Raw genomic sequence first — 121,896 nt, 5'->3', positions numbered from 1 at the left:
CATCCAACCATCCAACACATTCATGTTATCATCAAATACAGTCAACTATCATCATGAGTGAGGAAAAGATGAGATTATCTTAATACTGACATCAGTTGAATCAGTTATGGAAGTTAAGAGCGATTCTTAGCAAAGTGTCCATGTATTAAAGTTTGCTTTAATCCAATACATAAGAATGCTGTTTTGAAGTAAACCGGAGGAATTTCTTACTTCATACCTTTAAATATTGACTTCTTTATATTTTCTTTTCACTTTTAAACTTTGCCTCTCCTTAAAAAAATAATTAAAATTAAAAAAAAAAAAAAAAAACCCATACCTCAGTTTCTTCCCAACCCTCAGTTTCTTTCCCATTAATATTTTAAGTTTTAAAGCAGGGCACATCTCTGTTCGCGATTACTCCTAGTGGCACTTCCGGGTTCGGCCAGCGCCTAGCCGGAGGGCGCTCGAGAGCCCGGCACCGCTCGCCGCGCGGCCGGAAGTGAAGGAGCCGGAGAACGCAGTAGTTAGCAGCGATGGTGCTGCAGCGCTTGCTGCCCTGGAGTACCTGCCGGACGATCTTCGGGTCTGCGGAGGCTGCGCTCTGGGGTGAGCTCAGTGGTCCCCGGGAAAAGGAAGGACGCCTAACCGCGGGCCCCTGGGAAAGGATAGCGTTCGTGACAGTGTTTGCTTCTTTAAGGCTTCCAGTTCAAAGTCAGACCCAGTACACTTGGCCCCTGGGAATGTAACACCCACTTACAGCCCTTGTTCCTTCAGATTCCGGGCTACCGGGGCCTGGGATTGCTCTCGGCAGACGCAGAGAGAGGGGTAAACATGACTTCAGGGGGCTCTCGTGTGAACAGTTAGAAAGGTATGGTGCTTGACTGAGCAATGAAGGTCAATTCGCGACTCAGGGAAATGAGCCGAGTGGGCAATTCCTGCCCGGGAGAGTCGCAATAAGAAGCCCAGTCTTGCGAGTTTTGCTTGTGACCCACTAGAGAGCAGCACTCACGGGTTGATGAAACCTAGTTATTATTAGCACGTTCGGCCTGTAATAGTAACACAACTGGCCAAACAGAAGCCAGAGAAGCGAAAGTGGTTAGTGCAGGAGGTGGTCTAGAACTCAGAGCAGACCTCCTGTCCCTTCTCTCTTGCTTAACATGCTGCCTCTCCTTTAGCAACAACTTTTGTGGATAAAGATACAGGGGCTCCAGCGTAACACTTCCCCGCCCGTTATTCCCTTCTAACTCTTGGTACAGCCTATGTAGTTGAAAATGTGTCGTCCATACAAATTATGTTATTTGGTTTTACCTTTAGTCCACAATCATTTACGGAGCTCCTAATCTGACAGACATCCTGCTGGGATACAGTTTACTTCACCAGTTGGGGGTGAAAGTGAAAGTCGCTCAGCCCTGTCTGACTCTTCGTGACCCCATAGGTCCATGGAATTCTCCAGGCCAGAATACTGGAGTAGGTAGCCTTTCCCTTCTCCAGGGGATCTTCCCAACGCAGGGATTGAACCTAGGTCTCTGGCATTGCAGGAAAATTGTTTACCGTTTGAGCCACCAGGGAAGCCCATTTGGGGGTAAGACAGACACAAATAAACCATCACCATACACAACCCAGTCGAGTGAGACTGCATTGGAAAGGATGGAGTTGGAGGTGTTAGAGAAAAGATGCCTGTTTCATTAAAAAAAAAAAATACTTGTAATACATGATTATATTCATTAAGCATTAAAGCAAAAATTATATTAAAACAAACAATAAAGCACACCCCTTTGAATACTCTCCCCAGATATGAGTATACATAAATAAATGTATGGGCTTCCCAGGTGGCTCAGCAGTAAAAAATCTGCCTGCCAAGCAAGAGATGAGGGTTAAATCCCTGGGTCTGGAAGATCCCCCAGAGTAGGAAATGTTAATTTGGGTATTCTTGCCTGGGAAATCCCATGGACAGAGGAGCCTGGTGGGCTATAGTCAGTGGGGTCACAAGAGTCAGACATGACTTAGCATCTAAATAACAAACAAATTTATGTGTGTGTGCGCACTCAGTTACGCCCAACTTTTCTTGACACCATGGACTGTAACTCACTAGGCTTCTCTGTCCATGGAATTTTCTACACAAGAATACTGGAGTAGGTGGCCATTTCCTTCTCCAGGGATCTTCCAAACCCAGGGATCATGTGTCTCTTCCATGTCCTGCATTGGCAGGCAGGTTCTTTACCAGCTGAGCCACTGGGGAATATTTAATATATAATGTGATCTTCTGTGCTTACTTTTCTGTAATTTTTTTTCTCACTTAGGTATTCAGAAGCTTAGGTATTCATGGCAGTACATAAAACTCTCTTAACCACTGCATATGTCCCATAACTATGAATTACCATAAAACTAGTCCCTTATTGATGGATATTTTAGTTTCCAATTTCTTTGCTATTATTAAAAGTTCTTCAATAATTATCATTGTACATGCTTGTGTATATGTACACCCTTCTTTGTGTATAAGTATTTTCCAGGAATAGATACCTAGAAGTGGAAGTGTTTGATCAAAGGGGAAGTGATAAGTGACATTTAACATGATTATAAAGGAGGCTTGAAGAGTGCCAGGTAGATGAGAGAGAAAGGTTCTCTTCAGAAGGAACAATGTGCATAAATCATGAAGGAAAGGTGAAAAGAGATTATTGTGTACCGTATAGATTATTTAAACCTCACAGCAACTCTAAGTTAAGTAATATTATTTGATTTTACTCTCCCAGAGAGTTTAAGTAATCTGCCTAGGGTCACAGAGCTAAGTGGGCAGGCCAGGATTTGAACCTAGATTTATCTGACTCTAAAACCCCTGTTCTTTCCACTATAAAAATGAGACTTTACATAAGAAGTCAAGTCAAAAGATTGACATGGTGAGCTGACTTGAACAATGGGGAAAACTCCTTTGACTTACTCTTTCCAGATACTAATAGCAGTATCATTTTGAAGATAGCTAATTTATTTTATTCTTTCCAGGTTTGAAGTCAATAAAAAGAAGCTGCCACAATTTTTGTACCGCTATTTGTCAAGATGTCACTTATATGGAACTGAAAAACCTCCTGAAGTCCAAAAAAATTATGTTAATTGATGTTAGAGAGCCATGGGAAATTCATGAGTATGGAAAAATCCCTGGGTCCATCAATATACCATGTAAGTGATGTGTTTTAACCTGATTTGTTAGGAAAACATATATCCAGTAATTGACTGTATCTAAAATTTAATTGAAATTCTTAACATTTTCTTACAGTGGATGATGTAGGTGAAGCTCTACAGATGAACCCAAAAGACTTCAAAGAGAAGTACAAGGAAGTAAAGCCATCCAAATCTGACAATCTAGTGTTTTCTTGTTTAGCTGGAGTGAGAAGCAAGAAGGCTGTGGTCACAGCAATATCTCTGGGCTTTAACAGGTAAGTAGCTTAAGGATAAAAATGGGTTTAGGATATGTATTGCAGTGTTTTGTAGGTATATTTTTATTGGTCTACTGAAGAATTTCATACTTACTATATTAATGGAAGGATAAGTGCAGATTCTTACAGACTGACTGTACTTTTCATTCTACGGTCCTTTAAATATGCTTCAAGTGTAAATATTATGATGAAAAGTCATTGCACTGCTAAATCTCTAAAGTCATCTTATCTTGAAAGTTCCTCTGAACCTTGTGCTGTAAGGCAGAAAAAATGGTTACAGCACTAATTATTTGATGTATGTTTTTAGTGCTCAACACTATGCTGGAGGATGGAAGGAATGGGCAACCTATGAACTTTCAGAGAAGAAACAAGGTAATTGAATTTTGGAATACAAGCTGACCGTTTCCTTGTGTAAATGCAGCCCAGAATAGTGGAATAAGCAAAAGAATAAAAATGTAGCCCTGGAACTACTGGTTAATGGGAAAGTGATTTTGTATTAGTCAATTATTTTTTGTTGAATCTTTTTCTCACCTATAAATTGGAAATATCACATCCCCCAGCCTACTTCCAAAGGCTAATGAGGATTAAGGTAATATATGTGACTCACCATGGAAACATAAAGGTTTCTAAAATAAAGGGATTCTAAAAATTAATTTTTAAATATTTTAGTACTGTTCAATAGTATATTCCAAAAGACCTGGTTACTTGTTATTACTTAACCATAATGTGTGACCAGGTGTTCAGCATAGCTTCTATACTCTTCCTCAAAGAGGCTATGAGCTAGACCAGTAGATCACCCAACAGACTTAACCTTAAAATACCAAGAATCTGGGATGCAGAAAAGTAGGTGAAGTACGAACAATGAAAATATATTAACAATATGCAAAGACTTATGCCACTGTGACCAACATGGTAGTGATACAATTTGTAATTTAAAAAAGTAATATGATCTATAGGGATAGTAACAGTGGTTGCCTCTGTTGAGGATAAGAGATTAACTAGAAAAACGAGGAAGATTTCTGGGGTGATGGAAGAGCTCTATATCTTGATTGAGGTGTTGGTACACAGGTATAATCATTTACCAAAACTCACTGAAGTGAACATTTTAAAATTATACACTGTCCATAATTATATCTCAATTAAAAATAATGAAAATATTATTAGACGTTTAAATACAAATGATTCCCACTAGCATGAGTACATTGCTTTAGAATGTTAAGTCCTGTACTTGTTCATATACTGGTGAGTGGTAAAACAAATTTGTGCTCTCTTCTGTCTCTTCAGACCCATCTATTTTTAGTCTCATTTATATAGTCACTCAGAACATGTAAGGCCTGGCAAGTAAACTTTAAGGACCTGGTTTTTGTCCTAAATGATTTATTAAGCTATTGGAGAATCTGGGGTAGAGATGTGATGTTATCACCTTGAACTTCTATTTCTGACATATCAGTCTAGATTCTAGCAGAGCAGACTCCCTACAAGAACTAGAAAAGATGGAAAATACAGGCAATACACACACACACACAGATACACTTTTCAGTGTTGGCTCATCCTCCTCAGCTTTCCTTCTCCCCAGATCGTGACTCTTCAAATCCTTGCTGCCTTTAAGCGAATTATATTTATATAAACAAATATTACTAGGGCATGTGTATTAAGAAACTGAGGAATTAAGAGCCACAAAGTTCACACAGAAGAAAAGCTATAGAGAGTGAACTGCCATTGAAATACTGGACCCAGCAAGAAATAGGTAAATACACCAGGCTTCTAGTTAAAACCCCTACTTCCAGAAGGCAAAACATAGTCAAATAGAAAGGAAATACTACAGAACACAAAATTATCTGTGTATACTTAATATATACTGAATATAAGTTTAACAACAATTATGCAATTAACTTGGGAGGATGATGGGAGTAAAAGTCCCAGGGTAGAATGAGTGTGGGGGCAGGGTGATGGTGGGGTGGATGGGAGTTGGAATGGAGAATAGGAGGTATGTGAGAAAGTAAAATCTTCATCTTCAATAGTAGGAAGTTGTGATGATATTTACAACTGAAAAAAATTAAAAGAAACTGGAGGGTAAGCAGAGGAGGCAGTAAAGTGTTTAAGAGCCTGGGCCTTGGAGTCCACTGCCCAGATTTTAATAAAAATCTAATCCAAGCTTGCCAGGAGAAATATCAATAACTTCAGATATGCAGATGATACCACCCTTCTGGCAGAAAGCAAAGAACTAAAGAGCCTCTTGATGAAAGTGAAAGAGGAGAATGAACAAGTTGGCTTAAAACTCAACATTCAGAAAACTAAGATCCTGGCATCCGGTCCCATTACTTCATGACAAATAGATGGGAAAACAGTAAAAACAGTGACACACTTTTATTTTTTTGGGCTCCAAAATCACTGCAGATGGTGACTGCAGCCATGAAATTAAAAGATGCTTGCTCCTTGGAAGAAAAGTTATGACCAACCTAGACAGCATATTAATAAGCAGAGACATTACTTTTACAACAAAGGTCCGTCTAGTCAGAGCTATGGTTTTTACAGTAGTCATGTATGGATGTGAGAGTTGTACCATAAAGAAAGCTGAGCACCGAAGAATTGATGCTTTTGAACTGTGGTGTTGGAGAAGACTCTTGAGAGTCCCTTGGACTGCAAGGAGATCCAACCAGTCCATCCTAAAGGAGATCAGTCCTGGATATTCATTGGCAGGACTGATTCTGAAGCTGAAACTCCAGTACTTTGGCCCCCTGATGCGAAGAGCTGACTCAGTGGAAAAGACCCTGATGCTGGGAAAGATTGAAGGAGAGAGAAGGGTCGACAGAGGATGAGATGGCTGGATGGCATCACCAACTCAATGGACACGAGTTTGAGTAAACTCCGGAAGTGGCAGTGAACAGGGAGGCCTGGCGTGCTGCAGTCCATGGGGTCGCAGAGTTGGACACGGCTGAGCAACTGAACTGAACTAAACTAAATCCAAGCTCTTGACTTGTGATTGGGTAAGTTACTTAACTTTCTGTCCCTAAGGACAAGAACATCTCTGAAATGACTGCCTGAGAATTAAATGACTTCATAAGGTAGAGAGCTTAGAATATACTCGTTACATAATAAGTGCGTGCTCAATAAATGTGATAAGCATGTTACTTGAAAACATGGAAGTAACACAACAGCAAAGAAATGACTAAAAGTTGCTCTGAGAGCAGGAATAAAAAGCAGAGAAAATGGAACTGGATCTGACATTTTCCTTGTCTTATAGCAACACTGTCCAAAAGAATTATGATGCAAGCCATTACGTGATTTTTAATTTGCTTACATTTAAAAAGGTAAAAGAGGTGAAATTAATTTTAGTAATTTTTATTTACTCCTAGGTATCTAAAAAATCATTTAAAACATATAATCATTATAAACAAATTTGATATCTTACATTCTTTTGTACCAAGTATTAAAATTCAACATATATAGCACATTTCAATTCAGACTAGCCACATTTTGAGTGTTCAGTAGCCACACGAGGCTAGCAGCTGTCTTACTAAATAATGCAGCCTATGGTAGTATTTAATTTTTTAAAAACAATACACATCCTCAATGGCTGCTAAATAAAGGAAGAGACAACCAGCCATTATATGCCTCCTGAGGGAAAATATCGATACTTTATACAGTAGTCTATAAAAGAAAAAGAAAAATTGAGCCTGAACCTGATCAATCTTTTGCATTCCATTACCAATATATAGAAATTCAGAGAAAAGAACATATTAAGGAGCATCTCAAAGATACAATCAGCAAAGTACATATGGTGGGAAATTCTTAGTGAACAAGCAAACCAAAATGGGGAACTTCTGAAATGAAATAAAGGGGGAATCCAAGAATTTTAAAAGATTTATCAATGAATTACACATGTGGTCTATATTTAGATCCTAAGTAGAATTATTTAATAATTTTTATGATATTGAAATAACTAAAAATATAAACACTAGACATTTATTACAAAACTATTTTGACAAATTCTTTTCTAGGTATTTTACTCTTAGGATTACATACTAAGATAATTATGGACAAAATATCTTGGATTTGCTTCAAAATAATATGCATACTGGAGGAAGTGGTGGGAGTTTAAAATGAAACTGGCCATGAGTTGACAGGTATTAAGGAGGCTCATTATAACATTTTATCTACTCTTGTATGTTTTTTACGTTTTCTACTTAACAGGTTGAAAATAAAAGTACCAGGCATATATATTTTCAAAATAAAAAATTTTTAGAAATATAGGTAGGCTTAAAAAAAAAATTAGGGCTAAGTCAATGACTGTGATATATATAATCATTCTGCCCTTCCAACCCAAGCCCAATCTTAATTCCTTCAGACCTGAGGAGAGCTTTTTTTTCTTATTTCATAATCCTAGGAGACCAATGTTTGTCAATGGTACTGACTTCATAATCTCTTTCCAGCTTATGTGATACTCTCCACAAGGAAGCAGAACTCTAAAAGTCTGTTTATAAACCATATGAAATTACTACTTGATAAACTATAGAAGGCTTTAATACTTATCCAAAGGAAGAAAGACTCCAAAAACAACAGAAAGAAGATTCAAAAAAGATAAATTCAAGACACTAGTCAATATAGCTGGAGAATGTATTTTTATTCTTGTAGTTTTATACTAGGAAGTCAACATTTAATAATCCATTATTCACAATTGAATTATAAAAATTTTTAATCCTTAAATTGTACATCAATATCCTATGACTCCAAATTTTATCACTCTCCTTCAAGTCTGAAGAAAACGATCATGTAATTTAGTAACTTCTACAGACAGCAAAGTCCCACTGACATAACATTTAGTCTGAAGTCCCACACTCAGATAAGAATTAAGAACAGCCAGTATCTAACTGGCCTGAAACCTGACTGTGTTCCTGGCTCAGGATTCCTGTAGTAAATCTGTAAGTCCACACTAAGACACAAAAATAAACCAGGGTGTGTACGTCATATAAAAACTTCACAGTAAAAATAACAAAAATGTTAACAAATTTCAACCATATTACAGTTCCCATCCAATTAGCATTCAAAATGCCTGATTAACTGAATTAAATGCAATTTTTAAAAATGTTTGCCCAGCATTTCAAAATGGTTATGGAGTATAACTTTTAATATGTCAAAGTATGCTGTACATATTGCACTTTTCTGCTAGGCTGGGCTAGTATCCTCCATGGCAAGATACCAAAGCTACTGAATAAAATATACTTTAAAATCATAGGTAATTGATTCATTTCCCTGAAATCATCATCATCATCATCACCAAAACCTTCCAGGATTTTGTAAGATTTGACTCCTTAAATACAATTTTAAAGTTTAACTTAAGGAGAAAAAAAAAGACCCCCATATATTTTGACTTATTTCCTTTTTTGGTCATTCAGTGACCAAAGAGAATTTTAAACAAATTATGTTTCATGTTTTCTGGCTTAATAAAAAGCTAAAATTTCTATTATCCAAATTAAGAAAAATTTTACTAATCAGAAGCTATTTTCAAAAGTCTCTGTATGTCTGTCTGTAGGTCCTCTTAGAACCTTTCCAAACTTTCATAAACAATAGATTTTAAACAATTATGTATTAGAATCAAATTAGGTAAGGAAAACATTTTGCAAAAATAAAATCACTTCCCAATATGCTTGACAGAAACAAGCTATTCATTTTCATTTGTGTTCCATTGAAGACATTACTGAAATCTGTCCAATGGTTTATTTCCAACTGGTCCACTATGAAATTCTTCGGAATGTTTTAAGATTGGCTGTAGCTAGAGTTCTGACTTCCATTTGGACCCTGCTCTCCTTCACTGTTCAAGTGGGGAAGAAAGAGATTTTACACCAATTAAAAGACTCATTTTCAACACCCTAGTAAGCCTACTAATTTTTAAGGTTATTCGTTGCTATAGCTCTATAAAACAAAGACATTAACAATCGTAAGATACAGATGTGGAAAAATTAAAGTCCAGAAGACTACATTTGGTTTTATGTTTTTATTCTTATGTAACTTGGTGCCCTCACACATATAGCAAGCATTCTGGAAGTTAGTGTCCATATACACTCAAAAATTTCAATTAGGGTATTTTGTTGTCATTACAGGTATCACTCAACATAGAGATTGTTCTAGGCAAATTTCCTATTATACATGGAAAATCTTATTCCTACTAATAATGAAAATCAAGAAGTGTTCTTCCAAAAAATTATTGTCCAAAGGCATAATTAATCCATATGTGAATACAGCAAACCTTTAAAAATCAGAAATATGGTAATTTCCTGGAAAGCACTGAATATTTAAACACTGAAACTGAAAATACCAGTAACTGTGGCAATAGGATAATTGCCTTATCTTGTCCATCAGCATCTTGCAGCTTCAGGCCCTGCAACTAGTGAAGAATCACTCAGGGAATTTCTGCAAAAAATGCATCCAAAGGTAGCTGTTTGAATGAATGCTTTAAACAGCTCCTTGTAAAAGTATTAATTTTTCCTAATGGTAACCTTAACATACCAGATCTACAAATCAGTCTTAATGCTATATAACTTATTTATTTTTCTTGATAAATGATTAAGATGGGTAGTTTCCCTTCTGACCTTTTTCCCCTAAATGAAATGATCTGATGTACATTGACAGCTGAGAACCACTGATCTTAAATGAATAGATCCCGTTAAAAAACAATAAAACACTTAACCCCACCACAACAAAAAAACCCTTTTAGCACAAGTAACTCATACTTAGCAAAATTATGTCATTATGTGCAATGGATCTGAGTCATTTGAAAGTCAAAATTATTTACAGTATCAGATCAATCATCTAAGTTTTTGAAAAATGATACCGAACTTTATCAACAGGGTAACAGCTAGTACTGGGGAAAAAAAGATGGCACAGAGTGAAACTGACATGGAACTACTACAAAATTCTTTATCCCTGAATTTTAGATGGACTTGCCTATCCCTGTTCTGTTTAAACTTATGTACAGTATATAGCCATATGTTGAGGGATACCTGTAATAGACCTGCCATTATATCAGGAGAAGTTACTTAACATGATCAGATTAATGTAGTTTTTAAAATGAGACGTCTTTAAAATATTAAGTCACAAAAAAACATGTATCATGAAGTTTTAGAAGACATTTTATAAAAACAAAATAGCATAATCTATTAAAAATATGATAATGCCTATGAAATATATAATTAAATAAAATCAATAATTAAAGTCTACAAAGTACCTGTTTGGAGGAGGTTTTGGTTTCGGCATCTTACTAAGAATAGTTGCCATTTCTTTTCTCTCATCAAAATTTTTCCACTGCTCATACAATTTTAAAATAACCCTGATTATTTCCAAAATCTAGAAGAAAATATTTGAAAAGTTCTCAGAGGCAATATCAAGCACCATATGTTATATAAAGAACACACATCACATCCTAGACATCATTTAGGAAACAGTGAAAAGATAGTCTCTATCCTTCAGATTAGGTTAGTCAATCCCGGTAAATGTGAAAGTACATGTATGCTAGTCTTATCCTTATCCACCTCTGCAGTTGGTTTCCTTCTATCTATTGATATCTTAAACCAAAACAAAACAGTGAGGTACTAGGAACAAAAGTCTAAATCATGAAAGAGAATAACACTATAGAGCGTGTGTATTCCCAGTCATATCCAACTCTTTGCCACCCAATGGACTGTAACCTGCCAGGCTCCTCTGTCCATGGGATTCTCCAGGCAAGAATACTGGAGTGGGTTGCCATTTCCTCCTCCAGGGGATCTCCCTGACCCAGGGATCCTGCATTGGCAGGCAGATTCCTTACCACTGAGCCACCTGGGAAGCCCTACCACTACAGAGTACACTCCTCTAAAACCATTGTTTCAAACAATTTAATGAGAGGTAGTGCACAAAAGACTGTTTTGATTTTCTACTAACTACTCTACACATAAGTTAAGGTGCTCAAAAACCAGCAGCTACAAATCTATCAAGTCCAGTTTCCAAATTAGATCTTTCTTTTTCCTCTGAGTAAATCTATCCTTGGACTGATTCTAGAACATTTCAGGGAAAAAAGGTAGAAAAAAGGGCAACAATCCATTGTTAGGAGATAGGTTGTGTTAATGGAGTTCACAGTAGTATTACAGTAGTCACTAGGTAGCTTTTAAAATAATTTTGGCAATTAGAGACTGCTTTGCAACCAGTCAAACTCTTTAAGTTTACCATTCTATGTAATCCTAAACTGAAGAGAAATATAACCTAAATGGTCAAAACTAATTCTTCTTGCCAACATATTTCTTAATATTTTTTTTAAACCAAAAAGTACTCATAGCCTGGCTGACATTATGAAATTTTAGGCACATGGTAAATACATATGACATTAACTTCAAAATGTTGAAGTTTATATTCAGCTAAGGGAATTCTAAAGATTACCTTCTCCATATCCACAGAAAGCTCAGCAAACCACTGTCTGGCATCTTTCTGCTGTACAACACAGGCCACATGCAGGCAAGCTGGAGAGAAAACGAGACACAAACTCCGTGTTTAACTGCACATGGACAGTACGGAGTCAGAAAGATGCATTCACTTACGTGCATTTTATTATATTCTTTTTTAAAGATTATACAGATTCGTATAATTTATGGATTATATGACCATCCCATCGATTTAATCTTACAGGGAGGAAAAATTACTGGGTGATATATATATATAATTTTTTTTTTTTTTTTAAGGTTTTTGACATCTGCTCCTCATGGTGAGTATGAGGTGAGCTAGTAGTCATGGTGCAGTTGCCTTGCGAGTTAGGGCATGTCAGAGAGGACAAAGTCCACTGAGAAAATTAGCACAGGGGAAGAATCCCTGAACAGTAGTACAAAGTAGTGGTCAAAATGCACCCAAAAGTCAGAGTGACAAAAAAACAAACCAGAAAAACCAGCCAATCTATGCAATGATAAATTTCAACACTACTCTGTTTTGGTATTTCAATTAAAAGCAGTGTTGCTTCTACTTTTTCAAGTCATTAGCATATGATCAAGTTAGGTGAAAACTGGGCACCCTATACAGAATTCAGTGTTGTAATCCAGCAGAGCTGAGGGAATAAAAAATCTAATGAACTATATACAATGCATTTATATACATTACTTACAATACAAACTAACAAAGATAATGAAAGAGCCCAAAGATGACAATCTACATCATAACTTTGCCTACTGTAATTTTTCCCAAGTAGCCTGCCTACCCTCATCCCACACAGGCTTATTAAATATTATATTCCCTGGTCAGGTTAACCATATGACTTTGTTAAGAGTGACATTCTAGGCAAACAGCAACTCAAATGTGAAACAACATACTGGTTGCCCCAAGTTAAAGTTATAAAGTAGGGCTTTGTCCAAGATGAACTGAAAGGCCAAAGGTCAGAATTATAAAAACAGGTAATAAAAATACAGTGGAAAATGCCATTTCAGGGCACACAGAGAGTAAACTAGGGACAGAGACATCCTAAACAGACTCAGGTGATGCAGGGAGTACGAAGTTGGGGAGCATGTCACTAAAGAGATGATATCTAAACTGATTTTTTACAAAAGGTGGGAATGGAACAGAGAATGACAGGCATATAAATGGTAAAGCAAAGCTATGGATTTTATCCAGAAGTTGGGATCAAACTGCCAACATCCACTGGAGTCATCAAAAAAGCAAGAGAGTTCCAGAAAAACATCTATTTCTGCTTTATTGACTATGCCAAAACCTTTGACTGTGTGGATCACAACAAACTGTGGAAAATTCTTCAAGAAATGGGAATACCAGCCCACCTGACCTGCCTCTTGAGAAACCTATATGCAGGTCAGGAAGCAACAGTTAGAACTGAACATGGAACAACAGACTGGTTCCAAATAGGAAAAGGAGTACATCAAAGCTGTGTATTGTCACCCTGCTTATTGAACTTATATGCAGAATACATCATGAGAAACACTGGGCTGGAGGAAGCACAAGCTGGAATCAAGATTGTCAGGAGAAATATCAATAACCTCAGATATGCAGATGATACCACCCTTAGAGCAGAAAGCAAAGAAGAACTAAAGAGCCTCTTGATGAAAGTGAAAGAGGAGAGTGAAAAAGTTGGCTTAAAGCTCAATATTCAGAAAACCAAGATCATGGCATCCGGTCCCATTACTTCATGAGAAATAGATGGGAAAACAGTAGAAACAGTGACACACTTTTATTTTTTTGGGCTCCAAAATCACTGCAGATGGTGACTGCAGCCATGAAATTAAAAGATGCTTGCTCCTTGGAAGAAAAGTTATGACCAACCTAGACAGCATATTAATAAGCAGAGACATTACTTTTACAACAAAGGTCCGTCTAGTCAAAGCTATGGTTTTTACAGTAGTCATGTATGGATGTGAGTTGGACTATAAAGAAAGCTGAGCACCGAAGAATTGATGCTTTTGAACTGTGGTGTTGGAGAAGACTCTTGAATGTCCCTTGGACTGCAAGGAGATCCAACCAGTCCATCCTAAAGGAGATCAGTCCTGAATATTCACTGGAAGGACTGATGCTGAAGCTGAAACTCCAATACTTTGGCCACATGATTCGAAGAGCTGACTCATTGGAAAAGATCCTAATGCTGGGAAAGATTGAAGGTAGGAGGAGAAGGGGACGACAGAGGATGAGATGGTTGGATGGTATTACCGACTCAATGGACATGAGTTTGAGTAAACTCTGGGAGTTGGCGATGGACAGGGAGGCCTGGCGTGCTATAGTCCATGGAGTCACAAAGAGTCAGACACAACTGAGCAACTGAACTGAACTGGGAGGAGCACTCAAAGATTTAATTGGGGCACAAATTCTGTATTTTGAAAAGTTCTTTCCCACTTAGATTCTAAATCTCAGCACTACTGACTTTATAAACTGGACAATTCTTTAAGACTGCCCTATGCAGTGCAGGATGCTTAGCAGTATCCCTGGCTTCTACTCACTAGAAGCCAGGAGCATCTCACCCCAGCTGTCATGACCAAAACCATCTCCAGACACTGCCACACATCCTGTGGGAAGCAACATTAGCCCTGGTTGAGAACCTCTAACCCTGCTCAAGTGTGGAGGACAGACTGGCTCTCTGAGAACAGGATGCTGGAGGGCCAATTAGCCAGGAAGGAGACTGCTGTAATAATATGGATAAAAATGAGAAGAGAGCTATGAGATTGCTAAAGAGAGACACAACAGGTGTTGGTTGCCAGCTAGAAGTAGGTATCGAGGGAGATAAAAGAGCCTAACTACTGGGTTTCCAACTAACTAGTCCTATTCATGAACATAACAAAGACATTTAAAAGTATATTTTGGAGCAAACTGTTGAGTTCAGTCCTAATCAAGAGTCCGAGGGAACCACAGTCCAAAAGCCTTAGTTTTCTGGCACTTAGCCTTCTGTACACTTCCCACATGGCTCAGTGGTAAAGAATCCGCCTGCCAATACAGGAACCTCAGGTTTGATCCCTGGATTTCGAAGATCCCCTGAAGGAGGAAATGGCAACCCACTCCAGGATTCTTGCCTGGAAAATTCCATGGACAGAGGAGCCTGGTGGGCTACGGTCCGTGGGGTCACAGAGTCAGACACGACTGAGCACAGCACACACAGCCTTCCTTATGGTTCAATTCTTACATCCATATGTGACTACTGGAAAACCTACAGCTTTGACTATATGAACCTTTGTCAGCAAAGTGATGCCCCTGTTTTTTAATATGATGTCTAGGTTTGTCATGGCTTTCCTTCCAAGGAGCAAGCATCTTTTTATGACTACAATCACCTTCTACAGTGATTTTGGAGCCCCTCCCCCCCCAAACCTGCTACTGCTTCCACTTTTTCCCCTTCTACTTGCCATGAAGTGATGGGACTAGATGCCATGATCTTTGCTTTTTGAATGCTGAGTTTAAAAACAAAAAAGGGTCTGAGGGCCAGTGAGATGCCAAAGGAAGCTATCCAAAAGGCACAGATTGATATAAAGACCAGTTCAGGAGCAAATCTTGGTTGAATAAAGAAATTTAAATGTTTCAACACATAAGAGTCAGCAAAATCGATGAGCCTGCCTGGGTAAGAACAAAAACAGCATGGATCACAGAGATGTGGCACACAGCCTTCCTACCCATGCAGATCTCAGCATTCCTCCCCACTGAACCCAGAGGCCACTTTAGAATCCTTCCAAACACAGGACTTCCAGCAAGCCTCCAGTCCTATAAAAGTATAACCTATTTGCCATCCCTCATGTAAGAAGGCTGAGAAACATAAACATTAAAGGAGTAACTGAATATAGAGAAACCAATGAAAATAAGTCTGAACTGGTAAAGAATAAGGAGGAAATCAAGAAGACAAGAGTTATGGAAATGAAGACAGAAAGGAAACAGAAACTAACAAGTGCCTAACATATGGCAGGCATTATTTAAGAGAAAGCTTGTTTAATTCTTGTAACAAATTTATACAGAGTTTTTAGTACCGCCCATGTTTTATAATTAAGGAAACAAACTCAGAAAGGGTTAGGTAATTTTCCCACAAATGTAAATTAAAGGAAGTTTAAACCTAAGACCGTGTGTTCTATTAGTAATTCATGACAGTACTGCCGTTCACAGATAAAACTGACAGAATGGTGGCTAACTTTCCCTCCAGCAAGGCACTAAGAACCACAAAAGCTCCTTTACTTGACCTCTGAGGACTTCACTGGGCTCAGGAAATGAAAGACTTAATTTTATATAAATATCAACTAATGTTAGATGCCTTGATTCCAAACTTCTCCCCCGAAAAACTCAGATACTGGTTAAAATTATTTTAAGCGATTAAAAAAAAAAAAAACTTACCAAAAAAGGGGGGTGGGGGGAAATAATCCTGATTTGTGACAGTTGCAGTTCATATTATTGAAAGTTCACATGCAAGGAATAGTCTATTACTTCAAGGAACATAAAAACATAAAGCACAATAGGGTGAAATTTCTTTTAGGATGACCTAAATAGGTTTATAATAATTTAGCTAATAAAGGTACACCACGTTTACATACCTAAAGCTATCATGAAAGGAGGATACAGTAGGCAAAGATCCGTTCTGTAGGTATCATTCACTATCCTCCTATAGAAATGTAAATCATAATATTACTGAAAGCAGAACTACTTCATATGATTGTACATTTCCCTCCAGAGAGGGCCAGATTATCCCTATCTGTATATATTTATATCTCTTTTATATTTTTTAAACAGACATAAAGGTGAAAACATCAAAGGAAAAAGATGGATACATGAATGTGACAATAAGCCGATTTATTGAATAAAATTACAGCTAAATATATTTAAAATTTTAAAACTTCACAATAAATTTTAATATAAGATAGAAGTTTTTTCTAAAATTAGAAAATCAGTTAGGAAACTAGAAATTATACAAAATATTAATATGTATGTTGAATACCACCCAAAATATTCTGACTAAAGATAACATTTTAAAATTTATTTTACTGAAGTATAGTTGAAATCAGTGTTCATTTCTGCTGTTCAGCACAGTGATTCAGTTATACATTCCATTACTGTTTAAAGATAAAATCTTAATTTTCATGTAAACAGTCTGTTTTTCTTAAGAATCAAATTTTAATGGAAATATCCATCAAATAAATAAAGATCTTTATCATTTTAGCATTTATTTCAATAGTTATTAAAATTCAATAAGCAGATATTTCACTCAACATAACATATCTTGGGGCACTGTTTACTTACTTTAAAAATGCTAAACTTCATATTTAATTGTCAACCTTCCTAGCTATTAACATGTTACACTATGAATAACTTCTGTTCTAATTACCATGCAAGGGGAAGCAACATGTCTTCTTGGCCCATGTCCTGCACATACTGGAGCAAAGGTCTATAAGGATGATACACTATCAAGCAACAATCCTAGAAACAGTTCGAAAAATGTGTATGTATAAAAACAGATTTATTATAGCACAAAAACCTTATCATTACCCAACTGATTTTTAATTGTGTATTTCAAAATGCATTTTTTCCTAACTCATGCTTGCTTCCCTCTTACTCTCTTAAGCAAGCAGCATGGCAGCCCTGAACTCTACTGTTTAACAGTGAAGGCAGTGCTCTCTCTGGAATATACCTTGGTAAATCGGTTGGCAGTCAGTCAGCATCCATTCCCTTAGAGACTCAAAGTGTCACATCTGCAACACACTGAAACCTCTTATTAGCCTATAAATCCGTAATTCCCAACTGGTGGAGCAGAATTCTGCCAAAAACATAATCTATCTTTAAATAATCCCACACATATACACAAACTGTGCAAATAATTTACAGTGGTTTACTGTCCTGACTGGTTTGATTGTAATCCTATTATAGTTACTATAGAACAGAAAACACTTCCCATCTTAAGTAAGATATGCAATTTTACAGGCTTCCAAGAGCATACAGGTAATGATGCCTCTAGGACCTATGGTTTACCATCACATATTACTTGGATGGTTTTAAAATGCACCTCCCTACAATTATTTCTTTAAATTTATGACTTCACTAAATTTGAAAGTAAGTTTTACTCTCTTAATCATAAGGAAGAAATATACTTACCATTAATTCTAAAAGATAGAATTCACATTCTAATACCTGTTTTAAAAAGAAGATTATAAATGTCAACATGAAAGCAAATTAAATTGAGTCTACTTAGTCTAACATAAGAATGTATAGCCATTTATCAAAAGTTTTTACTAAAATGTTTTTAAATCAAGAAAACAATAGCTTATGTCAGAATGAACATATGCTATAAAAAATTACTTTTTACACAATGCATGCAACTGTGATTATGAGACATTTTAATTCTTGTAAGGAAAAGTCAGTCTTATATAAGCATTCTTATTACTTGTTTTTATTTAAAATATCCTGTATAAACTTCAGATTTTACAATACACTTTCCACTCAACAAATGCAAAAACGCAATTATCTCCATTTAAACATCATTCTTGTTACAAATCAATAAGAAGAGAGTACTAAAAATGAAACAAAAATACAATTTAAAGAGAGAAAAAAAAAAAACCCTTGCAAGGTGGAAAAAGAATATGTCTATTAAAACAGCAAGAGAAATTCATCTTTTCCAGAGAGCCCCTGACGTCAGTATTATTAAAAAAGCTCTCAATGTGATTTAATGGGCACCCAGGGTTAATAACCACAGCTATAAATTATTTTATGGTAGAAGCTGGTTAGCTTTAATTCAGAAATAAAGTACATATTCTCATACAATGTTAAATTGCCATTTCTAGGAGACTATTTATTTTAATATAAAATGGAGGTGTAGTTTATATACACAGCTTTAAGAAAGTTTTATTTTATACAATATACTTACATGGTTCATCTTATAAGGAAATTCCTTTGGAAAGGCATATGAAAATCTAGTTTTCACTGAAAAAACAAACAAATTTAACCTGAGAAAATGGGTTCATTAACACAAAACTTTAATACAGTGTAAAATATTGGTGGTAGAGCTAAATCATTTTTAGTAAGAACTCTTAAGGATGCTTAGAGATGCAGATTTTTCTTCCTTTCTCAGGCAATGGGAAAGACTGAGTGGCAAAAGCTCTAGGACCCCATCCGAATTAGAATCAGAGAGTTTCAATGATATATTTAATATATTAAGGCAGGATTCTGCTGCTTAAAAAATAAAGGAAATGGAAAGAAATCAATGGCTTTTATCATTTCCAAAATCTTTTCAGCTCCAGAATAGTATTGCTCTGTTCTTTAGTAATTTAGCTTAAAAGGAACACGGGTTGTATATGTGTTCACCAGTATCTATATATTTGTAAATATATACAGTTGACCCTGGGCTTCCCTGGTGGTTCAGATGGTAAAGAATCTGCCTGCAATGTGGGAGAAGTGGGTTTAATCCCTGGGTTGGGAAGATCCTCTGGAGGAGGGCCCTGGAGAATCCCCATGGACAGAGGAGCCTGGTGGGCTACAGTCCATGGGGTCACAAAGAGTCGGACACAACTGAGCGACTAAGCACAGCATAGCCGATCCTTGAACAACACAGATGTGAACTGCGTCTACACACCCATGGGTTTTCCCAGTAAGTAAGTACTGTATGAGCCAAGGTGCTATATGCAGATTTCTCAACTTCGCAGAGTTGGTGTCCCCATCCCGTGTTATTCAAGGTCAATGGTAAATACAAATATTAGAAGGGTAATACAGCCAAAAAATGTTAACAGTGGTTATCTCTGAGATTCAAGGATTTTTACTGACCTGAACATTCTAAACATTTTATAATGTGTACTTTTTTAATCAAATGATACATTTTAATAAAATCATAAATATACACGCAAAAGTCTCTAGGACTTTCTTCAAAACTACACACACACACACACACACAGTTACTACTTAGTCACCAAAAAAGTACAAATGAAAAAAAAAAAGTACAAATGAAAACACTGTTAATCAATCCTCTATCTCCTCAAAAATGGTAGGAATTGAGTATTCTAACAGCTAATTTAGATAGGTAACATCTGTCAAGATTTGAAATCTTAAGCCATTTAAACTTGACATTAGGAATTATCTACCTAACCTTCCCTTTCCTCTCCTTTTAGTTATTAATAATTTAAAAATTATCACCTATTAAAGTTTCTAAGATTTTTAAATCCCTCTCTGCTTCTTTTGTTTTTAAATAAATTTTTTGGCCAGGCTGCATGCCATGTGGAATCTTACTTCCCTGACCAGGGATTGAACCTGGGCCCCAGCAGTGAAAGCTCCGAGTCCTAACCACTGATCCTCCAGGAAACTCCTGGTGGCTTTTGAATTGTGATAAAATATACATTACATATAATTTACCATCTTTAACTCTTTTTTTAAGTATACAGTTCAGTAGTATTAATTACATTAGCAATGTTGTATGGGCTTCCCCAGTGGCGCTAGTGGTAAAGAACCTGCCTCCCAGGACCAGAGACATAAGAGACAAGGGTTCAATCCCTGGGATGGGAAGATCCCCTGGAGAAGGACATGGCAACCCACTCCAGTATTCTTGCCTAGAGAATCCCATGGACAGAGAAGCCTGGCGGGCTACGGTCTACAGAGTCACAAAGAGTTGGACATGACTGAGTGTACGCACGCACGTACACTTCATCTCCAAAACTCTTTCTCCTGCAAAACTGAAACCCCGTATTCATTAGACAACAATGCCCCCCTTTTCTCCCTCCCTCCAGTCCCTGGCAGCCACTATTCTACTTTCCATCTCTATTAATTTGATTACTATAATTACCTCATGTAAGTGGAATCACACAGATTTACCTTTTCGTGACTGGCTTATTTCACCTATCATAGTATCCTCAAGGTTCATCCATGCCGTATCACATGAAAAACTTCAAAATTTGTCCATCGACTTACACTCAAGCTCTCCTCCAATTCATCTTACATAATTCTGCCAGAATCACTTCCCAACACACAATTCGGGAATCACCCTCATGTTGAAAAAACAGCTATGAGAGGTACCATCACTGACAACAGAACAAGCTACAGATTCCTTAACGAAGGCCATCTATTATCTGGCCTTAGTCAGGTAGCGCTATTTTCCCACTATTTCTTTACTCACTATCTGCCGAATGTAACTCATTAGCTTTTTCATGTATTTATTAACTGAGCTGTTCAATGTTCCTAGATTGTCTTTCCCCTGCATTTCTTTGGGTACAAATTCTTTATCAAATTCTACTTAAGCCTTTTTGGATTAATCTAACAAATCATCTTTCCCCATGTAAAACATTCACTGCACCCTCTGTTACTCTTTTATGCCACTTATTTTTTTCTGTATTAGTATTTCTATATTGACGTCTTATTTTCTTGTCCTTAAATTCTTCTATCTACCACTGCATCCGGGTATGGTGCTTTCCAGTGGTAACTGATGCTGCTGTTGATGACAGCATAACATGGTGACAGTCACAAGTTTACTATTATGGGGTGAATAATGTCCCTCCCCCCAAATTTACATTTTGAAGCCCTAACCCTCAATCTGACTATATTCTGAGACAGGGCATTTAAAGAGGCAATTAAGGTTAAATGATCATAAGCATAGGGCCTTAATTCTGTAGGAGCGGTATCCTTACAAAGGAAGAAACACTAGGGATGCACACACAGAGAAAGGGGCATGTGAGGACACTGCAATAACGTAGGCATCTGCTAGCCAGGAACAGGCCTCAACAGAAACTGACTTGTTGACACCCTAATCTTGGATTGCCAGCTTCCAAAATCCTGAGAAAATAAATTTTCTTTCCATGTAGGCGCTGGCATTTTGTTATGGCTACCCTGGCAAACTACCCTAGCACATGCAGCAAAGCATGGTTCTAAGAGATTTACTGATGTTCACTTATTTGATCCTCTCGACAACCCTATGACATAGATGTTGTTAATATACTCATATAACAGAGAGGTTATATTTTGCTTAATTTGCATGTCAAAAGCACTGAAGCTGAAATCTGAAACCTAAGCTGTCTGGGCCACATAATACACTGTAAAATTTATGACATAAATAAAATAGCACAAGTGCCCCCATTCATTGGTAAAACACTCTTATGAGTATGCTTTTAAGCCTTTGCAAGACAAATTAAAACAACAACCTTGGACATAGGTATTTTACATTTTTTAAAATATACACCTTCTAAAAAATCTGGATAACAGAGACTAAAGTAAGAAGAAAATAAGGCACCTATAATCTACTCAGAGATAAGCACTGCTAATATTCTGGTAGATTTCCTTGCAGTCATTTTTCAATTTTTTAATAATACTGATTTTCCAGATGACAATTTAATACTTCATCAATGGGATACATTTGGTATATTAAGTTCTGTGGCAACACTGATTATTACTCTTCTATCCTCAAAATAAGACATGACATGAAAAAGATTCAATTATATTAATACATTCTTTTCAGAAAGGGGAATAACCCCAAAATATGAAACCTTGGCTCAGAAACTTAAAACATCTTCTGCCTCTTCTGTGTAAGGTCACAGGAGGAAAAATAAAAAATTAATTATCTTTTGTCAGGAGATATCTTTTGGCTTAACCTAGGGAGATGGAGCACAAGATAATATTGTTATTACCTTGTGTACAATGCTTTACAGTGTTGTTTCCTTTAATTCCATCACTCACAGGTAGATAAACCCCATCTTTTTAGATAAAAAACCAAGTCCAAAAGGTAGAGCAACTTGCTCAAGGGTACATAGCTGCTGCTTAGACCCAAACTGGTGCTTAGAATCAGCTCTAGGACTAAGGAGTCAGTGTATTTTCCTGCACCATATTTTTCCATATGGAGGAAAAACACATAATCTCCACCAAAGACATAATTACAATTGCTAAAGAAATAAGTTTATTTCACCCACAAGAGTAACACAATAGCTAGTCATTATGGAGCAATAAAGTATAATAAAATTGAAAAATAAAAATTTTCTTTACCATAATTACAAAATTAAGAGCCACAGAACTGATGTTTTTACATCAATAGTAACTATCCATTTTTAGTATTCAAAGTAATAACCTCACCTCAAGAGATTTAACAGACCCAACTAATCTCTCATAGCTCTCATAAACTGCAAAACATCTATGTCCTATGGAGCCTTCTTCAGAATTACAATTTTAAAGCAGGATTTAATTTTTGCACTTACATACAGAAGTAGCAGCAGCAATCAATCTTGTATTTGAGACTACTCCAAATTCCTAGACAAAAGTAAATGAGACTAAATAAGTACATAGTAACCCAATGAACCTAAGTATATCTGAAGTCTATTAAAACACAGTATTTCCTATGTTTCTCCGATGTTTGCAAAGGAATGATGTACTTAAATATCTAAATTTATGACCTTTCCTTAAAATTACCTTAAACACAAATGCTTAAATAATTTTATAATTTATTATTATTGGAAGGTACCCAAGTAGATAGCTTGGTTGGTAAATCACCTGCCTGCAATGCAGGAGACCCGGGTTCGATTCCTGGGTCGGGAAGATCCCCTAGAGAAGGAAATGGCAACCCACTCCAGTATTCTTGCCTGGAGAATCCCACGGACAGAGGAGCCTGACAGGCTACAGTCCACAGGATCTCAAGAGGCAGACACGACTTAGCAACTAAACCACCACCACCACCAAAGTAGAAACCAAGCCCTAAAGTGATAGTGCCAGATTTCTGTACTCAAATTCATTTCCATGGTATGGCGTTAAGACTTTGGACATCAGTTCCTATTTCTTCTTTGAACTTAATATGCCACTGCTATAGAAATAACTAAAATTTATGAGGTGATCTACCTTACGTAGTCTTAATTAATTTGTAGCTAACCTTATAAAGTTAAAAGCTTGTTTTCTTTTTTTTTTCCTGGCTGCACCATACAGCCTGCGGGATCTTAGTTCCCTGACCAGGGATCCAACCCAAGCCCTTGGCAGTGACAGTACGGAGTCCAAACCACTGGACCACCAGGGATTTCCCCAAAGCTTCATTTTAAAACTGAAAAATCAAGAATTGGTTCCTTAGTCAAAAAAAGAAACTACTAGAGCCTGTCCAAAAACCTTCAACCTATATCTTTATCTAATAGTGTGTTTGAACCCATGTATGCCTGTAGTATATATTTCATATAAACCTCAAGCCATAATAAATGAAACTGAAATTTAAAAGGCTGAGACATTTTCTTAAATGACATTTCAATATAGTTCTCACACAACTGGACAAAACACAGAAAGATTTGGTCAAAGTTAAAAGATTTTTTTGAAATGCTATAACCAAATATGAAAGAATACATCATCTTCCAGGATAATTCTACCCAAAATTCTTCAAGCAAAAACTTTCACTTAGTAAATTATAAGAGTTCTATTCAGTAAATCATGTAACAAAAGATATCTAACAAAAAAGACAAATTAAAACTCTAAGTTAATCTACAAGAAGTTTATAAAGATTTTTGTCTTGGTCTCCCATACTGGTTGCCCTTCAGATACATACAATTATATGGTAATATTTGGAAAAGCCACCCCATAACACAGGCCTTTTATAAACACCTTCTTTTCCATTAAAGAACTTAAAAAGAGAGTTGGTTCTACCTCCTTAAATTACCACTTACAATTAAATTCCATTCAGTATTCAGAAATACAATTACTATTCTAAATACAGCATCTAAAAACAGAAACATAATATAAAAGATTCATATTACTAAAGATTACAATGGATTATTATAAAGACCAGTTAATTATATCTGCTTTATTATCTGGATTTTAGCTGAGCTCTCTCAAAAATACTGTAAAGGTTAAGTAAGGTGAACAGAGATTTGGTCTTAGCTGACAGTTTCCATCTCTCTTTTTCCCTCACCCAAACCATTCTTCGTTAGAAAGCATATAACAGCTATAACCACCCCAATGCCTGCTTTCCCACTTGCTTTCCCTACAGCCCACTAGGCAGCCAATCAGGAGGCAAGAGGGGAAGACAGCAGAACACAGGAAGCATATAGAGGAAAAGGAAGAACATGCTCAGGTTATAGTAGACAAGCTGTAGAATTTATGGAATACTCCTTAGTGCCAAACAATAAATGTCAGAGGCAGAAGATATTTCTTTGATCCTATACAAATTTCAATATTTTATATAAATCACCATGTTATTATTTTTACACAGGTAATGTGAAAACTGGGACGGATTAAGCAATATACATTGACTGTACTTTGATGAAGAACAGGAAAGTATTTCATACCTCTACTTTGGATGCCAAAAACACACATGTAGGAGCCATTAATACAGGATCTATACTTTTCAGAGAATACCTAAAATATGATTAAATGAAGTTAAAGATCATTCATATAGAAAAAATATACGAAAACATTTCATATAGAAAATATTTATATGGGAAAAAAAGAACAACTCTGGCAAACACATGATTCACTTATATAAAGTCATCAACATTAGATAAGGGTTTAAAATACACATAAAAATATTTCCAAAATAACACATCCCTACCTTGCATAGAATCTCTTGAAATAGACCGTAGCAGTGGCAATAACTTGTTGTCTTAATTTAAGATGTTCACCTAGTGCTTGGATAACTAAAAGAGAATAAAGTTAAATGTATTTCTGATATAATTAACATTTAACAATAATTTCTATGTGGTTAAATGATGACTATATTGATTTTAACAAAGAGAAAAACCTATACATGCTATACAGTTCTACTTGGATCACAGTGATCTAGTACTAGGGCTGCAAATTTGTTTAAAAATATATAGCTACACATAAACAATAACAAAAAAACAGAAATTGTCTCACAGTAAAAACTATTCTTGAATCAAGGAGATTGAATGAATATTTCCTTTCTACCTGCTAAGTGTTTTCAATGTTTTTCATATTATTAGACACCTATCAGCATTATAACTACTTAATAAAGTTTATAAAAAACCCAGAATGAATCCTCAAAACAACAGAGAGGTAGTTTTGCAATAAGAGTGGACAGAGCGTAATAAAGATTCTGTAACAAAGCTATCATGTGGCAGAACAAGGATCTTCTAACTCTAAATCCTAAAGCAAACTTGTAAAATAGGAATGACCAATACAGGATGCCAATCCAAATAATCATTTATCCTCAAAGTACTTTGCTTTAGCTATCTTAAATTAAGTTTAATGATACATTAGAAAAGCTTTGGGAAATTAATATTTTTGGACTGTCTTGAGTGTCTCTGACATGTAAGAGTCACAAAAGACTTTAACTCACTTTTAAAATGATATACAAATTATAAAAAAGAACATACATGCAAATAAAAATGTAAAATAGGGACTAAAACAGTACATCACAAATTACTACAGAAAAACATTTAAGTCGGAGGTAACCAACTGCACCATTTCAACCAATTAAAAGAAAAGTTTACCATTTGTAAAAAATATCTGTAATTTCCAATACTCTTCTTCTGAGAGAAACTTTAAATCCTTTTGGCGTTCCTTCAACAGATCTTGTTTATCCAAAATCCATTGTAAACTGAAAAAGGCAAAGATTCAGACATTCCATAGAAAATTCACTAACAAAGTTATATAAAATATTCTAAGATTGAACAGGCTGCTAATATTGTGAGAAGTACAGAATACAAGTAATCTTTAAAAACAATATTTTTCACATTTCTTGGAACATTGACACTAAGAATGATCTCACTAATAAATGTAAATATGCCCTAAAAAAAATCTGCTCTTTTATCCCTTCCTTCTCAGTCTATTGATCTGTCTCTCCCCACCCCTACCTCATCACCATTCTGGTGCGTTTCATTGATTCTAAGACTGAGATCAAGATGCATCTTCAGTGGTGCCGAGCATTTTTAATAGGCACTAATATTTACACTTTTAGTGACAAATAAAGAAATTATTTGATACCAATTGATGGTGCCTAAGATTTGAAGTATATCTTTTCTCAGTTGTTCATGAGTAACTAGAGTATCCTACTTCACAAATTCATGTTAAAAGCTGCTTCAGAATTTATTTTACCAATAGTCTCCTCCTCCTGCCTACTCTATTTTTAAATAGACAGGTAATTGTCATGATCCCACAAAATACTCTACAACATGCTTTTGTCACTCAGTATGTCTTGAAAGTTTTATGTCAGTGAATTTGTCATTTAGCATCCCTTTAAACTGCTGCATGTCATTATGATGGATCATTGTTTAGTTAATCCTTATTGCTAGGCATATGTTATTTTTTTTTTACTGTTACAAGTAATGCTTTAATGAACATCTGTAATTCACCCTTGTATATTTGATTAATATATGGAATAATTTCTTAAAAGTAGAACTAATGGGTCTGCTGGTAATTTTGATATGCATTGTCAGCTTGCCTCCCACAGCAGTTTCCATTCACAGGAGTGACATGAATGTGTTGTAACATACTTGACCCAACAGGTTACTAACTATCTTTTAAATAATTTACAATTTTAAGGCAAGTTAGCATTTCACTATTTTATTTAAATTTACTTCTAAGGTAAAACACTCTTCCATGCCTTTATTGATCTAATAAAGTTCTTTGCACACTGTAATTCTAACATGACCATTTTTCTAATAGGATGGTCATCTTTTTTATGATTCAGATAGTCTTATGATCTAAAATTTATATATTATGGATTAAAAAATCATTTCTTTGTCAAATATGCTCTAGACATTCCCCAAGTTTAGCATGATTTCTCAATATTTAATGATTTATGATACAGAAATCTGAATCATATATTTATTCAAATTTATTTACATTTAACTTTGATTTTATGTTTGTCACACATGGGAAGGCCTTCCCTGACACAAAATGACTTATAAAAAAATTTCCAGTTCAGTTCAGTCACTCAGTCGTGTCCGATTATTTGCGACCCCATGAACTGCAGAACGCCAGGCCTCCCTGTCCATCACTAACTCCCAGAGTTTACCCAAACTCATGTTCATTGAGTCGGTGACGCCATCTAACCATCTCATCCTCTGTCGTCCCCTTCTCCTCCCGCCCTCAATCTTTCCCAGGATCAGGGTCTTTTCAAATGAGTCAGCTCTTTGCATCAGGTGGCCAAAGTATTGGAGTTTCAACTTCAACATTATTTCCACGTATTTTCTAATACCCCTAAGGCTTTTTTCTTTCAGTTTTTGTGATCCATCTGGAAACTGATACAGGGTATATAATAAAGTAAGGATCCAGCTAAATGTTTTGTTAAATGGTTATGCAAATGTCATCAGAATTTCACGGTGTGTAATTCTATCATTATACTTGGATCTTCTTTATAATTTCTTATTTTTAATTTGTTTTTCTTGTTCTTACGCCATGCTATTTTAAAATATATTGTGCTTAGTCATTCAGTCATTTCTGACTCTTTGCAATCCATGTACTTTAGCCTGCTAGGCTCCTCTGTCCATGGGATTTTTCAGGCGAGAATACTGGAGTGGGATGCCATTTCTTCCTCCAGAGGATCTTCCCAACACAGGGACTGAACCGACATCTTCTGTCTCCTGCATTGCTGGTGGATTCTCTACCCTCTGAGTCACAGGGAAAGTCATGTTATTTTAAACCATATATACTCAGTTGCTCAGTCATGTCTGACTCTTTGCAACCCCATGGACTGTGTAGCCCACCAGGCTCCTCTGTCCATCGGGCTCTCCAGGCAAGAATACTGGAGTGGGTTATCAGTCCCTTCTCCAAATTTAAAACATACAAAATCAAGTAATAAAAATCTGGTATGGAAAAAACCTCTTGCTACTATTCTTTAGAAGATTTCTGGCAGTTTTATTATAATTATATATTATTCTAAAACACAAACTTTAGAATAATTTTATCACGTTCCCCAAAAAGGAAATTCACACAAAATTTTGTTTGGGATTGCATTATATTTAAAAGTCAATTAGGGAGAAATTATACCTTTACAATGCTAGCATTCAACTTCATTTATTAAAATCTTTATGTTCTCCACAGAATATAAACATTTTCCTTCTATAGGTCTTAAACATTTAAACTTATTCTTGAGTATTTTATATTTTGTTACACTGTAAATTTTTTTTTCCCATCAACATTAAAAGAACGTTTTCAATTTTTAAATTTTCTAACTGGTCATTTTATCAAACCTTTATTATTTCTAATAATGCTTCAATTAATTGAATTTTCTGGTTAATTTTATCTCCTTGTATTTATAATTTTGTCATGTTTGATTATCCTACTAATTGGGCTTCCCCAGTGGCTCAGGGGTAAAGAATCCACCCGCAATGCAGAACACACAGGAGACCCGGGTTCCATCCCTGAGTGGGGGAAGATCCCCTGGAGAAGGGCATGGCAACCCAGTCCAGTATTCTTGCAGAATGAATGAATTGTCCATGGATAGTCCCATGGACAGAGGAACTTGGCAGGCATCAGTCCACGGGGTCACAAAGAGACATGACTGAAGACAAGCACGAGCATCCTACTAATTAAATTAATAGTAGCGTATTCAGGACAACCTTACAGAGGCATCCTAATTTTCCTAATGTCTCACCATTAAATATCCCCCAATGTTTCACCATTAATGCTCTGATACGTATTCATGACGTAACCATCCTATTTCTGTTTTAGTAAGAGCTTTAGTCAAGAATGAACATTGGAAAAAAAAAAAGAATGAATTTTATCAGGTGTCTTTTGAATGCCTTCACTGTTTACGAACAGATTTCCAAAATTGACTAATTTCTACAATAAAATCAGTGTCATTTTTTATACTTTTAATGTAATGTGGGACTCTGATAGTAATTTATATTTACATCAATATTCGAAAATGACCATTGTTAGTGCTACATTTGCTAGATTTTTATCTGTTACCATGGCCTCAAGAGAACTGGAAAACTTTTCATGTGAATTGGAACAACTTTAATGGCAGATCCTCTTGAAAGTGGGTAAAAATTAACCTATGAAATAATGTGGGCCTGGAGCAATTTTTAAAGAAGTAGCTCTCTGATAACTTTGTTTTGACTTTAAAATTTACTTTGAAAATGGAGATAACCCAAAGGTACATCTGTGATTACTTACTTTCTCATTCCTAATTGCATATTTCTGTATCACCAACTGGATGGACATGAGCTTGAGCAAGCTCCAGGAGTTGGTGAGGAACAGGGAACCCTAGCTGTGCTCCAGTCCACGGGGTCACAAAGAGTCGGACACGACTGAGCCACTGAACTCATCGTTCCTTTCCCCCAATATTCAGTAGCACAGTTTAGTCTACTGTTTTGGTTTTCCCTTCCAAGAGGCAGCTCTTATAATTTGACTATTTTTTCCTTTTCAATATCAGTGTTACCTTTATTATGCCTGTTTTTCTTAGGTTTATTTCACTGTTTCCTTTTTAATATTCCAAAGTAAAATATATAATTTTTATTCTTTGTCAGTTATTCAAGATGTTAACTTTCTTATAATTTGGCTTTGGCCACATCCCATAGACATGAATATATATTAATCTCATTATACTATTTCCTAGATAATATGTAACTGTATTTTAAATTTCCTCTTTGATATAGTAAAGTATCCAGAGTTGGTTTTGTAGTTTTATTTTTTGTTACCTGTTCATTATTTCAGTCAACAAGCAAATGTCTAGTGTCCTTCTAGTTTTACTGTACCGTGGTCAAAGAATGTATTGTGTTCTACTTAACTTCCTGAAAAATACTACAGAGTGTCTCTGTTTCAAAACCATCAATTCTTCTCCACAGTCATTTCAAATATTTAAAAAGATAAATTCCACAAACAACTCTTTTAAAGTTTTTCTTCACAGCATGCAGAATGGAAGACAAACCAGTTAACACCACATATTCTCAAATTTAAAATTACATGATTGTAAGAGTCACCATTATTTCCTATGTTACTGAGGGAAAAAAAAAAAACCTGCCATGCTGATAGCAGCAATGTCATCCATTTTTTAACTGCTGATAGCAGCAGTTAATATTAAAGGGCAATTTAAAGCCATGAAAAATCACATCAATCTTCCTCTTTCACTAAAATCACCTAAAACAATGGCTTTCGTAATCTTTTTGTTTTTCCTGAATTGACTGTCTTGTTCATATTTGTTACCTTTTGCAGATCAGGAACTCCATGATTCCCAAAGGATCTGAGTAAGACAAAGTGGCCCCTTCCTCCAGGACTATTGGAATAGGGAGGCAAGGATAGTTTTCAAAACAGCACATTTAACATTATAATTTTATATTTGAAAAGTGAAAAAATAATTGATTTTATAAAATAGATCCTGGCCTCCTTTTAATAAGCCAACAGTAAATGAAAGCATAATGAGAAGACTTATCAAAGGGTCGAACTTCTTTTTTTTTTAAGTTGAAAAAGGGCTGTAACTTCTGATAATCAACAGCTGGCTATCTGTCAATTCTTTCAGCTTCTTTCAAAGTTTACCAGAATACTATTTCTTCACTACCGAAATTTTCCATATTTTAATTTTGCCCAAGCAAATATTTCAGTCAGTGAACACAGTGCAAATTAAATATGATCGGAAGTAAAGCTTCTACAGCCTTTCATCTCCACAGAACCACTTATAGCCAGAAAACCTGCTTTTCTAAAAATAGGTTTTAAAGCCCATTGTTTCTTTTTTCTAGTGCAAACGGCTAAAATACCAATTGAATAATATAGGAATCCATCCTCACACTCAAAATTTAGTTACTTATGCTCTCTTTGCATGAAAAATTATTTACACTAAGATACCATGGGGTTCTGTTCGTCTTTCAACTATACACTGTACAGCCTACCCAGAGTTCAATTAGTCCCATCACTATCTACCTATCTGCTTACACAAATGTATTTAGGGAGAAATGTTTTCAGTATTACCCTAGTTCTTCCACGGTAAAGAGGTCAACAAAAACTTATTCATGAAAACACGTTAAAGATCTTGGTAAAGTCTCTAGAAAATACACTTTTAAAACAAAGCATGTAACACAGACTAACAAAATGGACAAATGTTGAGAGCCCTTGACCTCTACCTTACAAACATAAAAACCATATAGGCTTAGAGACAGTGGCAGAATGCGGTTCATGAGCAGAAACAAGCCCGACTCGCTCCTTTCCTTGGAGTAATATTAATCCACTCAACACACAAGAAGAATGGCAAAAGACTACTGTTGCCAACCTACTTTACAAATATCAGGCGAGCGCGAATCACAACCTGAGCAGCCAGCCTCACAGTTTGGAACTGTGTCACATTTCCCATACCTGTGCCCATCCCAGATCCCAACCCTCGCCAGCCCCGCCTCTCCCCTGCCCCCAACCTCGGCCTAGCTAAACCAAGAATCAGAAGCTAAAACTCTCGAACCTTCCTTCTCCGGAGATTCAATCCCTCTTATCCACACCCGCCAAGAAATTTTATACCCCTCCGAAACCCGGCCAACGGGACGCGGTGAGGGGAGTCGCCGAAGAAAAAGCACATCCCGCCTCCGGCCGCCGCCGCCTCCCGGGAGCCTCCGCGGCGCTCGGGACAGGGGCCGGGATCCAGGCCAAAAGGAGTCGCAGGCCCCGTACACCCAGCACCTCCAAGAGCCAGGCCCGGAGAAAACGGAAGATCACTTACTAGTGGGAGCTCTGCCAAAAGTTCCCTGCCATGGAACACAGCTTGCCCTGATAAAAAAGCACCAGCCGGCGGAACAGCCCGCGGAGCGACCATAGACCCAACCCTCCCGGTCACCGCGCTCCTTGATCTGATGGGCTCAGCTCCGCTCCGCGGCGGCGACGGTGAGAGGAAGAAGATAGCACCCTATTCTCCTTGACGCCGGCCGGCAACACTCTGCTGTATAAACCAGTTCCTACGGATAAAAGTTCCGGCCCGCCCCGCGGTAGCGGAGGAAGGAGGCGGGGAGGAGATACCCCTTGCGCACACTGAGAAAGGAGACGGGAACTGATTCTCACGAAATCTCGCGGCAGTTGGGAGAGTCTCGCGAGAGTTTTTCGTCATTTCCGGCCTAGAGCCCGCGCGGCTCGGGTGTCTGTGGTCCCTCTAATTCAAGGAGAAGGGATGGCGTGGGGAAGTAGTCCCTTGTTCTGGTAACGGATCCAGCCGCAATGTCCGAGACCTGGGTTCGATCCCTGTGTTTGGAAGATCCCCTGGAGAAGGGAAAGGCTACCCACTCCAGTATTCTGTCCTGGAGAATTCTATCTACTGTATAGTCCGTGGGATCGCAAAGAATCGGACACGACTGAGCGACTTTCACACTTTCACTTGGCCTCAAAAACCTACCAAGCCAAATACGTTCTTAATGGAGTTCTTTTGGAATGAAGTGACTGCAAAACAATGCAAAAAGAGACAACGACAAATTACTAGAGGCTAGGAGATTCAGGTCCCTTCCTTCTGTGAACTTGTAGGCAGTTTACCAGAATGCCACATAGAAATACTTCCTGTGTGCAACCTGGTTTCTGCCTCCTACCCAGAACTCCAGCATCTAAATGTCCACCGTCTCTCAGTTTTTCAGTGGCCGTGCAAGTCAGGGGCATACAGCTTAGGCTTCATTAGTTTAAAGGTAAATCATCTTTGAGGGACCCCATAAATGTAGGTTGAATTGAATTGGCTTGAACCAAAAGCTAGTTTAGAGTATCTCTGGTGGAATGCAGCAATTTACAAAAGCTGTTAAAATATCTAAATACCTCAGCTTATCTGGAGGCAGAAGGTGATGAGCCATGTAAGTTTGCTGGGTTGTTTCTTTCCTCCTCTAGTGCTTAAAAAGAAACTTCCTTTATAAGTTTAGGAATATTCTTTCTCAGTCCTTACTACACATATAATTTGAACTCACTGAAATTAAATCAGTCTAAAGATCACCCAGAGCCAGACATCCTGGAATGTGAAGTCAAGTGGGCCTTAGAAAGCATCACTACAAACAAAGCTAGCGGAGGTGATGGAATTCCAGTTAAGCTATTTCAAATCCTGAAAGATGATGCTGTGAAAGTGCTGCACTCAATGTGCCAGCAAGTTTGGAAAACTCAGCAGTGGCCACAGGACTGGAAAAGGTCAGTTTTCATTCCAATCCCAAAGAAAGGCAATGTCAAAGAATGCTCAAACTACTGCACAATTGCACTCATCTCACACGCTAGGAAAGTAATGCTCAAAATTCTCCAAGCCATGCTTTAGCAATACGTGAACTGTAAACTTTCAGATGTTCAAGCTGGTTTTAGAAAAGGCAGAGGAATCAGAGATCAAATTGCCAACATCTGCTGGATCATCAAAAAAGCAAGAGAGTTCCAGAAAAACATCTATTTCTGCTTTATTGACTATGCCAAAGCCTCTGACTGTGTAGATCACAATAAACTGTGGAAAATTCTGGAAGAGATGGGAATACCAGACCACCTTACCTGCCTCTTGAGAAACCTGTATGCAGGTCAGGAAGCAACAGTGAGAACTGGACATGGAACAACAGACTGGTTCCAAATAGGAAAAGGAGTATGTCAAGACTGTATATTGTCACCCTGCTTATTGAACTTCTATGCAGAGTACATCATGAGAAACGCTGGGCTGGAAGAAGCACAAGCTGGAATCAACATTGCCAGGAGAAATATCAATAACCTCAGATATGCAGATGACACCACCCTTATGGCAGAAAGTGAAGAAGAACTAAAGAGCCTCTTGATGAAAGTGAAAGAGGAGAGTGAAAAAGTTGGCTTAAAGTTCAACATTCAGAAAACTAAGATCATGGCATCTGGTCCCATCACTTCATGGGAAGTAGATGGGGAAATAGTGTCAGACTTTATTTTTGGGGGCTCCAAAATCACTGCAGATGGTGATTGCAGCCATGAAATTAAAAGACACTTGCTCCTTGGAAGGAAAGTTATGACCAACCTAGATAGCATATTAAAAGGCAGAGGCATTAGTTTGCCAACAAAGGTCCATCTGGTCAAGGCTATGGTTTTTTCAGTGGTCATGTATGGATGTGAGAGTTGGACTATAAAGAAAGGCCCCCTTAAGGCAGTAGATTTCCACATGTATGTCTGTGTATACTTACTCTTTTCTTGGGTTACTGCAGTAGCTCACTAATCTGACTGCTGCCCCTTCTCGCCTCGTTAAATGTGATCTGATCCTGTAAAGTGCTAGTCTCCTTCTTTTTCCGAAACTCGCCTTCTCTAACTCCCTTACCCTACACCCAGGACCAAGAAACGGAACATTCCCAAGAAGATCCTCCAGAACAAAAAAATGTATAAATAGTAAACATCCTAAGCCTAGCCAGCATGAACCGACTACAGAAGCCTGTCTGAATTGTGAGTTTAACTAAAAGTTTACACCAAGTTACTGTTTTATTTTGCTTAACAAAGAAGGTATTTAAGGAAGGGAAATTTGTGAAATATATAAATGGAGGTCAGAAAGATCAAATTTGGCAAGGTGTGTGTTTGAGCATACTATTGCTGCTATAACAAGTGACGTAAACTTGGTGATGTGAAACAGCACACATTTATTATTTTACAGTTCCGGTGGTCAGAAGTCCTAAATTTATGGGTCTCTCTGGGGCTAAAGTCACAGAGTCACCAGGACTGTGTTCATACCTAAAAGCTCTAGAGAATTTTTTCTTGTCTTTTCCAACTTCTAGAGGTTGCCTACATCCCTTGGCTCACAGCCCCCTTTCATTTTCAAAGCCAGCAGTGGCCAGCTGACTCACATAGCATCACTGTGACAGTGACTCTTCTGCCTCCCTTTTCGGCATTTAAAATACTCTGTGGTTACTATGTTGGGTGCACCTGAATAAGCTGGATTCTTTATTTTAAATTAAACCGATTAGCAACCTCAACTCCATCTTCAGACTTAATTTTCTTTTGTCCTGTAACTAAAGATTTGATCGCTGGCCCACCCACTCACCTCCGATTGTGTGCCTGGTTCATAACAGGAGGTTGGGGACCCTGGACCTAACCTATTCACAGCTGTTTGAGAATTAGGATGTGGACATCTTTGGATGGTGTGCGCTATTCTAACTTCTGTAATGCCTTCCAATTATTCAATGGCTCTGGCTCACAGAGTTAAGTATCTAGGCTCTTCAACAGGTATGGTCTTGGAATGGAAGTGATGCCTCAGAGTGATATAGCTTAATAGCCCTGGCTCCTACTGATTTTTAACTGTGTACTTACTAAGTAATCTTCCAGTAATAATTTGGCTTTTCACATGGATTTGCGCTGCTCTGAGTAGTATTTTGTCAATTCGGCAATTATCATTATCCTCATAGATTAACAAATTTATACTGGCTTTTTAACATATGAATTTCTGTGTGTTTAAAAAAAAAAAAAAAGAATTTCTGTGTGTTTGATTAATGTGTGTCCACACCTAAGAGATGGTCTAGACTTGGTAGACTGGCAGCTCAGGTTTCTGAATCTGTGAAAATAAAAGCCAGATTGTAAGACTCTGAAGAAATCCATCTGTCTCAGTAATCTTCCCAAATGATTGAAATCTGACTTTAATATACTTTTCAAACTCATACTGAGAATGGATCTCACAGTCTGGCTGTGGACTGAAAGGCTCTCCTAATTGCTCCCATCACATCCTGTACTCCTGGAACACTGGCTAATTTCCTTCAATGAATGAATCTTTTCATTCATTCTTTTTTCAAGTTTGTGTGTTTTAATTAGACTCTTGATTGCTAATGTTCCTTTCAGAAATGTACAGTTCACTATATAAAGAAACATGAATTGACAATAGAACTGTAACTAGAAAACTATGCAAGATTGAGGCATACTTTTTTAAATTATCTTTTTGAGCTAGGTTTCATTTTAGACTTGCTTAAAGAGTTGAAATACAGATGATTTACAATGTTATGTTAATTGCTGTGCAGCAGAGTGATTTAGTTATACATACATTCTTTTTTTAAAAAATACTTTTCCATTATGGCTCATTATAGGATATTGAATATATTTCCCTCTGCTATACAGTAGGGCCATGTTGTTTATCCATTCTATATGTAACAGCTTACATCTGCTAACCCCAACCTCCCACTACATCCTCCTCCCCAGCTCCATCCGCCTTGGCAACAAGTCTGTCTCTATGTCTGTTAATCTGTTTCTGTTTCATAGATAGGTACATTTGTGTTATATTTTAGATTCCACACATAAATGATATCATACGTTATTTGTCTTTCTCTGACTTACTTCACTTAACATGATAATCTCTAGTTGCAACCATGTTGCTGCAGATGTTTTATTCTTTTTATGGCTGAGCAGTATTCCATTGTAAATATGGGTCACATCTTCTTTATCTGTTCATCTGTTGATGAACATTTAGGTTGCTTCCACGTCTTGGCTATTGTGAATAGTGCTGCTATGAACATAGGAGTGCCTGTATCTTTTTGAATTATAATTTTGCCTGGATATATGCCAAGGAGTGGGATCACTGGGTCATATGGTCATTCTATTTTTAGTTTTCTGAGTAACCTCTATACTGCTTTCCATCGTGGCTTCACCAACTTACATTCCCACCATGTAGGAGGGTTCCCTTTCCACCCTCTCCAGCATATTTTATTTGTAGACATTTTAGTAATGGTCATTCTGACTGGTGTGAGGTGGTACTTCATTGTAGTTTTGATTTGCTTTTCTCTAATAATTAGCAAACTTGAGCATCTTTTCATGGAGGCATACTTCTTTCTGTGTGTTTTCTTGTTTCCAGCTAGCCTGTTGTAGTTCCCCCCATTCTATGTCTACTTCATAGTCTCTGCTCACTGTAACTAATTTTTGTGCTCTTCAGCTTTTCTTTACATTGTGAACTTTGAACTTCGCTTCCACTCTATTTCATTTACCATTTCTATTCTAGTTAATTCATATAGATAGAGGTCACACACACAAAATATTTTTCAGGAATTCCACACTATACAGCTAGGGTCAGTCCTGATTAGAATTACCATGACTGGCTAAGAGGATGATCCTTAACCTTGACTGTTTTAGAATTTACTTATGGTGGGGATGGGGTTCGGGTGGGTTCTTAAAACATTGTATTTCTCAAACTTTACTTCCAGGCCAAAATCTTCTGTAGAACTAATGTACATATACATAATGTTATATGACTGTGTATGTATTTAAGTTTGAACAAGGAAAAACTGTCGAAGAATATGCACACAAAGTTATAATGGGATTAGTGAGATAGAACAAGGCCACTGCTAAGATATGGGTTCTTGGGCAAAACTTTTTGTGGGCTCTCTTTCTGTATTAACATTCTGACTGAAAAATGTACTCCAGTGGAGACTGTAAAGTTAAAAACAAAAAGAACTGTAGAAACATTGTACTCTAGTTTATACATTGGTTTTCATAAGAATATAGGCTAACAGTTCTGAATATGCTTTGCATGTATGCTGAGGTTGAACAAATAAGTAAATGGACAGTAGCTAATGGGAGCCAGATTTCTTACTATCAGATAAAGAAGTTACAGATAATCAATGGAGAAAGGATAGACTGAACTCTATGGTAATGAATTAGAGTTAGAAATCAGACAATTAACTCTGTTTAGCTCATTATATACACAAACAGACATAAAATAATCATAGATATGTTTGTACACAGGGATTCGTATACATATATATATATATATATATATATATATATATATATATATATATATATTTCCTAGTTCTACCTGCTGAGAGACGCTAGGAGCAGTGACACCCCAATTGCAGGCAGCACACTCACACACACCAGATCTTGGCTTCCAAATACTATTTTCCAATAAGAGGAACCCAGGATCCCTGGAGAAATAGCCAATTCTAAGGTTGGGCAGGGGAAATGCAAGATGATCCTAATTCATACTACCAGTAAGGAAGGAAGTGAGCAAAAACGAGAAAGAAGGAAGGAAATGTATCAAAAGGACACAAGAGTCAACTTGAAAAAGACCCCAGTAACAAAGTGAAGTAAGCCAGAAAGATAAAGACCATTACAGTATACTAACGCATATATATGGAATTTAGAAAGATGGTAACGATAACCTTATATGCAAAACAGAAAAAGAGACACATGTACAGAACAGACTTTTGGACTCTGTGGGAGAAGGTGAGGGTGGGATGTTTCGAGAGAACAGCATCGAAACATGTATATTATCTATGGTGAAACAGATCACCAGCCCAGGTTGGATGCATGAGACAAGTGCTCGGGCCTGGTGCACTGGGAAGACCCAGAGGGATTGGGTAGAGAGGGAGGTGGGAGGGGGGATCGGGACAGGGAATACATGTAAATCCATGGCTGATTCATGTCAATGTATGAGAAAAACCACCACAATATTGTAAAGTAATTAGCCTCCAACTAATAAAAATAAATGAAAAAAAAGAAAAAGACCCCAGTAGCCTAAGGTGGAAAGGCTTGAGCAATAGCAACAACAAAACAGTGTACTATTATAGCCCAAAGAATAAAATAAATATACCTGAATCCATATTGATACAAATATATGTTTGAATAAATAAATGGGTAAAAAGAGATAAATCCTCCTTACTGAAGAATTCCAAACAATACATGCACATACTTCCCGCTATTCGTAAGATGGAACTTTTGGGGTGATTTTGACTTCCATGGAATATTTGGCAATATCTGCAGACGTTTTTGCTTGTCACAACTATGAGGTGGGTGCTAAGGGCATCTATTAGGTAGAGGCCAGGGATGTTGTTAAATATCCTGCAATGTTGTATGTGCAACAACACTGAATTATCCATCCCAAAGTGCCAATAGTGCCAAGTCTGAGAAACTGCTGTGATATATGTGGTGAGACAGGTGTGTTATGATTATGAGGACAAGGCAGTCAGGCTGAGAGTGAGAAAAGTAAAAGACAGGGGAAAAAACTGGTTCATTATGGAATTAACCCACCCTCAAAAAACCCTCCAGACTTCCTATTTATGTGGAAATAATGTCCCTTTATTGTTTAAACAACTTTCAGTTGCCATTTCTAATACCCACAGACAAGATCATCCTAACTGACAAGAAGAGAGAAGGATTAGGACAAAATATGGTAAACGCATTCTGTAAGCACAGGGTGTCCCAGGGCGAGAGGGAATGGCCAATCTGGTACTGACTCTCTGAAGTGTTGTTTACTCTGGGAGGCTCTCCAAAATAAGTTCTGTTGTTGAAATTCTCAGCTAGACACTTCCATCACATTAAACCACACCGATTGTATTTGTTCTTTTCAGAAAATTGAATAAAAACTATTTGTGAGTTGAAATCAGGAAGCATAAATTATACTTTTTATATTCTTTGAGGAAACACCCTCAAAACTTTTCAAAGACTTTAAAATGCTGAGAAGGGGGGAAATAGCATGATCTCTTTAAATTTGTAACCTAGAAAAATGGTTGGAACTGAACTTTGTTGTTATTCAGTCGCTAAGTCATGTCTGACTTTTTGCGACCTCATGGATCCCCTGGAGAAGAGAATAGCTATGCACTCCAGTATTCTTGTCTGGAGAATGCCATGGACAAAGGAGCCTGGTGGGCTACAGTCCATGGGGTCGCAAAAAGTCAGACACAACTGAGTGACCCACACACACATATATATACATGTGTTGTTGTTTTTCAGTAGAAATTAACACAATATTGTAAAATACTTGAATTTGGTGAGTTCGTACTCTGATGCTATCTCTCATTACACATTGTACATTTAATAATGATTAGAAACATTTTTAATATGAGCGGTCTTCTAAATGCACGTTTTTGAATACAGAAATCCTTATTTAGTGCTCACTTTGGCAGCACATATACTATAATTCTAATGATACAGAGATTAGCATGGCCCCTGTGCAAGGATAACATGAAAATTTGTGAAGTATTCACATTAAAAAAAAAAATCCCATTCAACTGCTGGGTAATCAATTCTTGATCTTCTATCTTGTGAAATCAAATTCAGCTACCTGAAACTATAGTTAATAATAATTGCATGTATATATTTTACCTAATCTTGTTAACATGTCTATTAAGTGGTATTATTAGGCTCTTTTTATGGGTAAGCAAATAGGCTGAAAAGTTAAACAACCAGCTCAGGTCTACAAATGTAGTATGGTGGAGCCAGAATATAACAGTCTGCGTGTCTGGAGTGGATATGACTTCTGTATTATATCAATAGTGCCAAGAAGGGACAAACCAAGTACTTGTCAACACTGAACATATTTCAGTTCAGTTGAGTCTCTCAGTCATGTCCGACTCTTTGCGACCCCATGAATCGCAGCACGCCAGGCCTCCCTGTCCATCCCCAACTCCCGGAGTTTCCTCAAACTCATGTCCATTCAGTCGGTGATGCCATCCAGCCATCTCATCCTCTGTCATCCCCTTCTCCTCCTGCCCCCAATCCCTCCCAGCATCAGGGTCTTTTCCAGTGAGTCAACTCTTCGCATGAAGTGACCAAAGTTTTGGAGTTTCAGCTTCAGCATCAGTCCTTCCAATGAACACCCAGGACTTAATCTCCTTCAGGATGGACTGGTTGGATCTCCTTGCAGAGGACCAGCAAATATCACACTCCCACAGGCCCTCACACAGTACTGAACACTTTACTAATGATTCCTCAATAAATACTTATGATTAATTTTTTAAATGTCCTTGTTGAAACAGAACTATACTATTCATGAATAATGGGCAGAGCACTGAACAGAGCAATAGACCCAGATGCTAACAAGGGCTCTTCTTTTAACTAACTATGTGGCCTTGGACAAATTACTTGTCTGAGGCTCAGCTTTAAAGTCAGAATAATGGTTCCTGGTGGTCAGTTGTCACGGTTGGTGAGCAGTAGCTGAGCCAAGATGATATGGGATCTTCTGTCTCTCCATCAGATTACTAAGAGGACCATAAGTACTGCTTTACACAGGCAGTTTGAAAATAAGTTTCCAGTAAAACAAAAGCTGTTTCAGGAGGATGATGGAATTCCAGTGCATCTGAAGGGTAGGATAGCTGATGCCCTCCTGTATAGAGCCACCGTGATTCTTACAGTTGGTGGGACAGCATATGCCATATATCAGCTGGCTGTGGCTTCATTTCCCAATAAGCAGGATTGACTTCAGTTATCTTCCCAGCAATCAGTTGGTTCAATTCCATTCAGCTCTCTGTGGACCAGTAAATCTGATACACAACTGAGTTCTTTGGGGATCAGTATTTATTGACTTGTACTAACTGCCATCAATAAAGCAGTCTTTACCATGAACAAAACCCAGTGAGTAAAGTCAGAATAACAATACTGGCTGGGCCTGCTTTCCAATGTTGGACAACATATGGAGGTGATCTTTGGAAAACATGATTTGTTGAACAAATGAAAGGCTTTACAGTCTCAAATTCTAAGCTCAAGGAAGTCCATTTAACCTCTGCTATACTGACTGACTTGATTATGGTGTAATCCTAGCTCAACAGCCCACTATAAGTCTGGCTAATAACTTCATCCTTTCATTGGATTCTACTTCTCTGAACCTATTTTTTGGCATTTATCATTTGATTCCATCTCTCCTTCACCCAAACCAATCAGTTTCCAAAGTAATTTTCTGGCACCAAAGAGAAGAAATTATGCTGCCCAGATCACAGGGGCAAACTGTTCAAAAGACCACTGGAAACTTCTGCCCCTTCTTCTTACCCCAGTTGCATTAATCATATTTAAAATTTTTCTGTATGACATTCTGACATCTTAAATAATCTTTGTGGCTGGGGAGAGACTGCTCCATCAGGTCTAGCTAATTCTTAGGGAGTGCAAAGGATCCAACAAGATGCATGCCCTTGATATGTAAACTAATGAATCCAGAGCCATCATACCTTTGCTATCTGGCCCATATTCCTCTGCCTTAATCACCACAGGGTTAGGTACCAGGCAATAGGGACCACCCCATCATAGGGACAGAATAAAGGGACAAAGTACAGCAATTCAATAAGTAATCCCACTAGGGAAACATAAGTAAAGAAAAAAGTATGAGGATGGGACTTCCCTGGTGGTCCAGTGGCTAAGAGTCTGAACTCCCAAAGCCGAGAGCCTAGGTTTGATCCCTGTTCAGGGAAGTAGATCTTACATGCCATCACTAAGAGTTTGCATGCTGCAACTAGCTGCAACTGAAGATCTACAATATGTGCTGCAACTGAAGATCTATAATATGTGCTACAACTGAAGATCTATAATATGTGCTTCAACTGAAGATGTATAATATGTGCTGGAACTAAGACCCAGCACAGCCAAATAGGTAAATAAGTAAATATTATTTTTAAAAAAGAAAAAATGTATGATAGACCCCTGTAAGTTAAGGATCACTCAAGAAAGCACGTTTGCTTAACAAAACCATGCCAGGGAACCATAAGTCATGGCCCAAAGCAATAACACGATGGTGGAATGAGACCCATATCCTGCCCAGCAAGGGCAGTAAGTTAATGATTCCTGGGACATGCTCCTCTGCATAAACTAAAAACAAAAATATAAGGAAAGGTGACATTATATTGAAACCTGAGATGATTTACCATATTTTAGTATATGTCACCACTTTTTTGCTCATTTTCATTGTGCCATGACAATCCCATTTTGACCATGTAGGGACAAGAAAACTTCCCTGCCTGATATGGAGGGGGAACTGACGATGGAGCTTGACGTCTACTTAAGAATGAGCAAGCTGGTCTTCTCCACCTCCTCACTTTTCCTTTGACTATAAAACTGTAGCCCACTCAGCTCTTGGGCAGCACTCCCTCGCCTGCCTGCTTGTAAATCTCACATGCTTCCCTACACTACTAAACTTTTTCCTTCCCTGTCACTGCCTCTTGCTGAATTCTTTCTGCACCAACACAGATAAGCCTGTGTTCAGCTGCATTCTGAAATGCTTTCTGCCATTTCAACTATAGCCTAAAACTCAAGGACACTCTTCAAACTAGCCATTCCTAAATTGTTCACCCTGCCCGGCCTTACCTTTCCCACAGGAACCCTAGTAAAAAGTCTGGCCTAAACATATTGCACACTCCTGCCTTTGCTTCATGATCAAAATCTGGTGTCTGTTCTGTGGCTGTGTGGTGAGCTGTCCCTCTTGTTTCTAGGGGAATTGGGAATAACATTAAACTTGTCTTTAGGTGGCATTGACCTCTCTGTTGTCACTCAGTCCCCTTTATAAATAAGACTTAGACACAGGACACAGGCCAGCAGGTCTTTTCAAAGCTAAAGTAGCTTAAGAGGGAGAAGAGTCCTGAGTGTTATCAAATAATGACTTGCCCTTCGGGGCAAGGTTATCAGGATGTATTTATTTTACGATTCTAATTCCTTTACTTGGCAGATCTTGATCTATGTTTAAAAAAAAAACACAGTGGATAGTTCACATGTGTGTGTTAGTTGCTCAGTCGTGTCCAATTCTTAGTGACTCCATGGACTGTAGCCCACCATGCTCCTCTGTCCATGGAATTCTCCAGGCAAAAATACTGGAGTGGGTAGCCATTCCCTTCTCCAGGGGATCTTCCAGACCCAGGGACTGAACCCTGGTTTCCTGCATTGCAGGCAGATTTTTTACTGTCTCAGCCACCAGGGAAGCCCCTAGTTCACGTGACCTAAATTCAAAATATTTCTTTGTGAGAAAGGAAAATGAGACTTGGTGTAAATTAACCCCCACCATTCTTTTTGTTTGTTTCTAATCATTGGACTCCTTGAATACTCATCTCCCCTTTTATTCACCTTATTTGTTCTTTGTCTTCTTTGAGTTTTCTTCCTTGAGACTAAAATGATAGATTTTGTTTAAAATTTAAAGACAGAGTTCTGTTTTCAGTATGGAAAATATACTGAACATCTTAGTCCATTTGGGCTGCTGTAACAAAATACCATAAACTGGGTGGCCTAAAAACAGCAACATTTATTTCTTGCAGTTCTAGAATCTGAGAAGTCCAAGATCAAGACTACAGACAGAACTATGTCTGTTGAGAATCCTTTTCTTGGGTCATAGGCAGTTTTTCTCTGTGTCTTCACATGGCAGAAGGGGACGGTGGTCTCTGTAGTCTCCGTTATAAGAGCACCAATCCCATTCATAGGAGAAGGCAATGGCAACCCACTCCATTACTCCTGCCTGGAGAATCCCAGGGACAGAGGAGCCTGGTGCGCTGCCGTCTAAGGGTCGCACAGAGTCGGACACGATTGAAGAGATTTAGCAGCAGCCCCAGCAATCCCATTCAGGGGAGCTCCACCCTCATGACCTACCACTTTCTTAAGGCCCCACCCATCACACTGGACACTAGGTTTCAATATACAAGTTCTGGAGGAGGCAAAGATACAGACCTTAGCAATAAATACAAGAAAGTAGGTTAATTTGCCCACAGAATACATTTAAAAATATCTCTTCAATCATCCCTAAGAGGGAGGGGATGGTTCTAGTTTTATCTCCGTTGTCCTGTTTTCCTTTCCTGTCCTTTTTGAGTTGATCAATGGAAAGGTTGTCCAGAGGCAGAATCTTTACTGCGGCTGCTCTTGATACTTGATCCTTTTTTCATTAATTCAACCAACTGGAAATAAGCTTGCTGAGGCCAGGTGCCTTGTCGGTGTTGTTCACTTCTGTATCCTTACTTGGCACAATGACACATAGCTGGCGCTCAACAAATACTTGTTAAATGAATGAACCATTATTTTACTGAACTTCTGTGCGTCGGGTACCGCTCCAGGAGCTGAGAAAAGGGAGGTAAGGACCGCATTGCGGTTCCCGCGGAGGCCAACACTAGAGAACAACAACAGACGCCCTCAGTGTTCTGCCTAATAGAGGGAAGGAACTCCGGGCTGAGAGCTGCGCCAGCCGGCGCTGGGTGGCGTGCGCGTCTGCCGGGTCTGGCCTGGCTCTCCTCTGGCTCCCGCGGCGCGGACCGATCTGCAGCAACAGACCTCGGAGCTGTTTGAATGCCAGATGATTCCTCCCGACGGACTAGCCCCCGGGCGTTCCTATCTCGTTCCCAGACGCGTCCCGGTGCTCCGGGGTTGGGCAGCACACACCTGTCTTCCCAGCGTCTGCCCAGCTGCGGCTCAGGCCTGCGGAACTCCAGGGAGCGATACGCCCCCATCCGCCGGCTGCGGGCCAGAAGAGCAGCGGGGCCGCAACAATCTCCAAATTCTTCAGAGACTTCACCTGCTCCAGCTTGGGGAATTGCGTGGGGCGCAGCCTATAGGACAGCTCCTGCGCTGTTTGGGCTCCTGCATCTTCCCCCAACCGGAACCGGGTGTGTGTGTGGCTGGGGCGGTGGTTGCAAGAGGTGCTTTCACTTCGGTTCGGGCAGGGTCAAATTGCGGCAGGGTTGTTTCGTCTCCCAGGTTTAGCTGGAGCCAGAGAAACTCTCAGTGCTCAGGGACTTGAAATTCCTCCTGTATCTTAAACCCTGAAACAACTGCAAGAGCTCTGGAGATGGGAGCGCGGCTGCCGCGTTGGAGCTGGCGGGGCGACAGTAACGACAGGAGCAGCAGCGGAAAGCCGGGCAGTGTGCGAGTCTCCCTCTCCTCCCAGCTTTTTGCCAACGTGCGCATCCTCGGACACCCGGGAATCTACTGATCAACTTTTATTTAAGCAAAGAGCTCTGAAGTTCGATTACCTCTGCCTGACATCCCCAAACGCTGTCAGCTGCCACTGTAGTGTAGTGAATTTGGGGCTGGGGGTGGGAGGCAGGATTACTAGAGGAAGAGTTAAACTTATACGGGAAATATTATTGCATCTGTATCCTCCTGCCCCATGTCTTCCTTGAGGATAATGCTAGACTTCATCTGACAATTTCAACATTTTCACCTACAAACATTTCCAAAAGTAAAGTCTTCCTTCTTGTTAAGCATGCTTTCTTGTGTTTTCCAATACACAGACCGATGCTGGCTACCCACTACGGGGGCAGGAAACCACTCACTACCTTTCATAATCACTGTTTCACCGATTTTGTGTATTTTTCCTTAGGATACGAATACATATATTGACTACGGGTTTATTCAGCTGTAGTTGTAATTCTTTGACTAAATGGAAATAATTTTACACATTCAAACTTTTTTTTTAAAGTGAACAATATCATGATAGAAATGGCCTTTGGAGTCTTCCTGGTCTTTCCACAGAAGCACCAAGCCTTTGACTTTGGTCCATTTCCCCCCCAAGTATCAAAACCTAGACCTGACTCCAGACAGGAATTGTACAACCTTTTTCTGTGCGAGATCGTGCCTTTGTAAGGGTCACGAAGCTCTCCAGACATTTTGAAAACCATCTATGTGACAGTGGAACCTTGCAATATTCCTGAAAACGTGGGGAAAGATCACATTTGAAGGGCCTGGGTGGGCTTAGCATGATGCGTGTCAAGCATCAGTAGAGCTGCCGCACGGTAAGTGCGCATTACCTGTCATGGACAGTAATGCAAGATTTAACCTAGGATGCTCAGGCCAAAAGGCTGCTTACTCTAACTTTGGCTGACAAATGTGAGCTCCTCCTTCTCTTTTATTATCATTTATGTCTTTGTCAGTAAAAAGCATTTAAAGGAATTATTATAAAAGGCTTCCTGCCTTGGGAGTCCCACGACAGCCCAGTATAGTCATGGCTGCACCGACATCGCTCGGATTTTGGTACCCACGTACTCTCCCTCGCCCCAGCCCCCAACCTTCTTCAGCTTTCCTTGAGCTGCACCGCCGTGGGGCCCCAAGGCCCGGCTTGCCTTGCCCTGCATTCTGCAGGTTAGCGGCGCTGGAGGCCGGGGAGAAGGTGGGGCCCGGGCGCGGAGGAGGATGCGGGTCGCGAGCATCTGGTGAAGTTCATGCAGGGAGCGGACGGGGCCAGCAAGACCAGCCGCCCTGCTCCGCCCGCCCTCTGCCCGCAGCTCCAGGAATCCGCCACTTTGTGGTCACGCGCCTTGCTTTCCAGGAGCGCGTAGTTCCCGGGCCACCGCGACGCAAGCCCATCACTAACAAGGTGTGAGGGTGGCATGAGACATCCGCGGGAGGAGAGAGGCATAGGTCCCACGAGGTCTAGGGGGAGCTGCTTCTCTCCGCCTGCACAGGAAAACAGGACCGCCCGTGGGTCCAATCCCAGGAGAAGAGCCAAAGGAATCCAGCTCCCCGACGTTTCCAAGCCCCAAGGCCGGCTGTTCCGTGGAGCTCTTCGGGTCACCAGCGCTGGGGACGTCCTTCCTCGGCGGCAGGGGGCAGGCCTCGGCCGAACCCTCAAAGATCCCCATCGTTGCTCTCTCTGCCTGGGCTTCCTTCCTCGGTTTTCCGCGACGCCGGAGGTCAGTTTTTCCAGGGGGCTGAAGTACCACATGGGGAAATCGATGGTGTCTCACATTTCATTCCTTTCTCACTTCTGTGTTTATCACATGTGTGGAGCTTTCTGCACCTGAACGTCACTTTGATGGAATAAAGTAAAATCTCATGCCCCGAGCAATCAATCATTTCTTGTTGGAGATGACCCATTTAGTCACCGGAAATCCGGCTAAATGCATTGCTCCAGAAAGAAAAATCTTTTTAAGATTCCAGCATTCACTGCAACGTTTGTTATCGCCAGAATGTAGAACTGACTGTTTTTTTTTTTTTTTTATTGTTAGTTGGAGGCTAATTACTTCACAACATTTCAGTGGGTTTTGTCATACATTGATATGAATCAGCCATAGAGTTACACGCATTCCCCATCCCGATCCCCCCTCCCACCTCCCTCTCCCTCTCCACCCAATTCCTCTGGGTCTTCCCAGTGCACCAGGCCTGAGCACTTGTCTCATGCATCCCACCTGGGCTGGTGATAGAACTGACTGTTTGAATGTATTAATATTTTCTAAGAGTTACAATTTTGTCACAAGTTTGTAACCAGTTTTTAAAAGACCAACCAATGCTTAAAGGTAAATTAGTTGCAAGCACAGGAGGGGAAATATTAGTTAGAAAAATTAGTTAAAAGAGCGGATGAAAATTGGTCCCCCTTTATAAATCTTCTCCCAGTAATTTTCTTTCTTCTATTTCAAATTTCTTGCCCAAATTGCAAGAAGCAGCAGCAAAGCAAAATACCCACATCTCACATTTAGATTACAGATATTGTCAACTTATTCAAACACCCCACATTTCTTTATCCTTTGATATGGAGTCTAACTGCCTATGTTTTAAAAGCTGGGCAGAAACTTTCCTTAGGGTGGGACTTTTCAATAGTTGAAACATGGGTTCTTTAAAATTTATGTATTTAAGATAAACCTTCCTTGATCTTCTCACATGGAACAATTCTACTAAGCAAAACAGAAAGTACTGCCTAATTCAAAATGTGTTTTGAAAGAATTTTACCATGCTGAGAATAAAAGGTCTTTCCTCTTCTAAGTAACACCATGTTCTGCAAATACCCTCTTTTAAAATGAATATTTCAGTTAGACAGATCCAAATATCTTTAGTCTTAAGTTTATTTGGTAATAAACTTATTAATAAATTGATAATATTCTTAGTTCTCATTTTCTCCCATGTTGATTGTCTTGGGTGCTGAGAATAAGTTAGTGCTTTGAATAAATCACAATCATCCTTAGTTCACAGATTTTTTTTCAGCTTGGAAGAGGCTGTAAGTTTCTTCCTGAGATCAAACAATATTTACTCTTCTTTTTCATATGTTATCTCCTTGGCCTTCTATTCTAATAACAAGAAGCCTTGAAAATTCATTCTCCATTATACAGACAGTATGAAAGAGGTAAGAATGGTTTCAGAGGCATACTGAATTTACTTTCTCTGTAAATATTATGTGGAGTTTAGTAAATTCTCCATTCTTATCATCTTCATTATGTAAAATATTCAGAATTAGAATTTTGAGGGTAATACTATCCAGCCATTAAACAACAACAATTATTCAAAAAACAATTTTGGATATCTGGGTAATTTAGTATTGACTGAGTAGCTATGGTTCCTTAAAATGGAATACAATTCAAGAAAATGTAGCGTGTATCTTCAGTATTCTTATTACTAAATAAACATTTGATCACTTTTTATAACTCTTTAGATATTTCAGTTGTTTTCAAGTTAAGCCTTTCTTTTTTTTTTTTTTTTCTCTTAAACATACCAAGATCTTGGGGTGTTTCTACAGAGGAATATTATTGGATATAATAGCCTTCCCTGAATTTATGCCTGCTCTTTCGTGACTTTAAAGTGACTTTACATGGGGTTCCCCCATTTTGGGTATAATTTATACATTATAATGAGAAAGGAAGTATCTCTTTTGTTGGACCATAAAATATTGAGACCAAAGAAGATTAGGTGTACCTAGAGTAGAGGAACATCATGAGACACACTGGGCTTGAAGAAGCACAAGCTGGAATCAAGATTGCCAGGAGAAATATCAATAACCTCAGATATGCAGATGACACCACCCTTACTGCAGAAAGTGAAGAAGAACTAAAGAGCCTCTTGATGAAAGTGAAAGAGGAGAGTGAAAAAGTTGGCTTAAAGCTCAACATTCAGAAAACTAAGATCATGGCATCTGATTCCATCACTTCATGGCAAATAAATGGGGAAACATTGGAAACAGTGGCTGACTATTTTGGGGGGCTCCAAAATCACTACAGATGGTGATTGCAGCCATGACATTAAAAGACGCTTGCTCCTTGGAAGGAAAGTTATGACCAACATAAAAAGCAGAGATATTACTTTGTCAACAAAGGTCCATCTAGTCAAGGCTATGGTTTTTCTAGTAGTCATGTATGGATGTGAGAGTTGGACTATAAAGAAAGCTGAGCACCAAAGAATTGATGCTTTTGAACTGTGGTGCTGGAGAAAACTCTTGAGAGTCCCCTGGACTGCAAGGAGATCCAAACAGTCCATCCTAAAGGAGATCAGTCCTGGGTGTTCATTGGAAGGACTGATGCTGAAGCTGAAACTCCAGTACTTTGGCCACCTGATGGGAAGAGCTGACTCATTTGAAAAGACCCTGATGCTGGGAAAGATTGAGGGCAGGAGGAAAAGGGGATGACAGAGGATGAGATAGTTGGATGGTATCACCGACTCAGTGGACATGGGTTTGGGTGGATTCCGGGAGTTGGTGATGGACAGGGAGGCCTGGCCCGCCACAGTTCATGGGGTCGCAAAGAGTCAGACAGGACTAAGCAACTGAACTGAACTGAGAGCAGAGGAATGAAGAAGGAAACAAAAGTAAGAACCTGTATCTCTCAGATGGCCACCTGTTCCAGTAAGTATAAATTCAAGATATCTTGTGGGATTGTATTTAATTCAGTAACTTAGAACCTAGAAGAGACCTATTTGTTTCATTATACACACACACACACACACGTACAGATTTTACTTTATAAAGCGATATGAAGGTTGGGACCTGGAACCTCTAGATGTCCCTTTGGTTCTGAGATCCTCGGCTTCATGAACCACAATACAAATGGTTTTTAGGAGTTGCCTAGTAACTAAGTTATGGCAGTGTTTTCATAAAGCTGTGTTAAAGGTTGGGAGCTCAGCAAAATTTGGTAGAAAAATTAATGATTACTCAGAGGAAATGATGAATTCAAACTAGACCATAAACTATCTTGGTTTCAGACCCAGAATCAAAACTCTTTATACTGGGACTTCTCTGGTGGTCCATTGGCTAAGATTCTGAGCTCCCCGGGCAGGGCCTGAGTTTGCTCCCTGGTTAGGAAACTAGATCCCACATGCCACAGCTAAGAGCTATCAAACCACAATGAAGATTGAAGATCCCGAGTGCCCCAACTATGACCCAGTGAGGCCAAATAAATAAATATTTTAAAAAACTCTCTTTATGTAAATGCATCTAAAACCTTATTTAGATCCTGGTTACCCAAATTGTCTGGGCTTCCAAGGCTACTTGCAGAGAGCTGATGGGCCAAGCAGGTCAGCCTCCCTGCCTGCAGCAGAGGGACTACAGGGGATAGGGTCAACCTCTCTGACTTCCAAGAAGAGGCCTGAGAGGACCAAGATGAAAGGGGGACATTGCTTCTGTCACCTTCTCCCTTTTAACTTACACTAGAAATGGCAACCCACTTCAGTGTTCTTGCCTGGAAAATTCCATGGATAGTGGAGCCTGATGAGCTATAGTCCACAGGGTCACAAAGAATAGGACAAAACTGAGCAACTGAGCATAAGCGTAAAAAGAAGCCTGGTGAGGGGGAATAGCATTAGGGATTGAATTGTTGAGCCTGTCTCCCAATATGCTACAAGTTTTCAGGGATATATTATCAATCATCCTGATTTAACTCAGTTAACTCAGCAGTTGTCCCCTCCTTTTTCCTGCACCATTAATATTTCCTCATTTGGGAATTATTAGCATCACTGTACAAACCTACGCTAGTATCTACCAACCATTAAAAGTCTTTGATCCCATATTCCCTTCCAGTTACTACCATATTTCTCTGATCCCCTTTATAGCAAGAATCATTCTAAAAGTAGCTTATAGTTGCTGTCCCTACTTTCTCTTCTCCCATCCTTTTCTGAACCACACCCCATCAGACTTTCACCCTCATTAGTCCAATGAAAAGTTTTTCTGCCAAAGTCAGAACTGATCACCATGTTGCAACATCTAGTGGTCAACTTCTAAATCCTTAGCTTACCTGATCTCTCAGCAGCATTTGACAGAGATCATAATTCTATTTTCTAGAAACTTCACTTGACTTCCGGGACACTCCTCTTTTAGTTCTCCTATTTCATGGGTTGCTCCTTCAGTCTTCTCTGCTGTTTCCTCCTCACCTTTTTGACTTCTGAAGTTGAAGGCCCCCATTGCTCAGTCTTTGGATTTTCATCTCTGTATATACTCATTCCTTAAACAAGCTCATCCATTAGCATGACTATATATGTAGTCATGACAGAGTATACATACATGTATACATACATATACTGATGACTTCCCAATTTACATCTCCAGCTTGACTGTGTCTCTAAATTGTAAATTTATATATTTCAACTTTCTTCTGAACTTCTCCATTTGGATGCTAATAGACATCTCAAATTTAATACAAACGTGTGTTCCCCTAGTTGCTGCTTCTTCAGTCTTTTTCATCTTAGTAAATAACAAATCCATCCTAACCATTTGCTTATGCCCCAAACCTAGGAGATACCCTTGATTTCTTTTTCTTTCACATCCCAATCCAATCTTGGTGGCTCTGCCTTGGAAACATCTCCCAAAGTTTGCCTTTTCTTATCACCACTACCATCCTGGTCCAAACCACCATCATCTCTCCCTGGATATTGTTAGTCTCATAAATGGTCTCTACTTTATCTTTTCCCCTTTACTTTGTTGTCCATATTGCAGCCAGTGTGATTCTTCTAAAGTTAAATTCCAATTGTGTCACACCCCTGTTCAGAATTCTATAATGATTACCCTTATCGTCAGAGAAAAAAAAAAAAACACACAGTCCTTAACATGATTCAAAAGGCCCTTGATGAATAGTCCCCATTATTTTCTCTCTAATCTCATCTTATACCACTTTTCTCCTCACAGACTGTGTTCCAGTCACACTGCCCTCCTCAGTGTACCTGCAGGTTACTAGGCACACCTCTACCTCAGGGCCTTTGCACATCCCCCAGATATCTTACATGGCCTTCACTCTCACTTCCTTTGAGTCTCAAAAATCACCTTATCCGTGCTCGCTTTGGCAGCACATATACTAAAATTGGAATGATACAGAGAAGATTAGCATGGCCCCTGCGCAAGGATGACACGCAAATTTGTGAAGCGTTCCATATTTTTGCCCATTATACAGAGTGAAGTAAGCCAGAAAGATAAAGACCAATACAGTATACTAATGCATATATATGGAATTTAGAAAGATGGTAATGATAACCTTATATGCAAAACAGAAAAAGAGACACAGATGTACAGAACAGACTTTTGGACTCTGTGGGAGAAGGCGAGGGTGGGATGTTTTAGAGAGAACAGCATCGAAACACATATATTATCAAGGGTGAAACAGATCACCAGCCCAGGTTAGGTGCATGAGACAAGTGCTTGGGGCTGGTGCACTGGGAAGACCCAGAGGGATGGGGTGGGGAGGGAGGTGGGAGGGGGGATCGGGATGGGGAATACATGTAAATCCATGGCTGATTCATGTCAATGTATGGCAAAAATCACTACAATATTGTAAAGTAATTGGCCTCCAACTAATAAAAATAAATGGAAAAAAAATCACTTTATCCGACAGACCTTCCCTAGCCATTTCATATAAACTAGCATTTTCCTCCATCAATCTTTTTATTTTTTTTTCCTCCATCAATCTTTTTACCATTTGCTTTGCTTTATTTTCTTTCATAGCACTTATCATTTCAGATATAATTTATTTATCTAAAAACAGAACTGCTGTGAAAGTGGAAGTGTTAGTCGTTCAGTTGTGTCCAACTCTTTGTGACACCATAGATGGTAGCCTGCCAGGCTCTTCTGTCCATGACATTCTCCAGGCAAGAACACTGGAGTGGGTTACCATTCCCTTTTGCATGGAGTCTTCTTGACCCAGGGATTGAACCTGGGTCTTATGCACTGCTGGCAGATTTTTTACCATCTGAGCCACTGTAAGATTGGTTAATTCAATGTCTCAGAATGGCTCAATGACAAGTGTCCAGTCTCATTAGCATGTTGCTTTCTGTCCTCTGATTTTTTTCTCATGATTGATTATTACTATTCTAGGCACCTTATCCTCACATATTCAAAGACAGAATTAATGGGGTGTTTCCCTGGTGGCTCAGATGGTGAAGAGTCTGCCTGCAGTGCAGACCTGGGTTCAGTCCCTGGGTCAGGAAGATCCCCTGGAGAAGGGAATGGCAACCCACTCCAATATTCTTGCCTGGGAAATCCCATGGACAGAGGAGCCTGGTGGGCTACAGTCCATGGGGTAACAAAAGTCAGACACGACTGAGCGATTAACATTCTCACTCTTCCTTTCCTTTTGTACACTCTTTCCAAGATCAATATGAACCTTTCCTGTACATCTCTAGAAAACTTACCCTCATGTCATTTTGGCCAGAATTATTTCACATGCACATTTCTAAACCAATCCCAAGCAAAAGAAAACAAACTGTCATATTTGTTGTAAGCTAATCTTGATTCACATAAAGATTTGATATAAACAAATTCCAGTTCCTGGGATTTGGACGGATTAGCATTCTCCAAATAACTTGACCACCCGGTCTCACAAGGCAATAGAAATAAAAGCAAAAAGAAACAAACTGGGCCTAATCAAACTGACAAGTGTTTGCATATAAAGGAAACTGTAAACAAAAAGAAAGGACAACATAGGGACTGGGAGAAGATATTTGCAAACAATGCAACTGACAAGGGCTTAATCTCCAAAATCTTCAAACAGCTTGTACAACTCAATAAACAAAAAACAAACAACCCAATGAAAAAAAGGTCAAAAGACCTAAATAGATATTTCTCCAGAGAAGACAGACAGATGGTCAATAGGCACATGAAAAGATGCTAAGCATCACTAATTATTAGAGAAATGCAGTTCAAAACTACAATGAGGTACCATCTCACACCAGTCAGAGTGGCCAGCATTAAAAAGTCTACAAACAATAAATGCTGGAGAGGGTGCAGATAAAAGGGAACCCTCCTCCACTGTTGGTGGGAATGAACATTGGTGCAGCCACTATGGAAAACAGTGCGGAGGTTTCTTAAACTAAAAGTTGCCATTGTTGTCCAGTTGCTAAGTTGTGTCTGACTCTTTGCATCCCCATGAACTTCAGCACACCAGGCTTCCCTGTCCTTCCTTATCTCCCAGAGTTTGCTCAAATTTATGTCCAGTGATGCTTTTTAACCATCTCATCCTCTGCCGCCCCCTTCTCCTCTTGCCTTCAGTCTTTCCCAGCATCAGGGTCTTTTCCAACGAGGCAGCTCTTGACTGGTGGAGGTGGCCGAAGTATTGGAGCCTCAACTTCAGCATCAGTCCTTCCAATTTATATTCAGGGTTGATTTCCTTTAGGATTGACTGGTTTGATCTTCTTGCTGTCCAAGAGATTCTCAAATGTCTTCTCCAGCACCACAATTGGAAAGCATGAATTCTTTGGCCATCAGCTTTCTTATGGTCTAACTCTCACATCCCTACATGACTACTGGAAAAACCATAGCTTTGATTAAGTGAACTGTTGTCAGCAAAGTGATGTCTTTGCTTTTTAATATGGCTTCCATACCCAGGGTCACTTCATAGACCAAAAGGCCTGTTGTAGTGCCAGCCATTGTGTCTGCACTCAGGAATGAAGAAAGGCAAAGGAAACTGAGTTGTTTTCTTAGTCTCAGACAGCACTCTACTTATATCACATTAACCAGATCTAGCTACGAAAAAGCTGGGACACACAGCCTTGCTGCCACAGCAATGTAACCAACTGAAATGTGATGTAATTAGAGTTTTGTTAGAAGACGGAGAAAATTGATACTTGGGAGGCAAATAGGAAACTTTACTACAATGAATAAGGTAATGTAGTGAAATTGCATATTATTATAACAATTTTTTTTGCTACCAGAATCTATTAAGAGCTTTATAACTATGATGGGAATATCCTACATTGTGGCTCCATTTTTTTCAGGTCTTAACTCTTTGGCTTGTGTTAATAGATGGTTGTCTTTATGTTCATATGATGTTTTCCCTATATTCCTGTCTGTGACCAAATTTCATTGTCTTATAAAGACACTAGTCATATTGGGTTAGAGTCCACCCTAATGGCCTCATTTTAACTTGATTATTTCTGTGAATTCCCTATCTCCAGATAAGGAACTAGGGGTTAGAACTTCAATGTATGAAATTTGAGGGGCACAATTCAACACATAACAATACCTAAGAACCCTCCCTGATGAAGGTATGCCTTAAGTCAGGGGCATCAAGTCAGGGGCACAGTACCCCAAACTCAGTAGTAATACGAAGACTCTGCTCCTCCCTGCTGCCTCCTCTTCTATTGGTCTCCAAAACAGACCTGCAGGACTTGAAATGTCAAGGACTTACTGATTTCTTTTAAAGGAAGGTATTTGTACAAATGCAATAAATGTAGGCCATTTATAACTGACTTAAGTGCAGAGCACGTTTGGTGGTTTCTATTTACAACTGAGAAAAGGAAAACAAGTTTTATATAATGCCACAGGATTAGCATTTCTGATTGTGAGAGCTTTGGACACTGTGCCCGTGGGCTCCTTAGGCCTGGTGGGGTACCACTGTAGCTGTGAAGATTCCAGATGGCCATTCAGATCACAGACTCTGTAACAACACATTCCCTCTGACTTCTCCCCTGTGCTGTGCTGTGCTTAGTCGCTCAGTCATGTCTGACTCTTTGTGACCCCATGGGCTGTAGCCCGCCAGGCTCCTCTGTCCATGGAGATTCTCCAGGCAAGAATACTGGAGTGGGTTGTCATGCCTCTCTCCATGGGATCTGGCCAACCTAGGGACTGAACCCAGGTATCCCAGATTGCAAGTGGATTCTTTACTGTCTGAGCCGCCAGGGAAGCCCTATCCCTTGTTATATCCCACTGAAATCCATGAAAAAAAAAAATAGTTCTTTTTTCTGTGACCTTTTAAGAAGAAGCATCCCTCGTATAGCTTCTTGAAAGATCACAGAACAAAGAACCTATTTTTTTTTCACGCATTTCAGTGGGATATAAGCAACATATACATACCTATTGCTTGCTTCAGATCTCTTCTGCCCTACTATTTTTAAAAAGTTAAATCTTATTTTGTTACTCATGTATTTGCTTATTTTTCGGCTGAGCCGGGCGACATGTGGGATCTTAGTTCTCTGACCAGGGATCAAACCTGCAGTGGAAGTGCAGAGTCTTAACCACTGGACCACCAGGGAAGTCTTAAGTCTTACTTTAAAATAACATTTTATTTTGGTAAATTTCCAGCATATAGAAAAGTAGAGAGAATAGTGTAATCAGCTCCACGTTTCTATCACTCAAATCCAACAATTATCAATTTATGGCCAATTTTGTTTCACCATACTCAGTGGTTCTACACTGAAGGTAATTTTTACCCTTAGCTATTGTCAAACATTTTGGCAATGTCTGGTGTCATAATTAGGGGAGGGCTTCTATTGGGCATCTAGTGGGTAGAGATCAGGGATGATGCTAAATGTCCTACAATGCACAGGACGGTTCCCATGGCAAAGAATTATCATGTAGAAGGTCAGTAGCTCTGAGGTTGAAAAACCCTGATCTATACCTATACCCGCTGCCCCCCACCTTAGAATTACTTGAAGCAAACCCTAGACATCATATGTAATCTTTAAATATTTCAGTGTGTATTTCTGAAAAATAAGGATTAAAATTATACTTCAATTACAATTATACTATTAGTAATTACAATTATTCCACTTGTAGTTAACATTATTTAATGATGCTTTTGAACTGTGCTGTTGGAGAAGACTCTTGAGAGTCCCTTGGACTGCAAAGAGATCCAACCAGTCCATCCTAAAGGAGATCAGTCCTGGGTGTTCATTGGAAGGACTGATGTTGAAGCTGAAACTCCAATACTTTGGCCACCTCATTCGAAGAGTTGACTCATTGGAAAAGACCCTGATGCTGGGAAGGATTGAGGGCAGGAGGAGAAGGGGACGAAAGAGGATGAGATGGCTGGATGGCATCACCGACTCGATGGACATATGTTTGAGTAAACTCCAGGAGCTTGTGATGGACAGGGAGGCCTGGCATGCTGTGATTCATGGGGTTGCAAAGAGTAGGACATGACTGAGTGACTGAACTGAACTGAACTGAATTATCATTAAATATCTAAGCAGTTCTAGAATTATCAGGGTGCACTCTTCAATGCCTTTTATGGCCTAGTCTCAAAAATCACACATTTACAACTTCGTGACAAGCCAATCACTGTTTGCCTCACACTCAAGGGTCCACCTTTAGAGGGGAGGATTGTCAAAGAATCTGTGGACATATTTTAAAACCATGACATCCTTTAAGCCTCTTTAAGTCTTTTGCTTCCCCCTCTCTTTCCTACTCCCCTCTGCAACCTACTTGTGACACAGGTCGTTTGTCCAGTAGAGGGTTCCACAGTCCGTTTGTTTCTCTGACTGTATCCTCATGGGTTTGTTTATCAAGTTCATCTGTCCTCTCTATTTCCTATTATCAGAGGAATCAGATTCAGGTTTAATTTTGCTTGCTTGCTTGTTTTGACAAGTCTATTTCATAGGCAGTGTTATGTACTTCCATTCAGAGGCTTGTTTTTTGTGATGCTAGCCATCACTGAAGATCATTGACAATCTATGATTCTATGAAGGGTTGCCATATATTTGAATTCTTGAACTCTTCCTTCATGTGTTAGCTAGAATGTGTCTATAAAATGAGGCTTCTCCTCATGAATTATTTGCTGCCCCGAGATACACATGACTATGTCTTACGTGACCGCCTTAGCAAGTGGTCCTTGGTGTCAGAAATCCTGCTCCATTTAATTTATCATGTACAATTTCCAGCCTAGCAGTACAATACCTTATCATAGGACTCAGTGAATGGTAAGCATAGGTATCATAAAAATATTAATAACTCACATTCTTGAGTATATCCTCTCTCCTGAGTTCTAATGCTAAGCACTTTTCATCAACATCTCATAGTCCTCTCAACAATCCTATGAAGAAGGTCTGCTTATTATGCATATTTTACAGATGGAGAAACTGAAGAATGGAAAGGTTACCTTTGCTAAAGGTCACATGGGTAGTAATTATCAGAGGTAGGATTTGAATCCAGGCTGTCTGCCTCTAGAGCCCACTCTCTCAAACACTATGACATCCCATGATAACTTAATGATCCTCACAGAAAGGAACATGTAAAGATATATGGAGTCAGTTAAAAGTTCTGAATATAATGTGGCCAGGTGAAAATAGCCTGGGCTTGGCACTCAGAAGGTGTGAGAGGAATTCTATTATTTGCTGGGTGACTCTAAGCAAGCTTATTAACCCCTCTGAACTTTTCTCATTGGTAAAAGATAAATAATAAAAATCTATGTCATAATGGTGTTATGATGGTTTAGCCTGTTTTTTTTTTTTTGGTTGAGTATTTAAAAAGTTATAAAAATGTATCTGTCCTCAATAATAAAAAGATGAGACAGTTAACAATGTTGAAAATATTTGAATAAACATTTCTCCAAAGAAGATAAACAAACTGCAAGAAGGGCATGAAAGGATGCTTGGGCATTAGCCATTTAGTCATTAGAGAAATGCAGATAAGACTACAATGAGATTTTACTTCACCCCTGCTAAGATGGGTATAGTAAAAAAACAAAAAAAAAAGGCAGATAATAAGAAATGTTAGAGGATATGAAGAAACTTGAACCCTCGTGAATCACTGGTAGAATGTAAAATGGTGCAGCACTTTGGAAAGCAGTTTGACTATTGTTCAAACAGTTTAATATAGACCCAGCAATTTCATTCGTGGGTATGCACCCAAAACAAGTGAAAACATATATGCACACAGAAAGTTGTGTGCAAGTGTTCACAGTGACATTACACATAATAGCAAGGTAGAAACAAACTAAAGATCTATTAGCTGATAATGGATAAACAAAATATGATATATCTATGCAATAAAATATTATCCATCCACGATAATGAATGAGATGCTGACATATGCTACAGCATGGATGAACCTTGATAAATTATGCTAAGTGAAAGAATTCAGTTGCAAAAGACCATGTATTGTACGGTTCAATCTATATAAAATGTGCAGGGTAAGGAAACCTTTAGAGACAGAAAATGCACTGATGCTTGCCTATAACTTGGGAGTTTGGGAACATATGGGGAGTGATAGCAAATGGGTATAGGCTTTCTTTTGGGGAAAGGAGATAAAAATGTTCTAAAATCAGACTGTTGGTGATGGCTGCAAAATCCTGTGAATATACTAAAAATAAGTAAATAAATAAAACCCATCAACATTGAACTGTACAGTTTAAATGAGTGAATTGTACAGTGAGTAAACTATACCTCAATAAAACTGTTTAACAAAGAAAATGTTTTTGTATATATGTGTAAAAACATACTTTTGCAACCGCACCTAATTTTTTATGTTGTGATCATAAAATCTATTTGAAAGCTTTTCTGAATGTGAAATCCCTACTATAAAATTCAAACATGCTTTCAGGAAGCTAAAACATATCATCATTTGGTCATGGACATAATAGCACAAGCATGAATAACGTGAGTGATGACATTGACTTTTCAGCTGGACAAACACATACCAAGTGGTGAATTAGGAGAATACACAGGATGCTACTCTTACTAGTGAATCTACCAATTGTTATTCAGAGATGCTGGTTATGAACCTGAACTTGATTCTTAGTTGTGACATTCAGCTGGGTGGTTTTTTTTTTTAATTGTTCTATTCCTATTGCTATCATAATAACCATTTAATGAACTTCCATCGCTCACAGGTTGTCCTAGGAATTACACAGGTGCCTGCTAGGCAGCTTCCCCCCCGCTTCGCCCCCCATTATGCACCACTGGATCATGGGTTAAAGGAAAATTCTGTGCTTCCTGAATCTAGATTTACCTGTTTTTTTTCTTCAGGAGGTGGGCTTGATTGGGGAGAAAGGAAGGCTTTAGGCCTGTGGAGGAACTGAAGAGAGAAAAAAATGTTTGACTCATGGCTCACCAAGGGGATTGTCCATCTGCCACATGGTCATCTTCTCTGACCTGAAATCCTCCTTGTAATTGGAGAACTCACCTTCCCATCAGGCAAGGAGGGGGCAATGTCTGTAGAGATACTGAGTCTGGGAACCTAATTTTGAGTAGAAATTTACTACAAAAACCATTGGTTATATTATTCCTTCTCCAGATGCACACATCAACTGCCTTTTCTCTTCCTCTTTTTTTTCTCTTGCCTCATGCAGATTTTTAAAAAGAATTAAATCTCAAAATAACTTTAATTGGAAATACATCCCAATTAAAGGGAGGAGGAAATACATTCTTATGGCACCAAAATGACACCAAAAGTGAGACCTCTCCATCTGGCTCCAAGCTTAGAAACAAACAAGGAAATCCAGATAATCTGTGTGCCCCTTACTATTCTTTAGGTTTCACATGTCATTTCTGGCTTCCCTGCTCCTCAGGGGCTAAAAGAGGCTGTCACTGCTCTTTGCTTAGACAACTGTCCCAGCCTCAAAGCAGGCTGATTTCCAGCTTTTTAAAAGGCCTTGTCTCCTTCTGCTCAGAAACCCAGCGGCCTCTTTGGAGATTTACAAGAGAACATACATTTGACTGTATGTTCATACACATATGACTGTATACAGACACATCGTTATGCTTGTGACTTAACTATTGTGTGTGTGTATTTTACACACACACACACACAAACATCAGGAAATACTTTTATTGACTTGTTTGGGTGTGAAGTTCTCTTTCACATACACAAGAAGATACTTTTGTTTCTTTTGACTTTCCCCCCCCAATTCAAATACCAAATTGTTCTTATTATTGCCCCAAGAGAGGGTATGTTCTTTGGCGGTGGCGATGGGAGGCAGAGATAAAGAGAAAGAAAGCCGAGCTCTTCAAGGGGAGGGGCGGGGGGAGCGGGAGAAAAACCGTCTGGGAATCTCAAGAACATCTTTATTTCGCCTTTTAACTCTCCGCCTTTCTGATTAAAGAGTTCAGACCCGCTCCCCCGCCCGCGTTCAATTATCCGCAGCATCTTTTCTCAGAAGCTGTCAGCTCCGCTTGCTGAGCCACAGCCCCATCCTGAGCCATTAGCCCGTCTCTTTTCCGTTTCGCTTTTCTTTCCTCAGTTTCTCTCTGCAAGCTTTATAAATCTCCCTTGGAGGAGGAGTGTCCAAGCGGGTGGAAGTCTGAACACAATGCAACCTGAGAATTTCTGTCACTCCCTGCATATGCTCCTAAGTGCTTTAATCCCAATTAGGGGCGGCTGACACACGGTCCTATTCATTCCCATCAGCTCTTGAATACATTTGCCTAGAAATGAACTTCACAAATAGAGGCGCTCCTAAATGTGCCCAACAGCAAGGAAAATCGAATTGAGTGCGGGCTCATTCGGCTGCGGCCAGCAGAGGAGCGTTGAATGTGGAGGTGCCCCGAGACATTGCAATTCAGCAAAGCGCTCGCTGACTTTTCTTTGCACCATGTCAACCGAAAGAACCAAGAAATAAGTTGGGGGAACTCCGGTTAAAAGGCAACTTGAGAGGGACTCTGAATACTTTTGTTGAGCCGCTTCCAATAAAGGACTTAAAACACAACAAAAAAAAAAGGCCCCACAAAACCCACCAGCGGCGCCCGGGCTGCATCCTGGGCGCGCGTTTGGAGCCTCCCGGCCGCTGCGCACCCACCGGCCTCGCAATTAGGGGGAAATGGCCCCGTCGCCGGCGTGTCATCTGGTGGCGTTCCCAGAGCCCGTCTCCGCCGCCCTATTCAGACCCGGCCTTAATGTCCCACCCGCGCCTCGGGGGCAGCGCAGCTGGTCCGCACTGACCCGCCCGCCCGGCCGGCGCGGACACCCTCGGGGGGCGCGCCCCCGGTCACCTCTGGCCCCAGCTCGGCAGAGTCCCCAGGCCTCTGCCTCCCCCGCGGTCTCGCCAGCGGTCCTGGACCCCGCGCCCCTCCCTCCATCCCGGGGTTTCGGGACTCTGCGCGCCGGCTGGGGAGGGCGGTGGGGTTGGTGACTCCCCAACACCTGGGGCCTAGAGGCCAAGGGCCGCGGGGGAGCGGGGAGCAGCCAACTGGGACCCCTGGGATCTGAGGCACCAGGGCTTGGGGCCGGGGAGACCCCAGCTCAGCGCGAAGTCTTGCTGGGGCTCTATCCCTCCAGGCGGAGCGCAGCCGGGTTACACGTGCGCGGCGCGGACAGCGTATCCAGCCCGGCGCTCCGACGCCACCAGGCGCGGGCGGGGCCGCGCCCTAGCGCTGCCCGGCTGAGCACCGCGGGGCGGTGGGGCTCGGCTCGGGGCGGGCCGGTCCCGTGGCGGGAGGGCCGCCGCTCTCCCGCGCCCACGCCTGATTGGGGGCAACCTGTTACCGGGACGGCGGTGTTGGCCGCGCAGTTCCGCGGTGGGCAGCGAGCGGGGCCGCCCAAAAACCCGCCTGGTCCCGCACCTCGGCGTAGAAGGGATTTCGCTTTAACGGGGCCTCTGGACGCCCATTTTCAGTCCATAAAAAAGCCGAGTGGAATGTTTTGATTGAGTCTCAACATTGTCTTTGAATAAGGCTGAGACCATGTAATTAATGTGTCTTTTTAATAAGGGACAATACGGCCGTTCAAGCTATTTAATTTCATTTAATTTTCCATCCCATTTGCTGCACAGCCCGCTTTTACTTTTAACATCCAGCCTTTCACGGCCCATCTTGCTCCACTGGGCACATTAGATTGGTTTCACCCTTGCTTTTTAGGGGAGGAAAAATAAAAGAAAATGTGTTCCTTTCCTCCTTTGTGGACAATTTATTTCACTTGGGGAACTTCAACTCTGAGCCACAGGACAGAATAAAACTGGGCGAGCTGGTGTGAATGCCTCTGGCGCAGTCCCTTTCTTCTCGCGGGGCTGGGAACCAGCCACAATTGGCTATATTAATAAATAACTTTCCTCACAGTCGGCCTTTACATGGTTCTATTGATAAAATTGTTCGCGTGTCGTTCACGCTTTTTCACTCATTAAGGAGGGCCGGGGAGGAGCCCCGAACCCAGGCCCCGCGCTCGCCCCTTCCCGCTCACAGTGCTGGTAATTTAAACCGGGTGTCATCCCGGAGTCGCCAGGCCAGAGGTTAGAGGGACATGTTCATGGCTTAAATTTATTGCCCTCCACTCTTCGGAGCGGCTTCCTCTCCTCCTCCCCTCCCCTGACTTTTGCCATTCATGGGCCGCTGGATCAAAGGCTCCCTCCTCTCTGTCGCGGCCAGCCTTCGCGGCCCGAAGAGGGGGCAATTGGAGGGTTAAGAATAAAAAATCAGCGGCAGCTCCCTCGGAAAGGAGCCCTGGGTGCCGTGTGGATGCAGGGATAGAGGAACCTCAGCGTATGGTCGGTCGGATCGGCCAACTGGCTCTTTTCCGTCCCAGCTGCCGCGTCTACACTGGCCTTGGGGTTGCCACCTAGCGGCCATCCGCGTGTCACCACCTCTCCCGACTTGTGATGCCCTTAAGACCCTTGACTTGGCTTGGATTCCCCTGTTAGGCAAGCCGCGAATTTTGGAACGCCCTAAATTCATTCACTCTACAGATCACTGCTGTTGACCCTCACATAAACCCTAGTGAACTGCAGAATGGAAACCAAGAGTCTGCATCATTATTCCCATTTTACGGATTACGAGACTGAGGCTCTGAAGCAACTTCCCGGTTTCCTCGAACCGTGAGTGACGGAGCACAAACTGCATGAGCCCGACCTTGTCTTGACCTTGTCCAGTACTGCGAACGCGTGTCTCCATCGAAGGGTCCCGCAGGGAGGGCCTGGTGGGACGAAGTTACAGGTGTCGCCACCTTGCGTCCTGCCGCTGCTGTTAATCAGAATCATCCCCGCCAGTGGCCTAAAAAACACACGATCGGCGGGCAGAGCCGGGTGGGGATTTCGGCGCGGCGGCATCAGGGAGTCCTCCTGCATCTGCGCAGTGGTTGGGGCTCCAACGGCGGCCGGAGCACAGTCACTCAGGTTTCTCCCTGAATACCGACTCCTGGGCATTGCGTTTGGGGAGCAGGGCTCAGGATGATTAGCACCCCGCAGGTGCCGGCAGAACTGTCACAAATACCTAATGAGCTCGATCACTCGGCTATCATTCGACAATAATACAGTAATTGTCTCCACACAAATCGGAGGCGTCTCTAAAAGAAAAGGAGGAGCATTCTGGTTGAACTGCTAAGTAATGCAGGAGAGGAGGGTTCGATCCCTGGGTGAGGAAGATCCCCTGGAGAAGTGAATGGCTATCCACTCCAGTATTCTTGCCTGGAGAATTCCATAGACAGAGGATCCTGGGTTGGGGGTAGGGGGGGCAATGGTCCATGGAGTTGCAAAGAGTCAGATACGACTGAGCCCGCTTGCACTGTTATCAACGCGCACCTCGCGCCTCTTTCCTGTGACCTTTGCTAGAATGCTTTTAAAAGAAACGTCTGGCTTGTTGGTTCTGGGGAAATTAGCCCCAAGAAATTCGTCCTCTTTTTAAACTTAAAAGCGTTCAGGGGTTGAGTCTTCTGTTGGCCTGCAGGGGAGAAATGATTAAAAACCCAGCCAGCAGAAAACCTCTTCAATCCTCGAGTGTAGTCAGGGCACGCGATCCCCACGTCTAGTCCCACGGCCTCTTCCCATTCTCCAGAGAAAGTGCAAGCCTGGGGGGGCACCGGGGAGCAAAGGTGTAACTGACCTCGTTTCCCAAAACTAGTTCGGACTCTTCAAACTGGACAGATGGAACGATAAAGTGGTTCTAAATAGACGACTGGCCTGAACCCAATCCCCTGAAATGGTAATATGGCCGTTATTTAAAAAGTGTAGGTATTTTCTGGTGTTTTCCCATCAAGTACCTGCCTAATTTCTGTATGGCACACGCCAGAAATCAATAGAAGTTAACAAGTCCTCCAAACAGTCCCCATCTCTTTGTTTAATCTCCTTTACAATAAAGCCAAAGGGGAGAGAATTAAAAATCTTTGAAGTAGACCAAGGCTCAAAGGAATCAGCCAAGTAGACTTAAAGTAGTCACTTATTTCCCAAAACTGGTTTGTCGGCGAACAATAAAAGGAAGTAAAATTTATGGAGAAATTATACAGTGGATTTGTCACTTAAAATATCGTAACTGTCTCGAGGACAATACCCCATGCTGAGGATTAATGGTCCCGCCGGACCTTTGATTCACCAGCGCCTTTTCTTCGCCCTTGACAAATTGGATTTTTAGGAATGGGAAGGTCGCCTGGACCATTGTGCGCCAGCCATTCAGAGGCCTCGATTATGCAGGGGGCTGAGGGAACCACTCCATGTGACCCTCTCGGGTGGGACTCTGCAGCTGCTCCGCAGCGCAACTCTCTCACCAAACTCCGCGCCCTTCCGCTCGCGGTGCCAAAAGGCGCCCGCCCAGATTGAAAAGGCGCAGTGCATGCCCGGCCGCGTCACTCTGCGGGAGCAGGACGCACCGTCGGGGCGCGGCTCGCCGGCTCGCGCGCGGCTCCGGCTCTGTCACTCGCGCCCTGCCGAGGACCCGCGCACCCCAGCGCCTGCCTGGCGGCGGCGGCAGCAATGCACGGAGCCGCCCGCTCTCCGGCCACCAGCGTGAGTGCCGACTGCTGCATCCCAGCCGGCTTGCGCCTCGGGCCGGTGCCCGGGACCTTCAAGCTGGGGAAGTACCTGTCAGACCGCAGGGAACCTGGGCCCAAGAAAAAGGTATTAGCCAGTTCGACCTCCGCTCTCCGCCGCTCGTTCGACTCCCCTTCTTCCCCGCCTAGGAAAGGGGTGGATAGGGCTAGGGGAGCAAAGGGGTGACTGAGCCGTTACCTGCCCATTCTGCCAGGTGGAAGGGGACTCCGATCATTTCCCACAAGCCGTGTTAACCGAGAGCTGGACGTGGGCCAGGCTAGGGGAGAAGATATGGCTGAGAGGGGACAGCCCCTGGGTGGGGTGCACTAGGCTCTTTACGTGCTGGGACCACTAGGAACCTCCGACTTCCCCGGAGCGCTGGGGTCTCTATCGCAGAGGCGCACCCCCCACCCCGCCCTATCCAGACTCTCTTGGCAAACGTGCCTTTTCTCTTTTATACAACACACAGGCGTTGCGGACTTTTTCTTTTTTTAATCTTCTGCCCTTCAATAAGCTAATTTGAGGCTTAAATTTACCTTCAGATAATTTAATCTCATCGTCTCCGAAAAATTTATCCTTGGAGACCGTTAGTTCCTAAAACCTCCCCAGGTGTTTCCTTCTGCGGATGTCTGCTTGTGGATGTGGGGTGAGTGGAGAGAGGATGCGCCAGGCAGTGGCTCTGACGCGGGTTCCGAGGACCAGGAACATCCACCCGCCTGGGTCACCTGGGCCCGGCGATTGTAGCGGGCTCGGAGGGGCTAGGATCGCAGATGGGAGGCTTCAGGGTCAACCTGCCAGCTCCGACTTCCCAAACAGCGTCGCGACCCCTGACCTGAGAGGTTCTAACAGGCTCCCGCCCGCCCTGAGGCGTCCCAGCGGGTGAAGGTCGGCCAACTGCGACCGGTAATGAAGGCAGGAGTCCGGTGACTTGGGGAGGGGGAACTGGGAAGAGGACCCTGGACTACATTTCTTGTAAGGCGCTGCTCGTGGGCTCGCCGGCCGGACCAGCACCTGGCTCTTCTCGAAATCATCCTCTTCCCGGCGGAGTAAAGCCTAGCTCGTTGCGAACCACGCCTTCTGCTTTAAACGCGCTTTAATTGCTTTTAAATGACCAGTCAGCCCGCGGCCGCTTTGTTCAGACACTTTAGCCGCGGGGCTTGCAGGCATCTCCGCACTTGGGTGCGGGGCCACGGGAATGAGGAGGCTCGAGAGGAGCCCCGGGATGCCCTGTGTCCCGGGATGGATTGTGAAACCTCTCTTGCCTGGCATCAGGACTGCTCTCAGCACCGCGAGAAGCAGAGCTAGGGTCGGGGTGAGAAACGTCTGGGTACGAGGGGCGCCCAGGGTATCTGTGACTCGTTCGGGCGGGATGCTTTCACTCGCGCTGTCAAGGTGGAACAAGATGGGGAACTGTTCTACTAGCCAGCCTCCCCTCTTCCTCCCTCCCCCAAGCAAGGGTCCTAAGGACTTACCTTCCTCCCAGCGGCGCGCAGCGGTCTGGCCAAAGCGAAAGCAACCATTCCTAAGTCGGGTCGGGGGCGGGGGATACCCTTTCCCTCCAGTTGCGGGTCCGGTCGTGGCACCCGGGAGAACGACCACTGCTTGTGTTGCAGGTGCGCATGGTGAGAGGGGAGCTGGTGGACGAGTCGGGGGGCTCCCCCCTGGAATGGATAGGGTTAATCCGGGCAGCCAGGAACCCCCAGGAACAGACTCTGGAAGCTATTGCAGACTTACCCGGAGGACAGGTACTGTGGGCTTCCCCCCACCGCCGCCAATTCTACCAAACTGTCACTGATGTTAGGAGCAAAGCACTTTAGCTAGAGGTCTCATTTAAACATCCCCACAACCCTATAAGGTAGATACTATTATTTCCCCCCTTTGAAGAATGAGTGACGTGAGGTTCAGAGGGGTCTAATAGCTTTTCCAGCGTCACACAGCGCCAGGGCTGGGGATCGAATCTTTCCTCTCAGTTGTTTTTTGACCAGTTACCCAGGAAATGACGGCAAGCTGTCCTGTTCCTTGCGTCCCAGATCTTCTATCGAGCCCTTCGAGACGTCCAGCCAGGAGAGGAGCTGACCGTGTGGTATTCCAACTCCTTGGCGCAGTGGTTCGACATCCCCATCATTGCAACGCCAACGCACGACGAGAAAGGTACCGCAGCTAAGAGAGCCTCCAGGGCCAGCGCGGGTGGGCGGGAGTCCAGTCCTCCTCCTCTGGTCTTTGGGGGGCATCCCTAGACCTGAAAGGCCTTTTTCTTGCTCTGTGTAAAACTGAATTCATACTCCCAGTCGGAGTGGGCAAAGGCGACGTCACCACTACTGCCTTTAAATCAACACTAAACGCTAACAGACCATAGAAATCTCGCTCTTGATGTCAGGGAAAAAATACTCCTCATGAATTTCATGCGGGTCGTCCTTTCCGATAGCATACCCAAAGAGACAATTATTTACTTACTTAAGAATCCATAAAGATGCCTTAACATATTATTAGGATAACTACATCATGAGCTCCAAAAAGTGTAACTCAAACCTGGAATGCTTTTAGAAGGTGAGCGGGATCTCTTCATCGGTTTGGAGGAGAGTAATGTATTTCTACAGCGTTTTAGAAGCATTACGGTACTTACAGCTGGTCAGTTGGCAGGTACTGAGGCCTTTCCCTTTAAATGGTATTTATTCATTTCCCTCTGCCTACTTAAATCGAAACTGGGATGTATCCCAGTTTCTTCTCAGATTTATTTGATCCCTTCCAAAGCCCAGAGCAGATTCATGCAAATTAAGGTGCAGCAAGTAACTAAAGAAGGAAACATTTTCAAACCTCCTCTAGGACACTGAGAAACACTTCCTGTGGAAAAAAGCTGGAAGGTGCTAAAATAGTTAAGATCTTGAGACTCCCTTTTATTGTGCAATGCTTCTATGACTTTCTTTTTTCTTTACCACATGTTTTAGTTTGTAATTTCTCCTAAACACATAGTTATATTTAAAGTCAACATCACAGATGCTGTGAAATATTTTGACACATTCTCCTGAATCGCCTGTTTAATCTCATTTCTTTAGAAATAGAGTTAAAGAACTTAATACAACTGTGAGATTTAAGAAACACTTCATGAATAAGACAGAATGAAATTAACTCAAAATGATGAATCACTTCACTTCAGAGTGTCCTTGTCCTCTGTAAATTAATTCTATTGATTGTGTGGGTAGACCTGTATGTACAGTATTCATAAAAGTTTTCCTAGATTTTTCCTTCTATCACATTACATTACATTCTCTTGTCAACTTCTTCCAGTAAAAGAGAAACATAACTAAAGCCCCATAGTGGAGAACTCTCAACTCTGTCACTACAGAACAATTCCAAGGACTACTGGCCTTTGGGGGCCAGGAATTTTTGCAAAGAACACCCTTTCTTAGACACTCTCAAATAGTACAAAAGCAATTTGTTTGAGTGGTGGCCCTCATGTTTTCATTTCAGTCAATAGAGCCTATAAACATCATATGGTCACAGATGTCAGGACAGACACCATTTCCCTTTTGGGGAATGTGTAGGTTATTTTGAACCCTGATTTCTCCAGCTTTCAGATGCTTGAAATCGTGATAACCTTGGAGATGCATCTGAGACAGGAGGCAAAATCACTTACAAGGTGTGTTTGATACGTTTGGCACAGGTTGGATTTCAGAATCAAGAGAACACGTCAACTCATTAGGACATACTAAGAAAACATAATGAAACAGAAAACATACATTGGCTTAAACCTGGAAAAGAGAAAGAAATAAGTAGAGATGGCTGCAATTCTTCCAATATTGGCTAACCCTAGTGGGTTTCAATTCCATAGTAAGATTAAGGAAAATACTGGCTCTTTGTTTTACGAACAAAGCTGAGTCACTTCGGAGTAGCCTCGGAAAATGCCCTCTTTAAAAAGGGGTTCTGAGAGGGAGGTTCTGAACTTAGCAGAAAGGAGGTTGGTTACTTAAGATATTAAATCAACACACCCACCAAGAGAACTCAGAAAGTCTTCCCTCTCTATGAAGATTTATTTTACATGGTTGTTCAGTACAACAGACATGATTTTTATCATTGAAATCATTGGAATGAGTTTTATCTGTCTTCCACAAACAATGAAGATAGGTCACGTAGGCAAATCGTCTTCCTTTCTGCATTTTCCTTCTGCTCTACGTTAACTTCAGTTAGATACCTGCTCCTTACTTGAACTTCCACCTTAGTTATCTTGGAAGAAGGATGACTTGCTTTATCCAGATTCAGGAATAAAATACATGAAGACAGGAATATCTGAAAATTTCTCCCATTGTTGTTTCTGTAGTAAAGTTCCAAAAGTTTAAGCTGCTTGTGTGCAAGGAGGAAAAATTTAACTTTTCCATTACATTTAATGAAACTGATGTTTACTTTGTATATTTTCTTGTGGCTCAACTAAGTTCTTTCTTATGGGCATGCTTCCCTTCAACCAATTATTATCAATAATAATTGATTAATAAGCCAATAATCAATAAACCAAGTATTATCAATCAACCACAACATTTAAAAAGAAACCCAACTGCAAGCTTGCTTTCTCTGAAGCGATATAACATGACCTTTTAAAGTGAAAATTAACTTCTACCATGTGATCAAAATCTGTTTCATACACATGTCTTTTGACTGTGTTCACAGACCCTAGCAAAATTAAACAACTAATGTTAGTAATATTAAACACACAAGGTTTGATGCCAGAAGCATGTGTGTAGTCCCTGATAGAGAACTGTACACTTATGGAAAGCTGAGTATCTATATTATTCTCTCTGTCTCTCTCTCTCTCTCACACACACACACACACACACACACACATTGATATTTTCCAAGAACTTTACTAAGCTTGGATTTGTGCAGCTATCTAGGAGTTAATTAATAACCAGGTGGAACAACTGACAAGACAATGCATATAATCCTTCTGTTTTTAGTATATGAGGACCTAAGACTTTTTCTTTTCTCCCGTCAAATTAAATGGGGTTAAAGAGGAAATAAAGATGCAAATAATTTTGAAGAATAGCAAATCATAGTCCCGATGTGGTCCTTCAGTTGGTCACGCTCCAGGAAAATCTCAGGCAAAGTGTTTAAGACTGGGAGGGGTTGGGGAGGGTGGGTAGTGGACATAAAAGACATTGTTCTGTGAAAAGGAATGATTACATATGGCCCATACATACAGGATATTGTCTCGCCTGGTAATGAGGCGCTCACGACCAATAGATTGGCCTTTGTTCAGTTTATCCAAACTCCTTGACATACGCCACCTATTCTGCAAACGCCAACAGATGGGCCCAGGCACAGCACAGCCCCGACACTTGATTTAAAGCAACAGCTGCTCTCGGCTCTTCCCTGGCTCTTTCAAGCCAGCTTCCCTGAGCACTGCCCTTCCAATGAAGATATGCTCGGATGGCCCGGAGAAAGTCTTCGTTGGAAAGGCCCAGGTCACACCTCTCGGTCTCTGAGTAGTCCCAGAGAATGGAGATGGTGACAAAGTTGGCCACTTGGGGCTTCTCGGAGTCCTTGCTACAATGGGGCTACCGAACTCACTTATTCGCCGGTGCCCAAGAATACTTATGCTTCAGCCCATACCGCTGTTCAAAACCGGGGCTCTGCCTTGGGCGCGCTGGCGCTTTCTTTCTCTCGCTTGTTTGTTTCTTACCGGGTCTCCTTTTCACTGTTTATCGCCCAGGGGAGGAGCGCTACATTTGCTGGTACTGCTGGAGGACGTTTAGATATCCCAACAGCCTTAAAGCACATCTACGTTTCCACTGCGTGCTCAGCAGCGGCGGGGGCCGCGCCTACCTGCACCACGAGCACACGGCTCGCCAAGGCGCTGCCCCGGCCGCGGATGGCCTTCGCCTTTCCCCGAAACCCCCGGCGTCAGATTTCGCTGCGGCCGCCCCGGCGAGCACTCTTCGACCGCACCCGCAGGTCCCACCGGCCCCTCAGGCTTGCGGAGCGCGGGAGAGCATCAAGCGCGAGGCCTCCTCTGCGCCCTCCGCCACGTCGCCGACCTTGGCCAAGTGGGGGCCTTCCAAGAAGGGAAAGGAGCAGCCGGACCGCGCTCTGGACATGAGTGGTGCAGCCCGAGGACACAGCCACTTCCTGGGCATCGTGGGCGGTTCCCCAGCGGGGGGCGGCGGCCTCGCTTTCTACCCGGGCGTGCGCTCGGCTTTCAAGCCCGCTGGCTCGGCCAGGGCAGCCGCCGCCGCGCACGGCGACCCCTACCGGGACGAGGGCGGCGGCAAACCCGGGGCCGGCCTGGCTTTAAGCAGGCTGCTGGGCGGGGGACGGGCGGGCGGACACCCGAGAAGCGGGGAGAACCCAGCGGCTGGCGGCGCTGGCCACCACCATCACCACCATGCGCACCACCATCACCATCCCAAGTGCCTACTCGCGGGGGACCCGCCGCCGCCTCCTGGCCTGCCCTGCTCCGGGGCGCTGCGCGGCTTCCCTCTGCTCCCCGGGCCCCCGGAAGAGGCGTCTGCCTTCAAGCACGTGGAGCGCGCCCCGCCCGCCGCCGCCGCCGCCGAGCTGCCAGGAGCGCGTTACGCGCAGCTGCCCCCGGCGGCCGGGCTGCCCCTCGAACGCTGCGCGCTGCCACCCCTCGACGCCGGCGGCCTCAAAGGCTACCCGGGTGGCGAGTGTAGCCACCTGCCGGCCGTCATGCCGGCCTTTACCGTCTACAACGGGGAGCTCCTGTACGGCTCACCAGCCGCCGCCGCTTATTACCCGCTCAAACTGCACTTCGGCGGGCTGCTCAAGTATCCGGAGTCCATCTCGTACTTTAGTGGGCCCGCGGCGGCGGCCGCTCTGAGCCCGGCGGAGCTGGGCTCCCTGGCTAGCATCGACCGAGAAATCGCCATGCACACGCAGCAGTTGTCGGAGATGGCGGCCGGGAAAGGCCGCGGCCGCCTGGACGCGGGGACGCTGCCCCCGGCCGTCGTGGCGGCGGGCGGCGCCGGGGGCGGCGGCGGCGCGGGCAAGCCCAAGACGGGCCACTTGTGCCTCTACTGCGGCAAGCTGTACTCGCGCAAGTACGGGCTCAAGATCCACATGCGGACGCACACGGGCTACAAGCCGCTCAAGTGCAAGGTGTGCCTGCGGCCCTTCGGCGACCCCAGCAACCTCAACAAGCACATCCGGCTGCACGCCGAGGGCAACACGCCCTACCGCTGCGAGTTCTGCGGCAAGGTGCTGGTGCGCCGCCGGGACCTGGAGCGCCACGTCAAGTCTCGCCACCCCGGCCAGAACCTGCTCCCCAAGGCGGCCGACGGCCCGGGCGGCGAGCCTCACTACCCCCCGGAGCCGGGAGAGCCCAAGAGCGACAACGACAGCGACGTGGACGTCTGCTTCACCGACGACCAGAGCGACCCCGAGGCCGGGGGCGGTGGCGAGCGCGACTCGTAACGAGTCTTCCAGGGAAGGCGGGGAGTGTGGGGGCGTGGACAGAGAGAAGAGGGGGTTCTGCTCTGGGTGAAGAGGAGCTGCCGGCGGTGAGAAAGACCCGGCGGACAAAACCGGTTTGGTTTTGGTCGCGCGCCAGATTTGGAACAGTGAGCGGTCCCAGGTCAGATGCTGAAACTCTGAGCAAAGGTTTAGAGGCGTCTTTAGATTTCTTTAGAAATCTTGCCTTCCGAGCATCCCCAGGACGACGGGTCCCAGCGCACTCCCCGCCCCTGAGCGCCGCGAATAGGCTTCCCATTCACCAACCCAGGCGGTTGACTCTCCAGGTTTCAGATCACGAATGGGAAGCCACAGCGCCCTCGAGGGCGTCGATTTTAACTGCCGCGTATTTTTAAAATGTTCTTTTTTTTGTGAAGAAAATTGTGCCTTTTGAAACGACGTTTTGTGTGTGTATTTTACATTAGCATTTCACTGCATAGGCAAAATAGTAGCCCCGATTCTGTAGATGTGACATCCATACACTTGTTTCCATTTCATCTGTTTTCGTGTCAAAGACTACTCCTTGACGCAATGAATATATAGTGGTAGCAGGTGTACAAATTGGTCAAGTTGCAATTATTTATAAGAGAATGATGACAAATGTAAAATATCTAAAGCATGAGTCTTAAGAGCACGCAATATATAATTTTAAAGAAAATGCCCTATTTGGTAGAGTACAAATGTGATGTATGTTGTTTTATAATGAATGACGTAAAGTGGATTCAGTATTTTGGTCTTGGTTCCAGTTTGTGCAATCTTTAATAAAAATAAAAATTAAAAACAAGAGTTTGTTCACTTGGCAGGTTCAGCAGATCTTTTAACGAAATAATTTAGTTTGAAAGTGGTTTTTGAGGAGACTCCATGATACAATAAATCAGGGGACATGAATACTTTGATTATTCATGAAATAAATTTTAAGGACTATTATAATAGGGAAACATCATTTTCAATGCGTGCATTTCACAGGCTCCCAGATAGCAGGCAAAACAATTGTTTGCTGAAACCATTGTTAATCATGCTGTGTTTTCATCTTTATGGAAAGAAGCTAATGACCTTCAAGAAAAAACACACCCACACACAATATTCCTCATCAAAAAGAACTGTGAAACCCTAGAATCACTATTTTTTGTTATGTACCATTTTGACAGAACCTCCCTTGGAAAGCAAAAAAAGGAAACTTGAATAGCGCTTTTATGATTCATACATTTTAATGTTCATTCAACAAATATTAAAGAAGGATCTATTTTATTGGAAGTGCTGATCTGTTTTATGTAGGTTCCCAGGTTCCCCCTACCCCAAATACATCTTTCAACAATCTCCTGCTGTCTGAACGGTCCGATTTTACAGAAGAGGAAATAATGCTCTTCAAGGTCACTACTGGGAGGCCCATAATAGGCAAACTTAGGAGCAGTGACTTTATTTATGGGTATACAAAATTAATGCTAACTAGTGGAAGGATATCATAAAGAATATAATTTTATGGGCTAAAACTGGAAAGCACCTTCTCCCCTACCTCCCATTCCTTTCTCCACATGCTCTCTGGGGTTTTACTGCAGTTATGTAGGAAGAGGAGGATTAGTCACACCCCTTGGCTAAGGGCAGGTACCCTAAGAGCCCCCAGTCTGCAGCCCTCTTCCCTGAGATTGGCAGGAAAGTTCTAGTGGGTCACCAAAGGGTCTTGGATATAACCTTGATGATTTAACTCAGATAAAATTTATTTTCTGCATCCTAGTACTTTGGCAGTCTTCAACCTGCAGTCTTCCATTTGGGAGCACAGCCTCAATCACTGGGTGGCTGGCAGGGACTTTTTCTAACCCATCACAGCAGGAAGCATGGCTGGGAGATGAAGGGCATCTAAGTTTTGTGGGTTGTGATCAGCAAAAATATCTTATTCTATGGGAAAATTTATGCTTGGAATTATAGGCTTTTTTTTTTTTTTTTTTTTTTTAAAGTGTCAGCTGGGCTTCTCTGATAGCTCAGTTGGTTAAGAATCTGTCTGCAATGCAGGAGACCCCAGTTCAATTCCTTGGTCAAAAAGACCCACTGGAGAAGGGATAGGCTACCCACTCCAATATTCTTGGGCTTCCCTTATGTCTCAGATGGTATAGAATCTGCCACGATGTGGGAGACCTGGGTTCAGTCCCTGGGTTGGGAAGATCCCCTGGAGAAGGGAAAGGCTACCCACTCGAGTATTCTGGCCTAGAGAATGCCATGGTCTGTATAGTCCATGGGGTCACAAAGAGTCAGACACACTGAAGACTTTCACTTCAGTGTCAGCTGACCTGAAAATGTTTTGCTTTGTAAAAGGAAGCCCAAAGAGGAACAAAAAAAATACGAGTGGATTAACATTTACATATGGCGGCAATGATACTACCATCTATTGAGGATTCTTATGCTATTTGCAAATTCTTTCTTCTCCGCAGAGCTACCAGGTTTAGTGATGGCCCTGCCATACAGAACTGGAAGTGAACCCAAGCATCTGCTATTTCATCTGCTTATCACCGCCTACTTAGTGGTCCTGCCCTTTGCGGCAAACCTTAAAACTAAATCCACACTTATAGAGAAATACTGGAAAAATTTTCTGAAATCAGATTGTGTAAGTCCTCAAGGAAACTGAGAAAGGTTGCCTAGATTTGAGACATAGGAAGTTTTATCTGCTATAAAAGCCATGTTTCCTTCACCAATTACCTAGCTCATTACTAAGTTCTACAACTTGTTCTGTGTGAAATAGCCTTTAAAAAATATAGTTTGGAAAGGCAACACATTTTAGAATTGATAAATATTTAATAAAACAATTTCCAGACTTCCACTTTCCTCTTATTAATTGATATGTTATTAAAATACATTTCAATATAAAAATGAAAACTGAACATAGATTTTAAAAACTCTTAATCACAGATCATTTGTAATTCTCCATAGGTTACCTCAGATAACCTGTGTATCTGTCCATATGTGTGCACACTATCATACATAATTAATGCAATTATTTATTTTAATGATGAAATCAAATTGGTGATATTCAATCAGTAAAGACACTACTTATTTTAAGTGGCTTAGTTGTCTTAGTATTTCTCAGGTTACTTCTTTCAGTCTTGTATCTCTTTCTCTCCACTTTCACCATCCCAACCCTCAATCCTTATCCTGATGACCGCAGCTAACTGTGAAAATTACACTAAAAGCACTGGAAGTTTCTGAGATTTTAACTGAATATTTTGTAACAAAAGATTTTTTAAAGTAGGAGAATTCATACCTCTTAGAAGTGAAAGACTCTGGATTGTTTAAGCCTAGTTAATTTGGATATTAAAATGTGTTGCTAACTGAATAAATCATCCATACACAGGTTGTAGGCTTGCTGCCGCATCTCACTTGCTTGACATCTTGGGCCAATCTTTCTCAATTTCCTCATCTATAAAACAGATTGAAATAAGCAATAAGGTCGTTGTGAAGACTGAATGAGAGTTAATTCAGGTAGACTCCTTTTAGAATTAAGCCTGACACACAGTGAGCTCTCAAACAGTATTTACAAACCTCTAGCAACTCTGTGGTTTCATTTCGAAGACATCAACGAATGAGATAAGGGGATAAGCCCTTTCATCAGCCTTTTTCTGCAGGGCACTCGCTCTCTTGGGTTCACTTCTAACCCCAAACTCTTGCCAACTTCAGTAAATAAAGGCCTTTCACACTTTTGCTGAAGAGAAATTTCTTCAAACTTCTTAGTAATTCATCTTTCTATTTTGAATTCAGACACCGGTTTAAATGGTTCATAGCGGTTACATGAACGGGAAGAAGAATGCTCGTCAGTTTTCACTGATTTTTGGAAAGCTTGGCTGTGCTTGAGGTGAGCCATGAATTTTAGCAGAAGAATGCACAAGAGATGAGGTCCTGCCTATACGGAGCATACAGGAAGAGGTGCCACTTCCTAAAGCTCTACTCTAGGAAAAGTTTATTTACTGACTAGACTCTGATGGAAGAAGGTGGGCAGCGGGGGACTTCCAGTTTAGAACGGCAGTTCCGGGGAGCTGGAGGAACAGCAGTAGAACTGGCTGTGGGGTTCCAGAGCCGAGAGGGCGGTGATTGGCTACTCCCGTTGAGTTCGAGCGCTCCCATTGGCTCATCCCTTGGAGCCGGGGTCGCTATTGGTGGCGGGCTGGTCGCGCACGAGGCTCGGGGTAGGGGCCGCCTCGCGAGAACCCCAGGCCCAGTGCCCGTATCTCTTAGGTGAGTGTCGCGGCGTCACTCTGCGTGTGTGTTGCTTGCACCTTCGTTTTCCCTGGAAACGAGGGTTTCCGGGGCTGGGTTCCGGGCAGAAGTGTGGGAGTCTCGCCACGTTTAGGTGTACGTTCCGAGAGCCCGGAAGCCAGAGAGGTGCGGGAAAACCGCCGCGGCATCCAACAGGCGACCGAGGGAGTCCCGGGCGCCGGACTAGTCCTTGTTTCGGTGGTCCTGGCCCGCCGTGACTGAGAGCTGCGGCACCAGCGCTGCGCGCCCTTGCCATCTGCTGCTTCCCCAAAGGGAAGAGTGCAGAGGCGTTGGCGCCATTGGGAGGTCAGACGTGACCCTTGGCCACCCAGGTGTGGGTTGTGAAGGGAGGACTCAACAGACGGCGGGGCCAACGTGTTTAGTTCCAGAAGGAGCGTGGCGCTCCTTCTGGGCTGGGTGACCTTCCTACAAAAGATGAAAGGAGCGCTTCTGTCATCTGCGACTGTAGTTTAATTCAAATTAGGTGTAACCGTGGTACGACAGACAACTTGTCAATGCCTTTGACCTGCAAGCGATACGAGGGCCCTTCAAAAAGGGATCAAGAGGGTGTGGACTCAGTGTATATGGGTAAACCTTTTAAAAATACCGATTTTATTTTAATATGTTTTAATGATTTCCTTTTTAAGCGTTTCATATAAATAAAAATTAAAGCACAAATTGGTTAAAGAATATGTGATAGCATAAAAGAGGTGTTTTTTTTTTTTTTTTGGTTATTCGAATCAAATTGAAAGGAACATTTTCACATAGAGGAAACTTTATTAAAAATAAAATATAGTCAATATCTAAATATCATGAACATTCTCTCTCTCTTTTTGGTATCCACATACACTTTTGCATAATTCAGTATTGTAGGAGATGGTTTCCTATACATATTTCCTATTTTTGATGTTGGCAGCACAGTAATGTTCCTGGAGGTTAGTTTAAGGAGAGAATGATATAAGATCCAATGTTCCATGGCAAGTTGTATTTGAATGGGAGACACTCAATTCCAGTGATTTGAGTAGAAAGCCTTAGGTGGAAATGTCTTATGTGACAGGAAATACAGTGAAGAGAGATGCAATAGCAGATGGCTTTACATAAAAACATGGTGAAAGTCAAAGATAGTTTTTAATCTTTTTAAAAAAAATATCCCTGACAACAGGCAGAAAGATAAGATTCTGTACTTGACACTGAGCAGTTGATTCCTGAATTATCACCTTAAGGTAAAATGAGACATGACCAGGTCAGGTTTAAGCTTACTTGAGTGCATTGAACCATAGCAGAACACATCTGTGAGCAACAAAATGCTTTCAGGTAGGCTAAAAGTCAGTCCAATGAGAAATGAGTCAATACAGGATGTCGTATTTTATATGTTTATTTGTGATTTTCAGAAAGCTGGAGAAAGAAAGGCCTTAGCAAGCGAGAAGACACAGAGAAAGAAAATCCATGAGGGTATTTATAGGGTAAGCTTTCTCAATTATTTAAAGCTAACATGCTGAAATGTGAATTCAGCATGAATTCAGGGTACTAACTTTGCATCTATAGGTGCTTGTATATATATTGCATCTTAGGTTTGTTTCCAAAATCAATGTGTATATTACTCATGTTGATGTAACTTAATCGTTTGGAACGTCCTATTACACACACTGGCCAATGTTCTTATGAAGTGAGAAAAAAATTAGCTTTGCCTTGAGTGTATTTTTGGGCCATAACTCAGTTTATTAAATCTTCACTATCTCATCTAATCTTTGTAACAACCTACTTTACAGATAAGGGAAATGAAGTTTATGTTGCTCAGCCAGCTAGCCAGCTAGAAATAGTTCCAGAATTCATTCCTAGGTTTGTCAAATCCAAGCCTGACTCTTAACACACTATATGTCCTCTTTAAAACACTGTCATCTGACATAGGACGTATCCAGAAATTCAGTCTGAAAACTTAATAACTGGATCAAGTGAATGTTTTACAGGACAATGATGAGGTGGCCTGAAAGAACAATGGTTCCTAGGCTTTTTCAGCTGGAACCAGAGTTAAGTTAGTGACCATCTTTGCCTCATTATATACTTGAAATTATTTGATTTTTGGTAAATGTAAGTCTGGGCTCAGTTTAGTTTAGCCTAGCTTTGTCTTATTAAACACAAAGATGTGTGTATAGGGATGAGTGTAGAGTGGACCGCCCGTTTTCCTGAGTACCCTAAAAAGGAAGATGTGATAGTTTTATTCTGTTGAGTATTTCAGGACAAACTGTGTACTGCCAGAGAAGCACTCAATTCCTGAGTCAGTACCTAAAAATTTTCCCCAGTGTCCTAGCATCCCTTGGGACTGATCACCTGTTGTGTAGTTCAGTCAATTTTCTAACTTTTCATGAGTAGCAGGCTGGATTCCTGGGAGTCTGGGCTATGCAGGGTGCAGGGGTGGAACTGGGCTGCCTCGAAGCTGCTCTGCTGATGGTAGAACCAAGGGTGATCAGAAGGAGAAACACAAGGGCACAATCAAACTAGAATGCCAGGAATGTTACCATCTGGAAAGGGCCAGGCTGAGGCAGAATCTCAGTAGATGCAAGGCAGCACAGTGAAACCAAACTAGAACAAGACTGGGATATAATGAAGGAGGTGAAGAAGGAGTGAGACCTTGAATGACTGAAGCCTGGATATAGGTATTTTTTAAAATGTTAATTTTGCTTTTTAAATGGATATTATGTTCACATGTTCAAAGATAAATAGGCATAAATAGGTTTATATTTAGACCCCTTAGTCCTCCCTCATTTCTGTACACTCCAGTTTTAGAAGTCATTTCAGGGGTAGATTTATTATGAAGCTCCCTGGAGCAAGCTTGTTCTAAGACTTGTATCTAATTTTGTCTTTTCTTAAAGTGGTCCCCCGACCAAAAAAAGCCTGTGAATTTCAGAAGGTACAAAATCTGGATCTTTACTACATAAACATTTATTTTAGTTTCTTGTATACTTCCAGTGTTTATTTTATGAGTATAAACACCCAAAAATGGATATATTTTTATTTTCCTCCCTTTCTTGAGCTGGAGTGTTTTCCCCTGTACCTTTTGGATTTTTTTCCCTCTAAGAATATACTCTGGATGTAGTTCCATAACAGTCCAAAGAGAGCTTCCTCATTCTTTTTCCTTATTTACTGTATAGTATTCTAGGGTGTAAACATACATAGATTATTTAACCATTGTTCTGTTGATGGACAAGTGGATGGTTTTCTATAAAGAATGCTTCAATGAATAACTTGTGCTAAGTGATTCTGTAGGTGGGACCAGATGATTTTTCAGAAGGTGTCACTACTCTAAATATAGTGGGGAGGCCGTCAGTGAAGACTGAGCTGGCCAGGATAGTATCTGAACCAGACCAGCCACTAGGATATGGGTGACTGGCCGACTGCTCAGCTTGTTCCCTTTCTCTGTGGTTAGAAGACTCAGAGCACTTTTACCTCTTGACCATATTGTGCAAAGGGAGATAACAATGGGGCCTCCATCACATTCTTGTGTTCTCTTGGGAACTTGGCAAAGAATCCTTAGGGAGACTCAGCTATAGGACTGTACTTTAGGCCAGGCAACAGGGAAATCCTAACGCTAGTCTAACATGGAAGTGTATGTTTGTGGGCGCATGTACTTGAATCTTTAAAATTCTTTTCTATCTACACTACATCAAGTTTTGATTTCCCTATGATATGTATTACTTAAAAATACCTTATGCAGAACCAGCTTTGGGATTATGACTCAGATCCATAACTGGGTGATTGGAGTGTGGGCCTATGGTAAGTAGCAGGTACAGAGTGCAACCCACACCAGCTGTGGAACAGTGGCAGGCACTCCAGTAAGGAAGCAAACGAATGCAAATGAGATGCACTTGGCCATGGAACAAAGATAAAAATGACATTCACTTGTAAATGAGTTTTCAGTGTTTGATGTAAACAGAATGACATGTATTTTGTAGGAAGACCTCTATGACCTTAGGATAGTCATTGAATTCATTACCTGGGGTTGCACATGTTTCTGACATTTTATCATTATTGTGCATCTCATGATCTAACAGTCTCTCGGTTTTTAATTTATTTAGAAACATTTCCATGATTTTTCTGTCCTAGGATATAATCCGAGAGTTCTGAGATGCTCATCATTGGAAGGCTAAGTGCTTGGGAATAAAATTTAAATCTGGCATCTTGCACTTAGATAAGGGAATGGCTGAACTTACAAAGGTGAATTTACAAGATCAAGAGGAAGAAGAACATCTTCTCAGCTTTGACTCTCATCGCTTGCCATGGTCCTCAGCCTAGACATTTCCTGAAACATTAGACTTAGATGATTGCTCTGTGGCTTTGCTTTCTGAGCCTCATTCATCTTTCAGCCCTCGTTTAAAACCTCTGCTGTTCTCTGTAGTTTTCTCTGACTGTCCCAGCCCAAGGTGGTCTTTTCCTCCTTGAATTTCCACAGCAGATAGTCTGTGGGACATTTTGGTCACTTAGTTATTTTGTCAACTGCACATATTGCACATGAAATATGTTATTTGCTTTTTGTAATATCCCTGGTACAATACTTAGATATCAGCAAGAATTCAAGAACTAATTGATTAAATGCTCTTTGAATTTCTCAGTCTTCTGGGCACTGTGTTGAAGCACTGAGGGCCTGCTACATGCCAGGCATTGTACTGGCTGGGGTCACAGGATGGTTCAGATGGTCTCCAGCTGCTTGTGGTCTAGTGGAGGAAGCATACACAGGAACAGATATTGACAACACAATGTGCTGGGTATAATGATGGAGATAAGTGCAGAAGAAGGATACCTCCTTGGTCAGATAAAGAAGAGGGGAAGGGCGGGGAAGGAGTTAAAATAGGGAAAGGCTTCTCAGAGGAGGTGACACCTGAACTGAGTCTTAAAAGATGGGTAGGAGTCATAGAGGGCAAGTGTCAAGAGAGATGGAAGGACATTTCCAACAGACAGAATAGCTTGAGGGAAGAGACTGAGTGGAGAAGCAGCACAGATGTATGAGAGAAATTCGAGGCGGTTCTGTGCCGCTGGTTGGCAGAGTGGCAAGCAGACAGTCTGCTGAAAGGTGAGGATCCATCTCTGAGGAAGTGTGGTACAGTGGTTAAGATGATATTTCTGGGCTTTGGAGTTAGGCAGAGCTGTGTTTATAATCCTGGCTCTACATCTTCCCAGTTCTGCAAACTTGGTCAAATGATGTAACTTCTATATGCCTCAGCATATGTGTCAGCAAAGAGCCGACTCTTTAGAAAAGACCCTGATGATGGGAAAGATTGAAGGCAAGAGGAGAAGGGGACGACAGAGGGCAAGATAGTTGGATGGCATCACCGACTCAATGAACATGAGTTTGAGTAAACTCCGGGAGTTGGTGAAGGACAGGGAAACTTGATGTGCTGCTGTCCATGGGGTTGCAAAGAGTCGGACACAGCTGAGCGACTGACCACCACCACCAACAATGTTTACAATACTGGCTCCGCATCTTCCCAGTTGTGGGAACTTGGTCAAATGATGTTACTTCTATATGCCTCGGCATACTCATCTATAAAATGGGAACAACGGTATTGTATTTAAGGCATTCTTGTGAATGTTAAAGTAATGTTTGCAAAGTGCTTAGCACAGGTAAATATTCGAAGAATGTTGGCTAATTGTTTTTGAGAGATGCAACAGTTGTGCAAGGGCCATAAAGGGAGGGTCTCTGGAAGATGTAAGCCATATGGACAGACAGTTTGCATTGCAAGACATTTGTGTGGGAGGCAGGGAGACCAGTTAGGAGGCAGTTGTATTCACCATTTCAGGTGACATATGATGTGATACTTTGGTAATAGGGGTGGAGAGGAGAGGATCGAGTTGAATAGCGAGGAGGTACCATTGGGAGGATTGTGTGAGCAAGAGTGAGTCAAGTGTACTCCTGGTAGGTCAGTTACAGAGTGTTCAGTAGTATCACACTTTCAGTGGGCTTTTGGAAGATGCAGTTTAGGTCAAGATGATCTTAGAGATACTCTGTTTTGTTGCAAAATAAAGCCTGATCCATTTGAATATCAAAATTAAATAAAGAACACAGCTGTCGTCCAAGGAAGATATTAGTTTTCCCAATAACAAAAGGTAATAGCAATATATAAATAGCTCATTGAAATTTATGAGAAAGCTTCATGGTTCCAATAACTAAATGGCAAATATTAACCAAGTTTCTGGTAAACAGAGATGTACAAACATATTCTTTTTCATAGAAATCAAAGACATGCACATGAAAAGATTCTTAAATTTAAGAAAACAATAGTAATCTTCTGAAATTGATGCAAATACATTTTGCCAATGTCACTAAAGTCATCTGTCCAGCAACATGGATAATTTGCCAGGGCTATATATATGGGCTCAGAACTCACATTTCTGAGGATTTATTCTAGAGAAACATTTTAACAAAAGCATAAAGCTATATGCACATGGTTTTTCACTGCAGCAATAAATCCTATAGAAAAAAGCAATGAAGTGTTCAAAATTAAGATATGGTTGTTTAGATGAGACCTGGCAGGTTCAGGGTGATATGGCCGTAAACAAGCTATAGTTTTATTTAGGGGAATATCAGTGTTATGGCACGTTATGAAGTAATGTTAAAATAATTATGAAGATAACACAGTGGAAAACTCTCTATGAAAATATTAACTGGAAAAAGCTGAATACAATTATGATTGCAATTATTCCAGAATATACATTTTTTTACTTTAAAGCCTGGAAGTAATATGTAAAATGTGAAAGTAGTTGTGCTAGGCTTACGCATATTCTCACTTGCACCATGCTGCCTTTCCTAATTGAACTTTAAGTCTAGTTCTATGATGTTATTAATATTTAGTAATTGTTAACATGTTGGTATTTTTCATTGCTGAAGTATTTTAAAGTCCATTAGAGTTGTAATGACATATTACCCCTTCATAGTTTAGTGGGCACCAAGAATATTTTCCTCCACAGTTGTACTATCATATCAAGCAAAGTTAACTATATCTAGTACTTAGACTCATTCATTTTCCCAATTTACATTTTCTTTTTTAGAAATAAATAACTTGATCATTCTGCTCCATCCCGTAGAATTGTTCACTGTGGGCGGAGAGTGGCTGGGTCCCAGGCCCCTGGTACCATGGCAGTGAGTGTCTGCAGGCTGGCGGGCTCGGGGCGAGGAGTGTCAGCCCCCGGGGCCTCCCTGTGTGGAGCTCTAGGAGGAGGAGGCCAGCTGGCTCAGAGATGGTCGACTCCATCTGCAAGTAGAGCCGCCTCTTTTTTCCCTGCCCTCTGCTCCTGGGAGCCGGGGGCGCAGGCTCTGAGACCCTTGCAGCCAGCTGGCAATGAGGAGTGGGAAACCAGCCAGCAGGTCTGTGCTCAGGGTGGGGAACTTCGGAACGTTGTCTTTGTCAAGGCAGTTGTGGAAGATCCCAAAGTTTCACACAACCCTCCGTATTGTGCTTGCTGCTGCCGGCTTCTAAACACCTGACTGAGCTGCCGATTTACCTTCTTTATGGTTTGTACAAAGAACTGTCTCTTCCTTTGATTATCTGGATCTTCTGAATTAAATCAGGCCTTAAAAAAATGAGGAGGTGGCATATGACTACCTATTATGACTACTGTACATGAATGTGCATTAACTTAAAAAACACCAAACAACCAAAAAACTTTTTACTGTGGAAGTTTTCTAAATATTCCCAAAGTTGAGAGAATAGTAAATTGAGCACCTCCCACCAATGTTTTACCAGCCTTGTTTCAACTGCTTTTGCTTTTAATATTTTAAATTCCAAGCATTGTATCCGTTCACCTGTTAATACTCTGTCATTGTTGTTTAGTCGCTCAGTCATGTCCGACACTTTTTTGACCTCATGGACTATAGCTCGCTAAACTCCTCTCTCTGTGGGATTTTCCAGGCAAGAATACTGGAGTGGGTTGCCATTTCCTTCTCCAGGGGATCTTCCCACCCCAGGAATTGAACGCGTGTCTCCTGGGTCTCCTGCATTGGCAGGTGGATTCTTTACCACTAGCGCCACCTAGAAAGCGCATTAATACTCAGCACCCACCAGAACCGACCGTTTTCCCATAATATCATCTAATACCCAGTCCATGTTCAAATTTATCAGGTGTTCTGAAAGATGTCTTTTTAAGGTTGAATATATTTGAGTATGTTTGAATTGGGCTTCCCAGTGGTAAAGAGGAGAAAGCAATGGCACCCCACTCCAGTACTCTTGCCTGGAGAATCCCATGGATGGAGGAGCCTGGTAGGCTACAGTCCATGGGGTGGCTAAGAGTCGGACATGACTGAGCGACTTCACTTTCACTTTTCACTTTCATGCATTGGAGAAGGAAATGGCAACCCACTCCAGTATTCTTGCCTGGAGAATCCCAGGGACAGGGGAGCCTGGTGGGCTGCCGTCTATGGGATCGCACAGAGTCGGACACGACTGACGTGACTTAGCAGCAGCAGTGGTAAAGAATCCATCTGCCAATGCAGAAGATGTGGGTTTGATTCCTGGGTCAGGAGTATCCCCTAGTCCATGGGTCACAAGAGTCGGACACTACTTAGTGACTGAACAATCAACAAGGAAAACTAATATTTGAACTGGGATCTGAACAGGTCTACTCATTGCACTGATGTATGTTTTTAAAGTCCTATTACATTTATAACAGCTCCCCACCCCGCCCCTCTCTCATCCCCACCCTATCACTTTCATTTGTTGAAGAAATCAAATCATTTGTCCTTTGCCCACATTCTCAGTTTGCCTTCTTCAGATTGTCTCCCCATGATGTTATTTAACACATTCCATTACCCTTCATATTTTCTGGAGGTTACAGCTAGAGGGATGATTAGATTCGGGTTCAGGGTTTTTATTTGGGGGAGGGAGAAAGAATAATTCATAGGTGATGCTATATCTTATTTTGTTAAGGAAATGTGGAGCATGTGTGTCCCATTTCTAGTGATGTGAAAATTGATGATTGGATTTAGGTGTGGTCATCTCAACTAATGGTTTTAGCAGCCATTGATGAAACTTGTTCAGATATTGGGGGTGCAGAATTGGGGGTGCAGATTTGTGGTTTTCTAGTTCTACCATTCGGAGAAGGCAATGGTAACCCACTCCAGTACTCTTGCCTGGGAGATCCCATGGATGGAGGAACCTGATAGGCTGCAGTCCACGGGGTCACTTAGAGTCAGACACAACTGAGCGACTTCACTTCCACTTTTCACTTTCATGCATTGGAGAAGGAAATGGTAACCCACTCCAGTGTTCTTGCCTGGAGAATCCCAGGGACGGGGGAGCCTGGTGGGCTGCTGTCTATGGGGTCGCACAGAGTTGGACACAACTGAAGTGACTTAGCAGCAGCAGCAGTTCCACCATTACTTCTGCATTTGGTATTTCTTCTGGTCTCTGCAGCATTAGCCAATTCACTCACACTTCCCCTAGGAGCTATGGCTAAATTCTTCGCACAGCTGTAATATGGCTGTTGTTCTAATCCTGATGCTGCTTTGAGAAATAGCCTGGACCCAGAGGGAGATTTCCTTCCTTCTTCCTTTCTCCCAGAAAGCTGTAAACTTTTGAGGTAATGACAGTTATATACAGTGTCAGCTTTATGCCTTGGCATAGTTTTTATGTTTGTGTGGTATAATTTGAGAAGAGCTGAAAGGTCGACTCAATGAAAATAGTCTCCCCTTCTCTGGCCTTAGTGTCTGATACCTCCAACAAGGGTATTCTCGGATAAGGTTAAGGTATGGTGGTATCTGAGAGCAAGGATGGGACCAGCATGGGATGAACCTATTAGCAGGAATGTGTTTATCTTTTTGTTAGTTGCGTACTACCTGTTGTCTCTGTAGTTGGGTCCGGAACTGGGAGTTCTTAACTTGGATGAGGGAAGGAGGTTTCCATTGGCACAGATCCTGTGCATACCTGGGACTTGATTCAGGTTTTTCTATGGAGGTCTCCAAGAATGAAGACTATTGAGAGGGTAGAAGGCAGGGGAGGAAAAATGTCGAAAGACATGAGAAAACAGGACACTGCTTTGTACTTCTGTTGAGGATGAGTCTGCTTAAGCCCTCAGAATAGCCTAGAAAAATAAAAGCAAGAAGCTGTCTCCTATTTTCTTTTTAAAATTCTATTTATTTTTTGACTCTGCTGGATCTTTGTTGCTGTACAGGCTTTTCTTTCGTTGCAGCAAGTAGGGGCTGTTCTCTAGTTGTGGTGCTCGGGCTTCTCATTTCTGTGGCTTTTCTTGTTGTGGAGCACAGGCTCTAGGGTGCGGGGGTTTCAGTAGCTGTGGCACGTGCAGTCAATTGCCGTGGTTGCTGGGCTCTAGAGCGCAGACTTGGTAGTTGTGGCACATGGGCTTACTTGATCTGTGGTTTGTGGCATCTTCCTGGACCAGGGATCAAACCCATGTCTGCCACATTGATAGACAGGTTCTTTACCACTGAGCCACCGGGGAAGCCCTGTTTCCTATTTTCTTGACTACCATGTAGTCCAGAAAGCGTGAAACAGAGGGATGCTAAGGCCTAGGGACATTTTTCTAACAGATCAGCAGTAAAAGAGAATAGGAAGTTTGTGGGTGGAATTAGGCAAGATGGAGGGCTTGAGGGAATATGTGAGAAATAGGAGGAACTGCTTTTTTAAAGGTGAAAAATGGCAGATTGATCCCTTTTGCCATAGAAGAAAGTTCAGTTTTCTGTTTTAGAGAAATGGACCATTTTCCCCTTTCCACCTACTCAACAACCAGTTCTCACAAGGAAGTTTCAGTATTTTTATCTTTATGATAATTTCAGAAACAGTAGCCCATTTATTCCTAATAATGTTACTGAAAAATACCAGTAATTATATAATGACTGCAGAAATCACATTTTTAAGTAAATGAAGAGGGAAATGATTTTTTCTTGTTATATGTCCCCCATTTATATGTAATTACCAGTGATAAAAGAACCTTCCTGGTATGCCTAATAACCACCTTTTGTCCTTGCATGAAGAGTCGAGGTGTTTTATTCCTGGATTTGTTCTGCTCAGCTTACTCCTGGCTGGTTGGGGAGCCTCGAGGCAGCTGTTTTGTGACGTCGTCACCCAGGCCTTCCTCGCACGGGAGCACAGTGCTCTGGAAGCCCGCTGCCTGTGTTCTCTGCCCTTCAGACCTAGAGCAGGCAAACAGAATTTGGGCAAGCCAGTGGACATCTGTACATGGGGAAGTGGCTCTTGATCAAAAAACATGGTGTCTTTATACAAATAAAAACTGGAAAAAAAAACCAACCTGTGCAAAAACAAACCAAACCAACAAACAAAAAATAAAACAAGTGGTATCTTTAAGCCAACAACTAATTACCTGCAACTCCTCTGACTGGCAGGTAATAATACATCCTGTATGAACATGTACCTTTTTCCCCTATTAACTGTGGCTTTGTCCTATGAAAGCAAGGTAGAAGACATAAAATAAAGCAGTTGTTTTTTCTGTTTAGTGATGGGATCAGGTGGTTTTATGTCTGCTGTCTATACATTGCAAGGGCAATAATAGAATAATCCTTTTCCTTCTAATTAAAAGTAAACTTACAACTTTTTCTCCTTTCATAGATTTATTATCTATAGTTAGATAGCTAACATAATTTATTTTTTATTGAGTATGTTCAGATATCATATAATATCTATTAAAAATGCTTTTTAGTATTTTCTAACTTTTCATGTGAAATAATATTGATATGTGAGGTATTATATAGATTAAAATATCTTTGCATATATATTATTTATAAAAACAAAAACATTGTACCTGTGTTATAAAGTCCAGCATTCATTCATTTGTGGATTCTTTTGTTCACTCTTTGATTCACTTGTTCCTGAAATATTTACTGAATGCCTGGTTAATGCCAGATGCTATGCAGTCGCAAAGGCTACAAACACATGGATGGTCAAAAGACCACTTTGGCTGATAAGTAGAGAAAAATTTGTGGAGTGAGGCAAGAGTGGAATCAGATAGGCTATGTGGGAGGCTGTTAAGGGGTACACAGTTTGGGAAAGGATTCAGGCAGGTAAACAAGGATTTCAGAAATACTAAGTCCCATGGGAATCCAAGAGACGGCGTGATTAACCAGTTTTAAACTCAGTGTCGATGATGATTTACTTTCAGAATGAGATGAGGGAAGCTTTCACTTGTTCCACGTGTATCAGATGGCAGGATGGATCCCAGAGGTCCAGCAGGCTTGTGGAGACAGTGCTTGGGGGTTAGAGCAGCACATACTTACCAGCTTCAGAAACTAGCGCAACACTGTAAAGCAACTACACCTTAATGATTTTTTTTAAACAGTATGAAATGGTAGAGAAAATGAAGAGATATTAGGGAGTCCAAGGTGGTTTCAAATGTCTGGATTGTTGTTGTTAGTTACTAAGTTGTGTCCAACTCTTTTGTGACCAAGTGGACTGCAGCCCTCCAGGCTCCTCTGTCCATGGGATTTCTCAGGGAAGAATACTGCAGTGGGTTGCCATTTTCTTCTTCAGGGGATCTTCCCAACCCAGGGATCGAACCCGGGGTCTTCTGCATTGGCAGGTGGATTCTTTTGTTGTTGTAAATTAATTTATTTTAATTGGAGGCTAATTCCTTTACAATATTGTAGTGGTTTTTGCCATACATTCCCATGAATCAGCCATGGGTGTACATGTGACCCCATCCTGAACACCCCTCCCACCTCCCTCCCCATCCCATCCCTCTGGGTCATCCCAGTGCACTGGCCCTGAGCACCCTGCCTCATGCATTGAACCTGGACTGGCCATCTATTTCACATATGGTAATATATATGTTTCAATGCTGTTCTCTCAAATCATCCCACCCTCGCCTTCTCCCACAGAGTCCAAAAGTCTGTTTGTTACATCTGTGTCTCTTTTGCTGTCTTGCATATAGGGTTATCATTGCCATCTTTCTAAATTCCATATATGTGTGTTTATATACTGTATTGGTGTTTTTCTTTCTGACTTGCTTCACTCTGTATAATAGGCTCCAGTTTCATCTACCTCATTAGAACTGATTCAAATGCATTCTTTCTAATAGCTGAGTAATATTCCATGGTGTATATGTACCACAGCTTTCTTATCCATTCATCTGGTGATGGACATCTAGGGTGCTTCCGTGTTCTAGCTATTGTAAACAGTGCCACGATGAACATTGGGGTACATGTGTCTCTTTCAGATCTGGTTTCCTTGGTGTGTATGCCCAGCAGTGGGATTGCTGGGTCGTATGGCAGTTCAATTTCCAGTTTTTTAAGGAATCTCCACACTGTTCTCCATAGTGGCTATATTAGTTTGCATTCCCACCAACAGTGTAAAAGGGTCCCCTTTCCTCCACACCCTCTCCAGCATTTATTGTTTGTAAACTTTTTGATAGCAGCCATTCTGACTGGCGTGAGATGGTATCTCGTTGTGGTTTTGATTTGCGTTTCTCTGATAATGAGTGATGTTGAGCATCTTTTCATGTGTTTGTTAGCCATCTGTCTGTCTTCATTGGAGAACTGTCTGTTTAGTTCTTTGGCCCATTTTTTGATTGGGTCATTTGTTTTTCTGGAATTGAGCTGCCGGAGCTGCTTGTATATTTTTGAGATTAATTCTTTGTCAGTTGCTTCATTTGCTATTATTTTCTCCCATTCTGTAGGCTGTCTTTTCACCTTGTTTATAGTTTCCTTCATTGTGAAAAGCTTTTAAGTTTAATTATGTCCTATTTGTTTATTTTTGCTTTTATTTCCAATATTCTGGGAGGTGGGTCATAGAGGATCCTGCTGTGATTTATGTCAGAGAGTGTTTTGCCTATGTTTTCCTCTAGGAGTTTTATAGTTTCTGGTCTTTCATTTAGATCTTTAATACATTTTGAGTTTATTTTTGTGTATGGTGTTAGAAAGTGTTCAAGTTTCATTCTTTTACAGGTGGTTGACCAGTTTTCTCAGCACCACTTGTTAAAGAGATTGTCTTTTCTCCATTGTATATTCTTGCCTCCTTTGTCAAAGATAAGGTGTCCATAGGTGCATGGATTTATCCTCTGGGCTTTCTATTTTGTTCCATTGATCTATATTTCTGTCTTTGTGCCAGTACCATACTGTCTTGATGACTGTAGCTTTGTAATATAGTCTGAAGTCAGGCAGGTTGATTCCTCCAGTTCCATTCTTCTTTCTCAAGATTGCTTTAGCTATTTGAGGTTTTTATTTTTTTTTTGTATTTCCATACAAATTGTGAAATTATTTGTTCTAGTTCTCTGAAAAAGAGGCAGGTGGATTCTTTACCACTGAGCCACCAAGGAAGCCCTCAAATGTCTGGATTAGCAAGTTATATATAAAAAAAATTAGTTATAAAGCAATGTCAGTTGCTTATGACATCAGAAAAAAGGAAAATACATGAGATATGGGTATTTTCATATCCTTAAAAACTTTATAATACAGTTTCTTATGATTATCAAATATTTTTAAAGCTATTTATTAAATACTATGCATAGCTTCTAAAATATTCCTTGATTTATTTTACTGATTCAGTTAATGATGTAGAAAACTTTTTTCCTACTATTTACTGCTTGTATTCCATATAAAACAATCTAAAACATCTTGAAAAATATTTTTGAAAAATTCATTCTTTCAAGTCAGAAATGAAGTACATATTCATTGCAGAAAAACCAGAAAGTTCAAACAAGCGAAAAGAAAAAATTTAAAAATGCCCATAGTGTCACTTTACCTGGTGAAAAACAATGTTAATGCTTTGGTCTATTACTTTCGTGACTCTTCTCTGTTCATGTATATGGACAAATGTGGTTTTTTACATAAAAATAGACATTATGTAACTTTATAATCTACTTTGTAAGAACTTGACAATAGAGTTGAACCCTCTGTTTCTGAGGGTTTCACATCAGTGGATTTAAACAACCTAAGATAAAAAGTATTTGAAAAAAAATTCTAGAAAGTTTCAAAAAGCAAAACCTGAGTTTTCTGCACATGGTCAGTTATTTACATTGTATTAGGTATTATAAGTAATCTAGAGGTTAAAGTATATGGGGGGAATGTTCATAATTTATATACAAATATTTTATCATTTTCTATAAGGGATTTGGAACCAATCCCTCATAGACACCAAGGGACAATTGTATATTGCTGATATTTTTGAGTCCTGGCAGTTCTTTTAGCAGAAGCTATGAACTTTGTTTGCTAAGTAAAGGTAGATGGGTATTGGAATTGTGGTACTCAGGCATCTTAGATTGACCTGTGACCAAAATCCATTCCCTGAGCACTTGTCTTTAGTGGTGTTTAATCTTACCAATTTCAAGTGCTTCTGGCAAGAATGAATAAGGTCTCAGCAGTCCTATAGGATTCTCTGTGTTTCATTTCTTTTCTCTCTCCTTTTATTAAAGTCCTGATTCCCCCCCCCCCACCCCCCAAAGGTGTTCCTCCTCTTGGTTTTTCCTTAGTAAATGAGGTTTCTTTCAGTTACTCAAGTCTATATTTGGGGGTCATCCTTAACGCCTTTCTTTCTCTCAAGCCCCAGGTCCAATCTGTAAACAAATTATGCCAGCTTTCTCACTACTTTGCTATGCTATTAAAAGTAGTTTACTAATTTGGGCTTCGCTGTGAAAATTTCTGGGAAGTCCTAGCAATTTTACTGCTCTACACAATGGAGCCGTAGATCTGCTTCACCATATATCTCATCTCATCAGATCACACTGCACAGTTTTGTTGGGAAGAGGATGATGGGAAAGACCAAAAGGGGCAGACTGAAAGGTAAAACCACCAAATAGCTTTACAGAGATGTCAGTTCAGCGCACATATAGGAGCATCAGGCAATGGAAGTGACATTCCAAATAACATGTCTTTTCCCCCCTCTATACACTGAAAATGCTTGTATTAATTGACAACAGATAAAAGGTGAAAGAATACAATTCATAGTAACTCATGTTAAAGCTTACAGGTAAAAGACTGAATTCTTGTGTGAAATAAATGGCTTCCCACTTAATAAACTGGAGTTGTTCCAAGGACGTCTTTTCATTTATGGAGCAGGTGCAGATGAAGTTTTGAGAAACTTGCACAGTTTTTTTAAATAAAACATTTAATTAACAAGCTTGAAAACAGTGGAGCACTTGAAGTGGGAATAAAACAATTGTCGTATATCAAACACTGCAAATCCAATTTGTGAATACAACTGTGTTGAAAAGCTTTAAAATATTAATAAAATGATGTAGGCTTTAAAAATGAAGTTTTAATTTTCTTTCAAGGTTTTCCCTTGAGGCAAGTTCTAAACCAGAAAAGATGTTCAAATGAATGCAAAAAAAGTATATTCTCTTTGAAGGTCCAAAAGCTAATTTGAAGGAAACGAGATGAAAAGGAGTTAGAATATAATCAAATGCAAACATATCTCTAAATGTGGATTTATTTTGTTAAGGTTGTTTGGAATTACATTTGCTGTCATGAGTCTTTAATAACTTGTTCTTTGAGTTTAAACCCAACAGATTTGAAAAAATAATACAATATTAAAGATACATGTTATTTCCCAGGGAACTAAACCATAAGGAGACCTGTGACAGTTATGTAATAAAAAGAACCTTCAGAAATATACCATTTTGAGATAAGAAAATTTCAGGTAAAGGTTTAAAAGGTTTAAAAGTAAATTTCCTATAAAGTAATTATTTCTGATTCCTGCCTTTTATGCCAAGAGCATGCGTTGTTCATACTAGATTTTGCTCTGGGTCGTGGTGCTTGCTGGACTCTCAGGTATGTCTTTTTCGTGACTTGTTAGGTTTCCGCCCCTGCAGAGCAAGCCAGATACACTCCCATGATGAACTCACGGCAGGATAAACTCCCGCCAGGCCCTGTGGTGGAGTGTCCGGAATGGATAGGCTACCAGTGCCTCTTTCCTTTAAAGTGTCTCCTGTTGGAAAAACAGCATGTAAAAATCACTAAACAGCTTCTGGAAAAGTCTGCCTGCACCCTGGGGACCTAATGAGATTAAAGGGAAATTTGATTCCTTTCTCCCTTCTGACAAAGGCTCATTCCCCAGAAGTGATCCTGAATTTATCAGAAGAAAATTAAAGATACGTAGTATAATGTTTCCCAAGGCACTCAATAGAAAAAGGCAGAATCCTGGTTATTCAGTAGTCCACAAACATTTTGAATAACTCTTCCCACTCTTCACGTTACCAGATAGGTTAAAAATAGTCATTGAATAAAAGATGATGCTCTGATGTGCCTTTTATGAAAACTGAGGATCTTGATTCCAAATGCTTAATTTTCCATGTTATGAAATTATATTATTGAACTCTGAATATATTGATTTGTTTTTGTTTAGAAAAAGAAGGGCTTTCCTGGTGGCTCAAATGGTAAAGAATCTGCCTGCAGTGCAGGAGATCTGGGTTCGATCTCTGGTTTGGGAAGATCCCCTGAAGTAGGAAATGACAACCTATTCCAGTATTCCAGCCTAGAGAATTCCATGGACAGAGGGTAATCCCCTGGACAGAGGAACCTGGCGGGTTACAGTCCATAGGGTCACAGAGGGTTGTATATGACTGAAGCAACTTGGCATACACGCAACACGTCTTAATTCCTCTCACTAACCTTTTATTGAGTGGAACCTTTGGCTCTGTGAGCTGAAGCCACAGAGATTAAGGATAGTTTCTACTTAACTGAAAAAAAAAAAAAAGGAATATCATCACCAGGTAATGCAATATGAATACTATCACGTTCACAAGTTTCATGGGTCATTGTTAAGTCTTTGCTAGGATGTTTTTCTCAGTGTGGAAGAAGCACAGAGAATTTTAGAAATTTTGCAACTCTTAGCCAGAAATTAATAGAGAGGCTTTATAAGGCAGTCTCTTTATGGACCCTTCATCAATAGGATTTAATTTACTAATGTTTAAGGATGTGATGAAGGTCTACATGGGACATCTGGCAGAAATTTCACCCCCGGGGTTGATTTGGCTAAACCTCCCCAGGCCATAAAGGATGACAGTAGTCGAAGATAGAGGGGAACAGCACTTTTGTCAACCAAATATATATGTAAATACTGGAAAATAATTTTAATAGAGATAATAGAATATTGTAGTAAACATATATAACCATGACAAGTGACTTCACCTAAGTCCCAGTTTTGTTACCCACAAAATAAGAAAGTTGATAATAATACCTATCTCATAAGGTTTTTGTGGGGAATAAAATGAGTTGTTAAATATTTGTGATGAAATAGGTAAATAAAGCTTATCGTTAAATATTAAAATATTTACAAGATTAATCATCATGTCTTCTTGAACACAGTAGACAGAAAGAGTCCCCTCCACCTTTTGTGGTTGAGTTAAAATAAATAACTGGGATACCCTTAGGAGCCTCTGAAATAGGTTGAAACATGTACTCAGCTTTAAATGGCTCCAGGTAACTGCTTTGTTGATTTTTTGGTCTCCCTCTGGTTGTAGATGTCATTTTGGCTGCTGCCAGTACTCTCTTACTGCTTCCGCTGTGCTGCTGTATGTCGTATATCATTCATTCACTCTATAGACTAGTCCTATCCAGTAGCCAAATATGTAATTAAAAATTTTCTAATAGTCATGTTAAAGAAAGTAAAAAGAAACAGGTGAAAGTATCTCTAGTGATTTATTTAACCCAATATAAAAAATATGATCATTTCAACCTGTAATCAATATGCAAATATTATGATTTTTTTATATTAGTTTTTTTATACCAGATCTTTGAAATCTGGTGTATCTTTTACCCTTATCAGTTCAGTTCAGTCGCTCAGTCATGTCCGACTCTTTGTGACCCCATGGACTGCAGGACGCCAGGCTTCCCTGTCCATCACCGACTCCTGGAGCTTGCTCAAACTCATGTGCATCGAGTTGGGGATGCCATCCAACCATCATAACGCATCTCAATTCCAATGCTAAATTTTAATTATATACTTGTTCTTTACTTAGATTTCATAAAATTGATAGTAATTCAAACAGACACATTTAAAAGTTTCTCATTGGGCAAATTAATTATCAGTTTTTAAATCAAAATTAATTTTAAAAAGTGAAAATTCAGTTCTTCAGTCTCAGCCACATTTCAGGGACTCAGTAACCATATGTGGTTGTACTGTGAGATTGGTCAACATGGCTTAAGATGCTTACGGAGCCCTTATGGCATTTAAAAAGCTAGAGACAGGCCATACGACATGGTGCGCTTGCCTGCCTCAAGAGTGGGGGAGCTGAGAGGAGTACAAATTACAGTAATGGTCTGAGAGTACTTTTTTTGTCTCTCCCTATACAGTAGTGTGACTTTATGGCTGGAAGTACTTTTGGATTCTTTTTGACTTACTTAGTATCCATGACCAAGATGACTGTGGTTCCTGACAGTCTGACTTCTTAATAGTGAGGTATTATTTTATATTTGTACACGTCACATATACAGGGCTGTGCATGATTGTTATAATTAATACTTTTCATGTTCAAATAAAGCACTATTTAAACTGTGGATTTAAACTAATAGTCCAATATTTCATAATGTGCAATCAGATTTTCTAATGTCAAAATGTATACATTTGTCCATTATTCAAGCTCCCTATCCATATTGTTGTTAACTTCAGATTTCTATGTCATTTCATCCCTTCAAATAACTAGCTTTTTCTTGTTATTTTCTGCTATTGAACCCACTGTTGCACAGAAAAGTTGATTTGTTAATTAGTTTAATCGCCTCTTCTCATAATGGCAGGGTAAGATTGGCGGAGGAAGCTTGTTATCAGTCCATGCTACTGGTAAGCAGTAATTATAGATAATGATGCTTTTGTCTTGTTTAATTCTGAAGCTTGTCTTGGACTCCTCCTCACTGAATTAGCAAATGGACTGTCATGTTGAATTCTCCTCAGGTTTCTTCCTCTAACTCATCCCCAGCTCTCCCCTCAATGAAATAAAATTGCAGCTTGTTAGGTGGAAGCTCATTTGAAGTCTCAATTTTCTTGAGTATTTAGCTCTCACAGGGAAGTGCCAGGTGCTCACTCGTGGCCATCGCACTTGCCTTTGGCTCAAGGTTCTGACTCAACTGGCATTCTACAAGTCTTTGATTTCGCTTTTGCTTGAAGAGGCGGCGGTTGTCTTGACAGCAGAGCTGAAGCTCTGTCCTTGTACTTTGATGCACATTGTGGCACAATCTAATAATCAAAGTCATTTGTCAAGAAACGGAGTGTTCACACTCTTCTATGAAGGGGTTGTAATAAACAGCAGATTTTATGTGGATGGTGGATGTGAGCCAGAAATGGCAGCCACCATCACTTTTCGAAATGTGTCTGGAATGTGGAGCCCAGAATAGGTTTTAACCAAGACTGTATCTTTGTTTTAGTGCTTCTCAACCAGGGACAGCTTTGACTCCTAGAGGATATTTGGCAAAGCTTGGTGATACCCGTGATTTTCATGACTGGAGAGGAAAGGTGCTACAGCATTTAGCAGGCAGAGGTAAGGGGTGTTGCTAAACATCCTGCAATGTGTGGGGCAGTCCTTCACAACGAAGAATTATCTGGCCCCAAATGTCGATAGTGCCATAGCTGAGAAACCGTACTCCATATGATTATGAAGGGACTACAGTGGCATATTTAATCCTCTCCTTCCTTAGCAGTCAATTATGCATGTTGTTTGGAAAATAGTTGATTCAGTGGGAAAATTGGAATTGCAAAGAGAATGGATTTTTTCCTGCCCTGCTATGGGAACTTTTCATAGATAAGAAATAAGGAATAAAAAAGAAAAAAAAAAAAAACGTCTTCTGTAGACTAGGAACTCGTTTATTTGTCTAGCGTTGTAAAAGTGTAATGGAAGCAACATGCTAACCTCTGACATACTTCAGAATCACCAAAAAATTCTTTAATAGATCTACATTCTTCCATCAGCAGGGAGAAATCACATGGTCCACAAGTGTTGTAACTAAATATATTTTGACTAAAGACTGCTTGCATCTTTTACTTATTGAGATTAGAGTCTATTTGGGGAAAATGCTAATATTTTGTGTGATTCCAAACTCACTCTAATTCTGAGCAACTTGGAGAGGTTCAGATATGAATTTATTTCATGATAATAATGATGACTTTGTCTGAATAGACCCAATTTCTAGAGGTCTTTTGAATGGAGGGGGAGCTGGAGGTTAGTGCTAGGATCTCTTTGGAACTGACAATCCCTATCCAATATATTCTGCTGACCAATGCCATAAGCATCAACTAATTCTTGGCACTTCCAGGCATGATAAAATGGATGACATATTTAAATATATTTATATATCTTCGTAGATCAACTTAAGAGAACAATGGTAACTCCATAAAGAAGACATTTCTAACAGTTTGAACTCTCTCTTTGTTAATTGGAGGATAATTGCTTTACAAGCTCTTTCTCTTCAGAGATGGAGAATTTGGTTTCTCTCACTGGAAATTTCTTGGCAGTGGCTATATGATCACATATGAATTTTATTATTGCACTGAGTTGAAAATTGTGTTAAGTGGGGGAAGGAGAGTGTGGGATGAATTGAGAGAGTAGCACTGAAACATATACATTACCATACGTAAAGTAGACAGCTAGCGGGAAATGGCTGTGTAGCACAGGGTGCTCAATCTGGTGCTCTGTGTAGGGGGTGGGAGTGAGGTTCAGGAGGGAAGGGACGTATGTATACTTGTCGTTAATTCACATTCTTGTATGGCAGAAGTCAGCACAACATTGTAAAGCAATGATCCTCCAATTAAAATTTAAAAAATTTAAAAAAAGCACAAAAAAGAAAATTGTGTTAGATGATTTTTGAAGTCCTTTATAACCCTGAGGTTCCCTGATTCAATGGTTCTGTGAGTTTATCCTTAAGAACTTATAATTGTGCTGCCTCTTACTTCCCAGTGTTTCTCACAATGTAGTCTGCATGAGAAACGCTGGGCTGGAGGAAGCACAAGCTGGAATCAAGATTGTTGGGAGAAATATCAATAACCTTAGATTTGCAGATGATACCAGCCTTATTGCAGAAAGTGAAGAACTAAAGAGCCTCTTGATGAAAGTGAAACAGGAGAGTGAAAAAGTTGGCTTAAAGCTCAACATTGAGAAAACTAAGATCATGGCATCCAGTCCCACCACTTCATGGCAAATAGATAAGGAAACAGTGGAAACAGTGATTGACTTAATATTTCTGCAGATGGTGACTGCAGCCATGAAATTAAAAGATGCTTACTCCTTGGAAGGAAGGTTATGACCAACCTGGACAGCATATTAAAAAGCAGAGACATTACTTTGCCAACAAAGGTCTGTCTAGTCAAGGCTATGGTTTTTCCAGTGGTCATGTATGGATGTGAGAGTTGGACTATAAAGAAAGCTGAGCACTGAAGAATTGATGCTTTCAAACTGTGGTGTTGGAGAAGACTCTTGAGAATCCCTTGGACTGCAAGGAGATCCAAGCAGTCCATCCTAAAGGAGATCAGGCCTGGGTGTTCATTGGAAAAACTGATGTTGAAGCTGAAACTCCGATACTTTGGCCACCTGATGTGGAGAGCTGACTCATTTGAAAAGATCCTGATGCTGGGAAAGTTTGAGAGCAGGAGGAGAAGGGGATGACAGAGGATGAGATGGTTGGATGGCATTGCTGACACAATGGACATGGGTTTGAGTGGACTCCGGGAGTTGGTGATGGACAGGGAGGCCTGGTGTGCTGCAGTTCATGGGGTCTCTTTAGCAAGTGGTGTGGGGAAAGTTGAACAGCCACATGTAAATCAATGAAGTTAGAACACATGCTCATACCAGACACATAAATAAATGGCTTAAAGACTTAAACATAAGATATGATACCATAAAACTCCTAGAAGAGAACTCCTAGAAGACAAAACATTCTTGGATGTAAAGTGTACCAATGTTTTCTTAGGTCAGTCTCCCAAGGTAGAAGGAATAAAAGCAAAAATAAACAAATGGGACCTAGTCAGACTTACAAGCTTTTGCACTGCAAAGGAAACCATAAACAGAACAAAAAGACAATCTGGAATGAGAGAAAATATTTGCAAATAATGTAACAGACAAGGGCTTAATCTCTAAAATACGCACATAGCTCATACAACTCAACAACAGCAACAAAAACCAAACATCCCAATGAAAAAGTGGGCAGAAGAATAGACATTTCTCCAAAGAAGATATGCAGATATCTGGTCAACAGGCAGGCACATGAAAAGATGCTCAACTTCACTAATAGAGAAATGCAAACCAAAACTACAATGAGGTACCACCTCACACTGGTCAGAATGGCCATCTTTAAAAAGTCTACAAATAACGAATGATGGAGAGGGTGCAGAGAAAAGGGAACAGTTCTGCACTGTTGGTGGAAATGTAAGTTGGTGCATCCATTATGAAAAACAGTATGGAAGTCCCTCAAAAAGCTAAAAAACAGAATTGCCATATGATCCAACAATTCCAGTCTTGGGCACGTATCCAGATTAAACTATAATTAAAAAAGATATATGCACCCCTATCTTCATAGCAGCATTATTCACAGTAGCCAGGACATGGAAGCACCCTAAATGTCCATTGATAGATGAATGGATAAAGAAGATATGGTACATATATACAATGGAATACTACTTAGTCATGAAAAAGAATGAAATAATGCCATTTGCAGCAATATGGATAGAACTGGAGATTATCATTCCAATTGAAGTAAGTCAGACAAAGACAAATACCATATATTATCACTTATATGTGGAATCTAAAATATGTCTTAAATAAACATATCTATCAAACAAAAACAGACTCATGGATATAAAGAACAGATTTGTGGTTGCCAAGGGTGAGAGGGAGTGGAAAGGGAAGGATTGGGGGTTTGGGATTAGCAGAAGTAAACTATTATACAAGGTCCCACTGTATAGCACAGGGAACTAAATGCGATATCCTATGATAAACCATAATGGAAAAGAAAATAAAAAATAATGTTTATATTTGTATAACTGAATCACTTTATTGTATAGCAGATTTAACACAACATGGTACATCAGTTGTACTTCAATAATAATTAATTAGAAAAGAAGAAATCAAATTAAGCTTCATCTATGAAAATAATCTCTGAGTTAAACAATATACACATTTGTACTTTAATAATCTATACTTAAGCTGGGTATCAGTTTGGGCTTCCCAGGTGGTGCTAGTGGTAAAGAATCCGTGAATCTGCCTGCCAGTGCAGGAGCTGCAGGAGACTTGGGTTCAATCCCTGGGTCAGGAAGATCCCCTGAAGAAGGAAATGGCCCTCCATTCTAATATATAATTGCCTGGAAAATTCCATGGGCAGTGGAACCTGGCAGGCTACAGTCCATGGCGTCACAAAGAGTCAGACATGGCTGGGCACACACACAAGTTTAGTATAAGAATTGATTTCATAGCAGAAATGAAGAAGAAAAAATCTGAGTCAGCTTAATATCTTAAAAATATTAAGACCAGAAACTCTTTCTGGTTTTGATCCCTTTGTTCCTCTGACATACACATGAAGCCACAAATACTATTTCTTTCTTAAAAGGGCCTAAAACTAATCACTGGTGCTTCCCGATGGAAATGATTTTAATAATTTTTTTTTTTTTTTTGACTGTGCCACATGGCATAGATCCCAGACCAGACCAAGTATCCAGCCTGTGCCCCCTGCAGCAGAAGTGCAGAAACCTAACCACTGGACAACTCAGGAATTCCCATATATCTTTAATCTTTTAATTTAACATTCATTTAGCACTGTTTTATATTTCTTTTTGGAGTTGTTTGCTCTATACTAGCCTCTCTTGCTTCTGTTAGAGCTCTGATAAGTTTGCTATAAACCTAGATTTTTTTTTTTGTCTCTTTCCACTTGAGAAAGGGACCATATATATATTCTTTTCTCTTATGAATCTTTAGTATATAGGTGAAAATTATAAAATATAACTAATATTTGCTGATAGTTCAGGACAGTGGTTTTCTGTGGATAATGATTATCATAGAAAAGCATATGTCAGAAAAGAATGTTAGGAGAATTACATTTAGCTAAGGGAAGTATTTATCATCTGTTTCTTTCAAAAGCTATGCTTGCTGGGTGGGGCACAGAGATGGACAGAAACAAGAAGTAATTCCTTCTCATCTATTGAAGAAATCTGTAGCCAAGTGGAAAAACCCCTTTTCAGAATTAAAAGGGGGGGGGGGAGATTTCAATCACAAAGGCTGAAAAACAATACAAATTACATCAATTGGTTGTAATTTAAGAATTGTCTTTTGTATCTTTATGTGACCCCTATGGCAAAAACAATGCACATAGGAAGAGGAGATTGATGACAATCTGAGTACATTAAGGGTTATATTTCAAAGGTGGAAATGCATCCCTATGTATAATATATTCTGTATGTTTATCTGAGGGCACACTTATTCACAAATGTGCAAAGGAGTGTGCCTCAGTAAGGTGAATAAAATTAAAAAGATGATAGTGCATTAAACTCTTCACATTTGTGGTCAAGTTAGAGGTCTGAGGAAATTATCAGCACAAGAGAGCCCAGCATTAAGCTTTCCAAATCATGTGTCTCCCACCTCCAGCAGGGTGTGAGATCATGAAGAGCTGGCACCACACTTCTGCAGAAGCTTCCCAAAGCCCAGGAAGGGGCTTGGACTCCACCTCTCAGGACCAGCATTTCAGCAAACTATTTACATTCTACTCTGTGAGAGAAGACATGCTTTCTCCTTGTTTTCACACAATGGTTTGACACAGGTTTTTTTTTTTTTGATGAACAATTCTAATGTCATGCAATTTCCCCCCTTTTCTGCAGAGCCCTTCTCATTAAGTTTGTGAGTTTTCTGTATGAAGGGGCTTTGGAAGCGGAGGACATGCATTCCATTCCCAGCTTCTCTGCTCTCTGGCCATGGGACTTTGGGCAAACTGCTTAACTTCTTTGAGCTTTAGTTTTCTCATCTGTAGAATTGAAATAACAATACTTTTCTTTCTTGGACTTTCCCTGGTGGTCTGGTGGCTAAGACTCTGCACTTCCAATGCAAGGGGCCCTGGGGTCAATCCCTGGTCAGGGAACTAGATCCCACATGTCGCAACTAAGACATGGAGCAGCCAAATGAAGGAAAAGACTCCAATATTATTTTTCCTTCTATTTCATAGAATTGTTTTAAGGATTGGTGATACAGCATGCAAAAAAAGTGCTTTGTGAAGACATCTGAATTACAATTATGACATTGGAACTGGAGAAATTATATAGAATTTCTCCATCATATGTTTCCTAAAGATCTCTTTTCTGTGTCCAGCCAAGCCCTCGTCATTTCTGTCCTGGACTGACTTAAGCTAATCTCTCAATTGCTTATTTTGTTTGCAATCTGGTTTCACTTAAATCGATCTTTTAAACTTCTACCAGAGTGATCTGTCTAAAATGCAGATCTCATCATCTATCTGTCTCTAGGGCTCCTGTTGACTCTTCTGTGCTTGAAGCATAAAGCTGAAACTGCTTAGCCTGGTGGACCAAGGTCTTTGTCATTTTTCCAACTTTATTTCTAGTCACCGCTCCCAGTGTTTTTCTTTGCTCCAGCCATACCTAACTTCTTGTGTATGTGTAGCTGTGGGTACCTTTCTGTCTTTGCATGTGCTATCCCTCTGACCAGATGTCTTTCACCCATCCTACAGCTGACTTTCTGACTTATCCTTCAGTTCTCAGTTCAAGGTATATCTTCTGGAGATTTCCCACGTCCTCCCTCTCCTCCAGGAAAAGGTGAGTGATGTCATGCTTAACCTCTCAACTCACATAATAATAACATTGTATTAATGGCAATAAGGATAGTATCTACTTTGTAAGGTGATTGTGCATTAATATTTGTGATCCTATCTGTAATATTTGCCATTACTATTAAGGATTATGGCTATCATTTTGGGGAGAGGGGAATGATACAAATACACCAGAATACCATTCAGAAACCTCTCTCCCAGGTTCGTTGGCAACTGGAAAAGCCTTCTGGAATTTGGTTTTTATCAAATGGCTGTTGCCAGTATAGTGAAACACATTATATACACCAATGGAAGTTAATGCTCAGCTCAAATAATAACACATTTAGTTGTATCTATTATTGTATTTTGTGTCATAATAAGAGAAATACTTCTCCTTGTGTTACTTTCTTTTCCTCTCTTTTTTTCCCTTTCTTTTTTAGATGTCAGTATACAACTCTGTTTTAATTCTCCTGAGTCTGCTGGGAGGCTTATTTGTTTCACGGTCCACACCACTGGGACTGTCAGAAGAGAGAAAAAAGAGAGCAACGCAGCAGATTTCATAGGTAATTACTACTTCTGTGTTGCTGTGTGGCTAAGTGGTACATCTATTGCTGTTTCCCCTGATGTCCCCCACTTGGATCCAGGCGAGTTATTGTTGTCTGCAGGGAGCTACTAGACTGACCACTTCTTAGTTCTTTCTTCTTTACAAAACCTAACACGATGATGAGAATGATACTCAGGTGTGGATACTTTCAATATAGTGAGAAAAAGGGAAGTTGATTATAATGAAAACAGATGTGAATACTTTTTAGTCTTGCTTTATAAGAAAATATAGGTAATGCATCAAGAAGTCAAATAGATTTTATATTTTAAATCATTACTAATAGATGACAAATGTTATTATTAAATTATATTAATTCTTAGAATTTAAATGTTGATCATACAACCCCTTGCATATGAACTTAAAAATATTAAGTTTTACAGTAGTACATTGGGAGCTTGCCAGGGGACCTATATTTCAATCTTTTCCCAACTTTGCATTTTTGATGAGGGGAGCCCTGATTGTCAATGTCTGTTTACATCTGTTTCACTGTCAAATGCACTTAGGCAGGGAGCAAGGATTGTCTTTCTGATTTTTGAATACTTGGTTCTGAGCACCCTGCTGGACACAATGTGTTTATTGTATTGATGATTGCAAATGGCACCGTTTTTCATTTTTCATAATGTTTTTGGTAAGATTTACAATGACGATTTTTATTTTTACTTCCCCTTCTTAACAGAGCAGAGGATATCTCTTCTGTATGGTTTAAGTTGATGTGTTGAAAACTGTCATAGGCTGTTCTTGAAAAGATTTTATTTATTTCATTACTTTCATTAAGCTAAGCAAAATCAATCCAGCCATTTCTCTAAACTATTTTGTATTTCACTCCAAGTATCACTTTCAGGCTTAACTGAAAATCTTTTCTGTCTCATATAAAGCCATGTTATTTTAGTTCTTGCCCACAGACATTACTATATATTGGTAACATTAAATCATGAAAGTTTTTTTCAACTGAATGATGTAGCTGGAACATGCTTGAAAAAAATATTTAAGAGCTTTAAAATAAATCTTTAGTGTTTGAATATTACTGCTGAATAACCTTCAAAATTAGTTTGATTGTCATGATTTATATATACATATGTATATGTACATACATACATATATATATATATAAACAAGTTGTATACCTTAAATATATGCAAGGTAAAATTGTCAATTATACCCCAGTAAAGCTGGGGAAAAAAACCTAGTGTAAAAAAGGATTACACGTGTAACACTCAGAGTATGTAACAGACATATAGACGTAGGCTGGTAAAGAGAAAAAAAGAAGAGTTTTCTCTTTGAACTGAAACTTTTATGCTGACATCAGATAAAAATTATGCTTCATGTGTTTTGTGTCTATCAGCCTACATTAGTGGACACTAGAAAGCAGATCACTTTCTTAGAGACATGGGCAGAGCTTCTCAGTGGATAGGAATATGGTGATTTTTAGCTTCTTTTCCTATCACAGGTTTTATGACTCAAGTTCACATTCCTTAGAAATGTGATTAAGTTCACATCTAGTGAATTCAAGTTCACATTCCTTAGAAAAACTTAGAAAAATTTTAGTAGAGTTCCTCAATCTTTTTCAAACCTTTCTAAAGGGATGATATAGTTACATTATTCCTTGGTAGGTTCTGCTGGCAACTTATTTTATGGGAATAATTGTGTTTGGGAGTAGATTCTTATTTTAATCAGTCTATATGTTCTTAACCTCGGATTAAAGACAAACTTTAAAATGAGCCTTATCCTATTTAATAAAGCAGTGCTATATTTTGTTTGAAAAATTGAAAAATTTTATGAGTAAAGTAATTAAAAAATTGTCATCATAGGAAATGTCAAACATACACAAAAAAGCGGGTAAAATAGTATGATGAAGCCTCGTGCATCATCTCCTAGTTTCAACAATGACAAATTCATGGCCAATCTGACTTCAACTATTTAAGTCATTTTGAGAAAAGGATCTCTTTCCTGCTATCCATTCTTTCTTCAGTTGTTCAGCAGACACAATTTAATAATGATTTTAAAAAATGTCCTTGGTGAGGCAAAATAGGGACTATTTTAGGAACTTTCTGTCCTTGTTCTCGCTTATTTCAGGTGACAGTGCAGTTTTATGCCTTGTAAAGATACGCTTCAATTGGACGGGTGTGGCCCAAACCTTTCTTGTGGCTCTCCTGGTTGTCCTTTGCCTTGATGATATTCAGTGGCTGATTTAGGTCTGTAGGTGATATTGAGCTAAGATACAGCCTTACAAAAATGTCTTGGCTGTCCTTTCCTTAGCCTGTCTTTGTGCAGAGAGTGAAGACCCGTACCCGTGTGGCAAGTTTGACCCCCAGAAACAAATGTATTGCTTTTCCAGGAGGAAGCATAGGAGCATTTTGCATCAATCCTCTTTCTCACTCTTTGATGAAAATAATGAAGAGCAGAGGGCTTTGCTCGTAAGGAGACATTTCCTTCCTAAGGACTGTCTCTTTGTGTCCTTAATGTCTCTGTTGTGTGTGTACAATGGATAGAATAGCTCAGGAGACCCTTTGCCCAGCCTATTATGCTGTTATTCCATCTGTCTGTGGAAAACCAGAAAAAAACAAAACAAAACAACAAAAAAAAAACCAACACAACACAACTGTGTTAGGTCTTGCCTTATGGCAAATTCTGATTCACAGTTGCTGTTTTCCCACACTTACTTAAGCTTCTTTGCACATCTACTGGCACAAAGGCCTGGGGGTTTCCTTCTGAATGTGAGATACTTTCATATATCCGGGCCCTCTGGCCTTGCCTCTGGCAGATGCAAACAAACAAACAAAAGGCTGCTTGGAGCTGACTTCCAACAGTAGGAGTTGGTTCCTGACCAGCACAGGAGAAGCCGTATTAGAGCTGCTAGTGTGTGTGGCTACTCGTTTGGAGATTGGCAGCATTTTGTCAATTTGGGGGTGATATATCTATTTTTATGTAATCTTTTGAAATGAATTAGCAATAAAGAACCTTCTTGAGAAAAATGGCTAATTTTTTTAAAAAATGAAAACCTATTTAAAAATGTAATGTGATTTGAAAATAGATTCACAGTTCTAATCAATTTGGAGGAGGTACCTGAAAGATGAATATCAGGCTGCATGTTATCATGGCACTTACAGAATGCAAAAAAATATATAGGTTAATGCATTACAAACAGTGCTTTAAGTTACACTGAGTCTAATCTTATCTTCCACTGATGTAGTGTTGTAATCATCTTACCACATGTATCAATGACTAGTTTGGGCCTGGAGAATAACTTCATGGACAATGAAGTTTTAGGAAAAATGAAGCACACATATGGCTCTGGGTTATCCATGGCTTCTATTTCTTTTGGCTCTCCATCTTTCATCCAAACACAGGATGGGCAGGCAGCTTCTATTTTGAAGCTTGGCAAAGGATAGAAGAAAATTGAAATCAATGGTTACATCTGAAACCTTTGGGAGATTGAATTTGAAAAGTTTATCTGTTTTTTAGAATAAATAAGAAACCAGGGATTTCCCTGGTGGTCCAGTGGCTAAGACTTCATGCTGCCAATGCTAGGGGCCCAGGTTTGATCCCTTGTCAGGGAACTAGATCCTACATCTGCAACTAAAGATCCTGCATGCCTCGGCTAAGACCTGGTGCAGCCAATAAATAAACAAATATGTACGCAGCTGCTCAGTTGTGTCTGACTCTTTGTGACCCTGTAGACTGTAGTCTGCCAGGCTCCTCTGTTCATGGAATTTTCCAGGCAAGGATACTGGAGTGGGTTTCTATTTCCTACTCCAGGGGATCTTCCCAACCCAGGGATTGAACCTGAATCTCTTGCATCTCCTGCATTGGCAGGCAGATTCTTAACCACTAGCACTACCTGGGAAGCCCAATGAACAAACAAATAGATAGATATTTAAAAAAAACACCCAAATGATGATGTATCTTTTTCCACAACTCCACATTTTTTAAAGGTACTAACCCCTTATTAAGGGGGGATGAGAAAACTGAGAATTTTGTTATGCAGATAGCATTAACTGAATATTTTGAATAGAGGAAATCAATAGAAGTGGTTGGGAATCTCTAGATTTTGAGGAGAAATAGGCTTAAATAGTATAATCAAGCACATCTTTTTCTATTAATACATTCATGCCTATATTCTTTCAGTTCACATAGCTTTTCTCAAATCTAGAGGCACTTCTGTGAAGAAGATGGGATTTCCTGTCTGAAAGATGAGAAAACAAAGGGGGGAGTAAGCTTTCCTATCCTGGCCTGCCATCACTGTGGCTGGTCGATGGATGGCCACCTTTGGTTGTAGCTCCATCCCAAGTCCAATTTGCTGTGGCCCGTGTGGTAGGGTCACTTGCCCTACAGCATGAGACAGCTTCTGTGCAATCAGTCAGCAGTGACTGCTTTTCTTATGAGGGGGCTCTGTGGAAAGTAGGACCCAGAAAATCAGGGGAGTCCACTATGATTTGTCACCTAACAGTTTTATCTCCAGCTCCCATTGGCTGACTTTCCAACCTGTGCTGCAATTGGATGTGATTTTGCAGGTGCTGCTGGTTTTCCTTACTCCTTTCCTCCAAATTAATTTATGTGTCCATAAATTTTAGATTTTCCTTAGGCCACTTTTGATCCATAATTCCAATTTAATTCCATTTTGAATAAAACGAGATGGTCTGTTTAAAGTTCTGGTGTAGTCTTGCTCTCCTTTGGTATTTCAGTCCAGTGAAAGATGTGCTGTGCTTAGTCGCTCGGTCTTGTCCGACTTTTTGCTACCCCATGGGCTGTAGCTTGCCAGGCTCCTCTGTCCATGGGATTCTCCAGGCACGAATACTGGAGTGGGTTGCCATGCCCTCCTCCAGGGGATCTTCTCAACCCAGGGATCGAACCCAGGTCTCCTGCATTGCAGGCAGATTCTTTACTGGTAGTCCAGTGGTTAGGACTCAGTGATTTCACTGAGAGAGCCTGGGTTCGACCCCTGGTTAGGGAACTAAGATTGAACTAAGATCCTGCATGCTACAACTAAAGATCCTGCATGCTGCAATGAAGATCAAAGATCCCTCGGGCCACAGTTAAGACCTGGCATAGCCAAATAAATAGATAAAAATAAAATACAAAAAAAAAAAAAAATTCTGTTGCCCGCTGGTACCTTCAGGACCTTTTTGACCTTGCCCTGCCTCTTCCGAGTTTCACTGTTAGCCATGCCCCTGCTGTTGCTCTAGACAAATGTTAAGTGTGTTGTCCATGGATGTTCCCTTGCCTTATCTCTGTGCCTTCCTAAGCAAAAGTTATTGGGCTGATCAATTCATTATGCATTTATCAAGCACCTACTCTTTGTTCAGCATTGTGTTAGGATCTGTGGGAATTTAGGAGAGTAATCTAGGGGAGACAGGCAAGTACATCATTTTAATATAATGTGATGTGTGATGATAGAGGTAGCAACTGTTTTATGGGAAGTATAGGGAGGGTTACCATACCTAACCTAGAGTAGTCAGGGGAGGCTTCCTGGAGGAACTGACCTGAACTGAGGCTTGAAGGACAAACAGGAAATAACTAGATGAAAAGGGACTTGGTACTGAGGGCAGGTTTTTCCAGGCAGAAGAAAGAAGGACATGGGCATGGAGGATGGAGGTATACACCATAGGTACTTCGGTACTGCTAAAGTATGAACTTTGAGGCCAAAGAAAGGATGAAGATACAGCTTTGTATCCTATTCACACATTGACTCAACTCAGACTGGATTCCTTCCTGAAAAGTGGTAGGAACAACCGAGAGCAGCAAGGAGAAAAGCAGTCTTGTTAAAAGGATCACAATACATAACGTTGAGGGGATGTGGGTGAGAGTTTCCATTTCCGTTGAATTTTCCAGGCTTTTCTCTGAATTTAAATAAGGAATATTTCTTGGTGGGCTTCCCTGATGGCTCAGTGGTAAAGAATCACCTGCCAATGCAGGAGAGTGGGTTTGAAAGCTGGGTCAGGAAGATCCCCTGGAGAAGGCATGGCAAACCACTCCAGTATTCTTGCCTGGAAATTCCCATGGACAGAGGAGCTGGCGGACTACAGTCCATAGGGTCACAAGAGTAGGACATGACTGAGTGACTGAACAGCAATAATAAATATTTTCTGGTGATGATTCGTCCTACTAAATATTAAGCTAAGGAACACCTGGAAGGCATTATCTTATATCAAATACTGGACACAGATATCCTGATGGTAGAAAATGAGGATTGAGTTAAATATGTCATTTACATGGTTTAGCCATTTATTCAGCAAGCATCTTTTTTCATGGGCAGGCGTTATCTTAGGGGCTGTGCATATGTTGATGAAGAAATCAGTTGATTCTTGTCCTGTTTCCCCTTGGAACTTTTTAATTCAGTATGGGAGGAAAAAATTATAAAGGTAATTATAATTGTGTTATGCACAGTAGGGGATTCTGACTAATGTGTGAGTAAGAGTGTGCTTAGCATGTTATTCTCAAATAGAAGTGGTGGTCTGAGCACTCCTACACACAAGAGACATCAGCTGAATGTTACCCTTCTCACTGGAGTACAAATTAATAACTCCAAGGTCATATCATTCATGTTAGGATTTCCTAATAAAATATGACATAGAAAAGACTATCGCAGAGCAAAATCAGTCTTAGAAATGATCATTTTATGAATCAAAACAAATTGTTAATATGAAAACCAGGCAGAACTCTTTTTACCGAAGCCCAAGAATATTTTAACCAAGGGCTCCATCTGTCAGGAGGGGAACTGCAGTATGGCATCTAAGGAGGTTCGGTAATGATGCCAGAAGCTCACAGTGACAAATGACTGACCCCTAGGGCCACCAACCCCGGCCGCCTGGTGCTCTGCTGGGCCCCGCCGAGAGGCTCCTATTCTCTCACTTCCGACCGGACCACTCCTCCAGCCCAAGGCGGGTATTTTCATTATGATCTATAATAACGTCGAATGGACTTTGTAATTGAATGAGGATCATACACTGGAGACTTTTGATGGGCTCAGCTCATCAGGATGTGAAGAGGGCTGTGCAGCAGCGAGTGGGTGGTGGGGGCTGGGTTTGAGATGGCAGCCGAGGACCGGCTCACTAGCTTCTGGCTCTGCTTCTGTGACCCTTTGCTGAAGCAGATCAGAAACAAGGAGTTACCAGTTTTACTACGGCATGAATTATAAACAGAAATTTGTGTGCTTAGGGGCAATGATGAATGAAAACAGGAAAAAATTCCTGGTTGGAAAGAGAAGTTTGCTGTGTGCACTATGTCCAGAAGTAAACTACCCTTGCATTTGAGGATTCTTCCTCCTCCTGGTCTGTTATGGACACCACCATCTGGCTGGAAGGGTGTAGAGAGTGTGAACAGGAAAAGGGTGAACCTACACATCCTGCTCTCTTCCCTGAAGCTAATTATTGCTCACAGTTTCTGTTGATGGGAATGCTTATCCTATTCACCAATGAATGATGAGACAACCTTACAATGAGGCTGTTACATACAATATTCATTGTGAACAATGAATAAGGTGTAATGAATTGCATAGTTGAGGGAGAGGGGAGAGAGACTGGTTGAGCCAGTGGATGTGTATTGGGTGAGGTGAAAAAATTTTCATTGTTTGGTCAATGTAATTATCTTCTCTAATGGACAGAGGCTGTGCAGGAGTCATCCCAAATGAAGGAAGAAACTTTAAAAATTGAATCTGAGGGAATTCCCTGACTGTCCAGTGGTTAGAACTCTGCACTTTCACTGCCCAGGGCCTGTGTTCAATCCACGGTGGGGAAAGTAAAATCCTGCAAGCTGCGTGGCATGGCTAAAAAAAATGTATATGACATAGGATGTGCAAGGAGATTAAACCAGTCCATCTTAAAGGAGATCAGTCCTGGGTGTTCTTTGGAAGGACTGATGCTGAAGCTCCAATGCTCTGGCCACATCATGCGAAGAGCTGACTCATAGGAAAAGATTCTGATGCTGGGAAAGATTGAAGGCAAAAGAGAAGGGGGCGGCCGAGGATAAGATGCTTAGATAGCATCACTGACTCCCTGGACATGAATCCAGGCAAACTCTGGGAGATAGTGAAGGACAGGGAAGCCTGGCGTGCTGCGGTGCATGGGGTTGCAAAGCATTGGACATGAGTTAGTGACTGAGCAACAGCAACAACGGGATGTGGCTTGCAACTTGCATTTCATGTGTGTCTATCGGGATTACTGGGAATTAACAGCATCATACTTGTTCATTCAGTGCCTTCAATACGAGTTTGTTAAATTACTTGAGTGCCAGCAGAAAATTAGTTTCCTGGCCTAGTTTGAGTACCAGACACCATTGTGTGGGAGATGGGCTGGGTCAAGGTATGGAAATGGAGTGAGGCAGGTAAGTTGTACCTACACGAGGAAGCAGAGGGTTCTTTGGGAAACAGTGCCCACTGGGAAATGGCAAGTGTGAACTCAAGGATGGTTGGGAAAAGGCTTCCACAATACACAGCTCCTTCAGAAATAAGCTGTTTCCACAAGGCCTTGGTCAAGGAGTGACCCAGTAGACCAGAGCAGAGGGTTTGAGGTGGTGGAGGGCAGAACAGCATTGACGAGATGGGGACTCCATCTCCAGAGCTGAGGTGGTGGGGTCAGAAATGGAACATGGCTACAAACGTGAGACAGGTTACAGATGAAGGATTGGGAAAGTGCCGTAAAGCATTACATGTAGGGAAGATGGGAAAAATGTGAGTCAAAGATAATCACCAGTTAGTCATCATGGAGTTACAACGATTAGGGGCCCAGAAATGTCCATGAAACGATGAAGCCCTGCCATGGGGACCTGTGTAGAAATTGCTAAGGGAGTTTATCTGCACTGAATGAGCGGTTCAGATTATTTTAAGAGAACAGGGAAGCGTGACCTGTGGCAGTGTTTTTAAGTAGCAGTCTTTTTTGCTTTGGGTCTTTAATGGAGGCAAGAAGTGCCCTCTTTTTACTTCAGAGGACACACACAGAAGGATTCCTACTTCTGCTGGGGCTTTTTCTTTATAATTTAAAAATGTTTTCTCCAGAAATATAGAATTGTGGAAACAAACTTTAGAGATTTCTCAGAGCGGTCCTGGGAAATGAGAAGTGACAAAATTCAGTATTTAGTCAAATAGCATATTTAGCATTCCTGGGAATGGCTTTCCTTAGGAAATCCCTAGTTGTCCCTGCCTGGCAGCAGAACTGCTGAAGTCCCCGCTCGCCATTCAAAAGCTGTGTGGAGGATCCACGGGAACCTATTTAGGGTCGGTCATTGAGATCTGGGTCAGTCGAGGTCACCTGCTCTGCTGTTTTCACAAGATATTTGAGCTTTTCTTGTGGTTTATATGATTTGTCACATTATTAATTTATCGTTGGGTAACAGAGAAGTCATTCCATCATGCAGACGTTCCATTAATTTCTGTAATGCTCTGTAAACCACAGTGCTCCCACTGTCATTCGTCTGAGGTAGCAGCATGGTGACACGGATAGTTACAACACCCACTGTATGCATTTTCGTCTGGGTGTCCCAGAATGAACAGTGGAGCAGGTGGTGATTTTCTTACACAAAATTTAATAGCCAATTTTTGTACCTATTCTTACCAAAATGTTTCCAATCATGGAACTCTTCTGGTTCTCATTGCAATGTAAATTTATATATTGTAAAATTTGTTTTGAAAATTTATATACCGGCTCACCATATGAACATGTTCTCATTGCCTACTCAGGCCTTTGAGCAATTTGCAGTCTTTTGTTAGCAAATAAAGGCCTTCAGAGCCTCCTATTTTGAGCCCCAAGTTTACCAGCTGCTATCCACTACCCAGCCTCATTAGAGGCCTGCTGCTCTGCTGAGAACCACACCACATGCTGCAGCCTCTCTTGTCTCCATATTAGCCTGTTGCTGCTCCTTAAATTACCTGCTACAAAAGCTTGCTCTATTTCTCCACAGAGAGCTACCACTCCTATCCAGTTTGAAGAGGCTCTATATCATGATCTCTCGAACTAATTAAGGTTCGTGGGCAGGCCACAGGTTGCTACAGAGGAACTTTCCTGAAGGCTGCTATCTATGAGGCTATTTTTTTTTTTTTTTGGCAAATTTTTTTTTTTTTTTTTTTTTTTGCTGCTGTAGCTTATGTTCAAAAGTCTGTTTTTAAAATAAAAAACTCTCCTTTCTTGTTTTTTTTTTTTTAAATCTAGGAGATGTAATTGCTTTTATATTTCAAAAGTTATTTCCTGAGGGAAGTAGACTATAATATTAATTAAAAACATAAGAGATTCAAAGTATTTTCAGGAGATAGAAATAGTAAATATACTATCTCTAGTGCATTTCTACAAAGACTTATTGGAAATCATAGGTTGTATCTGGTATTTATGTTAATTGGGCAATTTTAAAAAAATGAAAAACATATCTTTCTAACTTTTAAGATGGCTTGTTTTCAACTTAGTGGTTTAAGAAATGGATTAAATAATTTCAGTTTTCTTAGTTCAAATAACCAAAATAAAATTTCAAAAAAATTCAGGGCTTCAGGGAAGAGAATTTTTATATTTTGTTGCAAATTCAGAGAGAATAGGGAAATTACAGGTATTCTAGAGTTCCAGCATAATGAATTGACAAAAGTGTGTCAGCATGGAAGATAAACTGTTGAGTGATTATTATTAAAAAACCATAGTTTACCAAAAAGGCTATTTTAATAGCTATAAAAGACCCTGATGGTGGGAAAGATTGAGACCAGGAGGAGAAGGGGGCAGCAGAGGATGAGATGGTTGGATGGCATCATTGACATAGTGGACATGAGTTTGGGCAAACTCTGAGAGACAGTGAAGGACTGGGAAGCCTGGTGTGCTGTAATCCATGCGGTTGCAAAGAGTCAGCCACGACTGACTGAACAACAACAAATAGTAAGTTCCTCTCATACAGTCATAAACAATGCAACTGACAGATTCTACTCACACCTTGATTGTGTTAGGGAGGAAGGTTTGAGTTAGGGAGGAAGGCCTGGCTTATCAACTTCCTGCCCCTATTGACTTGTCTTTCAAAGCAGTGTTTTTGACCTGCTTGTTTTGTTGATCATGGAGTACTGCCTAGTCCTTCTTTCAGTTCAGTTCAGTTCAGTTGCTCAGTTGTGTCCAACTCTTTGCGACCCTATGGACTGCAGCATGCCAGGCTTCCATGTCCATCACCAACTCCCAGAGCCTACTCAAACTCATGTCCATAGAGTCGGTGATGCCATCCAACCATCTCATCCTCTGTCGTCCCCTTCTCCTCCTGCCTTCAATCTTTCCCAGCATCAGGGTCTTTTCCAGTGAGTCAGTTCTTCACATCAGGTGGCCAAAGGATTGGAGTTTCAGCTTCAGCATCAGTCCTTCCAGTGAATATTCAGGACTGATCTCCTTTAGGATGGACTGGTTGGATCTCCTTGTAGTCCAAGGGACTCTCAAGAGTCTTCTCCAACACCACAGGTCAAAAGCATCAGTTTCTTCGGCACTCAGTCCTTTTCTGCTTCCTCCTTTTGTTTCTTCTCTCTGTTCTTTGTCTTCCCTATTTCTGGAAAATTGTATTTACTTGCTGAAACCTTGCTTTTCTGTTTCCTCACCTGCTGATTTTTAGGGGAATTTCATTATTGACATATTTCACCTCTTTCTTCTCCCGTATTTCATCTGTTGCCGGGTAATACCGCCCTGGTCAGCCAGACTGGCCTTTCTGGGTACTCTCTTAGCCAGTGTGAGGGGCTGAGAGTGCCCCTGGCTGACCAGCTGTGGGTGTTCCAGGCAACCTTTTGAATGAAGTATGTGTACTCACGTTGTGAGTATGTACAGTATGTATATTTGACCATGAAAACTAAATGAGGATTCAAGCACCAGGCATTATGTCATTACAAGGGAAAAATGTCTGGTTACTCAGTTTATAACTCACTCTTTATGGTATAATGAGTTCCTGGGGACTTCCTTGCTGGTCCAGTGGCTACGACTCAGCTCCCAATGCAGAACTAAGACTCTGAGCTCCCAGTGGGTTTGATCCCTGGTCAGGGAACTGGAACCCACATGCCACAACTAAGAGTTGGTATGCTGTGAGTGAAGATCCTGAATGCTGGAAAGAAGACCCGGTGCAGCCAAATAAATACATATTAAAGAAAAGAGTTCCTGAATCTAATTAATTTATATGTGTAAATGAGCAGAGGATTGTGTTTGCCTAACACTGATCTTAGAACTTCAGAGAGATAGTAAATGCTTTGGATGAGCAGGAGAGTAAAGAATGTATAGGTTAATCAAATCACATTAGGTGCACATTTTCTATAGCTGCAAATAAACACTTTTTTAAAGTAGCTGTTGGGTAGACCCAGGGATTGTGGCAGCTTCACCAGTGCACACAGCATTTTGACAAGCATTTGTTGATCAGAAATGAACTCTTAAGGGGCACATTTATGGAATCTGTAGTATCTTGTGGTGTGGGTGGGCGGACAAGGAGAAGAGATGGGGCGTCCTCCCTTTGGAAGAAGATTAATTAAATAAATATTTATTAGATACTTACATGTGCCAGGCATTATATTACGTGCCAGAAGGACAACAGCAAAAACGCAGACATGGTGCCTGTCCTCATGAAGTTCCCGGACTGGTGAGGGAGAGAGACAAATAAACAGAAAATTGCCCTGTGTGTTAATTGGAGCTCTAATGGCAGAGAGCAGAGTGTGCTGAGCAGACAGATTGGTCCTGCAGGTAGTAGAAATCATCCAAGCGTAGGCTCAACTAGAGAAGTGAGCCTGGGGTTTCTGGCCTTCCCTCTGCTACTGGGGATTTGGGTTTGGAAACATCAACCTTCATCTGCAGATCTCTGAGAAACAACCATTGTAGTAGTTATTTCAGGCAGCCGCATCTCAACTCTTTTTAGTTTACCAAGCCCTAAGGCAGTGTTATCTATCGAGTGTATGTGTGCGTATATATATACACAACACATGTATCTTGCTATACCATTTGAAAGTAAGTCACAGACATCATTTGACTTTAGTAAGCATCATGTAAGATTTATTATTAAGATTTGTTGTCTACATAAGTAATAAAAACATCATCTCAAAAAATTAACAGTAACATGATGAAATTATCTAGCATTCAGTCCATATTAAACTTGCCCTAGTTTTCCCAAGAATATCTTTTATGGCTAATATTTGTCCCTGACCTTGAACAAATATCCAGTTGAAGTTTATGCATTACGATGAAAATTTTTCAATTTTCCTAGTGTCTTTCTGCCCAAGAAGTAATCATTATCCTATTTACCTGTCAGGTCTGTACTCTTTTATACTTATGCTATATATGTTATATATGTAAAATAATATATAATATTGTTTTTTGTTTAAAATTTTACTTAAATGGTATTATAATATATGTATCATTCAACAGTTTTTTTTAAACTCAGCATGTTTTCAAGATTTTTCCATGTTAACACATATAGACCTAATTCCTATATTTTTAAACTTCTATAAAATATAATTGATCAATTTCTCTATTGAGAGATACTTAAGTTATTTTCATTAGTTAAATTATTTTGCCTTTTCTTTTAGCATTAAACAGAGTGTCAGTTATAAAATTTGGAAGGTGTTTTTGCAGAGTCACAGACACAGAGAATGGACTTGTGGTTGCCAAAGGGGAGGGAAGGTGAGGGAAGGAAGGATGGATGAGGAGCTTGGGATTAGTAGATGCAAACTATTATTTATAGGATTGATAAACAACAAAGTCTTACTGTATAGTGTAGGGAACTATAGTCAATATTCTATGACAAACCTTAATGGGAAAACATGAAAAACAATATGAGTGAGTAAGTGGAAGTCACTCAGTTGTGTTGCACTCTTTGTGACCCCATGGACTATAGCCTACCAGGCTCCTCTGTTCATAGGATTCTCCAGGCAAGAATGCTGGAGTGGGTAGCCATTCCCTTCTTCAGGGGACCTTCCCAACCCAGGGATTAAACCCGGGTCTCCTGATTCTCAGGCAGATTCTTTACCATCTGAGCTACTAAGGAAGCCCAGAAAAACAATATATATGTATATAAAACCATAATATATTAAAAAACAAAAATATATATTATATATATAAATATATAAAAACATAAAATATATACTATATATAATATATATACAATATAAAAATATATACAAACATAAAAAACAGTATATACATATTGCAGAAATTAACACATTATAAATATTTATATAATATAAAACACATTATAAAATATACATAAAAATATACAAAATATATATAAAAACAGAAAAAGCAATATATATATATGTATTGCAGAAATTAACACAACATTATAAATGAGCTCTTCTTGTTTTGTCACTAAGTCGTGTCTGAGTCTGTGATCCCACCTGGCTTCCCTGTCCTTCACTATCTCCTGGAGCTTGCTCAAACTCACGTCCATTGAGTTGGTGACACCATCCAACCATCTCTTCCTCTGTTGCCCCCTTCTCCTCCTGCCTTAAATCTTTCCCAGTATCAGGGTCTTTTCTAGTGAGCTGACTTTTTGCATCAGGTAGCCAAAGTATTGGAGCTTCAGCTTCAGCATCAGTCCTTCCAATGAAGATCCAGGATTGATTTCCTTAAGGATTGACTGATTTGATCTCCTTGCAGTCCAAGGAACTCTCAAGAGTCTTATCCAGCACCACAGTTTGAAAGTATAAATTCTTCAGCACTCAGCCTTCTTTTTGATCCAACTCTTACATCCATATGACTACTGGAAAAATCATAGCTTTGACTGTATGAACCTTTGTCAGTAAAGGGATGTCTTTTCTTTTTAATATGCTGTCTAAGTTTGTCATAGCTTTCCTTCCACGGAGCAAGTGTCTTTTAATTTCATGGCTGCAGTCACTGTCTGCAGTGATTTTGGAGCCCAAGAAAATAAAATCTGTCACTGTTTCCATTGTTTCCCCTCTGTTTGCCATGAAGTGATGGGACCCGATGCCATGATGTTCGTTTTTTGAATGTAGAGTTTAAGCCAGCTTTTTGCATTTATTTCAGTAAAATTAAAAAGCAAGAAAAGTGCTTCTGTAGATCTGTTAACTTCTCAGTCTATGTCTCCTTTTGCCCAAGTCCTTCTGAATCTCCTTCTGCTGTGACTTGGCTCCAGTTTTGGAAGCTGCTTCTCTGGCAGCCCCTGTGTCAGGGACCTCCACGACTGCCTTTCTGCTGAATTGTAGACCAGAAGTTCTCAAATCTGGGGACTGTGCAACCACAGTTCAGAACCATGGTTGATCATTATGGAAGTCACACAGGGTCTTAATGTAAGAAATTGAACAGCTGGACCGTATCTTAGTTTCGGTGCATTATATTACACTGATGGTGTTGACACTTAGAACCAAAGAAGGCTGCAAAAGATGAATGGCTACATTTCCCCAACCCCCTGAGCTTTTGGTTATATTCTACAGTTATTAAAAACTCCATAGTTATTGCAATGTGGCAGACGGGAGAACTAAATATCTTACTTAATTTAATATATTTTAACCTAATGATTTATCTCAGAGTTCTAGTATTAAAGGAGAGTTTGTCTCTTCTGAGATACTGATATATTCCTGTTATTAGATCGTAATAGGACATTAGGTAGTAATAGGTTATTAGATAATTAAAGAATGTCATAATTATTCCCTTTTTGTCTTGGCTCTCAGGAGACTTTCTAGAAGGGAAAACATTTATTGAACCATACAATGTGGCAGGCACTTTAATAGATATCTCATTTCATCCTTTAAGTAACCTTTTGGCGGCATTATCCCTTTTTCCTGTAAGAACATGGAGGTTCAGGGAAGTTAAGTAATTTGCCCCAATCTATAGCGATAGCAAGTAGAAGACTCTGGGTTCGAAACCAAATTTGCCTGATTTCAAAGTGCAGGTCCTTCCCATGGTTTCACTGAAGCTTTGTAGTGGCTTCCCACAGTGTCCTTTGCCTTGGCCGATCACTCCCCTGGTCAAAGTTCAGGTTCCTTACATCCAGGCCTCTGTGGTGAAATCTGGACAGCATGAGGGGAAATGTCTTGAGAGCAAAGTGTGGTTGAGGAGGCTGGGGACAAGGCCATCTTCTGTCACACCTCTGTGGAGGGTT

At 40.6% G+C, this 121,896-nt stretch overlaps 4 protein-coding genes and 2 non-coding genes across 10 annotated transcripts; 5 read left to right on the top strand and 1 right to left on the bottom strand.

The window, feature by feature from the left end:
• The first annotated feature begins 429 nt into the window (after positions 1 to 429).
• Positions 430 to 25,148, top strand: TSTD3 (thiosulfate sulfurtransferase like domain containing 3). 4 transcript variants are annotated; one of them, XM_061131565.1, is made up of 5 exons: positions 430 to 585; positions 2,977 to 3,150; positions 3,248 to 3,407; positions 3,715 to 3,779; positions 5,805 to 6,643. In XM_061131565.1, exons 1-5 carry the CDS (start codon positions 513 to 515, stop codon positions 6,224 to 6,226), a joined length of 894 nt encoding a protein of 297 aa, XP_060987548.1. In that variant the 5' UTR covers positions 430 to 512; the 3' UTR covers positions 6,227 to 6,643. The 4 variants fall into 4 exon arrangements, with proteins under 4 accessions (XP_060987548.1, XP_060987549.1, XP_060987551.1 ...); XM_061131566.1 differs by lacking the exon at positions 5,805 to 6,643 and adding an exon at positions 25,018 to 25,148 and having other exon boundaries at positions 439 to 585; XM_061131568.1 differs by lacking the exon at positions 5,805 to 6,643 and adding an exon at positions 5,625 to 5,650 and having other exon boundaries at positions 439 to 585.
• Positions 8,015 to 32,715, bottom strand: CCNC (cyclin C). 2 transcript variants are annotated; one of them, XM_061131563.1, is made up of 12 exons: positions 32,413 to 32,459; positions 26,258 to 26,364; positions 25,357 to 25,441; positions 25,094 to 25,163; positions 23,036 to 23,087; positions 18,742 to 18,797; positions 17,973 to 18,008; positions 17,209 to 17,300; positions 16,421 to 16,488; positions 11,817 to 11,896; positions 10,633 to 10,751; positions 8,015 to 9,219 (listed from the first exon to the last, which is right to left on the bottom strand). In XM_061131563.1, exons 1-12 carry the CDS (start codon positions 32,442 to 32,444, stop codon positions 9,165 to 9,167), a joined length of 852 nt encoding a protein of 283 aa, XP_060987546.1. In that variant the 5' UTR covers positions 32,445 to 32,459; the 3' UTR covers positions 8,015 to 9,164. The 2 variants fall into 2 exon arrangements, with proteins under 2 accessions (XP_060987546.1, XP_060987547.1); XM_061131564.1 differs by lacking the exon at positions 8,015 to 9,219 and adding an exon at positions 9,231 to 9,818 and having other exon boundaries at positions 32,413 to 32,715.
• Positions 32,716 to 40,497: 7,782 nt separating this feature from the next.
• Positions 40,498 to 40,601, top strand: LOC133048361 (U6 spliceosomal RNA). The gene has a single exon (XR_009691021.1). It is a non-coding gene; the product is annotated as a U6 spliceosomal RNA (small nuclear RNA).
• Positions 40,602 to 41,553: 952 nt separating this feature from the next.
• On the top strand, positions 41,554 to 41,805 carry LOC133048325 (cytochrome c oxidase subunit 7A2, mitochondrial-like). The gene has a single exon (XM_061132044.1). It carries the CDS (start codon positions 41,554 to 41,556, stop codon positions 41,803 to 41,805), a length of 252 nt encoding a protein of 83 aa, XP_060988027.1.
• Positions 41,806 to 53,296: 11,491 nt separating this feature from the next.
• LOC133048342 (U6 spliceosomal RNA) lies at positions 53,297 to 53,403 on the top strand. Its single transcript, XR_009691004.1, has one exon. It is a non-coding gene; the product is annotated as a U6 spliceosomal RNA (small nuclear RNA).
• Positions 53,404 to 66,841: 13,438 nt separating this feature from the next.
• On the top strand, positions 66,842 to 78,193 carry PRDM13 (PR/SET domain 13). Its single transcript, XM_061131813.1, has 6 exons — positions 66,842 to 66,985; positions 68,512 to 68,643; positions 68,929 to 69,049; positions 72,600 to 74,316; positions 74,457 to 74,702; positions 78,124 to 78,193. The coding sequence occupies exons 1-6, from the start codon at positions 66,842 to 66,844 to the stop codon at positions 78,191 to 78,193; spliced, it is 2,430 nt and encodes an 809-aa protein (XP_060987796.1).
• Positions 78,194 to 121,896: the final 43,703 nt, after the last annotated feature.

The sequence above is a fragment of the Dama dama genome, chromosome 28 (assembly GCF_033118175.1).
Source record: "Dama dama isolate Ldn47 chromosome 28, ASM3311817v1, whole genome shotgun sequence".
Taxonomy (NCBI): domain Eukaryota; kingdom Metazoa; phylum Chordata; class Mammalia; order Artiodactyla; family Cervidae; genus Dama; species Dama dama.
Note: the sequence above shows the minus strand (reverse complement) of the source record. Positions and strands in the feature narration are given on the sequence as shown.

Coding starts and splice junctions, on each gene's coding strand:
- CCNC (XM_061131564.1), bottom strand. CDS start 32,444: ATGGCAGGGAACTTTTGGCAGAGCTCCCACTA. Junction 17,301..17,972: donor TCTATCTTTTAGAATTAATG/GTAAGTATATTT, acceptor AACTGTTTCTAG/GATTGTTGCTTGATAGTGTA. Junction 10,752..11,816: donor TTTCTGTGGATATGGAGAAG/GTAATCTTTAGA, acceptor ATTTTCTTCTAG/ATTTTGGAAATAATCAGGGT.
- TSTD3 (XM_061131565.1), top strand. CDS start 513: ATGGTGCTGCAGCGCTTGCTGCCCTGGAGTACCTGCCGGACGATCTTC. Junction 586..2,976: donor TGCGGAGGCTGCGCTCTGGG/GTGAGCTCAGTG, acceptor TATTCTTTCCAG/GTTTGAAGTCAATAAAAAGA. Junction 3,780..5,804: donor ACTTTCAGAGAAGAAACAAG/GTAATTGAATTT, acceptor AAATCACTGCAG/ATGGTGACTGCAGCCATGAA.
- LOC133048325 (XM_061132044.1), top strand. CDS start 41,554: ATGATATGGGATCTTCTGTCTCTCCATCAGATTACTAAGAGGACCATA.
- PRDM13 (XM_061131813.1), top strand. CDS start 66,842: ATGCACGGAGCCGCCCGCTCTCCGGCCACCAGCGTGAGTGCCGACTGC. Junction 74,317..74,456: donor GGCGGTGGCGAGCGCGACTC/GTAACGAGTCTT, acceptor GTCGCGCGCCAG/ATTTGGAACAGTGAGCGGTC. Junction 74,703..78,123: donor GCGTCGATTTTAACTGCCGC/GTATTTTTAAAA, acceptor AATGGTTCATAG/CGGTTACATGAACGGGAAGA.